Raw genomic sequence first — 144179 nt, 5'->3', positions numbered from 1 at the left:
ACTAATAATATTTCAGGAAATTTTAAAAATCTATATATAATAAAATGAAAGTAATTAATTTTCAGTGTTTTCATGTTGCAGTTGATCAACATGTTGGCCTTTTGCTTCCCGTAGATACTTTAAAATTTCTTCATAACACCTCGTTCGCACACATGGCCGTATATATTTAAATTCTTGAGCCACTAACAGTCCGAAATACTCATTTCTTTTATCCTCTTCTCCATAAATTAAGCATTTAGAACAGTTTGTTTCTTCTTTCAGTAAATTTTCTTTTACTTTATCCTCGTTTTTTTCTTTGTTGCGACGACGCTGGGTAAATCATCTGGACACTGGGTCTCACTATCGCCAAATATATTTGGAGATCGGCTTCGGCTACGGCTTGGCAGACATTTTTTTCTTTCTACAATTTTAAATTAAATTTATTAGAATAAATGCTTCGAACACACGCGATCTAAGTACCTTTTGTGTTTATTATACCTTACCTACCTAGGTATAAAAAGAGTACTTACGTAGATTTTCTTTTATTAACTGTTTTATACGAAGATCTTGATCTCTCAAATTAGCATCCATTTTACTTCCAGTGATTATCAACTAAATTAATAATCCACAAAGTATTAAATAACGTTTTTATGAAATATTTAGCACAAAAACAATACCCTTTAAATATCGATCGTCAGTAACTGTGGCTGACTTACCTATATTCTAGCAAGCAGGACTGCCAGATGTGAAGGGGAAATCCCCAATAAATTGTTGCATGTGACTGATGATGTGAGCATGTTCGTTTCATAATAAAAATGTTGCCAGGTAACCAAAAAGTCGTATGTTTTTGTGCGAATTACGATCATAATCTTTACGATCGTACATTAAAAAATAGACAAATAATAGTATGAGTACGATTTAAATCGTATATCTGTCAACCCTGCTAGCAAGACAGCGACAAAATCACGTTGCATAACAATGTAGCCCAAGCTTATATCTTATGAAATATACGGAAGAGATACGGACTTAGAAAAAACAGAAATGTTGTTCTTTGTGGAAGTCATTGATGAAATTCTATGTATTTTAGCCCGCAAACTTTCTTCAAACAAAAACAGCGCCATCTAGTATCGAGTTCTGTAATTATCTCTTTGTTTATGGATTTGAAGTAAGACCGCCACGCATGCAATACATTATGACTGGGGATTCCCCTATTCGTCGACGCTGAATATGAGGCGACGACAATCACTGTCAAACGTGTTCACTATTACTCTGACTCTGGTAACGTGACTTCCTGGTAACGTGTTAGGTAGGAAAAGCAGTAAAAAAGTGCATATTAAGGGAGCAGATTTGAAATAATATTTATACTTAACAAGAAATAATTAAAGGTAAGTGGATTTTTGAATGATACAATTATATCATGATCACTTAACAATTTTAACTTAAAATTAGATGTATTATTACAAGCTTTTATTTAGCTTGCGTTATGTAAATAAAAGTATGTAGGTATGTTCGTATGTTGATGCAATTATCCTCAATCCTCAACCGACTGGGATAAAATTTTCCATACACGTTTATTTTGGATGATAGTGCATAGTTAGCTGAGAGTCGTCATTGGATAATAATGGTGGATAGCCTAAGATGTGTACTAGATATTTATTTTTAACATAATATGCGTAAGTACCTAATCGAATTAAAGAAGTTGCTGAGAAAAATACAGAACAATACGATAATAAACTAGCGTCTGCGTTTAATCCTCCGAGGAGATGTAATTTTACAAAGGTTTTTTGTATTTATTTTATTATTTTTTTAATAAATTTATTGTAAATAACAAGAAATAATCATTGTAAAAAAATAGGCACTCTATTGTTGAATTTTCGTCAGACCAACTAATCATCGTTCATTTTTTTAGGTTCAATGGGGAGACCTAAAGATTTACGCATATGGGAGCACTACCGTACTTTACCAAACAAGTCTGTTTCTTGCAAGCTTTGTAATAAGGTCTACAAATTCAGTAATGCTGCCAAAATGCTTCAACATCTTATCACTTGTCCAAAATCTCCAGAAACATTAAAAGACTCTATGAAACTTATAAAAGATAGCTCGTCCAAAACCAAAATGTCTGGACTGTCAGAGATAGAGACAAATGATTCTTTTATAAGCCCCTCGTCGTCTGCTAACACTACAATAAATGCTGAGTTTCAAGACACCGATGATCATATAAAAACAGAATTAGCGAGAGCTATATTTGTAACAGGGACGCCATTATCGATGGTGCAACATCCTTTATGGATACAATTTTTCGAAAAATTGCAACCAAAATTTAAAATACCTTCACGTAAAGCTTTAGCGACAAAATACTTAGATAAAATATATAGAGAAATGCGTTTTGAGTTAAATGAGGAACTAAATGCTTGTAGTTACTTACACCTTCAGTGCGATGGCTGGTCTAATTTAAGAAATGAAGGAATAATAAACTTTCTTATATCAAAACCTCAACCTGCATACGTTAAAAGTTTGAATACAGAAAGTAATCCTCACACTAGTGAATACCTTAGCCAAGAAGTTGAAAAAGTAATGAAAGTGTATGGAGCAAATAAGTTTCTTGTACTTATTGGCGATAACGCTAGAAATATACAAAAGGCATTCGAATTAACAAAACTCAAATATCCACATGTTGTTCCTCTCGGTTGCTGTGCACATATCCTTAACTTGTTGTGCCAAGATATTGTAAAGATACAAGAAGTAACTGTGTTTATTATGCAAGCCATAAATATAATAAAAACTGTTAAAAGGAGTCAACGATTAAGTTCCTTGTTGATAAAATCAAGGCAGGGTGAAGATTCTACACAAACACTAAAATTGCCTTGTGCTACAAGATGGGGAAGTCATGTTACTTCGTTAAAAAGTTTGAAAGCAAATAAGATAGCTTTGCAAATATTAACAGTTAGAGAAGATGTGGTAATTTCAAGAGATATTAAAGATTTAATTCTAAGTGATGATTTCTGGACGAAGACAGGGGAATGTATAAGTATTTTGGAACCAGTCACTGAAAGCATATTTTACTTAGAGAGCGACCAGAATCGTTTGCATCGCACATACATTACATTTAGAGATGTACAAGCTAAGATACGTTTTGCATTAAATGAGATTTCGACATTGAGCGAAGAAAGCAAACAGCAGATTCTAACATCAGTATCTTCAAGATGCAATATGGCAATGAGGCCAATACATTTTGCAGCATATATTCTAGACCCCAGGACTCTAGGAGTCGAACTTACTCAAGAGGAAGAACTTAAGGGTATGGAGTTTATCTACAATTTAAGCCAACACTTAAGTTTGTCAAATGTAATGGCAGATTTGGCGTGTTATAAAGCTAAAGAAAACTTTTGGGCCAGAGGATTTGTATGGAGCTCATTAGATAGCATTGAGCCCCTAATATGGTGGAAAGGTATTTGTGGTTCCACTGAGTTAAGCAAAGTAGCGATTCGTATTCTATCAGCTCCCTGTACTTCGGCAGCCACTGAGCGTTCCTTTAGTATCCAAGGCTACATACATAATAACAAAAGAAATCGACTTACAACTGAAAGAACTGAAAAAATTTCATTCATTTGTTATAACTGGAATCTTAAACATAAAGCTGAATGCGAGGACATTCAGTTTAATGAAGAAAATACCTTAGAAGCTTTCATTGAGCAAGTAAATGAACATAACAGTTTAGACGAAATAGAGCCTATCGAACCTATACAATTCATCGCTTGTAATAACTCTGAATCTGACAGTGATTGACTGTAGTTTTACATTTTACTTTCATCTCTTTCTTAATAAACTCAAAATCAAATTAAAAGTTTTTTATTCTGTAGGCTGCATAATAATATTGTCTATGTCCAGTATAGTGGACGTCTTGCGGCTGAGATGACGATGATGAAGTACAAAATCATAAACACCCAAAAATTTGGGTGTTTATGGGGTTTAAACCCAATAAACCCAAAACACCCGGTTTTTACCCACCAGACTTTAAACCCACCCAGGTGGATTGCCCATCTCTAGTAACATCCGATTGGTTATAGAGACATCTGTGTAGATTAAAATATATATCGGTTAATAATATTAGTTGTTATTAAAATATTCGTTTTATTGTCGCCGATCCGATGCCGTCGCTTTCACGACCTAAAAGTCATCGTTAAACTGTTTTTATGTCGGATATTTTTCCTGATTTCTTTACTTACGGCCTTTTGTAATCCTTTTTAATAACGTCAAGAATTTATATTTGTACAAATTAAACAGATTATGATGTACCTACCTACCTTATATAAATGATAATTTAATATTTAGTTATTTTATTCGATGAATTCGGTCATAAATTTTAATTAAAGAGAAAAAAATGTCTCATATGGTGTAACATTTATTTCTAAAGCGCAGAATATCTAACAGAGTAATGTCTGCCTAGAATTATTTTATACAGAGAAAATAATTTCAATTAAAATGACAATTACCTACAATAAATATATTTAAAAGACAGTAGTATCTACTTTTTTAATCTTATAAAAGTAACGATTTTTGCAAACTTATACAAACATTTTTTTATTATTTAACCATAGACATAATATCTATATATACAAGTAAGGTTCTTAAGTGGCGACCCCGTATAGGCAAACGCAGTGTCGGACGACCCCCCATTAAATGGAGCGACGACCTCAAAAGCATTGCAGGGAGTCACTGGATGCACGTGGCTCAGAACCGTTCCTTATGGCAGTCTATGGGGGAGGCCTATGTCGAGCAGTGGAAGGATAATAGCTGAGATGATGATGATGATGATGATGATGATGATAACAATGATATACTCACACTTTATTTCAGATAGTTGATTTTACCCTACACGTAATACTTAATAGAAGCTTTTCTATAAACCAGGACTTCAAAAGAAACTTTCACAATAATCAGAAAATAATAATAGGTAGATAACAAAGAGAAACGTTTCGTATCTATTTATAAACAGGGCCAAACATGTCCTATTCTATTCTATGGACGGTTAATTGAGCTATATAATTTGACACCTCACGGCGTAGTGAATAGCCAATTATTAATATAGGCCCTTGATTAATTGTGATATCAGCATTTAATTTTCGTGTTAACACTCTCGCCTCGCACTGCGCCGCCATTGTGCGCCGCGCGCCTTTGTGTGCCGTGACGTTTCAATTTTGAATAAATTAAATTTCGAACGCTTCATTTTTTCCAAACCTTTTGGCTTTACAGAGAAAGGAATGAGCTTGCGGCCAGTGTGATAATTTATTGTCGTAATAACTAAGAATAGATTTAGCTTGTTTATATTATACACTGTGATAGAGAATAGATACGTCGCTATGAATAGAATACCAACATTGTTTATATTAATGTACCGGCATTCAATGCTCAAGTTAAACAATTGTTAATAATTAAGTCGGTATAAAGAAATCGCCGTTTAATCAATCATATCGTACAGTTTTATATTTATACGCCTACCAGGGTTAATGCCTACACTATCATTTCTAAGTAAGTATATAAGATTGAACTAGATCAATCTATCAATATCAATGTAGGTATATAGGTGATGGCACATTTTTAATAAGTATTGTTGATGCAATATTTTGTAAAGATGTAAAATATTCTAAAGTAAATCCGATGAGATTACTTTTGGTTATTATCCTGAATTTATAACTCTATAAGATCCTTCCTACTCCTAGGCTTATAAATTCATTAATTTCTTAATTCATTAGTTCTGGAAAATTAAATAATAAAATAAGAGACGTAGATAATAAAATAAGAAATTTTGTACTCTACTATAAGGAATATAAAACAATTGTTTACTAACATTACTTTTCAATTAGGTATATTATTTTGATGTTTAAGTAAAATTAATGAAAAATCTATTACGTTTCTATATTTACGTATACCTAATTAAAATAATCTCTATTGTCCTTAAATTATATGATAGAGTATCTGTAGATATGATTGTATTAAATATGTATATCTAAGTATGACAAAGATAGATTGTGTGAAAAAATAGTTCCAAAATCAAATTTAAAAAAAACTGACCCAATCTGAGAAAACTTCTATCCAGTTACTTGCAACACGAAAGAAAAGCGCGATTCGTTTTGATTTAAAAGAATTTAGTCAGCCAGACGTCAATCAGCTAACCAAAATTTCATACGTTTTTAATACTCGTTTTATACAACCTAAACTATTATCTATTAATTTTTAGTATTATTAAAACACATAATGTGTTACAAAGTTAATTTTAAGTTTTAAAAATAAATCTACTTATTTAATCACTAACTACTACAATATGATTACTAGGCGTGTAAAATAAACGGCGCTTATCCACTTACTACAGTTTAGCCAAACCAATTCCAAAATCAAATACGTTTACGGCAGCAATTTATAAAATCGCTACCGCGATCCATATTTAAAAATTCAAAACTCGCGTTCGAATCAATGACTTAATCCAAATTTTATTACGGCGCTGTTAAGTTATTAATTTATGTGGCCAATCGAGTTAACTAATTCACATTTTTTTTAATAATATACCTGTTACTTAACTAAATAACTTTATCATAATATTAAAGACTCTTATTTACGTTACAATGTACTTATTGTCTGTGTGATGTCCTTAGTAATCATAACTAAGTATATTGGTAATTATCTAAATAAGATCGTAGTCTAAATAGTAATAAAACCTCATAAAATAATATATTGTACATACTTCTACAATAAAGACCTCAAACCTTGGTCTTCATAGATTTTCTAACACCCCAAAAACATGGCAAAAAAAATTGTTTTTATACAACTTAGAACGGCAAAAAAGCTGACGGCCCTCCTGATGGAAAATGGTAACCGTCGCCTATAGACATGAGTAGTACCATGGACATAACAGAGTATACTATTTTACCCATGATACCCCCCATGTAAATTCACTGCCATATCCCATCCTTCAAACTGAAACACATTTGGGCAAACACAACTGCTTCACGGTTGAAACATGAATAGGGCAGAGGTACCGAAGCAAACGACTTTTGTACAAAGTCTCCCTCTGGTATATAAAATATTTTCATTTGCAGCGTAGGTTCACAAGACAGAATAAAACGCTAGGCATTGCTATCGCGTTCTATCTTAAATCAACATACAATAGCGAAAACGTATCAACTGGTTGATTTCTTAGTTATTTGCATCATTAATTATCATCATCATCATCTTCACATCAGCCGATAACTGTCCACTGCTCTAAGTATTATACATCCCTTCCTCTATATCTCTCCTATAAACTGCCATAAGAAAAGGTCCCGAGCTACCTGCATCCACGGACTCCCTGCAATACATTTAAAGTCGTCGCTGCATCTAGTGAGGACCATACTACACTGCGATAGCCTGTATGAAATTTAAAAAAGACAAGAAATTAATTTATATAGAATACACCAACAATATGTTTACAATAATTAAAGAGAATAGGTACAATGCTATAAGTAAGCTTAAGGCTAGATGAGCATATCAATTAAAGGCGTATACAGCTCTTACACATAAGTGTTAATTTATACTAAGCTAACAATCATACAATTATAAAAGATTTAATCAATACATATTATAAAATCGTAACTGGTCGCTGTCTGTACATGGAAGATATATAAGAAAAAATATTATAGGGGGGTTTTATGAACAAAATAGAACCCAAAACAATGTACGTTTGTGCACACTAATCTCAGAAACGGCTTAACCGATTTGAATGCAGTTTTCAATAATGTATTGCGGTAAGCTCGGCTTAACATTTAGTGTTTGTTTTATTTCAATCGGTTCATAAATAAAAAAATTATATTAATTTAAAGAATCACAAATAAAATGCTATAAAAATAACCGATCAATAAATTTGTTGAAACTTTATAAAGGTATTAGGTACGTAATTATCATTTAAGTATGAAATACAATATAAGACCGAATTTATGAAGAGTCCCAATGGGAATGATATACGGGAACTATATAATTAAAGCCAGGTAACGCCGCGGGAAACGGCTAGTTACGAGTATTAATATATACTATTAATAAGCTTAATAAATTGCATTAAGGAATTTCCAGATTTATTCCAAAGAGATAAGAAACAAACTCGCTTTCACAAACTCACTAGTAAGGTAAGGATTAATTCCATTAATATCAAAATATTGTACTATGAACCTTCATCATCACTAGACTAGACATCAAGAATGTCGCGTACACTAGTTAAATCCGCTTATCTAATGCATTTTTAATCACTTGACGCCCTGCGCCGGCGCACCTCACGCAGTCTAATTACACCACCGTTCGCCACCTGCCCGCCATGATTGAGTCATTCCCACCTCTACCCATCGTTCTAGTAACTAATGACTGTTTTTAATATAAAACTTCGCCATATGTGATAAAGGTTTCATTTTGATAAATTTATGTTTTGATATATTACTCAACGCCATCTAGTATCAAACTAAGCAGTGCTTGTATTACAGGTGCACGTTTTTTCTTTGTAAATACATTCATATTATAGAATAGAATAGAATAGAATAGAATAGAATAGAATAGAATAGAATAGAATAGAATAGAATAGAATAGAATAGAATAGAATAGAATAGAATAGAATAGAATAGAATAGAATAGAATAGAATAGAATAGAATAGAACAGAACAGAATAGAACAGAATAGAATAGAATAGAATAGAACAGAACAGAAGAATAGAATAGAACAACAAATAGAATAGAATAGAACAGAACAGAACAGAATAGAACAGAACAGAATAGAACAGAATAGAACAGAACAGAATAGAACAGAACAGAACAGAACAGAACAGAATAGAACAGAACAAAACATAAATAGAATAGAACAGAACAGAATAGAACAGAACAGAATAGAACAGAATAGAATAGAACAGAACAGAATAGAACAGAGAATAGAAGAGAACAGAACAGAACAGCATAGAATAGAATAGAACAGAACAGAATAGAACAGAACAGAACAGCATAGAATAGAATAGAACAGAACAGAATGGAACAGAACAGAACAGAACAGAATAGAACAGAATAGAATAAAATAGAACAGAATAGAATAGAATAGAACAGTACAGAATATAACAGAATAGAATAGAATAGAACAGAACAGAACAGAACAGAACAGAACAGAACAGAACAGAACAGAACAGAACAGAACAGAACAGAACATAACAGAACAGAACAGAACAGAACAGAACAGAACAGAACAGAACAGAACAGAACAGAACAGAACAGAACAGAACAGAACAGAACAGAACAGAACAGAACAGAACAGAACAGAACAGAACAGAACAGAACAGAACAGAACAGAACAGAAATAGAACAGAACAGAATAGAACCGAATAAAACAGAACAGAATAGAACAGAACAGAACAGAATAGAATAGAATAGAATAGAACAGAACAGAATAGAATAGAATAGAATAGAACAGAACAGAATAGAACAGAATAGAACAGAACAGAATAGAATAGAATAGAACAGAACAGAACAGAACAGAACAGAACAGAACAGAACAGAACAGAACAGAACAGAACAGAACAGAACAGAACAGAACAGAACAGAACAGAACAGAACAGAACAGAACAGAACAGAACAGAACAGAACAGAACAGAACAGAACAGAACAGAACAGAACAGAACAGAACAGAACAGAACAGAACAGAACAGAACAGAACAGAACAGAACAGAACAGAACAGAACAGAACAGAACAGAACAGAACAGAACAGAACAGAACAGAACAGAACAGAACAGAACAGAACAGAACAGAACAGAACAGAACAGAACAGAACAGAACAGAACAGAACAGAACAGAACAGAACAGAACAGAACAGAACAGAACAGAACAGAACAGAACAGAACAGAACAGAACAGAACAGAACAGAACAGAACAGAACAGAACAGAACAGAACAGAACAGAACAGAACAGAACAGAACAGAACAGAACAGAACAGAACAGAACAGAACAGAACAGAACAGAACAGAACAGAACAGAACAGAACAGAACAGAACAGAACAGAACAGAACAGAACAGAACAGAACAGAACAGAACAGAACAGAACAGAACAGAACAGAACAGAACAGAACAGAACAGAACAGAACAGAACAGAACAGAACAGAACAGAACAGAACAGAACAGAACAGAACAGAACAGAACAGAACAGAACAGAACAGAACAGAACAGAACAGAACAGAACAGAACAGAACAGAACAGAACAGAACAGAACAGAACAGAACAGAACAGAACAGAACAGAACAGAACAGAACAGAACAGAACAGAACAGAACAGAACAGAACAGAACAGAACAGAACAGAACAGAACAGAACAGAACAGAACAGAACAGAACAGAACAGAACAGAACAGAACAGAACAGAACAGAACAGAACAGAACAGAACAGAACAGAACAGAACAGAACAGAACAGAACAGAACAGAACAGAACAGAACAGAACAGAACAGAACAGAACAGAACAGAACAGAACAGAACAGAACAGAACAGAACAGAACAGAACAGAACAGAACAGAACAGAACAGAACAGAACAGAACAGAACAGAACAGAACAGAACAGAACAGAACAGAACAGAACAGAACAGAACAGAACAGAACAGAACAGAACAGAATAGAACAGAACAGAATAGAATAGAATAGAACAGAACAGAATAGAATAGAATAGAATAGAACAGAATAGAATAGAATAGAATAGAATAGAACAGAATAGAACAGAATAGAATAGAACAGAATAGAATAGAATAGAATAGAATAGAATAGAATAGAATAGAATAGAATAGAATAGAATAGAATAGAATAGAATAGAATAGAATAGAATAGAATAGAATAGAATAGAATAGAATAGAATAGAATAGAATAGAATAGAATAGAATAGAATAGAATAGAATAGAATAGAATAGAATAGAATAGAATAGAATAGAATAGAATAGAATAGAACAGAACAGAACAGAACAGAACAGAACAGAACAGAACAGAACAGAACAGAACAGAACAGAACAGAACAGAACAGAACAGAACAGAACAGAACAGAACAGAACAGAACAGAACAGAACAGAACAGAACAGAACAGAACAGAACAGAACAGAACAGAACAGAACAGAACAGAACAGAACAGAACAGAACAGAACAGAACAGAACAGAACAGAACAGAACAGAACAGAACAGAACAGAACAGAACAGAACAGAACAGAACAGAACAGAACAGAACAGAACAGAACAGAACAGAACAGAACAGAACAGAACAGAACAGAACAGAACAGAACAGAACAGAACAGAACAGAACAGAACAGAACAGAACAGAACAGAACAGAACAGAACAGAACAGAACAGAACAGAACAGAACAGAACAGAACAGAACAGAACAGAACAGAACAGAACAGAACAGAACAGAACAGAACAGAACAGAACAGAACAGAACAGAACAGAACAGAACAGAACAGAACAGAACAGAACAGAACAGAACAGAACAGAACAGAACAGAACAGAACAGAACAGAACAGAACAGAACAGAACAGAACAGAACAGAACAGAACAGAACAGAACAGAACAGAACAGAACAGAACAGAACAGAACAGAACAGAACAGAACAGAACAGAACAGAACAGAACAGAACAGAACAGAACAGAACAGAACAGAACAGAACAGAACAGAACAGAACAGAACAGAACAGAACAGAACAGAACAGAACAGAACAGAACAGAACAGAACAGAACAGAACAGAACAGAACAGAACAGAACAGAACAGAACAGAACAGAACAGAACAGAACAGAACAGAACAGAACAGAACAGAACAGAACAGAACAGAACAGAACAGAACAGAACAGAACAGAACAGAACAGAACAGAACAGAACAGAACAGAACAGAACAGAACAGAACAGAACAGAACAGAACAGAACATAACAGAACAGAACAGAACAGAACAGAACAGAACAGAACAGAACAGAACAGAACAGAACAGAACAGAACAGAACAGAACAGAACAGAACAGAACAGAACAGAACAGAACAGAACAGAACAGAATAGAATAGAATAGAATAGAATAGAATAGAATAGAATAGAATAGAATAGAATAGAATAGAATAGAATAGAATAGAATAGAATTTTATTGCTAACTGTGTACATACATATAGCAGTAACTATTGCTTTGAATTTGACATCAGTATCAACAGTTATACCCTATCGGGCATGCAACAATTTAAGAACAGGTAATTATATTAACATCGAAACATTCAATACTATTACCATTACTTGATTACAAATAAATATGAAATATTATACAATACAATTAACAAGACAAAGAATAATCATAACCGAATTAAAATAAAATAAACATAATTTCGCTTACATGTCAATTATTATTAATTATTAATTTAATTAGTTTTAAGATTGAAGTATTCATTTAAATTATAAAAAACATTATCAAAAAGCCAGGCTTTGAGTTTAATTTTAAACATATGCTTATCCTGACATTTAATGTTTAAGGGAAGATGATTCAATACTTTAATACCCATTACAATTGCACTCCTTTCATATGTATAACTGTTTATTGTTGGTAGACAAATATCATATTTGTATTTATTACGTAAATTATTTCGAATATCAGATTTATTAACAAAATATGTCATATTATTATTAACAAAAACACACAATTCCATAATATATATGTTAGTCAGGCTGAGATATTTTTCATTTTTAAATATATTTCTTAAAGTCTCATCTGAATACATATTATAAATAATACGTAGACATTTCTTTTGAAGTAGAAAAGTCGATGCAACATCTACAGAATTTCCCCAATATATAATTCCGTATGTTAGTAAAGGGTACACATTACCAAAATAAGCGGACCGAGCAACAGTAGGCGAAGAGTTTTCCACGAGTATAGAAAGAGCATAACAATAACTTGATATCTTTTTATTTACTTTATCTATATGCGATTTCCAGTTTAGATGACAATCTATGGTAACACCTAAAAAGTTATGTTAGTTAACTTCCTCGACTGTTGTATTTGAATGATGGATTTTCAATTTTAAAGAATTATTTTTATAGTTGCGAAATTGAATAAATTTTGTTTTCTTAAAATTTATTTTAAGGTTAATAGTTCTGAGCCACTTAACCATTGTTTGTAATGTTTCATTTATTTCATTTTCAAACACGTCATTATCACTGCTATTATCTGTAATAAAAATGGTCGCATCATCTGCAAACATCACACAGAGATGTTTTGTGATTTTAGGTAAGTCGTTTACACTTACCAGAAAAAGAAGTGGACCCAGAACACTACCTTGAGGGACTCCTACAATTGTTTCTGCTTTAGTAGATTTAATTTCCTCAACAGTATTATTGTTTTTATTATATTTATCAATAACTGTGTATTGTTTTCTATTCATTAAGTATGATTCAACAAGTTTTAATGCTATACTATGCTATACATACACAACACCTAAATAAATAAAAAAAATATCTATACTCTTAAGTTTCTTTTTTATGCAACTTAGAATGGCATGTTTGCCATTCAACTGACGGCCCACCTGATGGAAAATGGTAACCGTCGCCTATAGACATGAGTAGTACCATGGACATAACAGAGTATACTGCTTCGCCCATGAGACCCCCCATACGTTGCTATTCCTGAGGACTCAGGTGTTATTCCTCCGTACCCAGTAAATTCACGCCATATCCCACCGTTCAAACCGAAACACAGCCATGCAAACACAACTACTTTACGGTTGAAACACGAATGGGACAGAGGTACCCAAGCAATCGACTTTTGTACAAAGTCTCCCTCTGGTACAACTACTAAGTACAACTGTTTGCATTGTCTAGATATCGAACTCGCAACTGTTCGACGATAAGGCAAACCGCTTTATTTATACCATATCGTTAAACCACTAAAGTCAGTAAGGTTTTTAAATTTTTCAGGTAATTACTATTAATTCGAAAATTTTAAAATGGATCTAAGCTGCAAACTGTTTGTCATCATTTGCTTTAGTTATTAATAATTTATAGAAACTTAGAAATATACTTACTTTTACCAATAATCACATAAATAATATTAAAGAAATCTGTCATAGTTTATAAAGGTATAAGATTTTTTTTTAATACTAGACTATATAGTCTATGGTCATAGCACGATTAACGTAGTGCGTGTTAAAGATCACAAAAAAAAATTAAAAACATCAGCTATACGATACGCCAAATACCTAAAATAAAATGTCCATACCTATTCAAGTTATACGCAAATTACAAGATACACACCGACCGCTCTATCGACACGTCACTATTATCATTCTAACAATATAATCTTGTGCAAGTTAAGAAAGTCACAACACAACGCTGTCAAATCAATTTCATTCACGCGAACAGATCATTAGAGTTGAAATAAAGCTATTTGTAAGACGCTCTCCGTGAGAACGCCGCTCATTCGTTCATTCGAATCGCGGGTTTGTATACATTTGATTATTGGCAGGATAATAAAAAATAATAACACCTATTTTATATTTAAAAAAAAAATTACATATTTAAAGTTTAGTGCACATCACATTTAAAATTTATAAATAAACTAGATAGATAGATAATTTATTTGCATTACTTACAGCACACAAATTACAACATATATATATATTTTTTTTTTATGGGTGAAAATGGTATGGTAACCCCACCTGCGCTAACGGGATACGCTAGCGGAGCACCAGTGAAGGGTGATCGATGAGAACGAAAACAGGCCAGTTAGCCCATCATGATGAATTCATCAGGAATTAACCATGATAGTTTCCAGGGGGAACCGCGAAGAGGTCGACCTGATTGGGTATATTGCTAGCAATGAGATTCTCAGTCTCCAACAATCCCTTTCCCCCCTACAACATATATTGATATACATAAAAAGCGAGATAACCTTCCTGACGGCCATCAATAAATATGATCGGTACCGTGAACATCCTGGAACAAACTATGACGTACACGGTATCCTTCATATGCTGCCATGCCTCAGAACATAGATTTTACACTTCCATAGTCTCGTACCCGGTAATTTCACTGACACATATTTGCAAACCGAAACAAAGTCGCGCAAACGAATCTGCTTAATGGCAGAAACACAGTCGTCACAGAACACTCAAGAAGATATTTATACAAAGCTCTTCCAGATTCTGATAAAAAAAATATATTAAATCACTGTTGTGACACTTTGTACAAAAGTCGTCTATTTTATATAGGTAGGTACTTTTTTCCCCACTTGAATTTCTGCTAAAAAAATTGCTTACAGGGATGTTTCGGTTTGAAAAGTGAGATACGGTAGTAAAATCACAGGTTACGAAAACATAACACTATAGTCTTCAGGAAATGCATTGCATGATTCTGTTGCTGTTCGGTTCATGTCTATAGGCTACGGTTATTATTTTCCATTATATACCACTGGATTGTTTACCACTCTAAGTTGTATAAAAAAATAAAAATAAAATCCGAGATAATCAGAACGCATGGCACCCCCAAGCCTTATTCTTTCAAGTGTCAATCGACACTTGAATGAAACGTTCCCATATTAATTTAGAGTTCTGTCACACACTGACAGTCCGTAATGTGCAGCAATTTGTCGGCCGACTGTGCTCGATATAGCTGACTCGTCATTACATGACAATGACTGAAATTGAGACGTCTGCTCTATTGTGATTACGTTTTAATTTAGGTGACAAAATAGATTATTTTCTTTTTTTTTTCTCACCGATTTAGTGTAACCAGGCATTCATATTATAGATGCGCCTTTTGTAAAATATTACTGACAAATATAAATATGTATTTTAAAAAAAAATATGGCAACGTCTATATTTTCTGTTAATTGTCAAAGACAATTGAATAATAATAAACAAAGTCGATTGCTTGGGTACCTCTGTCCCATTCGTGTTTCTACCGTAAAGCAGTTGTGTTTGCATGGCTGTATTTCGGTTTGAAGGGTTAGATATTGCGTGAATTTACAGGGTACAGAGGAATAACACCTGAGTCCTCAGGAATGGCAAAGTATGGGGAGTATCATGGGCGAAACAGTATACTCTGTTATGTCCATGGTACTGCTCACGTCTATAGGCGACGGTTACCACTTTCCTTCAAAGCACTTTTTAAATGGTCAATCAAAGAACTGAAAATTGTTCAAATATTGTTTGTTGCTAAAATAAGCTTAGTTTTTTTTTTTTTAATTGATTTGTTAACTATTTTTAACGTGTAATATAATATATATTTATCTTCAATTATATACCTGTATGCACTACAAAATTTCTCAGTATATGTTAATAATTTAATATACTATCAAATAAAAAAGACAAAAGCATTCACTTGTAAGAAGTATGGGCTGCGAGGACCAGTCGTCCAGTAGCTACATTATAGACAATATAACCATAAACAAATCGAGCCATCCTTCAAGATCCATAGACAAGCGTTAACAACTCTATAGAGAAAACAATGGAGGCTTTGTGATCTCGCGCTCAAGAAGCCGAGACCCGTTTAGCTCTGTCCCCCTCCCACTTGTGACATGTTTATAACACCTCCTCTTTTATATTGACATGTTAATAGCTTTTTGCTGCGCCCCGCCCATTCTCTATATTATATCTATTGTGATTACAAAATTATAGTTTTATATTTACAGAAATAATGCTGAAGAGTCATGATTTGATAGCATTATCATTTCTCTTCCTTAACTTATTTTAATCGAAATAAAAAAAAAAGGAATAGCCTACTCTATAATCTAACTGTACTTTTTTGTATCAAAATTGATACAGGATTGCTAATAACAACTATTATTATATTCTGTGGTAATATACCCATTTTTACTTCCGTCCCCAGAATATCTTGTTTGACAAATTTAAGTAGATATAGCAAGTAAAAAATTTAATTATTACGTACTTATAAAATTATATTTGTATAACATTTTAGTGAAATTAAAGAATAGAGCGAAGGATGGGCAGTAACGTGCCTCTTAAAACATCTCTAAAAGCCTAACTGCGGTTGCCAACTCGCCTGCCAAGCGTGGCAATTACTGTCAGCTTGTTTGCCATTCTAAGTTGCATAAAAAATATCCTAAAATATAATAGGTAGGTATATAGGAAATTCTTTATTGTAATTGAAGCAGATAGAGCCACTGCTAGCTGGTGTCTAGAATTAAAAAATCCTAAACACAACACATATTTTTCTGAGCCTTAAAATAATGAACATGCTGACGGCCCATCTGATGGAAATTAGTTACCGTAGTTCAGCGTTGATAAACCTGAGGACTTAGGTTTAATGCCTCCTTCAAACGAAACACAGCCATACCTACAAGTAAAGCTACTTGACAATAAAAACACGAGTAAGTCAAGCTATGTAATACCTAATCCCTAATATCCCTATCCCTAATAACAATCCCTTTCCCCCCTGTGTTACAAACACAGGGGGGAAAGGGATTGTTATTAGGTTGTATTGTTAGTATTGGGGATATAATAGCCTCATTGCTAACAATATAGTATATCAGGTCAACCTCCACGCGGTTCCTCTTGGAAACCATCTTGATTAATTCATTATGAATTCAACGCTATGGGTCAACTAATCTGCTTTCATCCTCGTCTATTATCTCTCACTGGTACCCCATCAGTGTATGGTATACCGATACCGTAAGCGAGGTTACCATTACATTGCTATCCATTAAAAAAACATGTACCCAAGCAGACAACTTTTGCACTAACTTTCCCCCCAGATACAAACAGGTGAATAATTAAAAATAAAAACATAAATTGAAATAGAGCTTTGACTCATTAACACCTTTATTTTCTTTATTTTGTTAGTACCTATACACAACAACAAACTTAATAAAAAAGTTCTGGCAAACATAAGAACATAATTTGTTGCCATCAATCATATATTAGCCTATAAAAACGTGATATGTAATACCATATTCGTTATTAATGTACCTAATCATCTGGTATACATATATCTATTAATGTGATTCGAGGCCGCTCTAACTATGTTTTAATTACAGGCCATAGGCGAAAGAGCTGTATGTTAATAATAATTATAGGGATCATACTGGCGGTGCTTCGTTTAGACATTAGATTTTATTTAGTTAATTATTTAGTGTCTCTATCAACTTTTGCGCATACGTATTAAGTGCATAAAAATATACATGCGAATGAGGAAACTTTTACTTAAGGTTCTTAAAAATATATACGATAAATGAGTAAAATTATATGATTTAAGAATAAGGAAATAAACAGAAAAGTTGATCTCAGATTGTCCGGACTCTATTGCCTCTACCGGTAAAACAATTTATTGTTATTTTACTTGCGCTTTCGTGCAGGGTGTGATCACTAACTGAAGTAAATACTTATATCCTTTTCAATAACCTATAATACATGTATACCAAAATTTCATAATTATAAGTTAATCCGTTAATGTATTAAGAGACAATAAACAAATGCACTTTCACATAATAAAAATTGGCATAACGCTGCCTATTATATTATATAAATTGTAGTTTAACTAAAAATAAAAAAGCTACAGATATAATACCTATAATGTCTAATATTTTCAGACAATAAAGTGGTTCTGAGGCGCCATTTCTTTAAACCTACTGCTAAAATTTGAATTTGATATAGCTAAATGTTTACATGCCAAATACCAATATATACAAAATTTTTAAAAGATTTAAGTCAAAATTAATATAAATTTAATTTACGATGATCTATAAAATAGTAATTTTGTAAAACTATCAAACTAATATATTAGGTAAGAAATAGATTTAAATAAGTGGTGCCTCAGGACCGATCATAATTTATATATTTTATAGGTCGAAGTTTACACAATAGGTTAAATATAAGAAATAATATAAGAATTCTATCCTATATATTCCTCCTGAAATATAAGAATTATTATGAAAATTCTCTATTACAATTAAATATAACCTAAAACTACAAATAACTAATCACTTGCCTACACGAACGGAGAGTAGCTGGCTTGTTGTAAACGCAACACAACAGGGGCTGACTGACACCTCCGCTCCGACCGCTGATTCCTAGTTGTAGTCGTAATTAGACGAAATTAAACCCTCAAGATGTGTTCAGCGTTTTAATTACGTATTAAATACCCAAGAACATAACACGTACCGTGACACCTTGTATTAAGACACTCTTTTGATTTATGTATGAAAAATCTAACTTTCTAATACCCGAGGGAGACTCGGGACGAAATAGTTTGTATTGAAGCACAACATACAATATCGTTATATGGTTACCGGAACTTACCGTTACGTTTTGTAAATACTTCTATACAAATAGTAAAATTTACATTAGTAAAATGCGATTAGGTACCTAAAGGTAGGCACCAAGATCTTTTTGTGGCCTAAGATCCCGGCATAAAATGGGCCACCCCCGTAGAGGGACAATGACGAAGTTAAATTTGACATTCTAAGTTGCATATATATATGAGTTTACAAATAAATCTATATAAATATGTATATATGATGTATATGTATATGTCGAAATGAATATTATTATATGTATTTTCGTTTCGATGAAAATTAAAGTGGCATATGTTCTTAGTGTTCCTGTTATTTTTGCAATGGTTCTATCAACGCACAATACTGTTTTAGTGTCATGCAACTAATGCATAGATCCTGTCTATACCTACCTATCGATCACAGCAGATAGATCCCTGCAGTACCACCTAGCTGAGTTGATAATTCAGTATGAAATTCTTTTTTTATGAGTGAAAATGGTAAGTAATTTTTATAGGCTGGTGGAGCACTAATGAGAGATGATAAGTGAGGATGAAACCAGTTCAGTTGGCCCGTCAATGAATTTTAGGGAACCGCATATAATTTTGTTATATTAAAGTAAGGATGAAGTTAGGTCAATTGACCAGTCATAACAAATTTCTCTTCTTCCCTTCCTGCCCTTTAAATCTTTCGAGCGCCATAAATCTATAAATGAAAAGGCGAAACAAGTATCCTAACCGGTGACTTTTCACCGATATTTCTAAGCGTGGCATTTCCACCTTGACAAATACCTATGCATTATCAAATAACTCAAAACGCACAACAGCCTGCAATTTGACGGTCTCACGAGCGCGCGAAATGGAGATATTAGCGCAATTTATGACGACTAACAACGGCCGCATAGCTTCGCTAGTAAACTAATAACACCTACCCTATATCAATAAAAGCTATTAGCATCGATCAGCGTAAGTATCTGTCCGGGAGTATTACCTAAAATTAAGTTAAACGCCCCGCCTGGCGCGATTCGCCCGCGACAGTAATAACAGTACGCACAGCCGCGAGCGACTGCAATATGGCCGTCCGTAGTCCGTACACGCTACAGAAGTGATCGTCAGGATTCAGAGAAGGCAGGGTGCGAAATAAGCAGCCATAATGTTCCATCTTTCACTTACGTTTAAAAATTCAAATTGAGAATATTCTATATTTTTTTTTTATTATTTTAAACATAGAACGTTATGAAAACATAGGTAAATTGGCGAATGTATTTGTAGCCACGACCGGCCAAATAACACCCCGTAAGGTGGTCTCGCTCGCACTAATTGGTTGTTCGGGCCCGTGAATCCAATTAGTAGTGAGCGGGAGCGGGGTATCCTGAATTTATTACGTGGCTCTTGTTTAGTTTGCTGGTCTTTTTAATTGAAACGTAGTGCGTAACTCGCGGCCGCCCGGCTAATGAGCACAGTTGCTTTGGGATCGTTTCACTTTAGCCAGATAAAACTGAATCGTTCCTTTTATTCTATAGGTATACGAAATACCTTCTGGCATAATAATAAGTACCCCTATAGGTACCCTTGAACATAGAAGAGATTCCCCTTAGAAATCATCTTGATTATTTTTATGTGAATTTGTCACTATGTTTCATCCTCTCCTAACATCTCTCACTGGTGCCAGCGTATACCGATAGGTCAACTTTATCCATTTTACGTGAATAGGGTTACCATAATATATAGGTATTTATGACTAAGTATATGGTATAAATTGTGTTATAAGGTTAAATTGAAAAATGATAACGATATTTTTTTTTTTATTAATAATAAAAATGTAAAAGAACTAGATAAAGAGTCCATAATGATTCGTAATGATGCTTATATAAAATATATTTTTACATACAATATATTTTCGCTTTTAAACCTAATTGAAAATGGACGTCTTCTAATTAATACATGTATATTAATTTGTAAGTAATACCTACGTACATGTGTATATTTATATTATAGCAGAAAAATACTTCCCAGTTGTAATTTAAAAATTGACTAAAATAAAACTAAAATTATTAAAAACGTGATTGTAATCTGTAATATTAGGTACGATTAAAATTTAATATTGGAATGTATAATAAAAATGGATAATATAATATAATATATAGTAATATAGATAATTAGAAAAACAGCTAAAAATTAGTCCACCAGAGTAGAAGCTTGATAAGCAATATTATTTAATGCTTTAAATATAAGTACCGCCATCTAGTAAACAATTATTTTAACGAGCAGTGCTCTTCTTTTATTTGCTTTGCCATCTATTGGCCAGTAGTAAATAACTATACATATCTGCTCATAATGTTTGATATCTGCTATTATAATCTTTGTGCTCTAAAATCATTCACTCACTTGAATAATATAATTTCACGTAGCTGTCAAATTGACATTGACAATTAAGTCAACTGAACGAGCAAGCGATAATTTAGTGATGTAAGTGATTTTTTTCATTCGAGTCACTCGGTACTGATAACTTTCTCACACGAATGCCACTCGAGTGAAGATAACACTCTAGTGATTTTTAATTGATTCGAGTCACTCGAAATATAAAACTCGAGTGACTAAAATTTTAAAACAAATAAAACAATAATAATTTTACATAGAAAATGTGTATTCATTTTCTCAAAAAAAATCTAAACAAAATGTAAAAATATAGACCAAACGGTTTCTTCATTGAATACACATCAGCGCATGCACACATTTTGCATCAAAATGGTCCCATAAATCATTCATGTCCTTATTTTCTGGTTGCAGTTTGACGATGAAGACTCCGATTCTGTTCTGATATTATTTGAATTTGTGGATACAGAGGTAGATTCAATTTCACCAATAACGGATTGCATAGGCCTATCAGCATTAGATTCTACGCCAAAACAAAATTTTCTTAAATCTCGGATCCAAGTAGGTAAATTTAGCTGCAGTTTTGTTTGAGTCTAAAATACTTAACCGTTTATCAACAGCATCTAATAGACTTTTTAGTTCTTGAACATTTCTAATCAAAGGAATCACTGAAGACAATGTTGGACATTTCTCTCCGGATAAGGCTGTAGTAAGGTTTTTCAAGAGGTCTTAAAAAGTCTACGCATTCTTGGACCACTTCCCATTCAAAGTTTTGTAAATTATTTGATGAACCAGCCATATCGGACATAATTGCTGATAAAACAGTTTTAATTTTGAGCATTCTATCTAGCATTAAATATGTAGAATTCCAGCGTGTTGGGACATCTTGCTTTAATTTGATACATTTCCATTGTACGTTGCATTTCCATAAGTTTGTAAGACGCTTTGTTGCTTTGTTTGAAATATGTGACTATGGATTGGCATTATTTTATAATTTCCATAAATTAAGGGTTAGTTTTCTTACAGTCAATGATTGCCAAGTTCAAAGTGTGAGCTACACAGTAGCGGTTCCTCTTACTTAAATATTCAGAAATAACTTTCTTTATATTCGGAGCATTATCGAATACTATTGTCACAATTTTTTTCTGTAATTTGCCACTCATCAAATATCGACTTCAGCACTTGTTAAAATAATAGAAGAATGTTCCTCCGTAACCTCTCTAGTAGTAATAGTTTGCGAAAAAAGTTTTGAATTATAAATGAAATGTATTGTAATAGTTAGGTACGCTTTATTACTGTCAGAAGTCCATAAATCTGTTGTAGCAGCCGTATATTCAACTAAAAGAAGAATATCTACAATTACAGTGCGTGCGACATGATAAGCATCAGGAAGAATTTTCTCTCTTAAAAGTTTCCTGCTACAGCGAGTAAACTTGTCACAATTTTAATTTCTTACTCGGTTCGGTATAAACCCTTCGAGTGGTAAGAGTCAACTCGAGTCACTAGAAATTCGAATAGACTCGAGTCACTCGAAACTCGAGTCATCGAATATTTAACTCGAGTGCAAGTAATATAAATACTACCTGAGTCACTCGAGTGAAAAACAACTCGAATCCCATCACTACGATAATTGTTTGGTGTCTAATCAGACACTAGTAATCACTAGACATCAGCGAAATTTTTAAACTTTATTGTCTGTGTTAAAACTTTATTTTACACAAAAAAACAATTTTATCCTCATCGGATAAAGTTGACAAAATCAAACAAAAATGTAAGTGACCTTCTTTTGTAATATTTGCATAATTTGCACATGTATGTAATAAAATATTTTTTCCTTTTACAATTGAATACTTAACTATGTCAGCATTTCACAATTTCGTTTTAGGAGTTTCGTAGATCTTGCAACCTTAACTTTTCACCGACGAAATGAATTAGAAGCAAGGATCAATATCTTTGTAGAAAAAAGCGAACATGCAATTAGTGAAATAAAGAAATTGCAAGTGCAGGTAAGTTTTTTTTTTAATTATGAGAAGTACCCACCAAAACGGGCACCACCTTTTCATATCAGTTTTGTTTCTTTGTTAAATACTTAATTATCATTAATATTTGTATGTATAAATAACTAGTTTTTATCAGTTAATTTGACTAGTTTGTGACTAACATTTTCTTATTCTCTGGGACAAAAGTGCCCTAAATCCTTCTTCAGGGAGAAAGGGATTGTTAGTAATTGTTCATAATGTATCCTATTATATTAAACACCACATGGCATGCCTTAGAATCCACCATGTTTAATTCCTGTTGAAATTACCATGATGGGTCAAATTACCTGCCTGTGTTTACTATTTAGTTTACATTCATTAAAAAAATGTACTTCATCCCAAATACTATGTATATGTCAATTTGCTTACCATTTAAAGCATCCAAAAAGAACCATCTTTGTATAACAAAAGACATTAATGTTATACAAGTAAACTTAGTTATAACTTATTACTTACAAATAATGCAGTAAGCACTGCATTTTGTCATTTTTTATGAATCTACTTCTAATATCCTATAGTGTACAAGTTAAGCTGAGAAGTGTAGACAAGTTATTGTATAAAATCTGCTAATAACATAATCCCCTCAGACACAAGGCAGGGCTTACTTATTGTTAATAGCAATATTTTCAAGGCAATCTTTGAGCAAATTTGATTGTCTTACAAGTGGATATTTTTATTACATAAAAATAAAATGTACACCCATCTTTGCTAATGCTGTGTAAGAAGAATAAAATGAAAAAGTCAGGTTAATTGTCCCATTGTGGCTAAATCACCATGTCTTAATTACAACATATCCTTATTTTACTGTTTTAACAGTATTAATATGTCATTTATCTATATATTTTTACCTTCCATATCTATTAGTATGTCTTTCTCACATTTCTCATGTACTACAGTTGTACAGTACATCCTTTATTGCTGTATTTGGCTTTGTCAGAAAATATTTCCAAGATAAGGCCACCCATGGCTTAAAATATTTATAAACTCCCTCTGTAATTTATAATGCAATAATATATATCTTTTTAGGCTCAGGAGTTTGTACAAAAGTTAAATTGTGAACCAGCAGAGTTGAAGGAACGCTTCCTGTCATGCATGAAACAGCTTGATGAATATACATATCTCATAACAGACTTCAATTTGTGTGTTAAAAAGCTTGGTAAGTGGCTACTTCTATCATTCTCCCCATACAAACATGTTTTTTTATGCAACTTTAAATGGCAGACAAACTACCTGTCCACCTGATGGATAGTGATAACTGTAATCTGTTCAATTCAATTCAATCATTTATTGCTATTTCATGTTGTAACAATATAGGTCTTAAGTTATTAAAGGTAAAGAATCACCATGAGCCCTTGAAGAGCACAGCAATCACATTAATAAATATTTCATAAAGTATATAACTAAATTTTTATATTATATATATGTACATAAACAACAATATGGATATGATTGAATAAACTGGTGCACTTCAAGCATTGCTATTAGGGCTTGCATTTGAATATTTGATTATTATTTCCACTTAAATAGTAAAGATTATATTAAGTATTTGAATATATTCAAATTATTTTGTACCCATATTTTTTTTTATTAAATAAAAAATAAACTTAAAATTAATTTCAACCGAACATTGTTCTTTTTGTTACACTATGTCCTTGATTTTCAGTTTTTAGAAAAATAATAATTGTAAGTTCTTTCATTACCTTCTAGTTTACAATATTTTGACTTTTTTTTATGACATGAGCCATACCATGGACATAACAGAGTATACAGTTTCGCCCATGATATCCCCCATGCGCTGCCATTCCTGAGGACTCAGATGTTATTCCTCTGTACCCTGTAAATTCACGCCATATCCCACCCTTCAAACCTAAACATTTCATTAGTATTCTAATAGCCCTTTACACCATACAATCATTGAATTTCAATTAATATTAATATGTTTTCAACAGAAGAGAACAGCATTGTGGAGTACACACCAGTGCTAGATACGATGAGGAGCTCGCTACCGACTCCAACGCCCCAGGCTCTCAATCTGATGGACGTTCTCAGTGAGCCGATGCCTTCTACATCTACAGCTTGCCCAAACCTCTGCCCCTCAGAGAAACCGGCGCAAGAGAACCGACGTAAAGGGGAGCAACCCCTCATTGAGTTCTCTAGCACTTCATGCTCTTCTGAGAGTGTGCCCGTACACAAGAACGAGGACAAGGAAGTACAGTGCGAAGTGGCGACAGAGTTAAATAAATTATCTCTAAATGGTGAGTGTATGCTTCTCTATAATGTATTTCCAAAAAAGAACAAGAGAAAAAAAAATCTTCAACTAAAGAGTAATACTCCTTCTTAAAAGACTAGCAACACACTTGCAATTTCCATGATGTTATGTGTGCTTATGTACAGTACAGTAATAATTTACACAATTTATCCTAAAAAGAGAATTTTAGATTTTTACGAAAAGTACAATAATGTATCAAAAATTTGCCTATTAAAGATAATAAAAAATATAAGTTTATCTTTCCATCTACCTGTGTAAAGCCAGGACGAATCGCTAGTATGATATAAAAATTATTTTTGCGTGAATTTACTGGATACGTAGGAGTCCCGAGTCTTCAGGAATGGCAACGCATGGGGGGTATCACGGGCGAAACAGTATACTCTGTTATGTCCATGGTACTGCTCATGTCTATAGGCGACGGTTACCACTTTCCATCAGGTGGGCCGTCAGCTTGTTTGCCATTCTAAGTTGTATAAGTTTATAAAAAAAAAGCCTAAAAAATGCAGATTGCACTGTGAAAACATTTTATGACATTTAACATTGTCGTCTATTTTCCATTTATTCCAATTATATTTGTTGATAGAAAGAGATGCACATAATTATTATATTTTACCTTCTACCTTACTAATATCATAAAATTGTAATTAAACGTTCTTTGTACGTGGGAGATATTTATGAAAAATTAATGTGAGGTATTTTAATAAGAGCAATACATGGCAAAATATTTTTTTTTGTTTGTCTATCTGTCACGTTGTTCCTGTATTACGCAAAAACTACTGCACGAAATTGAAGTCGATTTTCACAGTTGTATACCTGAAGGTCCAACTTACAATTTTGTCTTGATAGCCTATCTAGAAATGATCTTTTTCATTGGATTTCGATCTTCTGAAATCTACGCGTACTTGTATTGTAAATATTTTCTCCCTTATTCACAAAAACTAAAGCCTACAATCCTATTTTAATTATTACACTGTTTTGTTACTTTCTTTCAAATTGGGAGTTTAGTATAAAAGAAGGAGACGAAACAGTTCTACAGTCTATAACTATAATAAATTTATGAGAGGTTTGACGTTATTATAAATAAGGGGTTTTATCTATAACTCTATAGTTCTCATCGGTCATTTATTGTTCACATAGCAACACCGTTCAGCGGCGAGCAGTACAACTTGCCGGCGCAGACGGTGCTGCAGTGTGATGTCTTGTACTCATCGTGCACCATCATATCGGTCGACGGCCTCGCGCTATGGATCATCACCGATGACATCGACGAAGTCTGCACGTAAGCAAATACATCATAAAAGTATATTTAAAACTAGCTGTTTCCCGTGTCTTGACTAGCGTGGATCACTATATAAAATATATGCTAAGTTACGATATAACCTATCCTCTGTCCCATTCGTGTTTCAACCGTGAAGCAGCTGTGTTTGCATGGCTGTGTTTCGGTTTGAAGGGTGGGATATGGCGTGAATTTACTGGGTACAGAGGAATAACACCTGAGTCCTCAGGAATGGCAACGCATGGGGGATATCATGGGCGAAACAGTATACTCTGTTATGTCCATGGTACTGCTCATATCTTTAGGCGACGGTTACCACTTTCCATCAGGTGGGCCGTTAGCTTGTTTGCCATTCTAAGATGTATAAAAAAAAGTCGTAATATTTTAATTTCGCTATAACTTCAAAACAAAACGCCAATTTTAATCATTCAAAGACTAAATATTATCTACATAAACTGTACTTAGTGATGAAATAATTTATTTTGATAAGGATTCATAGCATGAGTAAAATAAATACGTTTAAATATAGACCAAAAAAATTCAAGATATTAAAATAAAAAAATTGTTGTTGTGCCTCACTCGACATAGATAGGTATAGTGTGTCGCGGACTTTTTTGTAGATATTTATAAGATCTACAATTAATTAGAACATTTTATGGTTCTATCTTTTATAGTTTAGGCAGCGTACGCAAAATAAGTAACTTTCCTGGTTGGTTTTTTTACACCTTGTGTCCAAAAAACCCAAATATTTTACGGAACCCTATTTTTTTCCAAAATAAAATTTAGCCTATGTTCCTCGTGGATAATGTAGCTTTCGAATGGTGAAAGAATTTTTAAAAACGGTCCAGGAGTTTTTGAGCCTATTCATTACAACCAAACAAAGTTTTCCTCTTTATAATATTAGTGTAGATATATAATAACTATATAATAGTGCACAACTTACCCTTTTTTTTTCAATGTCCTGTACCCAAAGATTAATTAATTAAAATTTACTATATTTATATAAATGGTGCAATAAAGTGTAAATAAATAAATAATTAAAACCGCAGCCTAATGAATGAAATGACGGATTACTACAAGAAGCAACGCGTGGTGCTAACACCGGACCAGATACGCACACTGCACTACTGCGCGTTCTACGACGAGGAGAGCAACGGATACTATAGAGGGTTCTTCATTAAACTTACTGAGGTATGGATATCTAGATTTCTTTTTTTTTTAACTTAAGGCCTACGCTGATTTCAATTTGTCAATTTGTCAGCGGACAAATTCTCCACTCGGCCTTAAAAGTCATTGTATATCTATACTTATAATAAATCTGTAGAGAGGTCAATTCTGTACATGAAATGTATTTTCAAAATAACTATCAGGGGGTGATTAGTGATCGATACTGATGCTAAAAATGCAATCAGTAAAATTTTTGTCTGTCTGTATGTTCGTTGTAGAAACAAAAACTACTTGACCACCCTTCAAGGGTGGGATATGACGTGAATTTACTAAGTACAGAGCAATAACACCTGAGTCCTCAGGAATGGCAATGCATAGGGGGTATCATGGGCGAAACAGTATACTCTGTCCATGGTACTGCACATGTCTATAGGCGACGGTTACCACTTTCCATCAGGTGGGCCGTCAGCTTATTTGCCATTCTAAGTTGTATAATAAAGATTTATGTTAATGATCAATATAATTGTAACTTTCGCAGAATATGGTGGAGGTGTTTTTAGTGGATACGGGCGAGATGCGAACAGCCTCGATCGCTTGTATACAGCCGCTGATGGCGCAGTTTTGCGACAAGCCGCCGTACGCGCGCTGCTGCCATCTAGCGGGGGTTAGTTGCGACGTCATTATATCAGTCATTCCTTATTGTATTTAACTTGACCTCACTCATTATGATCAGTCTACGTAGCTTCATTTCTTAATAAATTCAATAATGAGTTTCACAAATCTATTATTTTTTTTATTATATTTATTTATTACTTAGTTTATATAGATTTTTGTCTCTCGTTTTTTATTAATGTTCTATATACTTACGCATACAATGTATCTTGAAGTATTTATATTTAATTATTTAATAATTAAAACTAAATTTTGCACGATTGCAATTAAAAAGGTGCATAATTTATAAGACAAAATAAATATAGAAGTTACAAAGGAATCACTCATAACTATTTATCATGCAATATATGATGAAAAAAATTGACCCGCTTTTCTCGAAGCATTTGTATGGAGACACTCTATCTATGTAATCTAAGATTTAATTTTTATTTTGTTGCTTGTTATTTGTGCATAATGTCATAGCTTCGTACCATATTTTTTCATCGAAATTAATATAATCAAATTATGATTGAATACAAAGAGTGAACGTTGATAACACAGATGAAGTTAATTCGCCAATAAAAAAAAAGTAAAGTGATCTCCAACAATTTTTAAGCCTCCCATAAATAACTTATCATTTTTCAACTTATATTTCTTTGGAAAAATGTTCAATTTAATTGAGTTGACTCGTTTAACATATAGTTGGACCTATTGGGCAACGAGGATGAGGAGCTGATGATTAAACAAGAGGAGTTTTTGAAGAAATACATCGGACAGCAGTGCCAAATTGAAGTGGACGACAAGTACGTACATATATTGTGCTTTTTTTATTTTATTTTACTTTGAAAGGGAAACATACAATATCTAAGACATATAAAGTAGTATACACAACCATAACATAAATCAGTAAAGTTTCTACAATAAACTAAACCAAATAATCGAGAGCAGATGATTATTGATATTATATATGATATTGATGAACATAAAAATATATATAATAGTATATACATGCACATACATATATATGAATGTGCGTATGCATACACACACACGCACACACACACACACACACACACACACACACACACACACACACACATACGCACGCACGCACGCACGCACGCACGCACGCACGCACGCACGCACGCACGCACGCACGCACGCACGCACGCACGCACGCACGCACACACACACACACACACACACACACACACACACACACATACATACATATACATACATACATATACATATACATATACTTGACAATAAAAAAAAAGTTTTACCATAATACTCTAAACGGCACTCCTTAATAATATTGTAAACTAGTCTGTGTGGTCCCCGGCATAGAATAAGCCACTCCTTCCTTTCCTGTGGGTGTCGTAAGAGGCGACTAAGGGTACTTAATGGTAAAGGGTAGGGCAGTAGCATCCCTCTTCAAATATCACCGAAGCCTATCTGCGGTTGCCAAGCGTGGCAACTACTGGCAAAACTCCCATTATAGGGAAGACTTATGTTCACCAGTGGACAGTTAACAGCTGAAATGTAATGTAAACTAGCATTAGCTCGCTACTTCACACTCATGGCTATGAGAAATAACATGCAGCAGATTTCAAAGAAGATAGCGCATGTTGTCATCTCATTCTATCTCATAGACTGGTTAGCGATAACAATTCTATCAATAGATTCGTTTCTACTTTGTCTTAGGAAGCTATAATATTAGAATTATAATCAAACTTAACTATTAACTATAATAACTTAAATTTGTCCAGCACTTCCGAGTCCCTGGGCGTGTACGTAATCCTCTCGTCTAACAAGACCATAAACGAGCTCATGGTGAAGCAGGGACTCGCCAGCATGAGTAAGTATATCAATATTAAAAAAAAAACTTTATAAACGTAATATTAAGCAGAGTTTTACATACCACGAAAATTGCCACTTTCGACCGTGACAAAATGTTTTTATTTATTTATTTAACTCTTTATTGCACCAGAAACATGAAAATAAACAATTTAAATGAAATACCAGAGGGAGACTTTGTACAAAAGTCGATTGCTTCGGTGCCTCTGTTCCATTCGTGTTTCTGCCGTGAAGCAGTTGTGTTTGCATGGCTGTGTTTCGGTTTGTAGGGTGGGATATGGCGTGAATTTACAGGGTACAGAGAAATAACATCTGAGTCCTCAGGAATGGCAACGCATGGGGGGTATCATGGGCGAAACAGTACACTCTGTTATGTCCATATTACTGCTCATGTCTATAGGCGACGGTTACCCCTTTCCATCAGGTGGACCGTCAGCTTGTTTGCCATTCTAAGTTGTATAAAAATAAAAAATAAAAAAATCACTAGGGGTACTAGAAATTCTGAAGTTCTTTTTTTTATACTACAAAGGTGGCAAACAAGCATACAGCCCGTCTGATGGTAAACGATCACTATAGACTATGGATGCCTGCAACACTAGGAGTATCACGTGTGCTTTGCCGACTCCAAAAAACCTTAATATGTGGTTTATGAAGAACATACTGTTTTATTAATATGTAATATTATATAAAAAAAAACGGCCAGTTCGAATAAACAATCACGAAAAAATATTTAGCATTCAATACTAAAAACATATGTTTGTAATTTTTGTAATATCCTGGTTGGGTCACTTTTCTATTTTTTTAGTTATACTAATTATAAACGACTAAACCGTCTTACAAAAAAAGCGTTCACGCTCACTTTTTATCTTTATCCGAGCAGTAGGTGCTTCATATTATTCTCAATTTCGTGTATAATATAGTATATATCATATATGTGTAAGTATATTTGTTATTCATATATATGTTTATTCGTTTATATATGTAATTTTAGTATGTATGTATATCAATAATTAGTAGTACCGCATTCGAGTATTCTGACACTTCTCTATAGTTGACTGGGAGAGAATGCTTTTAGCATTAAGTCCGCCATGTACACATATCTGTACTAATGAATAAATAAAAATATAATAAATAATTATAAATCCGATCACATGTTCGTCTTATTCAAGATTAATAAATTTATTTTATTTTATACAGTAGATAAACGTACCGTTTCCCAAGCGAACGATGGTGCCCCGCGATCGGTGGACAGTGAGCTCGACATCACCCAGTGCCCAGAGTACGAGGACGCTGTGGAAGCTGTTACGGTAATTAAATGATTTTTATGGCCACAAATATTAATTGGCCACATATAGGGAGAGACTTTACATGACGATAAAACAAAATCAGTTGATCCATCACGACGGATATTACAGCAATTAACTGTGTAAGTTTCAAGGTCCATATTGCTAGCAATAGGGTTTACAATTTTTTTTTTTTATGGATGATAATGTATACGCTGGTGGGGTGCTACCGTTTGAAGGATATTAGGTGAGGATATAAGGCAGGTCAGTTGTGCCATCGTGATGACACCTGGAATTCAGAACGATGGTTTCCAAATAGCACCTAACCTAACCTAATATAACAGGGTATTGCTAGCAATGGTCTTATTAACAATCCTGAGGGTTGCCAGTTTCCTAATATATTGTTCCCCTATATTTGGTCATATGATAATATTTGACAGATTAAAATACAAATCTGCATAGCCCTTAATTTTCAAAATTCTTAAATCAATCTTTATGACAAATCCCTTGACGGTTAGGTAAAGAATACCAAGTGACATATGCCTCTATCTCTGTATACATTTTAGGCTATCCACTGTCATAACTCCCCTCATGCATATATGGTACATCTATTTTATAGGGCTACCATAATCGCGACGAAGCGGACATCTGCAAACACTACAAAGGAGGGCCTGAAAAAACGTGCTTCAAAGGATCGCGCTGCAATAAGAGACACATAATGAAACATCCAGGCAAATATTGTTTAATATAACTAATTAACTTGCACGAAATACTGAAAATGCATGTATTTTTTTTATAATAATTTAATTATAATCCTAATAATGGTAACCCATTTATGAGAATGGCAACTCTTAAAAAGTACCATGAACATCACAATACTATGATGTTTAAGTTGCTATTCATATTTGTAAGCGACGATTGCCACTTTTCATCAGAGGGTTTACCATAAAATGTTTTCCGGAATTTCGGAGCCGAACGAAACAAAAATTTTAAGTCAATATTACATAATACGGACCATTTAAAAATGCCACAAATGTTAAAATATTGGACTTTTATAGGTAGGATTTTTGACAAACAAAATCTTGAGCTTAATATACTAGTTCGATTATGAACAAAAACACGAAATTGAATCCATAAATTTTGAATTTTATTTCATAATAGTCTGTTGACAAAAATACATATAAATCGCCATCTTGTGGCGGATACCATTTTGAAGATATTACAATATTGAGAATTGATTATTGTATTGTCACTAGAACTACTAACTTTATGTGTTCTACCGCTTGTATGACGGATTGTGTTTCGAGGAATTGTTCGAAATGATTCCCACATCAACCTTTTATCATTTCACCCCTCGCCATCGATAGAGAATTCATCCTCACACACTTGAACCTAAATGATCGCGTGCAGCAAGATTACAGAGGAGTTTTCTCCCGCGAACACTCAGACTGTGGATAGAACTATCTACCGAGGTTTTTCCTAAAGTCTACAGTATGGGATTCTTTAAAAAAGTTATATTAAGGTTTCTTCAGTGACACCACTAATGTTACAGACGTTCATAGGCTATAGTGACCGTTTACCATCAAACGAGTTGTATGCTTGTTTGTTCCTTTTTGTGTTTTAAAAAATAAACTAAAGATTAAGAAAATTTTTGCTCAATTGGATGCCAAAAAGTGATTCTTATTTAGCTTACAATATTTAACCTAAACAAACTAATATACACACCGCAACAACGTCTAGGGATATTTCATATAAAGTTCTTGAATTCTAAAAATATTGGCCGTTTTTTTTTTTTTTTTTAAGATATTGTATAGGTCCTTTTTAACGATTCTAAATTTGAATTTCAAAAAATAATTAATGACAATAGATACGCGCGGCATTACTAAGGTGAAATTCGAATGTTTCAATTTACCTATCATAGTTTTTTTTTTTTATTTAAGTTTGTTTTTAATTACAAAAGTTTTAATTAATAAGTTTACTTATTTATTTATACAACTAGAATAAGTATGTACAACTGGAATATCCTCTAACATCAGCTATATTCACAAAATATTGAAAATTAAAATATTAATCACCAATCCATATTACACATATCCACTCCCTATTACAGACGGGTGGACCCTGGACCGCGTGCAGGTGTTCACACACAAGCCATGCCCACTGCCGCCACCGGGCACCTGGCATAAGGTGCTGGTTACATATGTCTGCCATTTCAACCGCTTCTATGTACAGTTTATAAATGAGAAGAAAAAAGGTAATATATACAAACATTTGAAAGAAATGAGTTTTTTTTTTTTTATTTAACTTAGAATGGCAAACAAGCTGACGGCCCACCTGATGGAAAGTGATAACCGTCGCCTATAGACATGAGCAGTACCATGGACATAACAGAGTATACTCTTTCGCCCGTGATACTCCCCATGCGTTACCATTCCTGAGGACTCAGGTGTTATTCCTCTGTACCCTGTAAATTAGTCATTAACATAATCATTAATTAATCATTGTATATAAAATCTTTTAATGTGTCCAATCTAAATTATGTCAAATAAACATTTTACAATACAATACAATAATAACCTGACCATACACAATCTAAGGAAGGCCAATGGTATTTACAAATAAAAAATCGATTATTAAATTTTAAATTTTTTGAATTGGGATTCTACTATATTGTTATACTCCAATTTGAATATGATAATATGGTTGACACATCATAATAGACTATTTTTAAAACTTACAGACCCAGCAAAGGCTTCAGTCGTTACCGCCACCTGCCGGGTTCATTTTTTAACAATATACTCGTAAATTACGAAAATTAATTGAGCCGTTCCAGAGATTTTTTTTTTAATGGATGATAATGAAATGCTCTGTTAGCACATCATAATGAATAGACCTGGAATTCAGCACGATGGTTTCCATGGGGTATCACGTGGAGGTCGACCTAACAGAGTATATTGCTAACAATGGGACTGGTAGTTTGCATTACTAACAATCCCTTCTCCTCCAAGTTTTTGACAGCTGATTGTCAAATTACCTGACTCGTTTTTTTTTTTTTTATCAGCGTTCAATATACTTATGCACGCAATGCACCTTGACATACCTATATTTAATTATTTAATAAATAAAATAAGTTTATAAGCATTAAAAAGATGCAAAAATTATAAAACAAAATAAATATAGAAGTTATAAAGGAATCACTTATAACTTTTTATCGTGCAAAATTGTATGAAAAAGTTGTTCTCGAAGCATTTGTATGGAGACACTCTATCTATGTAGTCTAAGTATATATGTAACATTATTACTATTTGTCGGCCAGAGGAGCCGCTGCCCGAGTTCGGCATAGTGCTGCCGCCGACGTCGCTGGAGGCTCTCGTGCGCGACATGAACAGCCCCGCCACCAGGATGGCGTACAAACGTCCCAAGGTTAGTTCCATGTCAACGCTACACCAATAACATTATGGCCAGAGCTGGATTCAGTCGTATTGGTATTAGTAGGAAAATTGAATTTGCTATACCTTATAAATTACAGACAATACTTCTTTATTTATAATTGTTAGAGGTTTTTTTTATTGAATATCTGTATGTATGTGTGGAGCTATTTAATAACATTGTAAATATATTTGTTATTCATACCCATAATATTCGAGTCTATTATTTCAATTTGTGTACTCCTTATTGAGAGAAAGATAGAAATATATATATTTTTTTAATTTAAGTAAACTTAGATTTAAGCATTTTTAAGTAAATTTATCCCCATTACCGTCCATTCGGAATGCAATTTTAGCGTAGAAGAACGAACAAGAAATTCAGCTGTTGCTATTTCTATTTATAAATGTTTTTAGGACTTTATGTTAGGACTATCTTAGTACTTATTTAAATATTATAGCTATTTGTATTCTCGCTTGTAGTTTCTGTTAATTGTAACATTTTAGCCTAATAGCTTACTAACCAATGTATTGACAAAATAAAAAAAAAATATATGGTCTTTCAGACGACGCCGGCGCCTGGCGAACTAGTGGCAGCCCTATACCCACCCGACGATCAGTGGTACCGAGCACGTGTACGCTTCTCATCGCGAGCCGACCAGAATGTAGAGGTGATTGGCCGACGATTCCAATTTTAATTTTAAATTAAGTAATGACGATAAAGATTCCGACATAGACAATTTAGTTAGTATATCTATTGCCGAAATTCATGCTATATGACTACTGGCATATCATTTTTATTTATATATAAATTTTTGACTTGAATACAGCAAATTACAAATTATACGTAGCACAATAATAGAAGTGAGGTATTATAAACAGGTAACAGTCAAATATGTTCGCTGAGATGTATAACTTCCCAGTTTATATAGATAGTGAGCAATTTATAATTTCAAATTAATATACTTTTTTTAAAAACGTTGTTTCTTAATCTAGTGTAACCGAAAGCCGAGCTTCGTTTAGTGTTGCGGACTCTAATGTTTAGTTGAACGTTGTTTTTTTTTAAAAAAATTATTCATGTTCACCAGAGGGAGACTTTGTACAAAAGTCGATTGCTTGGGTACCTCTGTCCCATTCGTGTTTTAACCGTGAAGCAGTTGTGTTTGCATGGCTGTGTTTCGGTTTGAAGGGTGGGATATGGCGTCAATTTACTGGGTACAGAGGAATAACACCCGAGTCCTCAGGAATGGCAACGCATGGGGGGTATCATGCGCAAAACAGTATACTCTGTTATGTCCACGGTACTGCTCATGTCTATAGGCGACGGTTACCACTTTCCATCAGGTGGGCCGTCAGCTTGTTTGCCATTCTAAGTTGTATAAATAAAAATGTTATACTTTTGTAATGTAGGTGATGTACGTGGACTACGGTAACATGGTATGGGTGAAGGAGGACTGCGTGCGCATGCTGGACCCGCGGTTCGTGGCGCTGCCCGCGCAGGCGGCGCGCTGCTCGCTGGCGGGCGTGGTGGCGCGCGAGCAGACGTCGCGGCAGTGGGCCGCCACCAAGACCGCGCTCGCCAACCTCGTGCAGGACCGCACGTTCGACGCGCACGTCATGTGAGTAAGCCCGCGAGCAGACGTCGTACCATTGTCACGTGAGTAAGCCGTAAGCACACGCGTGCGTATGGCAACAGGAGCCTGACAACTTATAGAGGACAATCCTATAAACTCCTGTACGGCTACCTTTTTCTCAACGTCTTTTATAGGGTAGGCAGAGAAGCATATACTAAATTAGATAAATTTAAGACACCCATAATTTATTAAATATGAACCATCTCGGCACGACGATAAAAAGGAATCGTTATAAATTAAACTTCAAGTTTAAGTAAAACAATTACAGTTACGGTTTTTACTCTTGTACATTCTACAGTTTTCTTTCAGCTTCTCAAAGGTTGACTCTAAGAGATCCCTTTATGGGATAAATCCGCCATTGTATATTAAATCTTTTAATGTATTCAGTATGAATTATGTACAATAAAGATTTTTTTACAACACAATTATTTCCACCCTCAGCTCCCGGGACTACGACGAGATAACAGTAGAATTGTACGATGAGGACGACTACAGCGTCGCAGAGCACCTGGCTGCTCTCAATATGGTGACCTTAGAAGAGTACACGGTCTTCGACGACACAAATGTCACGCAAAAACTTGTCGTACCATAGACTCACAAACTCGTCGTATCATAGACTCACAAACGCCATACCACAGACTCGCAAACTTGTACCATAGACTTACTAACTAATACCATAGACGAACACGTTTAACACTATGATTACTTTGCGATTGGTAATCGAGAAGCTTAAACTAAATGGAAATTTCCTACTTAAATTGAAGTAAGTAGATGTAATGTCATATGTTCTGATTGAGTGGATTTTTTTTTTTTTGTATAATAGAATACTTAGTATAAACCTTTTGCGTTTCGTTCGTCTCGCTTACTCTCCAATTGTTAAGTAACTAGTCGAATAAGACTAAACAGAGATTAATTCGCTATCCCGCTTGCACTAACTAGCGTTATAGAGATAGATGAATATCAGTTCTGTTCACAGTTCACATAGATTACATAGTTACAAATGCGACGCGGATTTAAGATTCGATTCAGTTACATCTTGGATACAAATTTATATTCTTGTTCGTAAAATAATATCATTGTTATATATATATATATACACTATTATAAAATGAAATTAACTCAATTTGTGATTTTTTAAATGGCAACAAATTATTTACAAAATGTAACACGAATAATATCGTGTTTATTTCTGAATTCTGCGTACACTGGACGCTATACTTGCCATTTTCAATTGTTATTTTACGTTACGAATTATATTTTGTTACATTATTACTTTACAGTATACTAACTGTTTATAGTTTATTTTATACCGTCTGTATTGCCTGTCAAATTTCAAATATTTTTATTATTTCTCATCTTTTTTTTTTTGCACTAATTAAAATTTTTTATAATAAAAAGTAATATCGATGTAATTTCCTAGCAACTGTTAAATTAGGCAAATGTATGTCTACAAATTGATTTCATATTTTGTTATTAAAGTTTCTATTTTCTTTTTAATTTCTTTCCAAAATATCTATGATAGTTAATATGTAATTTTTTTTTTTTTTTTTTATAAATGTGTAATTCTTTTTTGTTTACATTTGAATTTTGATGGGTGATAATATAGTATGTTATGTTAATTAAGATTTACTTTTTATACAAAAGTCTAATGACTGCCACTAATGTAAATTAATATGAGCAGTTTTATTTTTTATTTTAAATGTTAAAAATCTCGAATTAGATAGATAGATAAACACTTTATTTGAGCCATTTATGACACACGTAAATTAATAAATAAATTTATACAATCTGATTATTTACATTTTTTCAAATATAAAACAAAAGATTAATATTGGAGATATGTTTTCACCAAGTGTGTCGCAGTGACCCAAAAAGTGAATTAGTATTAATAAGTTCCTATATGTTTGCTTATTTTATAGATCGCTACGAAGATTGTGAGAATGATTAACAAACGTACTTAGTATGCATGAAGGTTACCTTTAAGAAGTAATATATTATTATCTGTGTTGTATAGATATTGGATCACCTAAGTCCTCAGGAATGGCAACGCATGGGGAGTATCATGGGCAAAACAGTATACTCTGTTATGTCCACGGTACTGCTCATGTCTATAGGCGACGGTTACCATTTTCTATCAGATGATACGTCAGCTTGTTTGCCATTCTAAGTTGCATAAAAAAATAACCCCAAACTCAATTATACCATTAGGTGGTCACTGTGGTAGTTTTGCATTATAAGGCTCAATGGTTGTCGTATTAATCGATAATGATGGCCCAAAAAAATCGAACTATACCGATATATCTATTGATTACATTAATAGTATTGATGATAAGTGTTTACGCAATTCTATCGGTTGTAATCGATGTCAACGGTATCGATTATTCGATCGATATTAGAATTGATGTTTGATTAAATTGTACACGTTAATTGACGTTATCCGTCCCTTGAAAGTGCTGTTAGTATTCATTAGTGGAGCCGTGGAGCGATCGGCTTTAGGTTACCTGTCTACACTCACTGCGTCACCGATTTTTGAAATTACCAAATTTCGGTTATGGATAAATGGATTTATTATATACATAAATTTAAGGAAAACGACGCTGCAAATTCGAGTTATGCAACAGACGCTGTTGCATTAACGCGCAGTGCCACATTTTTGTTCGGTACAGTGTATAATGCATAAACGCTTGAGGAGTTAATAGGATTTAAAAAAATTTACTTTTTTTTTCTGAAACAAAAATTTTTATTACCAAAAAAATAAAATAGGGTCTCGAAAAAGAAAGCAATGTGTATTTTTATAATCGGCACTACATAATAATAGGTGTGTAATACCTTGTACAGTCTTTTGTACAGATTGCTACTAACACCAATTTAAGGAATGGTTTACGTTAATTAACATAGGTACTATTATTATTGTCGATAGTATATCGTTGCATTAACTATTATCGATTAATCAACAAAATCTTAAATATATTTGATAATATAATAATCCATTACACAATCAATTGTTGGATTATTCCCAAATTTTATATGAGTTTAAAGAATAACCTCCGAATCTACCGTAATATATAGAATAGTTGCATTTACGATTCCTTTCTGGATTTATGAATTACTATATATAAGTATTTATAACTGTACTGCAGTAGTCACTTGAGAAGTTGAGAAAAGTTTTGACGTTTCATCTCAGACGGAAGTTTGAATCCAAAAATCATTTCGATACAAACTTATGAATTCTTTAAACACATGTTTGATTAATTTATAATATAAATATCACTTGCTTCTCGCTTCAGAAGGCGCGTACAGATGTCCAGTAAGCTACGACAACTGGCTTTCTAAAATGGAAAAATATTAGAAACGCCAGAGGGCGCCACTCTCGTAATTGTACTAAAACTGACAATTCGATTTTGTGGCGCCATTTCTCGTAAATTAAATTCGATTCTGTGGCGCCATTTCTTTAATCTCTTAAATTAATATTTCAAATTGATATCACAATGAAATCTTTAGTGGAAATTTAATTTGTAATGGTCTATAAAACAATAATTTCGCGAAACTAACAAAAAAAAAATATATATAGGATAAGAGGTAAGTGTAGAGAAATAGTACCTCAGAACCGAGCCTAAATGTGTGCGTCTTAACAATATCAATTATATAGCTGATTCTGGTATTATTCTCCAACCTTCTAAATACTACAGAGAATATCATTTCACGTCACAAATATACACAAACGAATCCTTACGTGTAATTTAAAATTTATTCTTGTGTCGCATAGGAATAAACAATCATTAAACGTTTATTTCACTGCCATAGAATAATTCTACAAACAAATGTGATATAAATATTAGTTATATTCCAGCTGTTTTATATAAATAGTTGTAGATTTTAAACGAGCTTGAAAGTCAGTACCACTGCACAATTTTGTATCGTTTGAAACGTGTAATTCATAAGATTAAAAATAGAAAATATTAATAATTTTTACTAAGTTTAAAAAAATGCTTTAAATTCGTTTGTAAATTCTAAATTTTAATTTTGCATATAGGCTCTCTTTAAAGGAATTTTATTCCTGATTCGAAATTATACCCGCCATACTTTTACATATTTTTCTTTTTAATAACCTACTTACCTTACCTACCTATGAATTATAAAAAATCATTCCCGAAATGACGAAGATACTGGGATAGAAGATCATGTGTGTTTGAATTCAAAGATAGCCTTTTCAAATAAGATAAATTTCTCGAATATTTCGAATCAAAAGTTTATTTAAATATATCTTTTTTTTTTATATTGTAATTTCTTATTTTCTACACCACGACAAGACTGACACTAAATGCTCCATTTTGATGAAAAGTAGTTCTAATTACCTGATACCACTATTCCGGGAGCATGAAACTTCGAAATCAAGTATAAAATCTGGAATGCTTTTACTGAGACCTTGTATAATGTATTAAAATACTAATACTGAAATACATACATCAAAACATACATATTGCATTTTTTTCCTATTATATGTGCACTTCCGTACGCTTACAAATTTATAAAAAATAACATTGTTAACATGTAAGACATGTAAATGTAACAAAATTTGATAATTGACTGATTTAAAAATTAGCTGTCTATTTTGTATTAGGTAACAAATGAATAAACGATATTTGATTATGATTTTAGTTTCAATTTGGAACCTAAATAGATATCTGTGCCTTCGATCAACAATCGTCCTGTCAAAGCGTCAAAAAAAGCTGAGCGAATGTCACAGAGAGGGTTAGTTTATTTTAAATTGCTCCTTATTACTGTTACCTATAGACATGAAATTCTATGAATATAACAAAATAGGCGGTATTTTATGAGTACATAAAAAATATTTTTAAAAAATTCTTATAATTAAGTTTATTTGCTGTCTGGCTTAGGCATAGAATGGGCTTTCCCGGGGTTGTCGTAAAAGGTGACTAAGAAAGCTCAATGGTCGAAAAATGGACAGCAGCATCCCTCTTAAAACGTTACCAAAGCCTAAGCCATTGCGAACCGCATTTCACGAGAGCCAACTAGTAGCAAAAACCCACTTTTATGGGAGGGGCTTGTTCTACAGCGGACAGTTAACAGCTGATTGGAGGGAAAGGGATTATTAGTAATGGAGACTGAGAATCCCATTGCTAGCAATATACTTAACCAGGTCGATCTCCTCGCGGTTCTCCCTGGAAACTATCATGGTTATTACCTGATGAATTCATCATGATGGGCTAACTAGCCTGTTTTTATTCATATCTATTACCTTTCACTGGTGCTCCGCAAGCGTATACCGTTAGTGCAGACGGGGTTACCATACCATTTGCACCCATCAAAAAAAAAGTTAACAGCTGATATGATGATAGTAATACCACATCTTTCATCCGTAAATATTATGGGGAAAAGTGGTTTCATATTAGTGACAAAATGCCGCGAACGCGTATGTAATGTCTACCTAAATCTCGCGGTTTTAGCCGCGTGAATTAATCTAGACAGAAACATTCTACCTTTCATACCAAATTTCTTTCAAATTAGTTCAACTGTGTAAGAATCAAAACTTTTACTTTATAATATTAGTAGAATAGTGCATTTTCTTTTCTACCGTGAGGCAGTTGTGTTTGCATGGCTGTTTCGGTTTGAAGAGTGGGATATGGCAAACAATTTACAGGATAGAGAGGTGTAACACCTTAGTTCGGGGGGAAAGGGATTGTTAGTAATGGAGATTGAGAATCCCATTACTAGCAATATACCCAACCAGGTTGACCTCCTCGCGGTTCCCCCTGGAAACTATCATGATGAATTCCTAATGAATTCATCATGATGGAATAACTGGCCTGTTTTCATCCTCATCGATCACCCTTCACTGTTGCCCCGCCAGCGTATCCCGTTAACGTAGGCGGGTATTTCCATTTTCTACCAATAAAAAACACCTTTGTTCTCAGGAATAGCAACGCATGAAGGGTACCCTCAGGTGGGTCATCTTTTTATATGCCATTGTAAGTTACATAAAAACAATTGCTATAACTATTGTAATTTGGGATAATAGAAAAACTTTGTAGTATCAACTGTAATTCTGTATTGATATAAATAATCAGACTCCAATATATATTTAAATTGAAATACATTATAAATAACATTTACACTATAACGAAAACACTTTCAAATGGAACACTCCAGGTGAAACAAGGGTCTATATACACAAATTTGTTCATACACTTAATGAACAATCACCTTGTTCCACAATGCACTGGGTAAAATTGTTAGAGCATTTACATTAGATATCACACTATAATAGAAATAATTGTTACCATTTTCTTAAAAGGATCCATATAAATATATTAAAATTTTAATAATGTAAAATTTAATGAAAGTATCTATAAAACTTTAATTAAGGAACACCAAATGTATAAATTATTATTTATGAATCTGATGTTACTTATTATAGAATCTTTCACTATGAAAGATATAATGATAATTATATTTAGAAAATAGTTTTGACATATAAACACAGAAAATATAAAGGCTCTATTTTTGCTTTGGAACCCTAAAAAGTATATTAAGTTTTACATATGAAATATTTTTTTCAAATATGACTTCTTATTTGTAAAATCATATTGTAAGATATTTTGTGCCTTAGTTAAAAAAAAAAACTATCTTCTAATTATCCTTCCCATGTTTTCTATTGTAAATACTCTAAACTCTTTAAACCTATCATAATAATACATTATTAATTAATTACAATAATAATACCAATCATGGTGACTAGACAAAGTTATCACTAACTCCATACAGCAAAATAGCAGATCATTTGGCAAATTGTGACTCGCTATAAAACAAATATGAATACAAAGCTCTTATTGACATTACACATCAGAAACAAATAATTTTGGCAACTCAGATTCTAACCGAATAACTCTGACTATTGATGTTAAACGCCAGTTATCAACGGGATTTGTATTTTTTGGACTGTATGACTCTGGTGCAATGAAGGTACTGTAATATGAGATTAATTCATGCGACTTATCACCATCTAGATCTGCAATCATTAATGATTGCTCCTGATATGCCAAATCAGGCTGACATATTGGTAGTGGCACATCACTGTTGATGGGTCCACGCACACATATTTGGAGTATATCAGTTTGACTTACATTAACATTGTGGGTCTGCATGTTATCGAAAGATACCAACACAATCCTTTCGGATATATCATGTGCAGTGAAATTTGCATACTTAATAAATGAGGATATAGATGCAACATTTATAGTAGGCCGATAGTAAAATATATCATAATTCTTTGGGCTTTGATTTTGTACATTATATTTGACTTCGTCTATTTTAAGTGCACCCTTGGCCAGGTGTGCACTGTTCCACTGTCATAATTTCAAAACAAATCCACGTATGGAATTTGCAAATGCAAAGGTACTTGGTTTCATGGCGAACACATGGTTGGCTGAGTACTGCCAGCTGACATTGGTAGTTCCATTTCTATCAAGCAATAATTTTAAAGTAACCCTACATGAATATGGGCATTCACCTGAATTCTCCACAATTAGCCTGCCTGGACCATTAGTGTACATGTCTCTTGTATTACCAATATTTTTTTTTAAACTGAGATTAACTTTCTTTGTAATTGAAGCTGCTATTGTATGATTCACAGTTTGCTCCGATTTAAATGCCTTTCTGTTGATAGTACGGAGTGACAGCAATCTCACAGCTTCCGTTGTACTGTTCTTGCACAGATAAGGCAAGTTTATATGAAGAGTTTCCGATTCTGAAAGCAACTTTACTGACAAGCAATCATCCATAGTTACTGGTTCCCCAATTATATTCCCTGTTGCACCAGATATCATTAACAATGAGTTGTGATTTGTGTTAGGATAAACTGTTGCAACTGTTAAAAGATCATTTACTTTATCCCTATCCATATCCCTCACAAGAGTAGGGAAATCTATTGCAGCTATATTACTGAAAACTTTTCCATGCTTATGAATATACCAATAATAAGTGCCTGATAAAGGATTCAATGCAGCAAGCAAACCGTCGGACCCAGAAACCAAGCAATCCATCTGATTATCATGATTAACATCCAGGAGGTGACATTTTATTTCTGTGGGGATTCTACTCTCTCTAGTGTACCAACCAACTTTACCAGAGTTCCCAACTATAAGCAACACACCATTAACATTATCATTATTGCCACTGTTTTGCTTCATATGGTTGCCACGATATATAAATATCAAATTCTTTGTGTTTGGTATAGCACCTTCTACAACTTGAACGGCGCCGGATAACTCTATTTCATCATACGGCAATTCCCAACTGGTGGTTTTATCTTGCCACTCACTATTTGTGCAACTACCTACTTCAGAGCAAGGAATGCCCCACAGAAATATGACGACAGTAAAGATACAAACTAGTATCGAGGTGATGAAGGCACAACAACGTGGGAACGACATTTTATTGGATGCGTCCGATTGTAAGAAACTTACGTTATCCATTGTGCTTTCAACAGTGTTGACGTTTGTGTTAAACTCGTCCATATCACTCATGCTGTAGTTCTTTGAAGACTGTAAACCACTGTTAAAGTCTAGATTATTACAACTATCTGTTGTTCTAATGTGAACATTATTTTCCAACTTGTGATCGTCATCCGAATCAGAGTCCGATAAAACTTGCTTCAGCGGTGCATAATTACCGCCGTTACCATTAGCAGACATGGCGTTTGCAGTTTTAATTATATTTAACCATCACATTCTTTGGATTATAAATATACTTTAATTTTAAGTAACAAATATTTCTAACCAAATCAATAAATAAAAATGTTAACAATCCAATATATAAATTTTGACAGAACAGTGTTGTCAGCTTTGTTTCAAATTGTCGAACTAGATCAAATAAAATAAAAAAAAGACGATTCGTCCAAATATTTAAAAATTGTACAAAACACTAATTAATATATATTGGTGATTCTTTTCAATATTATTGGTTAATAACCTGTCATTTAATCTTCTTTTTAAACAAAAAACTGAATGTATGTGCAATATTATTTTGAAAAACTAATACAAAATTCATTATTCTAATACTACCCTTACAATTTTAATCCGACAACTGATACAGTAGTCAAAGACATTTGTAAACTGCTACCATATTCATTAATATAAAAGTATTTAGATAGAAGAAATTATTGATTTGGGCATTTTTGGTGGTTTTTTTTTTTTTTGGAAATAAAAACATCTTTTATATTCGTAACGCCTTGTATAATATATATGTATTCTATACCTCTGTCATAAAATATAAAATTTGAATGATTAAACAAATAGCCAAGAAAGTTACATCTATGAAGGCAACACTTATAAAAAAGGAAAAAAGCAAAAGTCCTCGCCTTCTGCAGACATAATTTTCAATAATTTTGACAAAAAGGAAAAGACGAAAAAGAGAGGTTATTACTTTATAGTTATTTGCAATGCAAGTAGGGACTGCTTTTTGAGTTAAATGATGTTTGTAAAAAAGGCCAAAAACAAGAACATTAAGTGAAAGAAAATTGGGACAGTGAATATCCTTAGAGGCGGTTATTGTCCTTGGAGCGTGGCTCTTATTATCTAGTTTATTCTGTTGCTGTTACCGATGTATGCATATTTAGAGAAAGTTTATTTCTTCCTGACACTAGACATTCAGATACTCGGACACCTAGACACTCAGACACTAAGACACTCATACACTAGACACTCAGACACTAGACAATCAGACACTAGACACTCAGACACTGGACACTCAGACACTGGACACTTAGAAACTGGACACTCAGATACTAGACACTCAGACACTAGATACTCAGATACTGGACACTCAGGCACTAGATACACAGACACTCAGACACTAGACAATCAGACACTAGACACTCAGACACTGGACACTCAGACACTGGACACTTAGACACTGACTAGACACTCAGACACTGGACACTAGACACTCAGACACTGGACACTCAGACACTGGACACTTAGACACTGGACACTCAGACACTAAGACACTAGACACTCAGACACTAGATACTCAGATACTTGACACTCAGGCACTAGATACACAGACACTGGACACTCACTGACACTCAGATAATCGAAAAGCTAAACACTCAAACATTAGACACAGAGACTAGACACGGACACTTACACGCAGACACTCAGACACTTTATACTCAGCAACTCAAATACTTGGATACTAGACACTCGGACACTAGTCACTTAGACACCCAGACACTTACATTCAGATAATCAGACACTAGACGCTCAGACACTGGACACTCAGACACTGAACACTCAGACACAAGACACTCAGATAATCGGACACCTAGACGCTCAGACATAGACACTCAGACACCGACACTAGAAACTCGGCAACCCATAAACTTACACGCAGTCACTCAGAAACTAGACACTCAGACACTTGACACTCAGCAACTCAGACACTAGACACTCAGACACAGACACTAGACACTCGACACTAGTCATTCAGACACCCAGACACTCAAACACTAGATAATTATATAGATTAGATATTTAGACACTTGACACTCAGACTATTGCTAGCAATGTCCTGTAAGGTCGACCTCCACGTGGTGTTCCCTGGAAACCATTGTGCTGAATACCAGGTGTATTTATCACGATGGGCTAACTGGCCTTTTCATTCTCACCTGTCATCCCCATTGGTGCCCCGCTAGCGTATATCGTTAACGTAGGTGGGATTGCTATTTCATTGTCATCCATTAAAAAAAAACCATTTAGGTACATATTTGACCATTCCATATGATTTAATAGTGCAATATATTGCCTCACCTTTCGATGCTTATGAAATCTCTCCCCTAGATATATTCTCTATACCCCGGACTATTCACTTTAGTAGGTACATAGAATTGCATTACATAAAACAGTATCACGAACTAACCCCTTAAAAACCCCGCCAGCGTAAACTGACAGCGCAGGCGGGGTTACTATTCCATTTCCACCAATAAAAAAACCCCTTAAAAAAGGTATATATTATCATATAAGTATTTTACTTATAGTTGAAAACTTCGCTCCTTATTCTCGCATATATTAATACAAACATTTTATATAAATGTCCGTTTGTATTCATCGGGATCTATTTACGTATTAGGTATTCACGAAAAAAGTACTAGTTTAATACTCATAGTACAAGCTTTATTTAAGTGTTGATGTTCAGTGGTACAAGTAAAAATTTCGGAATTCCTTGTTCTTAGGATACAAGCGAAGCTGCTAATATAATTTAGACAAGTAGATATTTATCAGAAAAAAAAAGACAGCAGAATAACTCATTTCATTGAAAAACAAAAACCAATGAACCGACTTTGACGAAATTTCTATGGGGTCAATCTAAAACTATCATTTCAGATAAAAAAATAATTTTTAAATCAATTTATAAACGAGCTCTGCGGTAACAAATAAAAAGGAAAAACAAATCAGAACCTTCGCCTTCTTTTGAACTCGGTTGAAAATTAAACAAAAACTTTTCAAGACAGATTGTATATTTTGTTTTTTTATAATAAATTATTTGCAGTTCTTTTTATACATTATTTTATAAACATTGAAACACGAGTTTCCTTCTATTATGTCACACTTATTTAGTTGGTGCTTTCCCTTACAAAATTGTATAAAAATAATCTTGTTTTAAATTAAATAACATTTTATATGTTCGGCGATATAAACGAGGACTATTACGATCCGACATTATCTCGTGATTACATAATGCAGGTTAAATAATAATTTATGGATGTAAATATTGACACCTATATGAAATTGGTGAAACTTAAATACATTCTAATTGAGATTATTAAGGTACAATTAAGTCTACATTAGTAAACATCACTAGCCAAACCTGCCTTCTACTCACCACGACATAGTATACCGAAAAACCATTATATGGTTACAATTTATGTGACAGCATTTCTTTACTTAACTAACTAAAGTAATGAAATAAATAGAAAACAAAAACAAAAGTTATTTACACGTTCAGCCTCAAAAATACTTCCACTGGGTGATTGTTGCGGCCAATTCACGTTTGTGTTTACTAAATGTTCGATGGCACTTCATTTTATAGCTAACAGATTGATACAATCGGTGCCCGGTATCGAATGTCAATGGATTTAAGACTTAACAGAAATATAGGAACAAAGATAAAAAATATCAGCTTTTACCTACAATTTAGGGAACAAGTAAATCTACGCTTAACCAAGAAATAAATTAATAGAAATATAATTATATAAAATAGTGTGATGATTTCTTAACACGATGGACAAGATTAGGCATTAGTGAACAATTTACTAAAATAACAATATCAGTAGTCAAGTGTGGGCTGCGATGTTTTACGGCTGCGCATACAGAGTGCGACACTTTTGTCGCACTTAGTACATAATAAGGAACGACACTCAACAGTTAAACAGTTTTACAAATAGACATTCATGATCAGTCTTGCGTTATTTGCACAAATCTCTATATACAGATACAGATTTGACTTATAAAGAAATAATAATTTGCGTAAAAATTCCACTAAATACCATAGTTGAGTCCCATATTGAATACTTATAAATAATACAATTCATTAATTATTATAAATTAATAGTCTGTTAGTTTGCTATTAAAAATAAAAGGTCCAGCCCTTTATTACTAGCATCCTGTACTAGATACAGTGTAAATATATTGCATTTGTACAAATTAAATACAATAGTATGATAACAGGCGTACGATACTCACAATATAGCTATTATTCACTTATACGCCTTTACTCACACATTTCTCAATTTCATATACTAGATACATCTATAAACATCGTTCAGATATTAGATGCTATTGACTAAATAATTACACAGATTCTAGTGTTAGATCGAGTATGGATATTTACCGAGATAGTCTATTAGAGTGGGGGGTAGAGGTAATAATCTATGTTTGGGGGCGCACCAAAGTTTTGGCTTCAAGGGATTTGAGTCTAAAGCTTTATGTATAGCGAGCCGGGCAGCTTCTTTTAACGTCGGCGGGTTTTTCCTGAAGGGGCTGGTGAGCAGGACGGGCGAATGTGGGCAGCCCTCCCTGTTGACCCATACGGTGCCAGCGGCGCCCCTCTCACCGACGAGGATGTAGTGTTGCACCATCTCGACTACGCATCTGAACCGCGGCATGTACTTTACTAATGATGTATCACAGTCTAACCTGTAATAAAAAATAATTGACATTAATTACAAAATCTTTAAGTAAAAGTTTTCGACTCCATTAGATTTCTTTTATTTGTTCATCTAAAAAAAAAATTGCTGTGTGGTTCCGATATAGAATAGGCCACCCCTTCTTTTCGGGTAAGTGTCGTAAGAGGCGATTAAGGGAGGGTGAAGGATGGGTACTGAGTAGCAACATCCCTCTTAAAATATCTCTAAAAGCCTAACTGCAGTTGCCAATCTGACTGCCAAACATGGCAACTACTGGCAAAACTTCCCATATGGGGAAGGCTTATGTGCAGCAGTAGACTGAAATGATGCTAATAGTACACCATTCCATTATCAGCCACTAATAAAATAAAACTATATTGTAGTAAATATGACAATGTAAGAGTATTTCTGTCCACAGCAAAGACGGGACATGAGGTGTTTTATACCATGGGTATTTTAGTGTATATTCCTCTCATAAAATTACTCACCTAAAGAATCCATCCTCGAAATGTATCCGAACCGATGTGGGCCCCCGATCCGTTTGTACTGAGAGGGAGAAAATAAAATTCTTATCGCCAGACCGCCGTATTAGGAATGCGCCTATGCTCGCATCTTTCAATAAATTCTGGGCACCCTGGAAGGAGACAACACTATTGTTAGATACGGATACTTTAATAAACTCCCTAGCATATGATAATTTAAATAATAAATGTCTAATTATATTAACATTAATTTTTACTCCCGACTTGACGGGGATAAAAAGTAGTCTATGTTCTTCTCCATTTTAAGTTTGGAAGATGAAGATAAGAAGACATGGCCATTAAGTAACAAACAAACAAATACTAAAGGGTCAGTGGGAAGTTTAAATTTATATGCAGAATGCTTAAAAAGGGGTAAACTATTAGAATGTATATATCATAATAGTCATAGAATACTGACAGATCTTTGTTTGTAATCTTTGTAAGATCTGTCAGTATTCTACGACTATGACAATATTATTAGTATTAGATATTCAATGTGACAGTCACAATGTATAGTTATATAATACAGAGACAAAATGATGTTTAATAAACATTAAATTCAATTATTATAACCAGGAAAACCAAACAAGTTACATAACACAGAAATAGATTTTAACTTGAATAAGAATATGGCATGAAGGTCACAAAGGAATAATTTCATTTTATCATGGTCAATCAATATAAAATCTAACATACAAAATCGTGGGTTAGAACTAATATTACATATTTAACCTATGACTCTATTGAATGAAAATTTTAACATATATTATTCCTACAATCACTGATGACTGACATATCACTGATTACCGATTTGGAATTTTTTTTTTATCAAAAAGGACAAAGACGTAAGAAAAAATAAAAAAGAAAGGAAGAAATAAATGTTTTTGTTCAAGTAAACTTAGATTTAAGCATTTTTGAATAGTCATTTTTCAGTACTTACTAATAACATAGTACAGTCTGTTTAATTATTGTGAACATATTGTTGGTGTATCTTTTATAAAAAAAAAAAAATTAAATCTATTATATAATGATTATAAAATTACTATCTACAATAAAAGAGTCTTGTTTACTTTGGAATAATGTAGAGCTTGTCTTTTATCATAACGTACAGTCTTGGCACAGAATTACAAGTTTCCTAGTATCATAAAGTAGGAAGAATTTGTTCCTAGAACTCGATTGGTTAATGTCTGAGGTCACATTATAGTTCAATGTTGGTGTTTTCGTATTATTTATTATGAATAACCAAGTTAATGATAGATAGTCATAAACAAGTCTTGGTATCTCATACATATTGGGCTTCTATGTGCTATTTTAGTAAATGCGTAATTCCTCTGTCTATAAATACTTAGACATAATTAAAGAGACAATAGTTGACTTTAAACATGTATTATATTTCAAATAATAAATTTTAGCAGTTCATGATAATAGGACTGACTGACTTGTTATAATAGCTTATTATAATGATAAAGAAGATTTTATCAATTTATGTATGATAAAAAAAAAATGTATCTTATAATTAAATCATGAGCAACAATTAAAACATTATACAAACATAATATTGTTGATTTTTGTTGAAATGTTTGGTAAATTAAATAAACATGAAGGATACATCTTGAATATATAAAGTTGCTAATATATATTACTTCATCCATGTGATTAGAACTTATTTATTAACTGAGATAAAAAGATGTAACTTTCCATACAAAAAGTAAATGTCAAATAAGACAATTGGTTGAGCCTAGTTATAATAAAAAAAAAAAGTAATAATTACAATGAACATACCTGTAAATCTAATCGCTCGTAGAACCATCCTGACAGGTTTAAAACTTCAAATGTATCATTTAGCCTTTTGATTTCATCTTTGAATTGTGGCAGGTAGAATGGTGAACATGTGGCGGCATAAAGTGGAGAGTGTGGTGAGTATGCTGGCCGGGTAGTGAACGGTGAGGTGGCAGGTGTGTGGGCGTGCACTGGCCACTTGCCAGTGATAGGGCCCAGGCTGAGCAGGAACTCGTTCCTGCAGGTTGGACAGCTGGCGGCAATGCCGACCCCTGGTACACCTACATTTAGACATGGATCTGCAACAAGGGAGAATTTAATTTTAGTATTTAGGAAACACACAACAGGAAAAGAACAAAAATATAATACTATTAACATTTATACCTCTGCAAAAAGACTATAAATAAATAACTTGTAATACAGCAATTTAACTAGGTACCTATCTAGGCACATAATATCTTTTTAAAGATAACTACTTAAAAAAAAAAATTAGGAAATGGTAAATAGAAGCTTGATATGACCTCACAATATAAAAAAAAAAAATATTTATACATTGTGATTCCCTAACATAAATTAGGATAAATGTATTTTTTTATGTTCAATTATGATGTGTGTGTCTGAAGTTTTAATCAACTTTTTCAGTGTTGATTACCAAAACTCTATAAAGAAAAACTTCCAAATTTCTTATATTAATAAGATTATAATGAAATACTAAAATATCTCTCAAAAGAGAAATAAAAATTACCTATTCTGAGCTACTTACTCTGAGCATGTGTATTTCTGTGTGATAATCTGTATTTTTAGAGTAACAAAAAGAATTAATTTTAATAAATTATCAACTTTTGTACTAAGATTATTATAACATTGTGTCTTAGATTAAAAGTAAAGAAAATGAATAGAAAAAATAAAAATAATAGGTCATCTATTATTATAATTATATATTACTGCTTTTGCTACTCAAAATATGTGTGACTGATGTGGTAATCTTGGAACAATGAATAAGGATTTATTGTGCCATGCACATCAAAAGAGCTGAAATAAAGGCACAGGCATTTTGTTATTTCTTTAACAATCAATTTAATATTTCTTTAATAACCAATAAAATCATTAGTCAATCAATTATTAAAATTGATAATAAAAGAATTTTTTTATCACCATCATAATTTCAGCCATTATATGTCCACTGCTGGACATAGGCCTCCCTCACAGATTGCCGTAAGGAACGGTCCTAAACTACCTGCATCCACTGACTCCTGTAATTTAGGTTATCACAATTTTTTTTTATTATTGTGATTAAATAACATTTTTTTATATTATTTAATAATATTGAATTATTTATTCCAGGCTGTATCAGGCAACTGATTGAACAGAAACTTATTTTAAGTTTACACTATACATACATATATATATATATATATATATATATATATATATTATAAACACAGTAAATACCTGTTTTTGATATGATATGCATGATATTAAATCAGTTTGTGTACCATAAATGAAATCTGAGGTTGGTTTATACCATTTAATACTTTTTATTATACAACAGGATTTAAAAAAAAGATCAATTTGGAATTGAAACTATCAAGGACCTTGACTACACAATTTTTTACATTTTTGAATATGATTTAAGAAATAAAATTAGTTTTTTTCCCCCTCAAAATGAAAAAAGTTTGGCACATCATAAAACATCCAATACACTATAAATTATTAAGTTATTTAAATGTTCAGCTACTTACCATGTTTGTATAAGATAAATTTTAAGTCACAATTAAATCGTACTTAATTTATCATGACTTCTAATATTTAAAGTAAATAATTTTAATTAGTGAATGAAGATAAGAATTATAACCTAACTTATTGTTTGAAGTTTACACGAGTCGATATAATAATGTTTAGTTTAATTTTACTATTTTAAATACTTTATAAACATAATTAATATAGTAGTTTAGTGCTTTGTGCCTATATAAAAAAATAACTTACTATGTGGAGACAACCTCGCAGCCAGAGTCATATTTAAAAGATTTTTTTTCGACGCTAATACTTGTATCACGCACATTTGGTTTTCACAGTGCTCACTTACAGGCCTATTCTGATGCACTGTTGAATCCACTAGTGTCTTTCCAGAGGCCACGATCCGTAATTTACACAAAACATAAATCACATCACAATATTGTTTTATTTTTTCTATACGAACACATTATTCTGCACGAAAGGTATATTGAATCCTTTGTATTAATAATATACTTGATTCAGATAATTTTTTTTTTTTCTATATACAAAACGAAAACTCGTTAATAAAAATTTCACTAGAAATAAAAATTTGATGTAATATATTTTTTTATGATAAAGACCACATTTATTTCACTTCACGTCAAGTCTATGACACTAAAAAATCATGAAATGTCATCTGTATGGAAACACAGAGTAGTACTAAACAATGTTTTTTAGTAGATTGATTTTAAATGACACATTTGTAAAATTATAAATTATTACACAAAAACGGAATGATGAACAGATTTCGACACAATCATAATAATATAAATTATTTGTATGCTAGTCACTATAATACACACGACTCGTAGCTAACTAATGCGACGAGCGTTTGAACTCGGCAACGCCACACGACACGCACGTTGGTTGCTTTGCGCTTGTTCACTCAAATGTAGCCGAAGAGGGGATTGAGCGAGGACGACTGAACGGCGAGGCTATACAAAATTGAACATTCACGAAGTTCTGAGAATTCATTCACAATTAATCAACCAGTTATTTATAAGAAATTTTGTTTTTCAGTGTATTTCGTACTTTGGTCATAATTCGTAGTCATTATTGAAATTAAATTTATCTTTGATAACTGGCTGGTAAACTGAAAACAAAAATAGTTGGATACCGTAATTTATTAAGTAAGGTACTCATTAATTGTTGCCAATAGATATGAACAGTATTGCGGGCATATACATTTCGTCCATGGTAGCCCTTACATTTCTGAGAATTACGGTGTTATGCCTTGACACCTACCATATAATTTACTTATAATTTACTACCGTATCCCAACTTTCAAACAGAAACAATTATTGTGGCATAAATATCTGCTTATATTTTTGGCACCCATTGAAATTTTCTATTTATTGTAATTTATAGACTGTAAATAAAAAAAAAAAAAAAAACAGAGATTAAAATAGTATGTTTATAAATTTATAAATGTAGATAGAGAGGTCGTAATGTATTTACGTAACTCGTTGGTATGTATTGTTTACTAAAGGACATTTATAACATGTAACGAGATGAGAAACACACAACTAATGTCAATACATTCTTACATTATACATTACAATAGATGCAATCATCTACATATATATATATGACAATAAAAGGGCAATTACCAGCTATACATAAGTAAACATGAATAATATGCCTTGTAACTATTAGAAAATAATATATTCCAATAAATAAACATTAAATGTACTGAACGTACGGCATAGAAATATTCCAACTTTCCAGCATAATATACGATGTATCAGATAACTTTATATTATGTAGCTAAAAATAGGTACGAGTATAAATTGTTACCACGAAAAGTAATAACGTGCTGCATTCACAAGAACTAAGTTATCGCTTGAACGATAAGATTCCCTATAATGGTATTATTCAGAAAATCACTATCTCTGAAAGTACCTACCTTTTGAATAACAAATCCTAGAAATATTTATTATAATTTTCCTATTTATCATAATCCTAGAATTATGTTCGCTTTTCTGTTGCAGTTATCAATCTTCAGTGTTATATTGTCAGATAGAATTTACAAGTTACAGAAGCATAACACTTTAGCCCTTAAGAATGGCAACGTATGAAGAGTATCATGGACGAAACAGTATACTCTGTTATGTTCATGGTACTGCTCATGTCTATAGGCGACGGTTACCACTTTCCATCAGGCAGACCGTCATTTTGTTTGTCATTCTAAGTTGTATAAAGAAAAAAAAACTTTATTGTTTCCTCCAAAAGATTACAATAGTTAACTTGTACTTAACAAACAATTACAAGAAAATCTTACACTGAGAAAACAATGAGCCATACTAAAAGCTAAAAGCGTACACTTCTTGGTAACCTTTGAATAGAAACATTATATTAATAAAGTAATTATAAACAGTTTGTCCGGAGGCACGAAAATCTGTTCTTTTTTTTATTACATAATTGTTCATTCATGCCAAACTCCAAAACTGCTCAATCTATTTTAATGAAATTTTGTGAATGTGTATTGTTTGCTTTAACATAGATTTATTTTTAGCTTTTATCTTGATGCCTAGTAAGCCTCGAGCAGACCTTGTAGTGGCGATAGGGTGTAAATAACGTTTGTCGGTAAAACTAATGAAGTATTAAATCAGTGATATTTTAATAAAAACTAAGAAATATTAGTAAAACAAATACATACTTATATAAGAATATTATAATTCTTTTTTAAAAATCTTGCATAATTACCTGAAAGCTTTTCACAATATACGAATAAACAGTGAAATACTTATAGATTATATCTTATACAAAAATAAAAATTACTTTTTATAACTATCTATATAATTAACTTGTTATTATCTTAAAGTTATTAAAATAGCAGTTAAACACATTGATGTTCATATGAAGAACTAAACTAGATAAGCATATTCCTGGTAACGCGTGACCCGGTTAGCCAAGTGACTTTCCATGACAACACTTATGCTTATGTAGTGTTCCCATCACTAGACAAACGGATGTAACTTTTAGTTTATATTGTCCAATAGCGTTACTTTTAATTTTCACATTATTAAAATCTATTCAGAATTGGCAAAGTTTATTCATATAACATATATATAAAAATACATATCTTCGTTGTTTTTTTTTTATATTTGTTTGTTGTTTATTTTTTAAAAACATACCCATATATTAAAATTTTAATACATTAGAATAATACTTAACTGACCCGCAGTTGGTATGTTGATTTAGTGGTTTACGCCTAATTTCCGAGCACTAGTTACTAAGTTGATAAGTCATTAAAATAAGGGGGAAAGGAATTTTTGATAATAAGGTCAACTTCATTGCTAGTAAATCCTATCAGGTTGACAAGGTTCCATTTGGAAATTAAACGTTAACTCCAGGTGAATTAATCACGATGGGCTGACTTGCCTTCATCTCCATGTGTCATCCCTCACTGGTGCCCCACCAGCGTACAAGTATAGTGATAGTACAAACATGGTTATCATTCCATTATCATAAAAAAAAAGTAAAATACTAGTAGGTAAGAGGTACCTATACTACTTTGTAAAAGTATTGATATGTTTATCGAAAATCATTCATATTTTTCTAGAAATATTAGAACTAGGTTACATTGATCAGTTTACATAGATTTTGCGAATAATGTTGTAGTCTGAACGACCTTATATAGTTCTAAAAGTCTAGTATATTTTATAATAATAATAAATTATAGTGTCTTCTCTTTTACCGGCAACTCGTTGACTCTACAATAATAATTATTAATGTAATGACTATTACAAAGGACACGCGTGAAAAGTGAATCACGTTTTTCTTAGAGCAACTTATTGCATACTTCAATTGATAACGTGGAAATCAATCAGTCATAATTTGGAGTTTGAACGTGATGTTTAAATTGATCGTAGTATAGCAACATGGCACTGTACCAGGCACGCAGGTGTGCGCATGCGATTCGAGAGCCACTTCCCCGTATTGCGATTATATTCGGCGTTCTTGGAATCCCTTACCTGCGCCCGCGCAGCTTTCACAACCATCTGCCGTCTGTCGTTCGTAGTGATGTGCCGAATGGACCATTATGTAGTATTCGATTATATTGGCACTCGTTAAAAAATCGAATCTTAATTCGAGTTTGAGAATTCGGACAAATACTCGAATTATTTATATAGCCGTCCGAGTTATTTATGAAGTTTAATTAATTCTTCAACTAAATCTTACTTGTTAAACTAATTACTATTTTTTATACCACAAAGGTAGCAAACAAGCATATTATAAAACTATACGAGACTAGTATTAATAAATTATAGTAAACTATCTTTTACCAGCATTTTTGTCCATGTGACTAAGATAATAATATATTATATTAACTGACCGGGATAAAAGTAACCTATGTACTTTTTTCTATTTCGTATAATAAGTACGTCAAATATATATCAAATTTTATAGTAATTGGTAAAACGCTGAGAAGTAACAAACTCACTTCTAAATTTATAATATTAGTAAGAATGTTGAATCATTTAATAATTTTACTCTAGTAATTAAAAAGAATGTAATGAATCAAAATATAAATAATTAACATGAAGAAATGATAAACACGCGACTAGTATACGAGTACTACAAGTAGGTGCTTATATGATACCTTCTAGATATTCGTGTCATTACTCGAGTCACAGATAATATAATACTATACTAGTACTCGAGTTAAATTTACTCAGCACAACACTAATCATTGGTACGTTCGCAATACGCACCAGACGCAGCTGTGTAGAATTCGTTTGAATAGCTCCCTATATCATTTATTTAGATTGCTGTAATATGAATGATTTACGTGGATTTGGTTAGGTACTTCATTCCCCATGACAAATTTACCATTATTATATATATTTTTTAATACTGTTATCAAGAATATTACATACACACGTATCTGTCACGCCTGTTTAAGAATGTCTTCCTTGTCATAAAATAATTTTATCGCAATTATATTTTCATATTATTTTTAAATGGAAAATAAAAAACGGGGATTCCGAAGAATGTTGTAATTAAAAGATTTTTAGGAATAGGTATTTAATTGAGTCGACCGATTATAGATATAAAAAGTAATTGTGTTGAAAAATAATATTTACGTATTTCTCGGTTTGCACAATGGCTGACTGGTAGAGAACACCACCCGGTGTTAAGTCCGCCAAATGTGTTTTTTAAATTTTACTGTGCATTAAAGTTTAAATAAATAAAATATAATAATATAAAGAAATAAAAATATCTGTTATACATTTTGCTAATTTTTTCTTTCTTTCTTTCAGCTTAGATTGACTGTAAGAGATCTTATGTATGAAAAATTCGGCTATTGTATGTTAAATAATTATCAAGTATCCAATCCTATTAGGTATGATAATAAGCAAAAGTTTGTAATGATAATTGAATGAATGTTTGTTACTCTTTTACGCAAAAACTGGGTTCTAACAAAATTTGGTACACGAATAGCTTATATCCTAATTTATCGCATAGGTAACTTAATATACTTACTAATTGCTGCAAGGCAGAGCTGCAAGATAGCGGCTGCTAATGTAAAATACGAGGTCTGTCCGGAAAGTTCGTATAAAAGTGTTCTGGAATGCGAGAAAGAGGAGTGGGGAGGCCAGGTAAGCGCAGGACCCCTTCCTTATGTCCCTAACAATGCTTCAGTTCTGGTCTGACCGCCGTGCGGTGCGAACTGGCTTGTCACGCCATCTGTGAAGTTACCTCTTAACGAAACCCCGTCGGCATGGAGCCCGCTTCCGTTGAAGAGCAGCGCGTCGTAATCAAGTTTCTCTCGAAACTCGGCAAGAATGGCCGTGAAATTTTTGCCGATCTCAGAACAGTTCATGGGGATGATGCTGTGAAGGAACCAACCGTCCACAAGTGGCTAAAAAGATTCAGAGAGGGCCGAGAAAGCGTTCAAGATGACCCACGTTCAGGACGTCCTTCCACTTCACATTCCGACGAAAACGTGGAAAGAATTCGAACTTGTGTTAATGGGGACCGTCGTTTAACGGTCAGACAGGTGGCTGAAGAGCTTAATTTGGGCAAAACCGTGGTCCACGAAATTCTAAGAAACGAACTTCAAATGAAAAAAATTTGCGCCAAGATCGTTCCGTGAGTTTTTGAGTAAAAATTCCATTACGGTGACCGAACACCCCCCTATTCGCCGGATTTGGCCCCGTGTGACTTCTTCTTGTTCCCAAAAACCAAATTGGTACTTCGGGGGCGGCATTTGGGGGACATAAATGAGATAAAAAAAGCTACGACGGGGCAGCTGAGAAACCTACAACCAGAGGACTTTCAAGGAGCCTTCTCACAGTGGAAACGGCGTTGGCACAAGTGCATTATGTCACAGGGGGAGTACTTTGAAGGGGATAAAATTGATTTACCTGAATAATTGTAAAATAAAATTTTTAAAAAACTTTTATACGTACTTTCCGGACAAACCTCGTATGTACGGTAAAGACTTACAAACGACAATCTATAACTCAATTAAGTAATAGTTAAATAATTATTTCTGAGCACCATTGAATGAATAAACGCTTCAGTTTAAATTAAATCGGCTCTTTTAAAAGCAGATCGCTCGTCGAGCTATAAATGTTAGAATACTATTCAGTCTACGTCATTGGACACTCGCAACATGTGATCATAAGCACGAGTATGATAGCATGTATCTACGACAGCGTTGTAAATGTAAACACATCACATTCACGACTTTATACAAACATAAATTTGATTGTGAACGTTGGAAGGTATTACGCGATACAGATTATGTAGCTAATCGTCTTTTAGCGACTTGAAAAATGAGAAATGTGCATGTTGTTACGCGTTATAATCTGTTTCAATAGAAATTAATAATAATATTAAAAAAAAAAAAAAAAACTAATGAGACCATAAGACAAGCTACTGATGTCCTAGTACAAATCAAAAGTGATGAATTAATTTCATGTAACATAACATGTGACATGAATGTGTCTTAATACGCCGTGTCGGTCCCGGCACAGAATTGGCCACCCCTTCTTTCCCATACATGCAAACACAGTGTAGAAGGACCCCCAATCTAGATTACGCATTAGGGCACTAGATTGAGGGACGACCTCAAATAAATTACAAGGAATATACATATAATAATTAGATAGTTTCGCGGAATTACTGCTTTAAACTAAATTTATAATAATTTTGACTTTATTAGAAATTATGTACATATTCGAACTTAGAATAAAGATGTCGCTGTGATATCAATTTAAAATTCGAATTTTAGAGATAAGTTTAGAGTAGAGAATGGATGACTCAGAATTGACCCCAATGTCTGTCCATTGTTGTTATTTTATCAGCCGTTAACTGTCCACTGCCGTACATAGCCTCCCCCATAAAGGGAAGTTTGCCAGTAGTTGCCACGCTTGGCAGGCGAGTAGGCAACTGCAGTTTGGCTATTGCTGACGTTTTTAGAGGGACGCTGCTGCCCTTCCCTCCACTATACACTCCCTTAGTTACCTCTTACGACAGCCATGGGAAAGGAATGGATGGCCTATTCTATGCCGGGACTCACACGGCCAATGTCTCTCCATGCAGACATTTAATATCCGTATTCTTTGAAATGTCTAATAAACATACCCATAAAAATACCATACATTACCAGAGGGAGACTTTGTACAAAAGTCGATTGCTTGGGTACCTCTGTCCCATTCGTGTTTCAACCGTGAAGCAATTGTGTTTGCATGACTGTGTTTCGGTGTGAAGGGTGGGATATGGCGTGAATTTACTGGGTACAGAGGAATAACATCTGAGTCCTCAGGAATAGCAACGCATGGGGGATCATGGGCGAAACAGTATACTCTGTTATGTCCAGGGTACTGCTCATGTCTATAGGCGACGGTTACCACTTTCCATCAGGTGGGCCGTCAGCTTGTTTGCCATTCTAAGTTGTATAAAAAAAACATAACTGTATAATCAATAGTCATAATTAGCGAACAGTATATTTTAACGGTATATGAGATTTCCGTGTCGGCACCACTTTTACTGTTGAATCAATACATGCGATTTTTAGGGAGGTCAAACCATTTCGAAGAAGTTGGCACACTCCTATTTCAGTTTAGCGTCGAATACCGTTGTTCTCGGTATCTCTTTTGAAGAGTTTGAATCTGAGTAAACATTTACAGAGAAACAGCGCCGATAATGTTATATGCGAACCGCCTATTGGCACGTTAAACATGTACCCAACACATACTTTCTATGTTAGTCAAATACTTATTGTACGTATGTAAATTGACAAATATAGAGATGACTTTACACTGTGCAAATGATATCCCGGGTTGTTTGTTCTAATTATAAATTTGGCGTGTAATTTTAGACAAAGAATTGTGTAAAATGTAATTAATACTTATTTATGTTCAGGCCTGGAGTTTGTGTTCTAGATTTATTCAAACTTGTGGTCGCCCCGTGGTCGAAATTAGACCACAACATATATTGTAATAAATAAATTTATTATGATTATGTTTGACATTCAGTAAGACTAATAATAATATAATAATAGTACGATAAATAATATTAAAGGCAAAGCAATATTAATCTTTTCTCAATTTGACTACAAACTTTAACAATAAACAAAAGAGTATATATGTATGTGTGTGTCAAATACATAGTAATGTGTGTCCAATATGTACTTGGTATTGTGTGTAAAGTTTTTTTTTATTGATGTAATGTATTTTTATGCATAATAAAAAATATTAGCATTTAAAAAGAGTCAAAATGCTAATATTATTTTTTATATATTTAAGTGTGCGAATTTTCATACTTCTCTGTCCGCGCAATTTTTTTAAAAAGAGGTAATAATTTTTACTTTACGTATTTATGTATATGTACACTACTTTTTAATCATAACATTTTTAAATTTATATATTAACCCCCTTATAAAAAAAAAAAAACTAAACCGTTCTACGAACCTAATTTAACTATTACACTGTTTTGTCATTTTTTTGAGAATTTTTTTAGAGAAAATTGAGAATTCAACGCAAAAGTAAAAAGACAAAATACATATTTCAATAACTAAAACAGGTTTATAAGACTTTTAGCATTTTTATGAATAAAGGAATAAATGTATTACTTAAAGAATTTCTTCTTAAAGACGTTCTTCACAGATATTATACATAATATAGGATTGCAGAGATACTATCAGAATCCAGTATTTTGTGGGATGATAAATAAAATATGCCTACATTCGAATAAAAAATTAGAAACCATGCAATAACAAATCAATATCGATAGAGAAAAAATGTATGACTGTATGTGGGATAATTAAATATCGTGCTTTACGCAATTTCAATAGTGCTGCGTCCTTGTTATGTACTTACACATTGTTAAACCCACACGCGGCCGCTACTTAAGAAATCGCTGGGTAAACAATTATCCGACATTTAATCTATTATCTGTAATAGATAAAGGCATTGTCCTAATTCAATAATTTCATAATAATAACATTTGCCGCCCTTTTTTGTGGTCGTATCTCTTTTTTTGATAACTTTCTCTCCTAGATGTGATATACCAATTAAAATAAACAGTTATTATATAAAACAAGTTTTAAAATATAAAAATATGTATTTAAAATTCTCAATCTACGGGAACAATTAATAATCGGATCTAATTTCAATTTTTCAATCCAATTTATTCATAACAATATTACATCGTGATGGATCTTTTTTTTTATGTTATCAGTTTTTGAAGTTATCAAAAACCGCCTAATCCTTAAACTAAGCGATTTAACTGAAAGATTGTTATAATGTTTTACATAATCGTAGTAAATGTTTTTACTATAATAACTATTTGAATTGAGCTATTACGTAAGTACTTGAACATTATAATTGCGTGCAGGTGCTAAGAACAATTAGATTCGTATCAAATTACGTTGCACATAAAATGAAGTAAATAAAGTACTTTATAAGATAATAAATAGCTTGTAAGAAACACAAGTAGATTCTATTTGTTATATAAAATAAAAATTATTATAATATATTATAATAAGAAACAAAGGTAGTTTTTAACCGCATATACTTACTTATAATTAATAAATAATTCCTTTGATTATATCATACATATGATCATAAAAACGTTTAACGTCTCATAAATTATATTTCAGCTATTATTTTGTCCTATTCTTTGACATTAAATTAGAAATTTACAATACAAAAACAGCGACAAAATACTTGAATAATTAAATATTTATAGGGGGTTGTAATTTTATGAATGAGAGAGTAAATATTTAAAAGAGACTATTATTTATTTATTTATTATATACGTATATAAAATTATAAGTGCATATACATAACTTCCTCTCTTGTTTTATCTATACTAAATATATTTATTTTAAGCTAAGTCTTGCGAGGTGGACAAAGAGAATCGAGTGCTAAATCTCTATCAGTACATATAGTATATCTTGCTTCATGCACTTTTATAATATAATTTTCGTTATATTCCTGAGACTTGACTCCCTCTGAGATATAACTATTTTGTTTTAATATTACAAAAGTTAATTTTATATATATATATATATATATATATATATATATATATATATATATATATATATATATATATATATATATATATATATATATATATATATATATATATATATATATATAAATCGTACGTATATTATCATATTAATAAGAAATATCATGTATCAATGTGTTGTATTATTTGCTCTGTATGAGTATGTATGTTAATGTATGTATATGAGTATGTGTGTTGAGTGTTCGTGGAATAACGCGTTTACTTGGAACCACTAACACATTATTTACACTTAAAATATTCTTGTAAAATTATGTAGGAACAATAATATTTGTTTAGTTGCATGTAAGTAGCGAATTGGACGAGCAGTTTTTTTAAAGTTACGACCTCTATATCTACCTAAAGACGTGGAACGGAATTTTGTTTTCCGTCTGTGTATCTGTCTCAAACGACTTTTTCAATATACTTTAAAAAGGAGAATGGATATGTGTATGTCTACCTATATTACACGATATGGGCAATCCTGATTCGATTTTAATTACACTTTTCTTCACTGAAAGAGTTCACTCACGTAAGAGGAACTACATAGTCTATGGATAGATCCTTAGATTCATAGTATCTGGATAGAGTGTACCTAAAAAGACTACTTTAAAAAACTTTACCACATAAACTGTCATTTTATTCTTTTATATTTATTATTATATATTCACTTTGAGACATTCGTATTATGTTAAAATAAACAATTATGCATAACGTAAAATTTATTATCAATATGGTATTGTTAAAACAATATGAGTATTATTCTATTGAAATAGGTACATCGTAAATCTTTGTTTCAAATGCACACAATAGAATTCGAGTATTTTATCATTTCCCAGTAGCACTTTTAATAATGAATTTATGAGTAGTTATCAGCAAACGTTTTATTTTCTGAATAGTTCATTCGAGTTCAAGACATATTCTAGGAATTTGGTATAATAAAGCGAGGGCGTGCCGCGGACGAATGCACTTAGCATACCCACAAACTGTTCACATAAAAAATAATGGTTGTTTTTCATTAAAAATCAATTAAATTCAATCATTTATATTATTTTTTTTTTTTTTTACTTAAATTGTTATTTTAAACACTAAAGTACTATCAATAAATACCAACTTAAAATATACAAAGCCTCTTTATATAGATACGTATCTGTGTAATTACTTACATATATTATCTCTAAATTATTATTTATTTAGTATTAATTAAACGCGAAATTCTCTGTACGGAATATAATGAGAATTACGCTAGATTGTATCGAAAAATACATATTAAACAATTGGTATATTCAATCTAGCAATTTAAGAACGAATTCTGATAAAATATTAGTTGTATCGTATTTCTCTAAATAATTCTATCTACTTACTGGGGAAAAATAATGTGTTAATTTATCATTTTTCATAAGACAAGCATCGTATTGTGACATCATGCATATTCGTATTCAGGACTTTTAGTACAGCATTGACGTAGAAGCGCAAGGTTATCGCATGTTTTTAATGGCTTAAAAATATTTTTACGTACTGTAACAATATCTAGTGACTCGACATTAATTAAATGTCCAATTTAATACAACGGCATACTGGCTGAAATTAATAATAGATAATAATAATATGCATTATTAAATATTATTATTAATTACTACCCTAATAATGAAGTACCGCGTTCGTGATTCATCGGCAGACAATGCTACTAGCATTAGGTCCACTTTTTTTTTATACAACTTAGAATAGAAAACAAGCTGACGGCCCATCTAATGGAAAGTGGTAACCGTCGCCTATAGACATGAGCAGTACCATGGACATAAAAGAGTATACTGTTTCGCCCATGATTTTTTTTTATTTTTTTTTTTATACTACTTAGAATGGCAAACAAGCTGACGGCCCACCTGATAGAAAGTGGTAACCGTCGCCTATAGACATGACCAGTACCATGGACATAACAGAGTATACTGTTTCGCCCATGATGCCCCCCATGCGTTGCCATTCCTGAAGACTCAGATGTTATTGCTCTGTACCCAGTAAATTCACACCATATCCCACCCTTCAAACCGAAACACAGCCATGCAAACACAACTGCTTCACGGTTGATACCCGAATGGGACAGAGGTACCCAAGCAATCGACTTTTGTACAAAGTCTCCCTCTGGTAAATAACTTCTTATACCATATTTTCTTTTAATAAATAGAATTATTAAAAAATAATAACTACAAACTTATTACTTCAATTTCATCTTTTAATTTCTGTGATCGAATGAAAAGTAGCAAATTTAAAATTAGGTAAAATAAGTGCATCAAATTATATATGTTAATGGCTAGGTAGGTAATTATTAAACATTCTTGCTAGAATAATCCAAAGTGACATGGTTGTTCCATGTTCCTGTACGTTTTCAAGTGACTTCAAAACAAAGGAGGATATCAATTCGGTTGTATTTTGTTTATGTTTGGTACCACATAGCTGCGTCATTTCTAAACTGACTTGGAAAACATTTAGTCACATTTGTTCCTATGGAAATTTTAACAAAATCGGTTTACTTTTTAAATCAAAATATCTAATTACGTCACAATTGAAACTGATTATTGTTTGAGGAACACAATTTTATAAATAATTTATATTGATAGAGTCTGTTTATCCTGACTATCAATATTGGAACATATTATAGATTTATTTTGTAATGTGTGCTTTCGCAAAGAAAGCTTTTTTGAATTTTTTCAACATAAAAAAGAAATACGACACCACGTGTGCAAAGCTACGGTCATCAGCTAGAATATATAATCGTTTTTCCCCGTTTTTCAGAACATTATTAGGCAATTATTACTGCTTTAGCTGTTACTGCTTTCAAATTTGTTGACACTAAACTTAACCGACTTTAAAAACGAGGTTAAGTATGTACTATCAATTCGATTGTGTTAGGAGTATGTTTCGTAATGTTTCTATCAACATAAACCTATTTTTATTACTGTTTTTAGTTGAAAAGGTTTATTTCGTTGGTTGGAAAGTGAAATCTATTTTTTGTAAAAGAAAATCTTTAAATTATTATTAAATAGTAAATCAACATAGTTTTGAATCTGTCCGTCAAGATACAACCAATTACATACAACGGCAATGTTTTAGTACGCTGTTGGTAGTATTTATTACTATTATACTGTGTGCTTTTGTACAATGATAAATTTACATGTCTTATCTTATCTAAATAAATAATATAAAAATAATAAATGCAATGTAATCTGTAAATATAATAATAAAAATAAAAATTTGTCGAAATACATGGGAACTGGAAAATTCTACATTTATTTTTAGAATATAATAATATAAAAATAGGTAGCTTGTTATTCAAATTTTAAATTTTACCATAGGGAGACTTTGTACTACCAGAGGGAGACTTTGTACAAAAGTCGATTGCTTGGGTACCTCTGTCCCATTCGTGTTTCTACCCTGAAGCAGTTGTGTTTGCATGGCTGTGTTCCGGTTTGAAGGGTGAGATATGGCGTGAATTTACAGGGTACAGAGGAATAACACCTGAGTCCTCAGGAATGGCAACGCATGGGTGGTATCATGGGCGAAATAGTATACTCTGTTATGTCCATGGTATTGCTCATGTCTATAGGCGACGATTATCACTTTCCATCAGGTGGGCCGTCAGCTTGTTTGCCAATCTAAGTTGTATAAAAAATATCTAAAGGTACAATAAATTTATTTAGTTAGTCACTTCAAACAAAACAGATTTGTAAAAAATTTATGTAACTATGAATTAGAAAATTTTACACTATAAAATAGCTTGATCTTTTATGGTATCTATCGATATTGATATTTTGGATAGAGGTATATTATATTATATATACTTTGTTGCATAATGATATGAATAATTATTTATTTTAATGTGTTCATATTTCTAGATGGTTGCATAGATTCATTGTTGAGTTTTCTCAACACGAGGACAGTGCAGTCTCTTAAATAACGTAGAGATAAAAAAAAGTTGCTCTGTGGTAGGTATTAATATTTGATTAAATAGAACATATTTCTTATTGTCTATGTTTTTATCAAATAGTAATTATAAATTTATAATTGTGTATTCATTTGCCAACTGAACAAGATAAATCTCTAATTATTATTGTAATTAAACGTTATCTATAAATAACATTTAAAAAACATCGATATTTTTTATTAATTTAATCCTTCAGATTTATAAGTCATACTTGATGCAATTCACAATGACGATATCTTTCCAAGAATAACTGGCAATCTTGATCTGTTCTGTTTAGATTATATTGAATAGGTATATGTTGTAATTATGTTAGTTTAATACTTTACAAGGAAACTGAACAATACCTCCTTATAGGATTTGTATTGTGAGTAATATAAATTTAAGTCTCCGAAATGATTAGAAATTCAGCTCACACGATTGTTTAGCGGCCATTCTGTAATCGTTGTGATAATGCATAGCTACTGTCTAACCGCAAAAGTGCGGTTGTATAATATTATCAAATTCGATATCTTGGACGATGATTGTTCAGTCGGATAACGTTTACCTGCGGACTAGGGATCCCAAAATTGAATCCCAGTCTAAACCCCGGAATTTTTGTAAGTTATAATTGGATAAAAGATTAAAAAATTATTGTCACTTGCTTCTTGCTTTATAAACGTAAAATCATCAGGACGTTGAATAGTGGGCCCCAATGTTAGCAATATAGGGTATATCAGATCGACCACCACGCGGTTCCTTTGGAAATTATTGTGAATAATTCTTCTTTAATTCTTCATAATGGACAAACTGACCTGCTTTCATTTTCACCTGTCATCTCTCACATATAGGTGCCCCCTAACATATATTGATAACGAGGGCGGGGTTACTATTGCATTATCATTAATAAAGTCATCGTCATTAGTAAGATACGTCAGAAGTTTTCATATACAACTAAGTCGGTCTAGAAACTCTTGCCACTAGAGGGCGTCATCCTCGCACGAATAAGTACATAGTATTGTAGTAATACATAGCTACCGTCTGACCGCAAAGGTGCGGTTTCGCGTCGGGCGTGGATTATTTTATTGAATGCGACATTTTTGTTTACGTTATTCCAGGAGCATTGTCATGCAATCCGCGACTGTAGTGGCGAAAGTAGCCAAGTGGAACGAACTATAAAGCCAGTTCGTAGTAAATGTTGCAACTCGTAACTCACATCACGCATTCACGTGTCCGTGTATAGGGTTGTCACGCATTTATTTTTCTTTTTTTGCAAATGTAAAAAGTTTGTCTATTTTTTTTTTGTCTGATTTGATAATTCATACTAAAGTCGCTGTCTCTTGTTGTGAAGCAGAATTTTTTATTATTTATGTTTGCAAACATAAAACGTGGCCAATAAAGAATATAATATAATAACATCTACATAGTATGAGTATTCCGTAAATCAATAACCGAGTAACTACATTAAACGGATTACTCTGTGATCGATTCAAGGCTAGTGACGGCCCTACGTATTACACGTACAATGCCGTCACAAGCTGCCTCTGTTTGCTTTGTGTATTGTGTTCAAAGAGACTGGTAGTGTATGCGTTACGAAAAAGCCTTCTCTGTAGTAGAGCTATGACAACATTGCCAAACACAAGTATAGGTATATTTTGCTCCAAAAAAAAGATAATTCAATCGTGAATAACACACATACACACGCACTCGCACATACACATATACGAATACATATTTCATAGACATATTACATTTAATTTGAATATAGAACGCGGAATCGTGTATTTAAATTTTGTAAGTATTTATATATATTTTGGTTTTTTACTCCGCAAAGAAAATGACAACTTGAAACCAACACGGTAGTGAAACATATCGGTTGCAAAGACTCGTGCAAAGTAAAATGATTTAGAATTGTCAGAGTCATATGGTTTAGCCAAAAAATTCAACTCTTTCCTTTGGTATTTACTTAAAAAACAATAACGGTTACAAGCTAAGTATTTTAACAGATAAATATGGAATGATAACTGGCGGAGCATTAGTGAGTAATGATATGTGAGGATAAAAACAAGTCAGTTGGCTCATCGTAATGAATTTAACAAGAATCAACGACGATGGTTTCTAGTAAGAACTGTGTGGAGGTCGACCTGTAAGGGTATATTGCTAATAATTAATAATAATAATAATAAATAAAGATTTATTCCACATAAAAATATACAGTCATGGGCTTACAGAAATTTCAAAGTGAATTATATGTGTATAAAATGTAGCATTATGCCCAGTACATTAGTGTCTAAACTAGGCCTAGCCTGTATCTTAGACACCAATGCCTTCAATTAGATACATATTTTCGTGCAGTTTCGCTATATTATAATAGTACAAGAATCAGTAAACAACATGTATAAAATAGGGTATCTGTAAAATAAATTACAATGTATCAAGAAATGTGCCTATAAGTACCCATTATTAACAATCCCTTATCCACCCACTAGTTAGCTATTATATTATCCTCTTGTCAGTGACCATTGACTTAGATATTGATTTTCCTTAGAAAACGGTTTAGTGAGATACGAATAGGTATGCGTAGGTTTAAGTTCGGAGCTGAGCGCTGAGCATTTCTATTTAGCTTTTAAGGATGGTTTAAATTAGATACTTTCGGTATTTATATAAAAGTAATTACTGTTCATTTTATTTATAAAGACTAGACTTTTAATAAAGCATTTTGATATAAAATAGCACTTTTATGTTAAAAAAATTGAGTATTTTTAATGTTACTAAATCGTTTTAATCTAGTGAAAGTTGTCTCAAAATAGACAAAGATATTGCGTTCTATACCTACTTTGATATATACTTATTAATATTATAAATGTAAAAGTAAAATTTAGTACGTATCGCTATTAAGGACGCCAAAGAACATAAGATATTTTTCAATCGACTTCAAATAGAAGGAGATTCTCAATATGTTTTTTTTATTATTTTTGTTACCTCATAACGCCGTCAGCTGTAAACTTATTTGGATAATTCTCTATCTGAAAGAATATACCTGCAGATTGAATTTATAGAAATATTATTAAAATCGGTTCAAGAGTTTAGTTTTAAATAAAAATAACTGGTTTTGCCAAAAGGCGGTTTTTTAATTATAAAATAAATTAATCCTAAATCTATATCTCGGTCAGACGATCTCTTCGATTGGGTAGAAAACGGAACCCTATAAAAAATCGCCAAGTCTCGAAGTTGTTCTTGCACTATAAAAAGTTGTAAGATCTCATGATCTAAGTCGGTTGTTTTAGAAGCAACAAACAGAGAGACTGACTTTCGCATTTTTAACATTAGTAAGGTTTATTTGGAAACCGTCGTGGTAAATTTGACTTCATTTTCACTTAATGGTAAGTACCCTGCCAGCGTATACTGATAGCGCAGACGGGAATACCAGTCTGTTTTCTTTCAATAAAATCGACACACTGCCTTTCAAATTTATATCACTTTTCCAGAAAGTTCAATAAAGTTAACAAAATCAAATGCATTATATTATTTTTATACGCTAAAAGCAATAGTTCAATATCAGATGAAATCAAGCTGTAGCATCCGTATAGGTATTAAATCCTTTGATTGAATTGGTTTCAACACAAAGCTTTCGATCTCATATATGTTTATTAAACACGGCAATTGATACTATACGGGTATACTACTAAAACCTATTATTCAATGTCCCTTAACCCGTGCATTTAATTTTGCTCTGATCCGAGAGATAATTTATTTATTATATTATAAATTATTTGGTTATTCTTTGTTCCGTTCTAGAAGGCAAACATCTTTTCTCGAGTCAGCTACCTCTGCTAATGACGTTTATAAAGACAATTCGAAGTTTGTTCAATCATGGCTGAATACACTTGAATTAAATTTGGTACATGGGTAGACTATATTTTATTACATAAGATACTTTATATACTGTTCACGCGGGCGAAGAAAACGCTTAAAAAGAAAACATATTTAATTTATATCTCGTCCAAAAAATATAATGTAAAAAAAATGACAAGTCCCGCAACCCAATTCTGCCACTAGAAAAAGTTGTGGAAATTTATGTAAAACTAACCAAGTCAGTTATTTTAGTTAGTTTTTATAAAAGTTCTTATTCAACAACTTTGTTATAAATTTATTACTTATCTAGTTAACTACCTATCAATATTTATAATAATCGTATCAATATTAGATATCTTAATATTATTATATGTATCACATCTCCCATATTTAGAACTAACAAAATTTTTCATCGTGCCTCCCACCAAATTGTTTATAATTACTCCTCTCCATCCAAAGGTTGCCTGGAAGAGATCGCTCTTAGCGATAAGGTCGCCCATTGTTTTCTCATTGTGATTATTTCCTATAATTTATATTTATAATAAGTTTACTATTGTAATCTTTTGGAGGAAACAATAAAGAGTATCTATCTCTTATCTATCTTAAATTACACATTAAATGACTTAATATACAATGGCTTTATAATGACTTGGTAATGCTAACTGACTATGGTCCCTTGCAACTATTTGATATTTGTAGAATGTGGTCAAATATAGCCACTATTATATACATAAACTTCATATAAATAGTAAAACGTTGAGCTATAAAAAGTGCTTTAGATGTGAAACCTAAAAATATGTCCGTTCTCAGAATTATATCTTTATTCGCGTATCGATGTCCGGTCGGCGACTGGTGACGTATTAACACAATTATGAAGGCATCACTTCACCCACTCGGAGAATCCGTGACTGGCGATTTCATTATCATTGATCATCAAAATCGTCATTAAATTAATATTTGATCATTTAAAATACCTACGCTTACGTAATGTAATAATTTTACGGTGAAAACAGAGAAGATTGAAACTGCATTAAAAATCGTCATACGTACACGGTGTTGTATGGTAAATTTTGTTAAAAATTTGTAAAATACTTAGACGAAATCAACACGTGTTACTGTTTGTTTACATTAAAATTATTATCTATATTTATTTGTAAACAAGCTAACAAAATAATGGTCCGTGTGGTCCCGGCATATATAATAGGCCACCCCTTTCTATTCTGTGGGTGTCGTATGAGGTGACTAAACGAACCTATTGGTCATGAGATAGACAGCAGCGTCTCTCTTAGAACATCTCTAAAAGCCTAACTGTGATTGCCAACCCGCCTGTCAAACGCGGCAACTAACAAACTTCCCTTATGAGGATGGCTTATGTTCAGCAGCGGACAGTTAACGGCTGGAATGATATCAAAATAACGTTGAAGTTAATTAAATAAGTTTAGTCTCTATAATTTGATGGAGAGATTAAGAGATGTATAAAGGACATGCCTATAGATAGAGAGAATGTTACATAAGTCTTACTACAGGGCTGTAGCTAGACCCAAGTTTAAGGTAGGACAAAAACCTTTTTGGTAGGGCAGAAGCCATAATTAAGTGACTTTAAAAAAGAGAATCTGTCTAATTTTCTTAGGGCCTTTAATGCCTTTTCAAGGTAGGGCAATAAAAATGAGTTTGTTTATTACCCTTTAGCTCTTAACAACTCAATTAATCGTCATGAAATTTCGTATATTTTTATGCAACTTAGTATGGCAAACAAGCTGACGGCCTGCCATATGGAAGATAGTAACTGATGCCTAGACATGTTTCCAATTTAAATAAAAATATAAAATATAGATACTAAGACTTAATTTGGTTAATTTGGGGTTGAAAGGGATTGGAAAAGGGATGGGATTTAATAGCCTTATTGCTAGCAATACACCTGGTCGAACTCCTCGCAGTTCTCAGTAGAAACCATCGTAATGGATTTATTACTGAATTCGTCACGATGGGCCAACTAACCTGCTTCATCATCTTCTATCATCGCCCCATCATTTCTTATAAATAACAAGTAACCGAACATAATTAAGAAATGCAAAGTGAAATGTGACCAACATCTATTTTATCAGTTTTTTTTTAATAATATTCTGGCCAATGACATAAACAGTAGATGTACGCGAATTAGGCATACACAAAAAAGTTGCAATTTGATAATTCTGTAAATTATACGTATATAAATAAGGCTGTAGAGTAAAAGTAGTTATAAGTAAAATTATTTGTAAATCGCTATTGAATATTATTTTAATGATTCGATACCTACATAGCATAGCAATTACCACGTTGTAGCGCTCGCCAAGCGCAATCTGGGTACCTATGTTGAAATGTGACACGAAATTTCGTAGAAAGCGCTGGCCTGCCTATATACAGAACAATACTAGGAAAGGTGCGTCACAGTATTAAAATATTGTTAGATTTCTAGAAATAACCAACCGTATACCTTTACACTTAAACTATTTGAGTCATGGTGCGAAGGGCAACGATCCTACGTATTCAAGGCCCTATAAAACATAATGAACTATTTATAATTATTATAATTGGGAATTTTTGTATAGAAATTTGAATTTTCGTTACTCAATCACTTTTAAACAGTTAAATGGATTCGAATTAAAGTTTGTACACATAAATGAACTTGTTCTGACAATATGATACTTATATCTTATTTCATTTTATTACAAAAAAACTGTTACTTAATTATTCATTTTTTCATAGCTCTATTTAGAATAACTACGCCTTAGTCCTTGCTAGTAGATCGCAAGTTAATTAATGTAAAAAAAAAACTTTAAATTACACACAAACATTCTAATTGTTTTCCCGTATGGTCCCGGCGTAGAATAGACCCCTTCCTTTCCCGTGAATAAGAAGCGATTATGGGAGGGCGAAGGATGGATAACAGCGTTCCCTCTTAAAACATCTCCAAGCCTAACTACGGTTGCCAATTGGCTTGCCAAACGTGGCAACTACTGGCATCACCCCTCGATAAGGGGAGGCTTAAGTTCAGCAGCGGACAGTTAAGGCTGATATCCTGTGTTATGAGAAACTAGGTAACTAACATCTGGGGACATGGCCAAGAATATCCAAATAAGAGCCAATTTAGATAAATTCCTTTTCCTAAATTAACTCAGCTGAGAATCAAAACAAATAAACAAATAATCGCTAACTCAATATATATGTAGTTTTTATATTATTTAAAATACGACGTTGCATATAATTATTTACAATTCTAGAGCAATCCACTGCTCACTATTGGTTGTACTTGACTATGCCGCTATTGTCGGTAATTATTTATTATTACAGATATGTAATCCATGACTTATGAAATTTATTGATGCAAATTTAATTGTCTAATGGATGTCTAATTACAGGTAACTAATACATGGTGGCGGTAAGAAAAGCGTCACAACTACTAGGTAGTCGTGTAAGGGTGGCGCCCTCTGGAGTGTCCCCAGTTTATAGATTCGAAGTATTTTTAATTCTTATAATAGTAACCTAATAATTTATAATAAATATACAAATTACAATTGCATAAAACAATAAATACGGTTATTAATTTTACAAATATTAGATTCATCATATCCGCCATAAACTGTCCATTGTTGAACAATGGCCTGCCACTTGGGGGTTATTGCCAATAGTTGTTCACCAGAGGGAGACTTTGTACAAAAGTCGTTTGCTTAGGTATCTCTGCCCCATTCGTGTTTCAACCATGAAGCAGTTGTGTTTGCATGGCTGTGTTTCGGTTTGAAGGGTGGGATATGGCGTGAATTTACTGGGTACAGAGGAATAACACCTGAGTCCTCAGGAATGACAGCGCATGGCGGGGGGGGGGGGGTGTCATGGGCGAGACAGTGTACTCTGTTATGTCCATGATACTGCTCATGTCTATAGGCGACGGTTACCACTTTCCATCAGGTGGGCCGTCAGCTTGTTTGTCATTCTAAGTATTATAAAAAAAAACGCTTGGCAGGCGGGTTGGCAACCGTAGTTAAGGTTTGGTGATGTTAAAGAAGAACGCTGCTGCCCTTTGCTCAATCATTAACTTCCCTTAGTCGCTTCTAACGAGATCTAGGAATAGGAAGTGGTGGCTCATTATATGCCGGGGCTCGGCATTTATTATATTATTTATTAGAGTATTATATAATTATAAATAGAGGGCAAAAGAGGAAGGGAAAGACCGAAGAGTAACTACATGGGACAGATAAAGGAAACACTAGGTATATAGGTCATTTCATATAGGGAGGTCAAAGGTATGACATGAGATAGAGCTGGCTGGAAGAAATCGTATAAATTAGTTGCACCGACATACTATATATATATATATATATATATATATATATATATATATATATATATATATATATATATGTGTGTGTGTGTGTGTGTGTGTGTGTGTGTGTGTGTGTGTGTGTGTGTCATATCTTGTTTTTTTTTATATTACTGATCTTCAATAACATTATATATATATATATATATATATATATATATATATATATATATATATATATATATATATATATATATATATATATATATATATATATATGTGTGTGTGTGTGTGTGTGTGTGTGTGTCAGTTTATAGACATATTATAGTTTTACATTCTCGCTATTTTGTAAGACACGATCATTTAGGTAAACTATAATAATTTACTATATATTATATGTCAAATCGTGCCACAGAGCCGGTGTAACGGTTGAAACGTCGAGATAATTCAGGTTAATGGTCATAGTTTACTTAAATGATCGTGTTAATTCCCGCCTCTTGTAAAACATAATATCAAAGTATCTATAATAGACAATCACTCTGCATTTTTTTTTAATTGCATATTACGTAACATAAATATATTTACAATTACAATTTAATAAAAAAAATTATAGATATGTATAGGTTAAAACGATTTGAAATGTTAAATAACTTACGCTGTAGAATCCTAATGAGCAATTCTAACGGAATTAAAAAAAATTACTCGTGAACGAAGTCATAAACAATAGTTCACGAATTAAATACAAACTCTCGAACACTTTTATAAATAAATTATAAGCTTTGAAATTTAAGGAGCTTTAATTACATTATAACAGAAACTCGAAAATAATTACATTTAAATGGAATAATAATAAATCCTAGTGGAGGAAAATATAAGCCTGATAGCATAAGGAGAAACAGTTTAATATCTTTTGATTTTGAAAGGGAGAAAAGGAAGACGTAAAATGTACCATAATTCTAATTTTAAAATTATAATATTAAATAAATATCTCTATGTTAAAACTATCCAATTTTGAAATCTTATTACACTGGAAAATTGTCATTTCAACTCTTTTAAATGAATTCACTTAAGACATGTACATGAATAATTAATAAGGTAATATGTTAGTTCTATTTATGCGAAACTATCATGATTATTGACTGTGAATTTCGACTAATATTGTTCCATAGATCTTCCAGCTCGAACGGAAAGGATCTTCGAATAAAATTTTTAATCAAATTATACCTTAAATTTATCTCGACCTTCATATAAATTTTTCCATTAAATTATTTCTCAAATATTTACCAAGCCCCATTCCATAGATGCTCCACCTACGCAGCTGCTGTTTGTCAATAAGTATTTTTAGTATCTAAATATGGCGCTTCTCCCTTCATTTACTTTGAATTTGTATTGCTTTGTCAATTACCAATCAGAGGCTCAAACTATATTTAAAAATTTGAAACACACATTATAGTTGTCTACATAGATTAACTGATTTTCATATAAATTTATGCTTTTCCCATCTATCTACTACCGTATCGTATATGGGAGTCGACACCCTGAGATCGATTTCAGGTGCAAAATTTTTCTAAGCCGTATTCGATCACAAAGACCTTGTTATATAAAAGGAAATACTTTCTAAAATATTTAAGCCGAAAAAAATAGACGACGTCAAGTTTGAACAAAAGGCCGATGAAATGAATGGAGCCGATGTTGAATTAAAAAAGGCAACTCTGAGGCTTCAGCTTACACCTTCATCGAAAGATGAAGAAGTCCCGGACATCAAAGGCCTTTGAATTTAATTCATTAATTGAATAAGTTAAGACAATAATGTAGAGGACGAAATATGGATTGGACATTGCGTCTCTTAAAACTAAGGACAACCTCTATTTGAAAGCTCCAAAGCGATTGAGCAATCACCAGATTACAGTTCTTTATCTATCCTTGTTAAAAGTGTAATTAGGAATTTCAACGAACGACATAGTATTTCTATTGCGACGGCCATTAAATTCAATGTCGTTTGTGACCCCATAAATTCTCTAGGAAACATATTAACATAGTAACATTTAATAGTATATTTAGTTGAAAATGTAAATTATATGTTATGAACTACTTCGAACCTGTCAAGTGTCTTTATTTACTGCTAATTGACTTTGCGAAATAGACATTAGATCCCGTTTTTAATTTGAATACGGGTAGTTTTAACGGTAAATAGATATTTGTACCTATTTGAATACATAAATAAAGCCATAGTTGATATAAAAAAATTTTTTTTCCTTTAATTGTGTTTATAAATAAAAGCTTATACAAGTAATCAAATAAACAATTTTAGTTTATTGTTTAAGATTTCTTTTTTTTTTTTGTTATAACTAAAGATTTTCATTCACAAAAACAATTGATTTCGAGAGTAATAAAATTAACGTTACATTGACGCGAGATATTATAAAATCATTATATAATATATAAATCGCTAAAAAAAAAGTCAACGTTAATAGTGTAGTTTATCTATGTTCAAAATACAAGAAAAATGTTGATTTTGTAAAAGTTATTGATTATAAACATGTAAAGATGCAATTACACATAATGATAAAATGCGTAGAACAAGTAATAGGAGCAGAAGAAAAGAAAATTTGAAAGACATTGTGAAATTTGATAATAACGACTAAGAATACCAATATAAAGCTATTCATTGGCTTAATCACAAATAAATTCAGTCATAGTAATGACTGAGTATGTGGAAAAATTATTAATTAACAGGAATTTTATCTGATAACAACCGAAAAAAAAAACTACATATTAATAGGCTATAAACAATGAATTACGAGTCATATATTACTTTTTTACTCTGCAAACTAATGATTATGAAACGGCAAACAAACTGACAGCCAACCTGATGAAAAATGATAATCATCGCTTACAGATAAGGATTATTCTATCACAAACGTAGGATTATATCTATATTAATGTATGAAGTCATTTAATCACTTTCATTATCAACAGTAAAAATTTAAAGAAAGAAAGAATGAAATATATTCAAGTAAAATAAAAAAAAAATCTTACTTTTACTATAAATAAGGGCTAGAAAGTAACTAGTTTTTATCTATAGCCAATTTAACTTAAGATCTTATATTCATATATACATATTAGATATGTGTGTGTGTGTGTGTATACAATAGACGTCATATATAATGTAATAATGTATCAGAGACAACATTATAGATGTTACAGACAATAATGTAAGTAGAAACTGCACAAGTCGTGTACTTCCTTTCTTTTAAAATTCTTTTAAAAACTAAAATATTAATCCTTTGGCAGAAAGAACATAAAGTCTTACAAATTCGAAATCATACATAATATTAGCGCTCAACAATGTCGTGAGAATGTACTTTTTACAAGAGACAGACGGCGGAGATAAAACATTTTTATAACTCCATCAACCACACAAAAGCAGCTGTTTATTATCATTTCTAATAGCTATGCGTTGTTCCATTAAAAGATGTTTTTTGCGGAGTACAATATTAAAATTAAACTTGTTTCATTTCAAATACACTGTCACTGGTATTTAATTTATTATAGCTCTTTTGTTCACATATTGTGTATTTTCTTTTATTTGTGATACGTTAATCTTATTTTTATCGAGATAGACTCTTATGTACTGGAGATGTACTGATATCTACAAATCGATTAAATTAATTAATTCAATAACTCCAAGCTTAATTTTTATCTTGAGGCTTGTTCTCTCATTTCTCTCATTTTGTCATAACTCAGCTAGAGTATAAGCAAAAAAGGAATGTTGCGTTGGTTTGGTCATTTGGAGAGGATGGATGAAGGAAGAATTACGAAAGAGATTTATCGAGCATGAATGTATGGAGATGTTGGTAGGGGCCGCCTTAGACGGACGTATGTCGACCAAATAGGCGACGTGCTGAAGAAGGGCCAAATTAAAAGTACCCGTAACCGGCGAGCGTGTATGAAAAGATTGATGAATGTGGAAGAAGCGAAAGAGGTTTGTTTGAATCGAAGCATTTGGCGTTCCATTGTTTCTGCCTACCCTAATGGGAGACAGGCGAGACAGATATGTATGTGTGTAGTATAAGCATTAACGCACTGTAATATATACGAATGAAATAACATACTTGTATATTTATCAGTAAACTCATGTAGATTAAGTGAAACGGTATCCCCAAAACATTTTCCCCGAGCTTATTACCTATATTTACCAATCACTTTCATATCACAAATTTAACCATATTCAATTCGAATACAAGTAGCTTTAATAATGAAATGGATTTAGTTACTTTCATATTACTACAGTTGGTTCTATATTATTCATTTTTCAAGTCATCGCTTTTAATTTTCTAATACATATTTATATATGTATTACTGATTAGAGAAAGTACAGGCTGGTTGAATTCAATTTTTCAAAATTTAAGAATCTTTCGACAACATTTCCAAGATAGACAACCCTAAACCCAATATTAATAGAGCGCAAGCTCAGATTAATTATTAATCGATCAATAATAATACGCCCAAGGTTTATATTACTCAATAAATTATTTAATCACTGTCTGACAAAAAATATTCATCTGTTCGTGTTCATCTCGTTAGAACAAGAAACAATCAATGTCCTGCTTTAGATAACGTTCCTAGAAATATTCAAAGCATGAAAGAAGGCTATAAAACCACATCGCGTAACTTAGTTGTAAACTCGAGATTACTTCGAACCTAGAGTATATATTTGCAACATTGCAGTTGCTATCTCCTGGGATATAAATTACCTACGTGTACTACGTAGACATTATACGAGATAATACAAAGCGGAACAATCATTTATGTAATTGAAAACGACATTGAGAGATCCTTACACAATATTGGACCTTTATATACTTATCTAATAAATAAATCAATAATACAATGGACGTTGAAGCTCAACGTTCATTGGTGAATACAAATTTTAAATGTAGAACCAGTTTATGTAAAATGGGGCACTTAGCCCCTATTGAACAGTACCATTTCGGCTTCATATATAGTTGGTAAAATTCTTTACAATAAAATCTTTAATACTGTTAACTTCGTATCTACCAAATTGAAAAGATATATTAACAAACTAATAGAAATGTTTTACCTATTTATATTCTTAACTATACCCGCGACTTTTAAGAAACAGTACAAAATCTTTATGGCATTTCTGTCTAGATAGGTATGACACAAAAACGCACGACGTGCGCGTCTTACTTTGAATTTATCTTAGGTTTCTTAATCTTACAAAATATTTCCTCCGAATCTTCTTCTCTTTAAATAATTATAAGACAAATATCTAACGTTTTTAAATATAGACAAATATTCGAGTTTCAAAATAACAAAAATATTAACATATTTTTAGCAAGTTACAATGGACGATAGGATCATAATAATCTCTCAATAAATTCATAACGTCATGGAGGAATGCATATCTATATATCTTCTCTATGGTAAAGTTCCGTGGTCAAATAACTCTTGAATATAAGTACTATTATGTTATAAATAATACCGTTGCATATCGTCATTAAAAATTGCCCACGGTTGAAAAATTTTAGTAGTTTTAACATTAGATCGTGAATATATTCAAAAGCTACGATGTAGGTAGGTACAACGCGGCGGATTCTCGGAACTGTAATTCTGACAGCTATAAATAAAATACACTCTAGATATTTGGCGGTAGTCGGTGTTAAAATGCGTGGTGTGTATGCTTAAATTTTATCGCGATTATACAATACAAACCTTTACCATTACATCCTCTTTATTATCAGTCAGACGAGAGAAAGGCTGAATGAATGTGGTCATGAATCATGATAATGAATGTCTCTCGCAGTGTTCGCGACCTCTGACACTCGGAGACAGAGGCACGCTCTCGCCCGACCAACACTGATTTCCATCACGACCACAACCGACAATCCACGACTGCATTTCGTCCGTGGAATTTCTTAATGATCCTACGTAGAAAGCTCAAAGATTATAGATATCGCCTTACACGACATAAACGTTACATTACGCTAAGTATTTTGTAGATGAAGCCGGAACGATTGCGGGCTTTCGCATGATTAAATTGGCCCCATTCTCTTTATATTGATAGCAAGTAATAAATGTTCAATTGCAGGCTCTCATACAAAGTCTTCGACAATAATCGTTTCGATTCAATGTAAAGAGTTTAGCTGGGCAACCTTCGCGTGTTCCAAGAAGCTCGTCGACCGGTTGGTTTGTCCGTTGCCGCTGCTCGCGGCCATGGTTCCCGGAACGTCGACCCGTGGTGTTTCGATTTTTAAAATAGATGCGTTCCGTTATACGTGAGCCGATATAGAAGCACCGATTTATGGGCAGTCAATTAGCCGTTGTGTAATCTGTAAATGAGCGTAACTATTTTTATACACAGCGAGACACGTTTCCGAGTGAAAGGGGTTTCCTACTGCGAACTTGTAACTGTTGAACAGGTTATGGCGTTACGAACTTTCCTCCTCTCTCTTCGACAATCACAATATTTTGTATTTTAAATTTATCAATTTTATGAATAAAGAATCAAATAGTCCGCATCCGAAACGAAGATTGTTCAATAGCCATATTCAGAATTGACGTTCTCTTGTCTCATGGTGTATTTATAATACAGGGTGACGTCAACTGTAGGTACACGCCCACCGACCGTTTGAGTAGGTCTGGGTGACCTAATAGTTTGCCTTCACCTTATTTACGTATTTATTATGGAGTTCACTAGTATATATATATTATTTCATAGTTCGTGTTTTGATAGGTAAGTAACCGTCTGATGACATCTGGCATTTTGATAGTGATATAATCATTATACTTATTATATTGCAGAGTATGAAAACATGTTGATTATTGTAGAAACTTAGGAGGAACCTATTCGTTGCAAATCATACCTAAGTATAATGGCGTATGTGCCATAACATTTTAAAGTCAAATATAAACTTGGAATAAGAAGTTGTATGATGTTGCACGCATATGATTAGAGCCAATTAAGTATCACTTCTGTTTCTTTGTACTGATTTTGAGTCTTGACTTATGATGAACGCTCCAAACAAGAGATAATCACAATTTTAACTTTCATGAAGTAGGCATTCAAACAGTATCTTTTTGTACGTACTGAGATCGTAAAGTAAACCAAATACCCATTTCAAAAAACCAACATACGAACGCCCGAACCCAAAGGGAACGAATTAAAGAGCAGCAACGAAGAATCCACTGTGGACCTTCAGAACAGGAGAATAACGGTGGAATTCTAATGGCAATGATACAGATCAAACGCAGTATTTCAATCAGTTCGTTAGACAGTTCGGTCGAGGCAGTTCGCAGTAGTCCGCCATTGAAATTTAAACAACCTAGCCGCTTTTCTGAGAAAGCCATACCAGCGGTGGTCTTTTTACTTCGTTTTCCTTTAGCCCTAGCCTAGCCCAACAAGGCAAGATTTGCCCACTGCGCGTACTAAATCGGGAATTTTGTTGGCGAAACCTTTTTCTTTGTGATCCTTGATTTATGTCCACTTTGAAATCTTAAACGAAGACGCGTTAATAGAATGTAATGGATATCTTCTTGTCACTTGCAAAAATATTCAACACAATGCAATATTGTAACGAATAAAATAAATTGAAAATAAATTGAATTGAATATGTATGTTAAAAGTTGGATTTTAAATACAGTTGTTTGACTAGGGAATATAATTATAATAATCTTTAAATATGTTGGCAATTATAATACATACTATATCATAGTATTGTTATCAATGTAACGTATTAAGTAGATAATATCAAGTAGGTGCTTTTTTACGTTTTATATAATGATATATCGTCATAATACGTACTTGAAATTACACGAAATAAATACCTAAGTCTTAAATAAAGGTAAACTGCTCATACCAACGATCTCTACATACACGTATTTATCTGTAAAATAATAAATGATAAATACAAAAAATCTTTCTTCTAAAAAAGTAATAAACTTCAGTTATTACATTGGAGCATAAAATGTGATGGATTCTTGGACGCGCATTTATATTTAACAGTTTCCTAACAAAGGTCAGAGGCCAACTCTACATAAAATTTAATCACCGCACATCATCATTATGCACGGCATTGTCCGCCCTTCTGCGAACAATACGTATCCATATGCAATTTTCAAAATGAGACAATGCAGAAAAAAGGATATAAATAAAAAATAAAGTTATAATGTTGGCGATTTCTCATAACTACCCTCGGGTCGGAGGCTTCCAAGGATTAATTACGAGTTCCGAGTAGGGCCACCACCGGGCCATTCGATTCTCGGTAAACTCGAATCGAAAAAGGAGCAAAAACGGACGCGCGCGTTCTCAGAACACGCATACCTGCGCCGGCGCAACCATCCTACCTTGTTCCGACATATGAATGTTTTGAAGATCGCATTTTCCTAGTAGTTACGCTCTCATGCAAACTATGTTCTTCTTTTAAAAACAGTCTCGATGTTATCAACTATTTATAAAGTATAATTTCCACAGATAACCTACTTCGACAGAGGTCTTTATACCCAAATAGGTACACTTTATGATCATATAGCAGTCATACAAAACCATTTTACTCGATAATTTAGGGTCACACACATGATCACACGATTCTGAGCAAGTACAGGAACGTGGTCGATGAATTTGGTCAACCGAAAAGAGGAAGTCCTTTCCTCAACGGTTGACCGCACTATGCCGAATCATTTTTTTTTTTTTTTTTTTGTTAATTACCTATTAGTAATGTTTCAGTGTTTTTGATAAATTTTGTATACCGTAATCACATATTCACATTGAAGTAGAATATTTATTGACTGAAAATTCAAACTAGAGACAGAAACAATATACAAGATAAATTATATACATATTACAAAAGGTACCTACATATATATATTATGTAGATTGCAAATTAATAATACTAGACATTAGACTTACGTTATAACATTAAATTCTAATATACTTGAAAGTTATAATACAAGGTCTTGATATCGATGACTAGATTCTAGGAAACTTCATATTCCACATGCCACATCGCTAAAGTTAATTAGCTACGTACCAATGTATGGAAATTTAACAGGCTTTTAACAGGAATAATTTTATCGTATGAAAATTGTTTATATGTAATATAAGAAATATTCAAAATTAATGGACCTTTTCTGCTTTCAAATCAATCAATACATGTAATAAAATCGTAACTGGTCGCTGTATATATATGTAAGATATCTAACATGCATGTATCGTGCGAAACCGGGTCGGATCACTAGTACAAAATAAATTTAAAATAACGAGGTTACTTAATTTTTTATGACATTCTTAATTCAAATTACGAATTATATTAAAAAAAAAATATGAACTTTGTCGGTATCTAATTAGTGATAAAAGGTTGAATAAATTCATGTCACTCCAAAAATGTCAAACAAAATGGGTTAATGTAAACAACAAGTAGACAGCCAGGTCAAACTATCACGTAGGTAGATAACCAAATAAATTCTATTTTTCCAAGTCAACTTTTACGAGCCATCAAAATGATTCGAAGTGTTTCTAAGAATCGTATCAACGTCATAGAACATTAACTACTAACAATGGAGCGGCTCCTTTCAGGCTTAAAATAACGGCAAAAAATGTCAATTGTCTCCCTTATTGTATAAACAAAGGAAGGTCCTCGTGCACTATTTACTCGTTTGTTCATTCCTGGTAACCACTGAACAATGTATGATTGTAATTCGAAGAATATCATAGATATATAGATAGGTGTAGTTTATGTACTTTGTCTTCAATTTTACACACTAAATATAACTTGTGGGTGGCGAGATGATGTAAATATTGAAGATGTAATGTAAAGTTCAGCCTACTCTCAGATCCGAGGAAACTCTATTGTTCACACTTGCAATAAATGCAAAGTTTAGTGTAAAGACTTGCTGCATTATTTACTTATTTTTCAGAGTATTTTTTTTTTGATGGTTGAAAATGGTATGGTAACCCCGCCTGTGCTAACGGGATACGCTGGCGGAGCACCAGTGAAAGGTAATAGATGAGAATGAAAACGGGCCAGTTAGCCCATCATGATGAATTCATCAGGAATTAACCATGATAGTTTCCAGGGGGAACCGAGAGGAGGTCGACGTGGTTGGGTATATTGCTAGCAATGGCATTCTCAGATTCCATTACTAACAATCCCTTTCCCCCCTTTTCAGAGTATTGTATCCCAAGCGATGTAATTTTTCTAACATTATCCCATTGATCGTCCGTCTATCTATAGGTTAAGTTCTTTTTTCTCCAGATCAGCTAAAAGTATTAAGTACTCCTGTAATAAATTCAAGTTTTTTTTATGTTTAAGAAAAAATATTACTTGTTTACACTTATTTCTATATTAAATGCCCGTGATCAGAAACTTAAATATTTAGGTCGTTCTAGAATCTAGAATATTTGACACGAGGAAAAATTAAAGAACTTAAAATCGTATATATATATTTTTTGTTTAATTTGTAACACTCCAATGGTTTCTCTTAAAACGACAATTGTGCTCCCACTTATCTTTTTTTTTTTTAATATTCTTTTTTTTGAGAAGTGAGTCTTATTGGAGCGATGAGGGTTGACATTGGCATTTCGTACAAAACAATCTTATCCCGTTTGTTGGTTATTGGAAGTTTCTTTTTTCAAAATCATTTATCTATTAGTACTGTTTAACATCTATCAATAGACGCAAAATATCTGTTCCTTTTTAACGTCTTTATGTTAATTACCTCATATCGAAGCTCTAGGTTGTATTATTTGAAACAGTAGACTACATTACATATAGACTCCATTTTTGAAAATACTCTATTAATTTTATTATCCACTATCTAAAGTATACAAATTATTATTGATTTTTGTTGAAAATTATATTAACTTGTTCTGTTTTGCGTTTTATATTGTCTATTTTTTTATTATCTAGTTGTAACGGCACTTCGTCAGCAAGCTTTTTATCTTAATCTTTCTTTCCTCTTCTATATTATTCCAAATAATGTATACAGAAAGAACAGATTTATGGTTAAATCTATCTAATAACATCTACTGCTTCACATATTACTGTCATCATTTACGCTGTATACAATTTGTTAAATTTGACTAAGTATGTAGTTGTTGTTGACAAACTAGATATTCAACTATAAATGGTAATTTAATTAGAATTAAATTAATGATTATGTTTATAATGTGCAAAAATAACAACTACATTAATACTGGTGTTATTAATTAATAATTCTAACCGTTCAGTGTTTTCAGGAAATGATTGTATTATCGCGTGATAAAGTCGCTAATTGTTTTCAAAGGAAGTGAATTGCAATGTAGTGCAGTCTACTATGTTGACACCAGTTACCAGTATAGTAACACGGTCGCCAAGGGAGAAAAGGATTGTTAGCAATGGAGTTTGACAGCCCCATTGCTAGCAATATACCCTATTAGGTCGGCCTCCACGTGGTTCCCTCTGGAAACCATCGTGAATAATTCTTGTTGAATTCGTCACGATGGGCCAACTGACCTGCTTCATCCTCACCTATCATTCTGCACTGGTGCCCCGCCGGTGTATACCGATAGCGCGGGTGGGGTTACAATTCCATTATCATCCATTAAAAAAAAAAATGAAAAAAAACACGACCGCCACAAAATTCATCAGCAGATGAATACTATGCACCAACCAATATAAATATATGCAGTCTTATCATTCTTATATAAAAACTATAATGTAAAGAAAATTACTGAAACAATAGTTACATAAAATGAGCTCAATAATTCATAATTTTATGGTAACTTTAAAGTGTTTCGTGGAATATAAATGGCTGCCTATTATCTACATAAAATAATAAAATATTTTACGGTAAAACTACTTATTTGTTGTTCTTGATATATTTCGTGCTTAAATTAATTTTGTTTCAAATATGTATAATTTCATTTCAATATGGATAATTTTATTTAATTTCAAATTAAATAAATTACAAGTTAAATTATTTTCTAATAGTAAAAGATTATCATTTGTAATATCATAATATGCAGTATGAAATTGAAATAATTTGCATCCTTTTAAAGTATTATTTTATTTGTAAGACTGAATCTGTATTTTTGATAAAAAAAAATATTAATCCACAAAAATGTACCTAATCAAATCTTTGTTTTTAACTTTTATTGTGGTAAATTGTTTAGTCTTCTAACATTAGATTAGAAAATTCTTTATAATTTTTTCAATTTCCAAATTGTCCTTAAAAATATTTAATGATTTCATATTCATCCTGTATAATGTTTTCTTGATTATCAATGACTAACAAAACTACACTTGTTCACATAACAAGACAATCAGTGTTTTATTATCATATGCAAGTGAGGACGTAGGTAGTTCACTTGAACCCAAGTGACCTAACGCCGGCGCCACTTGTTGGTCATCATCATTATTATTATTAATATTCAGTCTTCACTCGTCCGTAAACAATATCGTTAGTCTTATTGGGCTTTCGTTTGTAATAGACTTTTGTAAATATAAATAAGTTTTATGTTCATTTTTTAATTTACTAATACGGTTCGTGTTGTAAGTGTTTGTGTCTAGTCTATGTCACCAGTTAATAAGTGTCTATTTACTTTATCTATTATTCTAAATTATTAGTAATTTGTAAAGTCAGTGGTAGGACAAAATCAAAATTGTCCACATTCTAAGTAATATTTATAAAATATTTTCTTACCTGGTAGTTTAACCACCATTGGAGGCCTAAGTGGGTGATTGGGATCCAACGTAAACGCCTTATTTAACAACAGAACACGGAAACACTAAGGATCACTTATAATTACTTATATTTCCTCAAATCCACTTTACGGCCGTTTCGCTTCTCGGTAAACTCTTTATAAACAGTTTCGTAGAAACCGAGTGCACTGGAGAAATTAATTTGCAGAAATCGACGACGCCGGCGGGCGTCCGTCCGCGTGCCGTAACAGAAACGCTTTCTAAGAACGCGCACATTCAATTTCACTCAATGTTGGTGTATTTATCACAGATAACCATATCGCAACTGGAGGTGAAAGTTCGGCGAGCAACCGCCGCAGCGTTAACACTCCTCTCTCGTATACAGAAGTCGACTGAGTTCAGTTCGGTTGGGCAACAGCGCAGCGCGAGGCCAAACCAACTAACTCGGCGTAAACACGCCGGCGCGCCGCGACGTGACGGCTACGAAGCGGGGGACGAAATCAAGAATTGTGTGCGATGCCGCGATGTGTGCGATCAGTACAAGTACAGCTGAGAGCGCACACCGCTCGTGTACGACCCGCTCGTCGACTTCACTCTGTTTCTGCCTCGCCGCCAATAACGACGCGGCGCTATCGCTTCCAAGAACCGCCAACCTTGGCACTTCCACGAAACTCGAAGCATTGTCACTAATTTATAAAACTTATGTTCTTCCGTCCAAGGCTAGCACGTTTGCCACCACGCCATGGTCGCACCTCATGACACCATCCACTTTAAACGAATGAACACGTTCCACGGGGTGACGACCTCTGTGACCGACAACTATGTTAAATTCGGTAACTTGTAGTGTCTATCCATCAATCATTGCTAGAGCCCGCCCCACAGTCTGATATGGAGGTAATAAATGATGGAGAGTTCATTCACTTCTTAATCTATTTTGTACGATGGGAGCGGGGCTACACCAAGCGAGCCATAGGCGGCTAGGTAACATAATATTCACATTATCAAAAAGGGAACCAGAAACATTAATGAGGGTGTTACGGTTAACATTATGTAGAACAATGTTACCTACAGACATTTCAAGCTTAACTTAACGTGCTATCTAGGATTTAGAACAATCCAACCTACAGTAAATATTTTATGCTTAATTACACCTTGCTCATACAGTATAGATTTTTGATTTGATCCTCAATCAGGTCCATGTAACATACGTCCATGTAGTCCAAAAATATGTATTATGAATGTAAAATTTTCATGATTATTTCAATTTAATATTTGAAACCTATTTACAACACACGCATGTAACTAACTTTGTACATAAACAAAGTACTTACAACGTTACAATAAACAATTAAAAATAAATTTAAGGTATTTAAAACAACTAAATGATAGAAAATGAAAAGGAATGATGATGTACTGTAATCTATTCCCATGTACTTACTGGGAATATAAGAATAAGTACGAAGCAACTAAAGGAACAAAGGACAATAGAAGGCCAGTAATAAAAGGTGAAAGAGTTTTTTATAGATAGTTATATAATTTATTTGCATTACTTACAGCACATAAATAACAACAGACATGCACAGTTGAAAGAGATAAAAGAGTTCATATAGAAAAATTGCAAAATATATAAAACAAGTATCAATTTTCTTCTTTCATGCGTGTGCTTCGTTCAAAATGATTAAAACTCAATTTAATAGTTTGCCCCCAAAAGAGCAAAACACTGATATTCTGTTGCGGCTAAGAGCCAGTTAGCCAGCTAGTTTTTACGGCAAACAAACGATTGTTTGTATATAAAAGTGGAAAGAAAGAAGAAAGTTTTTATCAGGACCAAAATAGAAAAGTCTGAAAAATGATGATATACAAACACTTTTGGGTCTATTTTAATGTAACTTTATTGTCAAAAGTTTTTTAAGTATATATTATACTTATTTCAAGAATAATAGAATTGATTTACGTGTTTAGTAGAAAGATTACTGATAATTTATAAATGCATAGTCAGATTTTTTTCTACATTTTATATTGCACAATATAAACTAACAATTGCAATAAATTTGATACAATGTAAGTAGAATATACATAAGGTCGACCAAAATTTTTCGTTGTCAACTAAGTACCACTCTGACTGAAAGCCTTTCTAAGAATCCGAGAATCAATACACGTAAATATTCTCCATTAACGCAAGCATTATCTTATCTTTATTTATTTATTACATACTGCAATCTGCTTGTATTGCTATGGGTAAGTATAAAAGTAAATAGATAAATATTTAGTAAGTAGTAACTTCACCATAAGTTTCTGGAAAGCTTGAAGCGGAAACCCATCCAAAAAAAGAAATAGATTGCTTAGATCGAATAACCTAAATTCAAATTTTAATTGTACTATCTACCGATAATAAACTTCTTATCGACAAAAAGATAAGATATTTCATGTAAATTTAAACCAGTAATCATTGTACAAGTAACTAGATTAATCAAACGATTGCCCTGTGAATATTTTTTTCACACTAGCAACCGTGTTCCTTCCCATATGTCCAAAATTGCTTTATGTACTTGTCAAACATTCCGATATGCCTTGATACAATCTTTAATAAAGATTACACTTATTTGGCCGTGTAGGTTTCGGCATAGAATATGCCACCTTACCTTTCCTGTGGGTGTCGTAAGAAGAGACTAAGGGAGCTTATGGTAGAGGGATGGGCAGCAGCGCCCTCTTAAAACATTATCAAAAGTTAAACTGCGGTTGCCAAACCGCCTGTGGATGTCTACTGCCTGCCAAGCTACTACTAGCAAAACCCCTCTTATAGGGGAGGTTATGTTGCATATTTAGACTGGAGTTTACGTGAATACAAAAACGGTATGCTGTATTCGGCGTGCAGTGGAAAAAGACTTTTAAACAAAATAATCGTGATTCATCCAGTAACATCTTAATGCACTGATGTGTATCCTACCTGTGATGACATATGTGGATACTAATGATAAGACTAGTTCACCTATGTTTGGAGTTTTTCCAAGGGATCGAATCTGATACAAAGTAATTCACCAGAGGACCAAAATTACCGAAATAGCTTTATGAATTTGCAAGCTGAAGTGGCGGTAGACTGATAGAACCCATAACCGTCGGAATAGACGTGTTCAAGAGTGGAGACCGCGACTCGGCAATCGTAGTGTTGGACGACTTGCAGCTGGGTGGAGTGATGATATACGTAGGGTTGCTGGTAATAACTGACAGTGAAGAGCGTGGAGTGGATGATATCTGTGGATGATACTGGAGTGGATGGTGTCTGTACATAAGAGACATTTACGAAAATTTTATGCAAGGGGTTTTAATAAAAGCAATAGAGAGGCCAAACCAATATTTTTAGAATTTCTGACTATCTGTATATTTATTCTGAAGTCAGTCAAAAACTACTGCAACAAATTGAATGCGGTTTTCAGAGATGTGTTTCTGAAGATCTAACTCAGAAACTGGTGTATGATTTATCTTTATACGCTACAGATTTTATCTATTTCCTTGATTTTCCTACTTTTAAAATCTACATATACGAAGTTTTGGATTAGGTAGAATGATAACTCCACTTAAACAATCTGTTAATGCTTACGAAATACCGGTAAGGATAAAACTAAGTCGGTTTGGCCCATTACCATGAATTTACCAAAAATCAATCACGTTGTATTCCAGAGGGAACCGCATGTAAGTCAACAAAGTTTTGCCAGCAATAAATCTAAAAGATGCTATTACTAACAATCCACTTACCCCACTTACCTCAAGTTTGACATACCTACATCAACATTGTTCTTTAATTTACATATTCGTAGTTTTATCCAGCATTTTTTTATCAAACGAAATAGATAATCTTTACTGTTTCCTCCAAAAGATTAACCTCCAAGGGTCACGACCCCCCGATCGAGAAACGATGGTATAGTGTATCGTTAGCAACGGATCGAATGCAATTGTACATTCTATCAACTAAGATAGTATAGACGGTTGGTAACCATAAAACGTTTAGGTCTTAGTTGCTTCATTAACATTCAGGAATGCTTCGCCAGCCCATTTCGGATGCCATAGGCAAATAGTAGGCACCCAGTACATACAATGTGTGTGCAACAGGTGTTACCAGTTGTAATAAGTAAAATTTCATGCGAAAATGAACGTTGTTTTGTTATGTTTTCTTTATAAATATTCATTGAATATTGTAGTGCGAAAGTGAAAATGGTGTATTTATTATGATTATAAATATTACGTTATTATTTTTTGTTTCTTTAATCTGTGTTACTATTTATTTATAAGCATATTAGATTCTCTGATAAATATCAGTTATTGTTAGTTTTTATACGAGTGCATTAGATGGAATTCATTACAAAACAGAATGTTTTATAGCTTCTGCATTTAATTACACCGGCTTCATTATATTGTGGTCCGAATACCGGAAATCATTGTCAATTTCATCATCATGTCATTTAGTAATCTAATGTTTAAAAAAATTTAAACTGGACGATATCTGTACATAGGAGATATTAAAAAAAAAACGATAGATAGATATAAGGAGTCTTAATAAGAACAACAAAAAACAAAATAATATTAGATTTTTGTCGGATCGTCTGCCTGTTTGTATATTTATTTAGGCATCACGCAGAAACTACATCAAATCGAATGTGCTTTTTATAATTGTGTTCCTAAAGATTTAACTTAAAATGTGGTATATGCCTTATCTTGATACGCAATATGTGAAAATGTGTAAAAGTGATTATGTAAGTACTTCAGTACCTAATCCATACGTACGAAGTTGCAAGCAAAATCAAATAAAGAATATATGTATAAATATATTCTTTATTTGATTCTGTGTATTTGAATATGTGTATATTGTACATGCGTACGTAACAAAATTACTTCAATGATATAAATAGATTACTTACGCTCTAGCAATCTACCTATTTATATTCTCGTGCCCTTTCTGAGCGTCGTATGAATGAATACCTAATTACATTTTTATGGGCGCGAAAAAATGTAACGTTATTTGACTTCGCAAGCATTCTTGTTTTGGTACGAGATAAAAATAAATTGGAAGTGTCTTTTTCTTTAGCAATTCGAAAAGGTCAGCGGTTATTTACCTACGTACTGTCTCGATTCTCATCACATCATACTTCGATATAGATACAAGTAATTATTCTCCGCAAAAAAATGGTTTTAGTCGTGAACATATACCTTGATAAACTATGAGATGTGTCATAGATATCTTACATTGAAAATATTTAAATTTAGAACGTGGCATCCTGTTTATTCACTTATGTAATATAGAAACCATTCGGAACGAAGCCACAATTTTAATGGTATATTTATATTATTAACATTTTAATTTGCTATCAAAGGACTTTTTAAATAATGAAAAATACTAAAAACTTCGTATGCTTGGATTAAAGAAGTAGTAAACCATTTCTAGGTGGCGTATTAAGATATTTTTTTTTATACAACTTAGAATGGCAAACAAGCTGGCGGCCCACCTGATGGAAAGTGGTAACCGTCGTAATTATACACCAAATTTTAAATTATACCTACAGAAAGGCAACTTTGCATCCAATTTGTGCAGTAGTTTACATGTGATACTGGAACAAATATGCAGATAATATACTGTATTGGATTCTATTACTCTTACGAAGACCCCTCATAGCAATTTTCCTTTATTATATTATTATTATACATATTAGCACAGATACTAGTATTTTTTTTAAAATTAACTGATAATTCCAATGTTGTCACGATTCGGCAAACATTACTATCAATGCTCAAAAAATTACTTGAAAAAGATAGATATACCGAGTCGAAACTAAATCAATAAACGTAATTTAAACGAACGCATATCCACAAAAGATATTACCCAGTAAAATTCGTTCACTCATGCCTTTCCGTCGAACAAATAACAATGGACTATTTCTCACCCGCATAGGAACGAATCGATATGAATCGAGATAATCGAGTGTTCCCCGAAGCGGCGACGCGTGTGACATGCGCCATACCACGCTTCCCCGAAACATTTCTTCATTACGGGTACTGTTGACGCCATATTTTCATGTTTTATTTTTTAAATCAAATTTATTTATTACTAGCGACCTGATAGAAAAATATGTAAGATAAAATACAGCCCATGTTATTAATTGATGATGTAGCTGTCTATAGGTAAAAGAATTTTTAAAATCGGTTGAGAACTTTTTGACTTAATGCTCTACAAACAAAATACAATCTTTCCTCTTTATAATATTAGTTTACTACTATTAACCTGCGACTTTGTTCAAATAAATGGGAACAAAAAGTACCTAAATTCTTAAAATAAAACCACCCCTTTACGAAATTTCATTTGTACCTATTAGTCAGCTATTAATATATGATGAAGTACCAAACAATCGATCATGACATGAGAACTATGACGTTATGCCTTTGTACTCTATAATTTCAAAGGTACCTTGATCCAACTCGTGTTTCTGACGTGACGTGAAGCGTGCTTGCATGCCTGTATGTTCGATTTGAAGGGCAGTATATGACAGAGAATTTACGTTAGTTAAGAGTATGAAAGCAAGCAAGTACTTAGCAGACGACTTTTATATGAAGACTCCCTTTCAAAGCATTATTTTCTACTAATTATACTCTCAGATTATTTTATTTCTTAGTAATAAAAAAAAAATTATTGTCCGATCGCATTTGGAATTCACCTATCCATACATACATTCAGCTATATGTCCATATTTTGTAAAACTAACCTATTTTTGTTCTTTTCATACAAACGTACCTAATACTTCTAAAATCTTTTGTTCTGTAATCTAAGTAAAATATAATACATGTATTAGTAGGGACTTGAGATATTGGTTTTCTGTGAACACATAAGCTTTCTGTATTTAATTGTTTAGCTGGGTATAAAAAACAAAAAAAGATATATTTTCAAGAAATTGAGGTAGCCTTAATTTCTTGAAAATATATCAGTTTTAAAATATGATATGACATACGAACAAGTAATTATTATAACATAAATAGTTATTATACTCAGTAGCTATGAAACAAAAACTTTATTAATGGGATATTAGCATTTAGCAGAAAGGATTCAACCCACAAAATTGTCAGAAATAAGATAATGGTACCAAAATTGTATAAGATTATCAACTTCCTGTGGTCTGTTTATAGAGAACTTAAATTTTATCTAAGGAATAACTGACGATCTATCTGTTATTGATCAAGTAGTACTTAGTACAAATAAAAAATATTTCGGTTTGTTATAAATTTATTTTAAAGAGTATTTCTGTAAAAATTACAGCAAAACAGTAATTTTTTATTATGTCCTGTATGTTCTATTAACACAGACATATACCATTTATCACCATTTAGTACAATTATCTTATTTTTGATAATTTTATGTGTTTAGTCCTTTTTTGCTAAGCTCATGTAAATAATAATGGCTAAACTACGCCCAGAGTTTCTTATATTGTTATATTTTCGTCGACAACTGTACGCGACAGATGGCGTACACGTGTACCAGCTGGCACCTATGCCACAGTACATTGCCTACATAATAATCCAATAAAATTGAGAGCTCTGTTGCCCAATTCTCGTTAGATTTGAAGATTTACTCGTGTGTTGTAAAAATATATATGTATATGTAGAGTTAAAGAATATTAAGTATTTTTCATGGAAAAACATCCTTATTCTTTTATATTTTATAAATGTGAAAATAAGTTTGTTTACCTGTTTTTATATGTATCATGTGTTAGTATCATCTTGACGTTTCAACTGCTCAATAAGGGGAAAGGAAATAACAACCCTATTACGGGTAATATACCACGTGGAGGGGGGGGGGGGGCATGTTAATAATGGAGACTAAAGACCTTATTACTAGCAATATACCCAAACAGGTCGATCTCCACATGGTCCCCCCTGGAAACCATCGTGCTGAATTCCAAGTGTATTCAACACGATAGGATCATTTTCATCTATCATCCCTCACTGGTGCCCCGCCAGCGTAAACCGATAGCGCAGGCGGGGTTACTATTCCATCATCACCCATTAAAAAATATATACCACGTGGTCCTACACGGAAACCATCGTTATTTTATAATGTATTTATCTTGATAAGCCAACTATGGTAACCTAACTTCATGTTCATGTTAATAATATTAGTAGGATGAGAAAATCTGTAACAAATTTGATAATCCATCATACTTAAACGGCTGGATAGATTTGAATGAAATTTGTTACACGGATAGGTTACATCCTAATTTAACACACTGGATACGTATTAACCCACGTATTAGTAGAAAGAAGATTTTGTCAAGATTTTGATTAAAATAAATAGAATAAAAACAATAATCTTTATTAATATACAGTGTGGTCCCGGCTACCCCTTCCTTTACCGAGGGTGTCGTAGGAGACGATTAAGAGAGGGCGAGGGATGGGCTGCAGCATCCCTCTTAAAACATCTCTAAAAGCCTATCTGTGGTTGCCAACCCGCCTACCAAGCGTGGCAAGTACTGGCAAAACTCCTTTTACAAGGATGGTTTATGTCCAGCGGTAGCCAGTTAACGGCTGAAATAATAATTAATATTTTTATAATTTTAATTTAATATATTATATATTAGAAGTATTATAAATTGGAAAATAAATTTGTTTGTTTGTTACCTCTTTTGCGCCTAAACGGAATAACCAAATATTATTAAATTTGGTACACAAATACTATATTGGATAGGAAAGGACATAAACGTTTATTTCCGATCAGTGAATCCCGGTCAAGGGGGCAGTTTTTTAAATCGTCACAAATTTATGATTCGGATTATTCAGAATTTATTTTGTAGAACAATTCTTATTTTAAATAAAATTTGATTGTCGCGTGTTAATTTCCAAATATATAACTTATGTTACACGTTGGTAATGTGATTTATTATAGTTGAAAGAATTTTTAAAATCGGTTTTTGAGTTAAAATAGTTTTTGAGTCTATCTATTATTATTGACAAACAAATTTTTTCTCTTTAGTATAGATTAAAGGTTTTCTCATTTTTAACAGAGATCTTAAAAATAACAGTTAACTGGAATGCCTACATCATATGATAATATACATATATAATATAATCTCTCAAACCTTACAGAGTGTAATGCAAATAAGAATGATATTTTTATTTTATTTTTCATATACTCTTTTTTATTTTTAATTTATACCAAGTTTTAATAGTACTTCCTTTTAAGAATTTTTATATCATAATAATAATATGCGTTAAAATTATATTGTTCACTTTTCTCGGAAACGTATTAATTTGAATGTTTATTATTTCTTGGAAATAATTGGATCCAATTCAAGCGGCCTCGACACTGGTGGCTACGAGTATATACATTTTTTATTTAATGGTTAAAATTTAACAAACAACTATTTACAAAATCCTATACCAGATCACCTGGTCAGTATAACAACAGTAAACTAATATCGTACATTTAGGACTTGCGCCCAGCAACGGGACGTTAATGGGTTGTTAATTTTTGGTTAAACGTTAATTATTAGAATAATATCTGGGTCAACAGATTTAATTTAATGATTCTTTTATGACTATATTATTAAATATTAATTATTATTAAAATTTGTAAATAAAACTTAAGGATGTGTGTTGAAAACTATTTTCTGTATTAAAATTATAACAGAGGGAGTCGCTCTCAGCTTGTCCAGGCGACTTTTTTAATTGTTTTCAAAAAAGGAAGAGGTTCTACGTTCCACTGTATATTTTTTATATTATTCTTTGACATCCTTTTTAGTTATTTTACACAAAGCTAGTAGTCACTACGTTATAAGAGTTGGTAGCGACCTTTATATTCACGAAACCTAGCAAATGAAATGCATGTTACCTTTTCGTAGAAACAATACAATGAAATAAATGAATATTCATAGTGTTGTACCACTATCTATATAAGCCTCCATCCAATATCCGATTCCGATATGGAATGAAGTCGTAAAATACCTAGCTATTTCATAATGTAAAATTTTAAAATTTTATGCAAATTGTCCACTATAAAACAAGTACTTACTAATTTTATTTTGTTCTACTTCAATTTTAATATATTTTATATATATATATATATATATATATATATATATATATATATATATATATATATATATATAGGCTGAGCCTAAGGCGACAGTTTTAAAGGGTGGCAAATTTAGAGTAATTTTTTTTATAACAATACAATATAAAATTACAATTTCATTCATTAAAACAATAATTAATATGACTAGGGTATCGAATTATAGAGGTCGGTAGGAGCGACAAAATTTAAATAGTATATATATATATATATATTATATATTATAAAATATATATATATATATGAAAATCCATATATGTCATGTTTTGCGGTCAGATAAATTACTATGTAAACTCATATCTGTTCTATAATTTAAAAATGGAATGACCTTTTACTTCGAAACATATATATATATATATAAATAAAGCTGTTTATAGAAAAAAAAATATATATAAAGGAACATTACGGTGCGTGAAAAATTATTATTGTTCGTTATTCGTCACTTGACCTAAAAAGTAAAATTGTGTTTTTGATTTCCACGCATTGTTTGAGAAAAGTACTATACAAGCCTTGGCCACAACTAGGCAATAATGGACTCACGTATGTGTGCCTCGGCTACGCCTCGGCCCACATTTGAACGTTCGTCCATCAATGCCTCAGTTGCTAGCCGCTGCAGTAATGTACTATATTCTTATACATATTTTTTTCTTATATGTATGTATAAGTTTATAATTATGTCTATGCACAGGTGTATGTACAATTAAATATAATCATCATCATCATCATCCATTATCTGTCCACTGCTGAACATAAATCTCCCCCATAGACTGCCGTAAGGAACGGTCCTGAGCCACCTGCATCCACTGACTTCCTGCAATGCATTAAATGTAATATAATGGGTACAAACTTAAGTTTGTCTAGTTGTTTTTGTTTGTAAATTGCCACAGTATTGTACATTGATGTGCCTTTCCACTTTGTGTTTGCTGTAAGAGAATTCTTGTAGAGTTAAACTCGCCTTTGTACATTTGCTTTCGACCGTTATATTTCTTTATATATATATATATATATATATATATATATATATATATATATATATATATATATATATATATATATATATATATATATATATATATATATATATATTTATTTATTCCTCTGTACCCTGTAAATTCACGCCATGTCCCACCCTTCAAACCGAAACACAGCCATGCAAACACAACTGCTTCACGGTAGAAACACGAATGGGACAGAGGTACCCAAGCAATCGACTTTTGTACAAAGTCTCCCCCTGGTAAAATGAATTTATTCAATTCAGATTTCAGGTTACACGAGAACGATACTGATCTTATTGATATTCAACAGGATATGTTACAGATGCTGTACCTAGCTGTACTATTGTTTGTTAATCTTTGATACAAGTTTACAAATCACCAGTCATTGAGCCATTGTCGTTCAATTCACTAAAAGTAATCACTTCTTGTTTTGTTGTCTACATATAATTGTATAATCATAAAGCCCAGTGTACACTACATTGACATCATCATTATACGGGGTAACCGTAATACTTATCTGTAAATAAACTATTGTTATATATTCATAACATCTGCATGTTTTTGTTAGTAATGCAAACTACCAATCTCATTGCTAGCAATCTTCCCTGTTAAGTCGACCTCCCTCCCTGGAAACTATTGTGATGAATTCCAGGTATATTAATCACGATAGGTTAACTGACCTGCCTTTTCATTCTCACCTATCATTCCTCACTGGTGCCTCATCAGCGTATACCGTTAGCGTGAGCGGGGCTACTACTACCATAAACAACCTTAAAAAAAACATCTTCATGTTTTAAGAGGGACGCTACTGCCCAGCCCTCGCCCTCAGGAGGAAAGGGATTGTTAGTGATGGAGACTGAGAATCCCATTACTAGCAATATACCCAACCAGGTCGACCTCCTCGCGGTTCCCCCTGGAAACTATCATGGTTAATTCCTGATGAATTCATCATGATGGGCTAACTGGTCTGTTTTCATTCTCATCTATCACCCTTCACTGGTGCTCCGCCAGCGTATCCCATTAGTGCAGGCTACCATTCCATTTTCACCCATAAAAAAAATCTCTCGCCCTCCCTTAGTCGTCTCTTACGACACCCACAGGAAAGCAGGAGATGACCTATTCTATGCCGGGACCACAAGTGATAATATACGCCATCCCTTTCTATTTAAGTATTAAAGATACTTATATCTTAATACATTATTAACTTTACAGTTTTTAAAAATATGACAATTATTCCTACCTTATACACGTTTGTATATGTCTACATTTGTATAATATTTCTTATTTATTTTTGAAAACTATCTACGTGTTTTCCTAAAAATTAGAATAATAAATGCTACGTAAACATTTGCAAGCGTTACAGAGAAATTCTAAAATTATGCTGAAGAATACTTGCTCCAAATACTTAGATACATCTTACAGTTTTAGCCGGAATAGTGTATGTATACATGTTGTTTAGACTCGTTCGACTTTAGTTTTGTTTACAGTTAGCTATACTGTTTATAAGTGGGCTTTGGAATTTTGTTCTCCCTACCTTCCCCGTCAGCGATCTAGCGTGAACTTCATATAGTGATATTTAAATTAGCATGTTTAATTAATTAATTTGGAAAAAAATTAAACTCTCATAGTAACAAAGCTTGTCCAACAGTCAAGTTAATGTGGCGGGACACAACATTTTTGTTCCACCAAATTAACTTGACCAATGCGAGGAAATACATCCATGTTGAGGAAAATACATCGTTGCCAAATTGCACTAGATTATCATCATCATCATCATTACATCAGCCATTAACTGTCCAATGCCAGGGGGGAAAGGGATTGTTAGCAATGGAGTTTGACAGCCCCATTGCTACCAATATACCCTATCAAGTCGACTTCCACGTGGTTCCCCACGGAAACCATCGTGAACAATTCTTGTTGAATTCGTCACGATGGGCTAACTGACCTGCTTGATCTTCACCTATCATTCTTCACTGGTGCCCCGCCGGTGTATACTGACAGCGCGGGTGTGGTTACCATTACATTATCACCCACTAAAAAAAACAAACCAATGCTGTACATAAATATGCCTCTTCCATAAGGTGCGTTTTGTTTGTGTTTGTGCTGCCATACTGCGGCTGGGCAACTGCAGTTAGGTTTCGGTGATTGATGTTGCTAGAGGGACGCAACTGCCCATTAAGATCCATTAATTCGCCTTATGACATCCACAGGAAAGGAAAGGAGAGTTCTTCATTTCGATATTATATATTAGATAACCGATAGTTTATATATCTATCATCAGGTGAATATATGTATAGATATTGTAACTACAATATATAGATATTACTATACATATATTATTCACGCTTATTAGAAAGAAACTAAGAATTAATATTTAATAAGGATAGACACCTACGGGAAAGGAAGGGGTGACCTATTCTATGCCGGGACCACACGGCAAATAAGAGTCGACTAAGGAAGGGCGAGGGATGTACAGCAACGTTCCTCTTAAAACATCTCTAAAAGCCTAACTATGGTCGCCAACCCGCCTGCCAAGCGTGGTAACTACTGGCAAAACTCCCCTTACGTGGAAGGCTTATGTTCAGCAGTGGACAGTTAACGACTGGAATAATAATAATAATAATAACAGAGAAAAAGAGAAAATATCTCGACCTGGCTCACGAGGTGACCGAAATGTGGGGGTGACATTCACCGAAATCATTCCAATGGTTATGTCGATGAACGGTCTTATCCCAACCAGTCTGGAACAACATCTCAGACGGTTGGGATTCCGAGGCGGCTCAGTTCCGGGAAAGATGCAGAAAGCGGTGTTCTTAGATTCTGCCCGCATTGTACGCCGGTTTCTCTCCCCGGGGCCCTGAACCCCGGCCGACTGTGCTTTTGCCGGGGGTTAGTTTACCATCTCCTCTCCTTAAGAGGGGAGATGTGAATTTTCTAAAAATTTAAAAAATAATAATAAGGTTAGACAATTTGATTGGGAACCCTGATACCCTATCGCAATTGTTAAGGTCGATTGCACGCCAAGTAATTTCGTTAATGCAGTTTTAATCGGCATGTAATTAGTGCTCATTGGGGACACGGAATGGACATACACACACACAAATTACAGATCATTTTTTCCCAGAATCTGGTAATGACACTACAATAAACAGACGCTTAATGCATACATGATAAAATGTTAAGCGGAAAAAATGTGTCGGAACACCATCGTCATTCATCCAAACGTCGTTCTCAGAATATTTATTGTGTCCATTCATTTTAAACGACACTATAATCTCTTTCTCGGTAGATAACAAGCTTCCAAAAATCCAGCAAATCCATGAAAATACGACCATAAGTAAGGTTATTTAAAAATCCTTTACTACTTTAATCTTGACAAAAGTATGAAACTAACAAAAGAGTTAATCTGTTAAAATAATCATTTAAACGCATTCAAAAATAATGCAAAACATGTAAAATAATTTTTTTTTTTATGCAACTTAGAATGGCAAACAAACTGACGGCCCACCTGATGGAAAGTGGTAACCGTCACCTATAGACATGAGCAATACCATGGACATAACAGAGTATACTGTTTTGCCAATAAAACCCCTCATACCTTGCCATTCTTGAGAACTCAGGTGTTATTCCTCTGTATCCTGTAAATTCACTACTATATCCCATCCTTAAAATCGAAACACAGCCATGCAAACATAACTGCTTCACGGTAGAAACACGAATGGGACAGAGGTGCCCAAGCAAACAACTTTTGTACAAAGTCTCCCTCTAGTAGTAACACATAAATAATAACGGTGAACTATAAGAGTTATAAAACCTGAAAATACTTGTATTTTAAAAACACGTTCTCTTTTTTTAAGTGAATAGGTTGTAATATGTTGTAGTAATTATATATATAATTACGGATATAATCAAATATTTTAATAATAATCCAAAACCAATGTGGAAGTTTATGAAAAAAAAAGTTGAGAATAATATTTATTTCTGGTGACATTTTTTCACAGATGATTGTTTTATGGATTCACATGCCTACTAAGGATGCAGTTAAGCATATAAAATTTTTTAAATATTATTACAATTAATATTATAAATACAAAAGTTTTAAAATATATTTAAATGTTTGTTAAATGTAATTTAAATAACATTTGGTAACATAGATAGACGATTCTTCTATCCACACTTTTTTTCCACAAATTTATCCTAACCACAGATAATATAATACTATACTAGTGTTCTAACTCAAGCAGACAGGGAGGAAAGGGATTGTTATTAATGGGGTTTTATAGCCCCTTGGCTAGTAATATACCTTATCAGGACGACCTCCAAGCGGTTTCCCCTGGAAATTGCCGTGACTAATTTATAATTGACTTCGTCACGATGGGCTAATTGACCTGCCTTTTCATCCTCACCTATCACACCTCTCACTGGTGCCCCGCCAGTGTATACCGATAGCGCAGGCGGGATTGCCATGCCATTTTCACTCATTAAAAAAAAACTCAAGCAAACAAGGCCGGGACTTGCTGTTAGTAATAGATAAAACTGTAACAAGGTCGTACTGTACGTTGTTGCAGTTCTATTCTGCGAATAGATTAAAATATAGGAAGTAGTCAGTCACGCCGTTAAATTGCTGGAGTCAATAAAATACTGGCTCCAATAAAAAATATGACAATATTACCAATTTGGTGTATGTCAGGGCCGTAAAAACGGAACCGGGTGGTACTTAACCATTCTAGAACATTAACATACTCGTATGCATCTGTCCTTTTTATTTTAACCGACATCAAAAAGAAGGAGATTCTCAATTCGGTTGTATTTTTTTTATGTTTATCTCATTACTCATTACTTTTGTACCTTTATGTGTATATTTTAATCTGTATTTATGTTACTGTATTTCACTTGAATTATTCACTTGTCATTGTATATTTTTATTTATGGTGCAATAAAGAGTTAAATAAATAAATACTCCGCTAGTTATTCTCGTAAAAAATTAGGATTTTTTTTATTTGAAAGTATATACTTACAGATTGGTCCCATGTAAGTGTTATCAAAATCGGTTCAATAGTTTTAGTTTTTAAATCAAAACAACTGGTTTTGCCATAATTGAAGTCGGTTTTTTTTTTATAAAACAATCTTAATATTTTTTTTACTTTTTAACGATCCCGTGTGCCTTTGATCACAATGTCACCTGGCAGATAATAAAGTCGAAGATGGAACTGCGCGGACCTAAAATCAGCCTATTCACTTTTGCTTTGAAGAGATATTTTTTGAAACATAATAGAAAATTTTCATGTATTTTTTAATACCTTTTTTAGGTAGTATTATGTATCTAAACAAAATGCTATCAAAAAAAAATATATAAATACACAAAGTTGTAAAAAAAAGCATATTGGATATTCTACAACATTATAGAGAACAAAAAGTTAGCTCGTATCCACTTATGGTAACTGTAGGGATTAAATAAATTTATGTAAATAAGGATAGAAAGAATCCTTAGAAATTCGATTCTCTAGACCAGCGTTTTTCAAAGTGTAAGTCGCAATCGCTTGGGGGTCCCAAAGTCTTTATAAGGAAGCCGAGGCAGGTCCCGAAACTAACAGCAACAGTTTCGCAGTATAATCGATGTCTGTTTTAGGTACTTAAGTATGTATTATTTATTTATTTATTCAAATAAAGAAAATAAATAAAAATATATGGATTTGATATCAATACATATAATAAAATTGTAACAGGTCACTGTCTGAACATTGAAGATATAAGATATAAGAAAAACAATTATAAGGGCTTTATGAACGCAATAGAACCTAAATCAATGCTTTTTTATAAATTTTGCCTATTTGTCTGTAAATTGTGCACGGTAATTTCAGAAACGGCTTAAACGATTTGAATGCGGTTTTCACTAATGCGTTGTGGTTTGCTTCACTTGACATTTAGTGTTTTGTTTAATTTCAATCGGTTTATAATTAAAAAAAGAATATCAATCGAAAGAATTAAGCTATAAAATGATGGATGAATAGATATTTATTATTCTTTCACTGTCAAAAACTACTTAGAAAAGATTTGGCAAACGGATTGATTATATCCTAACTTAGGATACTTTATATACTTACGCGAGTAAAATCGCGGGATACAGCTAGTTTGTAATATATTGCAATATATACAAGTTAGGAATTGCAGAGGATAAAGTGTCGCAAATTATTTTTACATACTAAGGGGGTCGCACTGTGTTAAAGTTTGATAAACACTGCTCTAGACCATCTCATTACCGCGGTACGTCTCGATGGACCCTTTGAAACTCGGCTCTGCTGTATTCCACCCGGTTACCCCAACGCCTCCCGATTTAATTAGATTTGTTGACAGAGTTGAAACTCACTGGAAAATAGACAACTAAGTTATCTACAATACTTAGATTATATAGATAAAATGTCTCCATACAAATGCTTCGAGACAAGCGGGTCAACTTTTTCATACAATTTGCGTAATAAATAATTATGTTTCCTTTATAACTTCAGTTCTTTATGGCAGTGAAATTACAGGGTACGGAGGCATAACATTATCATCATCAGATCAGCTGTTAATTGTCCGCTACTAAATATAGGCCTTACCCATAAGGGGGGGTTTTTGAGTAATTGTCACTCTGCAGGCACAGTTGAGCACCACAGGCAGGCGGGTTGACATCTGCTGTTAAGCTTTAGGTAATATTTTAAAAGAGATGCTGTTGCCCAATCATCAATCAATCAATTGCCTAATGATCGACATTAATTTCCTTTAGTCAATTTTTACAACACCCACGAAAAGAAGAGCTAGTCTATTTTACACCGGGACTACACGGCAAATACATAACACCGTTGTTATCAGAAATAACAACGCATGAGAGGTAGACATGAGTAATATCAGTATCGATCTATATATTGGGTTCCTCTGGACACAGATAGAGGAAAAAAGGTCATCGCCCATTTCGATATCGCCTACATCAGTCGGATATTTGCATTCGTTTCGATTGGGTACTTCATTTTAATATTACGTACGTATATACTGAACAACCGATATTTAACATATCTTTATTGGGCCAATATATAGATATTGCAACTACAATATATAGTTATTCATATATATTAATGAGTGGTATTAATGGTCTTTGGTATTAGTGTCACAATGTATTCTGTGATCTCTGTAGTGTTGTTCATGTTTATAGGTTATACCAATTTTGTTCAAATGCAGTGTCAGTTGGTTTGTCATTCAAGGTATCATAAAAATAACAAAAAGACGACACATATTGCAATGAGTCGCGTAGTCTAATGAATCATTAAATTAAACAAGGCTCTCGTATATCTTTCATTCACGTATTATTATTTTAAATTCTCTGGTTGCACACCTAAATATAAAACAATGACTCAATCTTACCTCCTTATTCATAAAAACTAAAATCTTCTACAAATTTACTTTATCTATTACACTGCTTTATCACTTTTTTCAAATTTGGAATTTAATGTAAAAGAAAGAGATAAACAGTGCAATAGTTAAGATAGGTTCATGACAGGTTTGACATTTTTATGAATTATGACGTTAGTTAAAGACGCAATTTATGTCATTATGCTCTTTGTCGTTACATAGAGTGATGACCTTAAATGTGTTGCAGGCAGTTAATGAATGAAAATATTTTGACACTGACAGTTTTTTAAGCAACTTTGAAAAGGTGCAGTTTCAAAACTCACCTGTATTTTATATTTAGATCTTTTTTTATTCCACTGAGGTGGCAAACAAGCATACGGCCCACCTGATGGTAAGCGGTTACCGTAGCCTATGAACACCTGCAATATCAGAGGTATTACGCGCGCGTTGCCGACCCTGAAAAAATTTCTTTACCTCCCTTTTGAATTATTAAGTATTACCATATATGAACAAAAATACTCAAGTCGAAGCTTATACATATTAAGGAAAATTGTCTCGAACTTTCACTTCTGGCGACAAGGAATACTTGGTGATTGTTTTAATAGATGATTATGGAATGTTAACCCCGCTTGCACTATCCATATAAACTGACGGGGCACCAGTAAGAGATGATAGATGAGGAAAAAAGCAGTTCCGTTAGCCAATCTCGTGAATTTTACATAAGTTAACCATCACAGAGGTTTCCAGAAAGATCGACGTGGAATTCGACCTAATAAAGTATATTACTAGAATACATAATGGTTATACATTTCGACGCAAAAGAAGCAGACAAGATATTACGATTTCTTGAGATATCATATCTTTCATCCATGTTTTTTGAAGGGTGAAATGAATTCGTATAATATAAAGGTTGCTAGGAAACTATTAAATCCAGATATAGTTTGGTTTGAGCACAACCAATAAACGGCATAAATTCGTACCGAGAATAAATGAAAACCCCTTTTCTTCGAAATGAATTGAATACGTTTTTACCTTCCACTTTCCTTTTATGATAAAATTTCTCAGAATATTTCCCTTAATTTTCCATCGAATTTATTTTATACTAGTGGCCCGTACCGGCGTCGCACGGGTGGATATTTTTACATTTTAAAAAGTGGTCATTAAGGCTGCACACGCGACGGAAGCTTAAAAATGGAGTAATTTCTCCCGTTTTCCCAACATTTTCCTTCACTGCTTTGCTCCTGATCGTAGCGAGATGAAAGTATACTATAACCTGCCCAGGAGTATGAAGAATAATTGTACTAATTTTCTTTAAAATCCATCGAGTAGTTTTTGTTTCTATAACGAACATACAAACAGACAGAAAAAAATTTTACTGATTGCATTTTTGGCATCAGTATCGATCACTAATCACCCCCTGATAGTTATTTTGTAAATATATTTCATGTACAGAATTGACCTCTCTACAGATTTATTATACCATAAGTATAGATATCAAGTAAAATATGAATAATTTAGCTGAGGGTTATCTTATTAAGTTTCCGGGTTACAGCAGCTCAAAATATCTTTCCAATTGAAAATATCTTTATTCTTTATCCATGTAGGTCTATTACAGACTCTTATGACCTGCCCTTTTCTATCTGTTCTCCCTTAACTAAAGGTTGTCTGTAAGAGATTGCCCTAGCGATAAGACCGCCTTTTGTACCTTTATGGGTATATTTCAATCTGTATTTATGTTACTGTATTTCATTTGAATTATTCACTTGTCATTGTATATTTTTATTTATGGTGCAATAAAGATAAATATGATATGTTAAATCTGCCGTCAGCTTTATAAATTTACCGCGGACAGTGTAACATGATCGAAATGTCAATAAAATATCACTATTATTATCATCATCATCATATTAGCCACCCTCTGACCGCGTATTTTTTTCATCGCTTCATTTTCGTACATCGCTTTGACAACAAATAGCAGTACGAGTACTTAGCCATTTAGCGAGATTCTAAGAAACAATATCAATCTACCAAAACAAAAATCGCTGGATAACAACGTCAATAAACATAAAAATGCGAGCACGTCGAAATCGCGGGATACGTAAAATTACTAGCAGATAAAAACAAATTAAAAACTAGCAGACACTGCTTAACTGCTGGAGGGTTAACAGTCAACTGTTGAATATATTTCTCTCCCATAAAGTGTCATAAGAAATGGTCCTGAATCACCTGGCCAGCCAGCCAATCGTGGCTGGCTAGTTATAAAATATTATATTATATTTTATCTAAATGATTATATTATTTCCAGTTTCTTATAAATCTTACATTGTGAATATTATATACTTTCTTTACTCTTGTATTGAAAAATTTTATTAAAAAAACATTTATTCTCATAAGAAAATTGTACAATACAAAAATCGTTGTTGTGACCTTCTAGTAAGTAATACCACCTGAATGCCTGCATGAATATGCGTGAGTGCGTGTGTGCGCGGGCGTGACTCTTTATTAATAAGTTAAATATCTTTATTTTATGTATTTGAAAAGTTATTTTGTTTCATCGTAAATTGTCTTTAACCATTTAGTGATTACTCTTTTACAAAGTTGCTAAAGTAATTTATACGAGTATAAATGCGTGGAAATAGTTACTATATTAGTATATTTCCTAATATTACTTTCCATCACAATTATGTTTTATTCACGTTTCTGTAAATAGAAAAGGTCTTATACTTTTATGGACTTTTTGTGCTATAATGTCCATGTAATCCTATCCCACTGGGGGAAAAGGGATTGTTATTGATGTAATATGGCGTGAATTTACAGGGTACAGAGTAATAACACCTGCGTCCTCAGGAATGGCAACGCATGGGGGGTATCATGGGCGAAACAGTATACTCTGTTATGTCCATGGTACTGCTCATGTCTATAGGCGACGGTTACCACTTTCCATCAGATGGGCCGTCAGCTTGTTTGCCATTCTAAGTTGTATAAAAAAATAAATTTAATTCATTATAATGAATAATCCTATTAGTAAATGCCCACTAGCAAATGCCCGCGACATTGTCCGCGTGGTATTTGTTATTACTGTTTAGTAAGTATCAATATTAGTAAGTACCTATCTATTTATTATGCCTGGGAATACTGGACCAAAATTAACAAATGGCGTGTCGTTCTTACACTTTGCCTTAGGTCAAAATGACTTTACTTAAGTAGGCTGTGTATTAAGCTGTATAAGTTACCTACTATAATTTTTTAACTAGTTCACAGGAACTATTTAGATTTTCGCGATTAAAAGTATCTGAAATGTAGACCGGGTATGTAAGGTACCAAATGCAAAATTTCATTTTAATCGGTCCAACAGTTTTAGAGATTAGACCGTATAAACACACAAATAGACAGAAAAACAAAAAATTTCAAAATAATCTGGATATGTTCTATTTTACTTCTAACTTCTCCTAACTTGGTTATTAGCGTTTTTTTTTTTCTATGTACTGCCGACCTCTACAGTTTTATTATATGTATAAATTATGTAATCATTACAATTGCCCAAGCGATGGTAACCAATTATGTAAATATCGAGTGGTAGACTAATCCAATGCTATGTAATCCCTAAATTTAATGAATATGTCGACTCGACACCGGTCATATGGTAGATGAATGGCGACATCCGCTCCCCATACAAAAAGCTCAACATTATCCATCTTTATTTATTTATTTATTTATACTTTATTGTACAGATTAATTATACATAAAAATTATGACAGAGATAAACAAATGTATAAAGGCGAGCTTAACTCTACAAGAGTTCTCTCCTAGTGAACTCAAAGTGGAAAGGATCAATGTCAGCAAGTCGAGTGGATTCTTAAGATACCACCAGAGGGAGACTTTGTACAAAAGTCATTTGCTTGAGCTCCTCATTCCCATTTGTATTTCAACCGTGAAGCAGTTGTGTTTGCATGATTGTGTTTCGATTTGAAGGGTGGGGTATTTGACAGTGAATTTACAAGGTACAAAGGAATAACACCTGAGTCCTCAGGAATGGCAAAGCATGGGGGTTATCATGATCGAAACAGTATACTCGAAACAGTAAACTCTGTTATGTGCATGGTACTGCTCATGTCTATAGGCGACGGTTACCACATTCCATCAGGTGAGGCGTCAGCTTGTTTGCCATTCTAAGATGAAATCCTACATGTTTAGCAAATTTAATAGCAATATTTAAGCCAAGAACAAACAAACAAACTCACTTTCGCATCTATATTATTAGTAAAGGTTAGAGGCAGAAGAAGAAAGTAACTTCTGATAATATTAGGTAAAGGGGGGAAAGGGATTGTTTACTAATAATGGGATTCTCAGTCTCCATTACTATGGAGACTGAGAATCCCATTGCTAGCAATATACCCAACCAGGTCGACCTCCTCGCGGTTCCCCCTGGAAACTATCATGGTTATCATGGTAAAAAATTGTGATTGTATAACTTTTGCAAATCCAAGAATATTATTGATATTTTTATATTTATTTTTAATGTTGTATAAGAAACTTAATAATTGTGTTTCGTCGAATTAATATACGACTGTAATAAAGCGTTGTGCACATGTACTTATAGCGTAAGGAACAATCAGTAGTCCAACGCCTTAAGTATGTCCTAACTACTAGTATAGTATCATAATATTGATTATGATTATAGCCTGAGCTATTGCAAGTGTTACATGGCACCTTCGGGATGCATTGCTAAATAATACCTAACTGTGCCCGTTGGACCACTGGAAGGAATATTTTAAACTGTGCAAATACTTATTATGAACCTCTTAGTATATTATTATTATTAATAAGTGAATCAGTAATCATTGACATACCTATAATGTAACTGTAGTTAGCCCATCGTGATGAATACACCTAGAATTCAGAATGATGATTTTCAGGAGGGATACCGTGGAGGTTAACCTAATGATCATGGATGGAGAAGGGTTTGTTAGTAATGGATATTAATCATCAGGATTCATGAGAATTAGGAGAAGGAGGATCAGAAGAAGAAGGATCAGAAGATTAATCAGAATATTTCGATTAAGCAGGGTATTTCAATTAGGGTATCAGCAATGAGATTTCTAGCAAAATACCCTATCAGATCCGCGTGGTTCCCCATAAAAACCATCGTTAAAACCATCATAGATTTGTTGAATTCGTCATGATGGACTAACTGACCTGCTTACCATTATTTATCATCCCTCACTGATACCCCGACAGTGTAAACCAAAAGCACAGGCGGGCTAACAATTCCATTATCATCCGTTAAAAAAAACTGTCCCATAGCTGAGCATAGAACTTTCCTTGAAGAGGACATTAAGCTACAAATAGCTACAAATTGGGCCAGTGACGCGGTATTTATTCATTTCTAGTTTACAGACGACGGTTACCACTTTCCATTAAGTAGACCACTAGCTTGATCACCATTTCATACATACATACATACATATCTGTCACGCCTGTCTCCCATTAGGGTTGGCAGAAACAATTGATCGCCAAATGCTTCGATTCAAATAAACCTCTTTCGCTTCTTCCACATTCATCAATATTTTCATACACGCTCGCCGGTTACGGGTACATTTAATTTGGCCCTTCTCTACCTTCACCATTTCGATTTCTATAAAAAAGTACCGTGTGCACGCAGCCTAATACATAGCATCATCCGTTCTGAGTAACATCGTAATCAGGGTGTAATTACATGTTCGCGGTACGGGAGTTGTCCGCCAATTACTAGCGTTTCGAATGTGCTTCGCCGAATTCGCTATTACATAAGCCGACATTAAGATTACTCGGTACCGTCAGTGTTGTTTGTATATGTAATTAATGCAATCGCTTATATACAATACTAGCTGCCCGCCCCGGCTTCGCACGGGTATACTAATGAAGAGTTGTTAGAACAAATCTTCTCTGTCACTCAATTTTATAGAGCTTTGGTAATTTTTTTTTTTTTTTGCTTTTTTCCACGCCTTTTCAAACATTTTCTCTTATACAAACCTTATCTAATAAAACAAAAATGTATTTGTCAAATATGTGCAGCCGTTCTGAAATTATGCACTTACATACATCCGGCAATTGATTTTTATTTATTGGAGAGGAAAGGATTACTAGCAATGCAGGCTGCCAGTCCCATTGCTAGCAATACAGCCTATCAGATCGACCTCCCTCTGAAAAACTATCGTGTTGAATTCCAGGTGTCTTCATCACGATAGGCTAACTGACCTGCCTTTTCATTGTCACCTCTCATCCCTCCCTGGTGTCCTGCCAGCATATACTGTCAGCGCAGGCGGAGCTACCATTAAATAAAACTTTTATACATATATCTATAAAAAAATTAAAACGTAATCATATAAAAGGTGTAATTTCGTCTGTCCGTCTATTTCTCACGAAGCTATATTTTAGCAACTACTACGTATATATACTGTTTTATAAATCGATGGCTCAATATTATTGCAAAAATATTGTTTTTGAAAAGTCCAAACGGGTGCTTATAATTTCAATATTAAGTTAGCAAGTTTAAATGAGAAATGTATGGACTTCATTTGCGCAATTCAAATACGATTATTTTTATGCCATATAGTTTTTTATTCGATGGAGATCTTTTTGGTGGGTGAAAATGGAATGGTAACCCCGCCTGCGCTAACGGGATACGCTGGCGGGGCACCAGTGAGGGTTGATCGATGAGAATGAAAACAGGCCAGTTAGCCTATCATGATGAATTCATACGGAATTGACCATGATAGTTTCCAGGGGGAACCACGAGGAGGTCGACCTGGTTGGGTATATTGCTAGCAATGGGATTTTTAGTTTCCGTTACTAACAATCCCTTTCCCCCTCGATGGAGATCTATGAAAAGGTAGATCTCTCTATCTATCGCTATCTAACTGTAGAGATCGTAAAATAAAAATAATTTTAAAATTGACCCTGCCCATTTTCATTTAAAGCGAAGACAGTTCATGAAACAGAAAATTATGATTTTAGTATAAAATGTATAATATATATATATATATATATAAATATATATATATATATATATATGTATATATCTTATACATAAAGTCCACGCTTTTGTATTGTAATGTGAATGTAATATAGAATACCTATAACAGATAATACAGATGAAAAATCTCCGATTTCAAATCGGAATACAAAATGAAAGGCACCGGCGAGATTCGAACTCACGATCTCCTGTTTACTAGACAGGCGCTTTAACCAACTAAGCCACGGCGCCGAGGCGTTGAAGAATACAAAAATAATATAGGTAACATAAATATACAAACGTGTATTTCATTGTTTAAAGTTTTCCATTGAATATTTTTTGTAATATTATTATCTTTAGTGTACTAACATATTTTTTTTAATTATTACACAAGTAATGCATTTTTTATAATGACCTTGATAGCGCATAGTGTAGTAACATACTATATCACCTTCCAATAGTCACGGATTCAATATAAGTACAATACAAATATATGTATTAATGAATTTCTGTTTATTTTTTTAGTCTGAGTATTTATAATATGTATGGACTTTATTCTGTTCAAATATCATAAAAGATATAAAGAAAATTTAAGGTAAATAAAAAGGTTTTTTATTAATTTTCCAACGTACTTAAAAACATATATAATATGTTTGTGTATTCATCATCATCATCATATCAGCCATTATCTATCGCCGAACATGGGCCTCAAAGGAAGGAGCTTTGCCAGTATTTGCCACGCTTGACAGGCGGCTTGGCAACCGCAGTTAGCCTTCAGTGATATTTTAAGAGAGACGCTACTACCTATCCCTTGACCTTAAGTTCCTTTAGTCACCTCTTACGACACTCACGGGAAAGGAAGGGGTAGCTCATTCGATGCAGGGACCACACGACAATGTATGTGTATTTGTATATGTATATATTATAATACTGAAAGTACTTACTCTCTTATTGATATTACACTAAGGTAGTTGCGTTAAAATTTTAATGGAATGTTTGAATTAAAAGTTAGGAACAGCCTGTATAGAAATAAAAAAATATTTTCATAAGAACTTCTTCGGACCTATGTAAATGTATATTTAAAAAAAAATGCCGTATTGGTCAGACCGTTCTCAAGTTTTGCGCTTAACGACACCTTTAATCGATTTACTTTTATTTACACACAATAGATATAACATAAGTATCTACTTACATATGTTTTTTCAATAGCTACGTAACGATAATTTTTTCTCAGAATCTCAGACTCTATTAGAAGCAACCCAATCGGATCTATCTAACAATATGGTAAGATTGTATCGCGCTATAAAACGAAAAGGCACCTTTCCGAAAAAAGTATTATATATTGATTTATTACAGATATTAATCATTACATTTGATTTATTTATTTTGCGCTCTTATCAATATCTTGAGAGTATAATAACACTTTTTTTTTATAAATATTTTATTGCTTGGTTGTAGGAGCTTCAAGCCAAATGATATTTTCACATTACACACAAGTTTGAAGGGCACTAATAATTATTTATATTTACACAAACAGGTACCAGTTAAAACTTTTATTCGAGAATCTTTAATTTTAATGAATTTAAGGAATTTGTATAATATAAGATCAAGATAGAGTAAGATGGAGTATCTCCCTAAAAAAACGTTTCAAAAAAAAACAAACTAATTTTAAAGAAGTGGTGCGCTTGTTAAATTTTATTAATATTTTAATTGATGATCATCATTCAATCAAGCACATTGTCATCTTATTTCTATACTAGTGTTTACCTGCGATTCCGCCTGCATAACCAGGACTGAAAGCCTATATCCATACAATTGATTGATCTGATTGTACATAGAGTACTTACACGAATTGTCGTATGTCAAATTTCATGAAGATTGTTTGAGTGGTTACCCTAACCACTCAAAAAATCAACCTACTAGGAAGTAACAAACAAACACACTTTCACATTTTTATTAGAAATGAAATTGTAACTAGACGATGTCATATAAGTAAAATCGCTACGAGGGGATGAATAAGAGAAAGTTTGGTTTTGGTGATGTTTTAAAAAGAATGCTACTGTCCATCCCCCGTCCTAATAGTTACTTTAATCGACTCTTACAGCAGCCACGAAAAAGGAAAGGATAGCCCATTCTATACCGTGAGCACACGACCAGTATACTATAATTTAATATAACAGTCGTGATTTAACAACAGATATATTTGTATGAATAAATTTACGTATGATAAATTTAATATAAGGTCATACAGATAACTCCAATACATAAAGTTATCGTTCCGAGAAACGCCATCAAGAACTAAACAATATACCTCACATGTTATCGTTGCCACAAATGTATTTAGATAGGTCATAGATCATACATCTAGATGGAACGGCAAGTGAGAGAAAACGCTCAAAAATCGAACGGCCAGCGCGCGTTTTTATAATTTACAGGAAAGTAATTATACTGTAACTGAATGATTGAATAGTGAATGAAAAAAAAAACGAAGAATGGAAAGCAGAATGTAATTAAATGAAGAGGTTTATGATATCATATCATATTACGATAATGTTATCCGCCACAAAATCATAGTATGATAATGTCGTCGCGCCACAAAATCAGTATGCTACAGTACCTAAACTATGAAACGACAGTTAACCGCCAATATATTCAATCGAATACAGAGAAAATTTTACGTGAGACAGAAACCATCCTAATTCTGAATTTATTTTAAATATGATAAAAACAAAAAATTAAATAGAATAGTTGATTTTAAGATAAATTTTCAATATATTGAAGGTATTTCGCTCTATAACATAGAAAGAAAAAAAAAATGTCCCTGTTTACAAATATCTGAAAATAATATAACATTGACGACTAAAACGACGTTTGATATAATAAAAGGATATATCCATTATACTATTTAATATACATTATATATTTAATATATTTTTCGAAAAGTTCGCCATAAATAAGGGTGTCGAAGGGCTTATAATAAGACAGTCTATCTAGATGCTTTTAATCAATGACATAAAAATTCATTGCCCCGCTTTAATATTTGACGCTTCGTAATTTAAATCGCTTCTACTGTATTTATGTATTTAATTTAGTACTCTATCTAGAGGGGCCAGCTAGGCAAATACCAATGCGACAAAATGCTGGAAGCTAATTAAAAATGATTGCACAATTTGGTTGTATGTACTCTATTTTCAATTGCTTTTTCATTTTTTGTATATGATATTCTAAAATTGTCCCGATTTTTTTATTACACCTATATATATATATATATATATATATATATATATATATATATATATATATATATATATATATATATATATATATATCACGTAATATAACTGGTAAATATTTCTTGCTAAAATATCAATCAGTAGTTATTAGTATACATACGAGTATACAATCACGTGTATAAATACTAGTATGTACTTACTTTTATCACAGTGACGTCACGACCGTGACAAGTCATTAAGCGGGCATATTTACAATACCTCCAAATGAGGGGGAAAGGGATTGTTAGTAATGGGGTCAAAATAGCACTATTACTAGCAATATCTCATCTATCGACCTCCACGTGGTTCCCCAGGAAACCATCGTGACTAATACCATTTTAATTCGTCAAAAAAAAACTGACCTACCTTCATCTTCATCTGTCATCCCTCACTGGTGCCCCGCCAGTGTATATCAATAGCGCAGACGGGGTTACCATACCATTATCACCCATTAAAAAAATACCTCCAAATGATCGTATCTCAAAAAACCGTTAATCCAATCAATACAATTCGTTACTGTGTAAAGCAGTTTTTAACCTTTCTCTAACGTAAAACAATTGATTATATTTAAACACTGGATTTACTAATTGCAAATTGATATAAAAATATAATTTTATAAAAATAAGTTAAAAACTAGACGATGCTGTACATTTTCTGTGATTTTTGGAAATTAATATAAAAAATCGAGGAGAATTAATACAAGGGTTCTTAATGGTGGGAATTTACAGGGTACAGAGGAATAACACCTGAGTCCTCAGGAATGGCAACGCATGGGGGGTATCATGGGCGAAATAGTATACTCTGTTATGTCCATGGTACTGCTCACGTCTATAGGCGACGGTTACCACTTTCCATCAGGTGGGCCGTCAGCTTGTTTGCCATTCTAAGTTGTATAAAAAAAAAAGACATAGCTTTCCTTCTCACTCTTCTTCTTGAATATAATCCAGGGTTTTTTTTATGGATGATAATGGAATGGTAGCCCCGCCTACGCTATCGGTATGCACTGGAGGTCACCAGTGATAGATGATAAGTAAAGATGAAAACAGGTCAGTTAGCCCATAACGAATTCCACAAGAGCTAACCACGACGGTTCCCAGAAGGTAGCATGTGGAGATCGACCTGATAGGGTGTATTGATAGCAATAAGCCTGTTAGACGCCATTACTAACAATCTCTTTCCTGGTATAATCCTGGATTATGTCCTTGCACATTGCATGTGTGTACAAAGTACCTACAAACAGAAATTGAAATCTACTTCCTTGTTTAAATCCATCTTATCTCCCTATCAGCAATGCCATTACATTGGAAATCTTTTGGTTCGCATTATAGATATAGATAATTGTTATCGGTTACGTACAAATACAAGCACCTTTGAGTTGCTATGCGCAGAACAATCCTTTTTATCAGCAGTGGATTTACCAACAGGCTGCGTGTGTTGGAGCCTTAGATTATATAGAGTGTCTCCATACAAATGCTTCGAGAAAAACGGGTCAACCTTTTCATACAATTGTGCGTGATAGTTATGAATGATTCCTTTATAACTTCTATATTTATTTTGTCTTATAATTTCTGCATCATTTTAATACGTAATAACTCATTTTTAATCATATCACCACCATAAGTTCCCTTAGTCGCCTCTTACGACGTCCACGGCAAAGGAAGGGGTGGCCTATTTAATGCCGGGACCAACACGGCTATAACATAAGTTTTTATTATTTTTTTTTTTATTAGCTTATTTGGTTATAGTGGATAGTACAAATAAAAATATTGACTTGCTATTTTTTTAATGGGTGAAAATGGAATGGTAACCCCGCCTGCGCTAACGGTATACACTGGCGGGGCACCAGTGAAGGATGACAGGTGAGAATGATAATGCAGGTCAGTTAGAACATCGTGATAAATACATCTGGGATTCAGCACGATGGTTTCCAGGGGGGACCACGTGGAGGTCAATCCGACAGGGTATATTGCTAGCAATGGGATTTTTATTCCATATTACTAACAATCCCTTCCTCCCCCCTACCCTATTGACTTGCATTCGACATAAATAGAAATTTCGAGAATATGTTAATCACCTATTTACCTTCCCAGAATGTACAATAAAAAAACACATTATTCGCTGAACTTTATAAATTTCCGATTACTTTTATCAATACCCGTACTTACACGTTCCATGGAATTTATATTATCTTAATTTTATCAGTTATTAACTATGATTAGGTACAAGACTGCTAAAGATGGCGCTAGCAACTGCAAAATAGATAAAACAAAATAAGAACATTACAGTGTGAGTTACTGAAAGTTTCTTCATATGATAACTAAGAAGGATATAAGATCTGGTGATGAAAAGAAGCGGTAATATTATTACGAGAACTTTACGTACCCAAGACGTCGTTTGAAATAAAAAGGGAAATAATTACATTGTATTTCACAAAAAAACAAAACCGACTTCATTTGTGGCAAAACCAAATTAAACCAAATAGTCGATTTTGAGAAAATTTCTTCTAAAAAAGAGTCCAATCTTTTCAATAAAAAAAATATCCAAATCTGTTTACAACTAACAGAGTTATGGGGTAACAAAAAAATACAATCAAACTGAAATATCTACCTTGTTTTTGAAGTCGATTGAAAAAAAAAAAAAATTGTTTTATCTATCTTTTAGCCTCTGGCTTATTCGACCGCCTTTATTCGAAACGTACAGGAAATAAGAGTATTTTCTCAGTACATTTATTTCTCTTATCATAACGATTATCATTTTCCTTATTTGTGTACGTTTGTAGTTTCTATTATATGTTAAGCAGTATTTACTACTTACTAATTCCGTATCCCTTATCGTTACTATCACATCAACTACTGTGATAAGTTAGTTGTTTGTTTAAACATTATATATATATTTATGTAGACAAATGGAAGAATTAGAAAATTGTCGAAATTCTTGGGAACAAAACCATGTTTTTGCGTTTACAGCTACTAATATTTTATATTTTCTTTAATAATTCAACAAATTCAAAGCAGACAACGGTTCTTGGAAAAGCTTTTATAAAATAAATCATAACATGAAAAAGACTTGCGAACAAGTAAATATTTTTTTTTTCCGAAGAACCATTTTCTCTTTGGTATTTTTTAAATATATTCTGATTGATATTTTTGTTATGAAAAGTATTCACGTTTAGAGAACAAGTGGAATTGTATGTGAGCGTAATTGTATTTTTAATCACAGCGTGGTCCCATCTCTTTCTTACCCGTGGACCTCGTAAGAGGCAACTAAGGGAACTTGATAGTTGAAGGATGACAAAAGCCTAACTGCCTGCCAACTAAGCGTGTCAACTACTGACAAAATTCTCCTTGTGGGGGAGACCTGTCTTCAGCAGTGGACAGTGAACGGCTGATCTGATAATAATGATGACAATAATTGTATTTGCTATTTTTAAATAGCAGAAATTTGTAATAAATATTACTATCTATCTATCGTATTTAAGAGCTGCGCTCTTGTCGGTGGAGCTCTTGCCACTCACTACGATTTTCAGCGAGTCTCTTCACCTCTTGATACGACACGACACCAACTCCTTCCTTGATCTGTCTGATGTAAATATTACATACTATTAATATTGTAAACTAGGATAACTGTATAAAAGAAATTATAAAAAAAATACTGACGATTTTTTTCTAAAACAACTTTGTAAGTTTTCCTACAATTATTAGAAAATCATTCAAATTGAATAAAATTTAAACATGCTTTTTTAAGTGACAATATTTTAAAGATGTACATACATGAAACATTTAGGAGTTTAGTAACTTTATTAATAAGTACCCATTATTTTATTTTTTATATTTCATAGTTCGTGTTTGTACTCGCATTGTTATTAATATTATAAGTATAAAAGTGAGTTCGTTCATTTGTTTGTTACCTCTTAGCGCTATAAATAAATATTCTTTACAATCCAAAAGTTCGAAACACTGAGAAAACAATGGGCGATAAGGCCGCCTATTGTTTTCTCAGTGTAATAATTTCTTGTAATTATTTGTATAGTAATGTAATCTTTTGGAGGAAACAATAAAGAGTATCTATCTATCTACCATTACCACGTGTGTATATGTACCAGTTTACACGTGTGTGTGTATATATATATATATATATATATATATATATATATATATATATATATATATATATATATATATATATATATATATATATATATATATATATAATATAATTATAATATAATTAAAAAGATATTGCCAAGTTCATTACTTGGCAATATTTTTTATAAACAAAATATTTCAATTACATTCTATGTCGCCCATTATAAGTACGTGGGAACTCACAGGTGATAATCAAAACAATTTTGTGTTTACACAAAAATATTGTATTTAAGTTGTTTTCTGCGTCCCCTGACAAGCTCGTAAAAGAAAATCCAATTATTTCATACCTACCCGAACCTCAAGTTAGCAGAAATTGTATTAGTAAAGTCCTTTCATCCACCTACGTACATTTCTACATAAATAACCTTTTACGGTTTAATAAATACGTACCTATTCGTTATACAGTTTCTTTGTGGGTGTAAGCATAGGAATAAGGACCTTAGAATTATTTATTACATTATTATTATCATTCGTTCTTATGTATATAGGTATAGAGTAAGTATTCTTACTAATAAAAGTGAAAGTGAATTTATTTGTTAACTCCTGAGGTGATAAGGGGATCAGAGGGAGACTTTGTACAAAAGTCGATTGCTCTGTCCATCACCTCTACCCCATTCGTGTTTCTACCGTGAAGCAGTTGTTTGCATGGCTGTGTTTCGGTTTGAAGGGTGGGATATAGCATGAATTTACAGGGTACAGAGGAATAACATCTAAGTCCTCAGGAATGGCAACGCATGGGGAGTATCATAGGCGAAACAGTATACTCTATTATGTCCATGGTACTGCTCATGTCTATAGGCGACGGTTACCACTTTCCATCAGGTGGGCCGTCAGCTTGTTTGCCATTGTAAGTTGTATAAAAAAAACCAGTCATGATAAAACTTGATATGTGCTCGTTTTTAATATGTTGGATAAAGAAGGACATAATACTTTTTTTCACAACAATTAATCTACCCTATTTGCTTTTAACAATAAGAGCGCCTTATTAATGTAACTTTATAGGTACATTTATTAATTGTTTTGCTTACTCCCTATATTATATAATGAATATAGATAGATAGATAGATAGATAATTTATTTACATTACTTACAGCACACAAATTACAATAAAAAAACATACACATAATACACAGTAAAAGAGATAAAAAAAATGAAAATAAAAAAGCAACAAAACAAAACAAAAAAACAAAATATATAAACTAACAATTTCCTTTCTTTTCTTTCTACATATATTTTTTTTAATTATAAAGAATTTTATATAAAGACTACTCATTTATTCATTAAATCAAAAGTTTTTTTTATATAATGAATTGAGGTGAGATTATTAATAAACAGCGATTTCAATTATGAAAAAAAAAATTAAGGGAGTGTGGTATGCCTATCCTGGAATTGTCTGATGCCCACCCCAGGATTTGCGCAATGACATGTCTCGTAAGCATGAGTAAAATCGGTACAGATCCTAAATCTATATATAAGGTTTCTCTGGACATTAATGGTGAAAAAAATAACATTACCTATTTCAAATCGCGCGTACAGTCGAATTTATATTTACTTCAATCGAGTTTTTCATTACGATATATATATATATATATATATATATATATATATATATATATATATATATATATATATATATATATATATATATATATTGGATTTCGACATAATCGATATTTATCTGTTATTGGGCCAATATACAGATATTGTAGCTACAATATACAGATACAGTAACTACAATATATGTTTATTAACTGTAACTAGTAACTGTTATTTACATGATTGTTATTATGATTGACTTTACCGTTTTATTATAAATTTTTTTATATTTCCATTTTTATATATCCATTTTAAACAAACAATCAAATCTTTTCTCTTTATAAAGTTATTATAGGTAAATTTATTCGTTCTTTTGAAAAATCTTAAATAGCTATATATCTAAGCAATAACTTGACGAGTACTGAACGGTTTCTGATGATTGTTTTTTTTTTTTTACTAAAAAAGATTTTTTTTTTATGTTTGTCCAATAATGTTAAATTACTACATCATAGTAATAGTACGTAACTTTAAGAAATCAATAATACAGTCTAGGAGTAATTGCAAAATTGTTTCAATAATATAGGACTTTCTAAACAAACTCAGCCAAGTTGACACAGACTGTGGATATTGGCCGTTTGGAAATTGTTAATATCGGAATAAGAATAATAAAGTAAATAAAGTTAAAGAACAAAAGATTCGAATAAATTGCGCCTTAAAAATAAAAACCTACTTTTTTTAGGTCAGTCAATAAAATATGAAAAATCACATTCATCCCTTCACCCATTTAAGGGAATCTGCAGGCTGACTTTATAAATTTCAAAATAAGAATTAACTCGAATTCACATTGAAAAAACGTCATATGGACAGTACTGTTATACCAGCTGACGTCTATTCGACGTGATTTCAATTTAATCCCAATTCGATTACTCAACGTCAGCCCGCATAGCTGTATCGTCGGTTGCTCTTGCGCCATTTAGAAAAAAAAAAAGTAGTTGACAATTTCAAAACCAGTTCTGAGGCATTCCATAAAACAGGCACGCAATATAACGTGTGAGCGAACATAATTTGTGAATGGGCCAAATCCGTGGGATTACCGACATTGGTGTAGATGTTGTAGGTAGGTAGGTACATAATGGACTGACGCCACTGGGAAACGTCTAGGTATTTCATTCATGCATTTAGAATTTCCTGTTAGTTACGTTAAATAATTGTTTTATAATACAGTCCTATTGTTGTTTATTAGAAGTGATCAATCTGACACTTGTTTATTATTACATACATAATGTATTTTGAAAAGCTTTTCCGTTTACTCAGCTGACAAACGGTAAACAACGCAAACGTAACAAAGCTGATGATTATGATCCTTATCATGTAAAAATTTATAAATTTACAACCATTTTTGTCTTCATTATTTTAACAAAATTTTCTGATATTTTTTTTTTATACAACTTTGATTGGCAAACAAGCTGACGGCCCACCTGATGGAAAGTGGTAACCGTCGCCTATAGACATGAGCAGCACCATGGACATAACAGAATATACTGTTTCGTCCATGATACCTCCCATGCGTTACCATTCCTGAGAACTCAGATGTTATTCCTCTGTACCCAGTAAATTCACGCCATATCCCACCCTTCAAACCGATATTTAACCGATTAGATTGATATTACAACAAACATCAATTTAACAAACAAATTGTCAAAGTTTAACTTAAATCTTTATTAAAACAAGAGGAAACTATTACATATATATAACATTACCTGAAATGACTATACACTTGAGTTTTATTACGTAAATAGGTGTTTATTAACTTGCATAATTTATAAATGTGTAAGCACGTATCTACATTTAACGGGAAGGAAGGAAGTGTCTTTGTAGTAATTTTGTATGAATGAAATTATAAATCAATTAAATATTACTCACAAGTTAATTTACACAAACGTCACTGATTTTTCAAATGAAACTGCACTATAATAATATTAACCAATAAGATAATGGAATTAGGGATGCGTAATATATAGCAATATCTATATATTTAGATACAATATCTATATACTGGTTCAATAACGAATATATTAAAAGTTTGTTATCCAAAAAATTATAATGGATAACACTTTTTCTCATTCATGCTTAGAAATGTGAGCATTATTTTGACAATCTTCTTCGAGATAAATCAAAATTGCCGTACTGACCAGATACATGTGGGCAGCGGCCGGCAAAAGTTGTATGAAAATGCATATCTGTCGCGTTTTGCGGCCAGATAAATTACTATGTAAACTCATATCTGTCCTGTAATTTAAAAATGGAAAGACCTTTAACTTGAAACATGGCTACCAATGAGGCAACTAATAAAAGGTTTTATTTAAATTTCGAATTGGCTTGCAAATAGAAAGCTGTTTATTGAAAAAAAAAAACAAAGAAACATTATGGCGCGTGAAAAAATATTATTGTTCGTTATTCGTTATTGAACTTAAAAAGTAAAATTGTGTTTTTGATTTCCGCGCATTGTTTGAGAAAAGTACTATACAAGCCTTGGCCACAACTAGGCATTGATGGACTCACGTATGTGTGCCTCGGCTGCGTCTCGGCCCACATTTGCACGTTCGTCCATCAATGCCACAGTTGCTGGCCGCTGCAGTAATCTACTATTAACATATTCAAAAATAGATATTCGACCGAAATGGGCGATATTGAAATAGGTAATTACCTTTATTCTGCATTAACGTCCAGAGGAATCCAATATATAGATATCGCATCGGTATCCATATTACCCATGCCTAAATGAAAAACGACGGTTACTGCTTTCCGTCAAGTGGATCTACAACTTGTTTACTATTTTAAGTATCCTAAAAATAACTAAAAAAAAAATATTTAATAATAATAATAAAAAAAAATAATTAAGCAAATTACACTTCAAGGTTATCCTATGAATTGTCAACTGAATAATGTTCTCAATTTTTGCCAAATAATCTTTTTAAACGGTGTTTATTGGACAGTAAATAACTAATAATAATTTTTATATCACAAAAGTAACAAACAAACTTAAAGTCCCATCTAATTGTGTACGGTAATCGTTGCCTATGGGCGTGTAATGTGCGTATTTCTGACCCTGAAAAATTTTCAATACCTACTTTTTTGAAAAACCACATACTGTTTAACTTGCCTCACATATTACATATTTTTATATTATATTGCATATTTTTGCAATTGCCTTGCACGACATAAGTCATTCTTTAACAGTTAATATTGTTATAACAAAAATTGTATGGACAAGTACATTAAAATAAAAAACAAGAGATCTAACCACACAAAGCTAACAAATAAATAAACACTATTAGCGCCATCTAGTTCTAAACTAAGCAGATCTTGTTCTATGGATACTAGGAAAATATTGGACATATTAATTTTTATTTAAACACATACATGTTATTATATTTAATGCTCAAGGGATGGACCGCAGCGTCCCTCTTAAAATATCACCAAATGCTAACTGTGGTTGCCAAACCACCTGCCAAGCATGGCACTTACTAGAAAAACTCCCCTTATGGGGAATTGTATTATATGGGGACCGAACCCGTGGCCATCGATGAAGCAGAATGTCAGACTGCTAAACCTCCAATATTTTCCTTTTTGAATAAGGAATTATAAACGATGATATCTTATGAATGAGGACAGATAAAAAAATCCTCATCAAGAAGCAATCCGAATTGACGTCACTCTCTCAGTATAAAGAGAGATTTACCCATCGGCCTATTAATTTCCTGTGTGATCATAGATGAAGGATATAGGATGCGTCAGTGACCGTCCAATTACGACATGGGTAAATACTAACGGCGACATATTCAAGACAGTTTTTCCTCACCTGTTGCGTCTAATTCTTTCCAACATGTAAAAATTATGTTGCGCGCAGAACCTGTAATTTCCTGTAATTTGCCCGCTCATTGTACTACTGTGTAATTTGTGGTTCCGTTAGTACATAGAAATGGAAAACGTTACGGGTTGCGGTTAGTAATAACTGGATACGCAGGTATACAGTTGCAACAGGGAATTATTTTAAAACGCAATATGCAATAGAACACTCTTCTTTATTTAAAAAAAGAAATAGCTTCGTTTTTTGCTCGTTCTTTTTTTTTTTTTTTTTTACAACACAGGGGGCAAACGAGCATGCGGCTCACCTGATGGTAAGTGACTACCGCCGCCCATGATCACCCACAACACCAGCGGCATTGCAGGTGTGCTGCCGGCCTTTTAAAAAGGAATATACTCTTTTCTTGAAGGTTATGTTGTCGTATCGGTTCGGAAATACTGCTGCTGGAAGTTGATTCCAAAGAATGGTTGTGCGTGGAAGAAAGTGCCTTGAAAAACGCACGGTGGAAGACCGCCACTCGTCCAGATGATTGGGATGAAACTTTAGTTTGTGGCGGGTTGTACGGTGGTGAAAATTAGCAGCAGGTATCAATCCGAACAATTCCTCAGAACACTCCCCATGATAAATTCGGTAGAAGATGCACAGAGATGCAACATCTCTGCGCAGTTTCAATGGGTCAAGTCGGACAGTAAGGCGTTGACTATCGATAATTCGAGCCGCCCGACTTTGAATGCGGTCTAACGGAAGGAGTTGGTACTGTGGCGCTCCTGCCCACAGGTGAGAACAGTATTCCATATGCGGCCTGACTTGGGCTTTATATAATTTCAGGCGGTGTTCTGGCATGAAATATCGTCTCACCCTATTGAGCACTCCTAACTTTTTGGAAGCTATCTTAGCCTTCTCCTCCAGATGACCGCAAAACTGGACGTCGCAAGATATATCAACGCCCAGAATTCCTAGACTTGACTTTTTATCGAGGGAAGTGCCCTGAAAGTGAGGAGATACGACAAACGGCGTCTTTTTGCGGTAAACGCGCAGACTTGTGTCTTTTTGGGGTTAAATTGGACAAGATTTTGTTCACCCCAGATCGAAACTTGATGGAGTGAAGTTTCGATTTCAGACACAAGTCTATTCCGGCACTCATCGGTATGTGCCCGCGAGATCTTTGCATGACCGGTATATAATGTATCTCCTGTACTGTCGTCCGCATAGCAATGAATATTACTTATCTGTAACATATCATTGATATGCAGAAGAAACAGAGTCGGAGATAGTACACAGCCTTGCGGGACACCAGCATTCAAAGGTTTTAAATCAGAGCATGCACCGTCGACTACGACCTTAATGCTACGTTCCTTGAGAAAACTGGCGACCCAAATGCACAGTCTCGCAGGCAACCCAAATGAAGGTAGCTTTGAAAGCAGCGCTCTATGCCACACCCGATCAAAGGCCTTCGCAATATCCAGACTAACTGCTAAGGCCTCTCCCTTACTCTCAATTGCCACTGCCCATCGGTGTGTTAAGTAAGCTAAAAGATCACCGGCCGAACGTCCCTGTCGAAAGCCGTACTGGCGATCACAGATCAGCCGGTGCTCTTCTAGGTACCGGAGCAGTTGACGGTTAATGATGGATTCCATAACCTTCGAGAATAAGGAAGTGATAGCTATGGGCCTATAGTTAGCTGGATCTGAGCGATCTCCCTTTTTAGGGATCGGATGCACCAGAGCAGTCTTCCAAAACTTTGGGACTATGCCCGATGAGTAGCTAAGCCGAAAAAGACGCGTAAGAACCGGAGCCAACTCTGGTGCGCACGTCCTAAGCACAATTGGAGGAATACCATCAGGCCCACTCGACTTATGGATTTCGAGGGAGAAAAGTGCTCTACGCACTGAGCTATGCGTGAATTTAATGTCAGGCATAGAGCTCCTACAACACGTGATGGTCGGTGGTGGTTTCTCCCCGTCATCCAATGTCGAGTTTGACGCAAAGATGGATCCAAGAAGATCGGCCTTTTCTTTAGCGTTCTGGGCCAACGAGTCATCCTCCCTGCGCAAAGGTGGAAAAGATGACTTACAGAAATTCCCTTGTGCAGCTTTGGCAAGAGACCAGAAAGCTCGAGTCCCAGAGGGCAAACTAGCCAATCTCTTGCCATCTCTACTAATATGCTCTGACTTCGCTGTGGCTATAACTCTTTTGAAGGACCTAGAGGCAGAGTTATACTTCTTTTTAAGAGCACTGGTGTTAGGATCTCGCGACGCCACACCTTTAGCCCAGGTTAGGAAGCACTCCTGTTTCAGACGAGATGCTGTTCTACAGGAGGCTCCATACCAGGGCTGGGATTTCCCGCCGACGGGCACCACAGAGTTAGGAATAAATAATTCCATTCCCTGAAGCACCACATCAGCAATGGAATCGGCAATGGCGTCGGGATCATCCAGTGTGAAGCAAACCTGCCTCCATGGGTAAGATGCGAAAAAAATCCGCATCTCATCCCAATCTGCCGACCTGTAGTGCCAAATGCGACGTCTACCCGTAGAACGAGGTGGAGTCGGACTCGTAAGAGGCACTTCGCTCCGCACCAAACAGTGATCCGACGATCCAAGCGGGGCTTCGACGGAGCTGAAATCAAATTTCGAACTAGCCGGTAGATTTATAAGAAAATTACTGTTCAAAAATGCTTACATGAATAAAAATAATTTTCATTTCACATTATTATTAACAGTTTTTAATTTTATTAAAATGTGTAAACTTTAAATAAAATTGGAAAATAATATTTATGTAAAATAATACTTAAAAGTTTTTATTTATTAATTTAATTTTTAATTTTATCGGGTGGCATCTCTCAACATATTTTTTTTATTGACTATTGCCGTTTTACTGAAATATTTTAAGATGAATATAAAAAAATCAAAACAAAATATGAATATTATTTGGTTTAAATGTTTTATAGCCAATATTTAATTTTATGTTAAATAGATCCAGAAAGAAACTAATGGATTACGTGGAAGATGACATGGCCAGAAGGAATGTCAGTATTGAGACTAGTGCAAATGGAAAAAAAAAAACATATTACTATCCCAAATTGGTATTGGAAAAGGGCAAGACAATGGTGTGTATATATTAATCATTGAAAAAATCGTGCCATCTAAAAAACAGAACAGATTTCCCATAAAATCGATGAAAAAGATTATGTCAATAGATGAAATAATGTGAACTGTTTTCTAGAAAGAAAGAAAGAAAGAAAAAAACATTAATTGCCAACAACAACAACAACGAACACTCAGGTTATGGAATGAGCTCCCTGCCTAGATTTTCCCAAGAGACTACAGCATGGGGTTCTTCAAAAGGGGGATAAAGAGGTTTCTTCAGGGTCGGCAACGCGCGCGTAATACCTCTGGTATTGCAGGCGTTCATAGGTAACCGCTTACCATTAGGTGGGCCGTATGCTTGTTTGCCATCTCAGTGGTATAAAAAAAAACTTATTATATTTTTTAATGAGTGATAATGGAATAGAATATAATTTTCTCTTATCGTTTTTTAATGATTAATAATGGAATGGTATTTGCTGTCTACGATATCAATGTACACTGGTGGTGTATAATATAGGTGAGAGTAATAATTCCACAAGGATTAACCAAATTGGTTTCCAAATTGGACCTGACAGGTATATATTGCTAGCAAATGTGGCTGTTAAAACATCATTATTAACGATCCCTTTTTTAATGGCTGATAATGGAATAGTAATCCCTCCTGCACAATTGAAGTCACTGAAAGCGGTTTATTTAATCTCTTACCGCCTCGTCTGCTTTGTAAGACAATAAGCAATTTTAAGCTATACACAACAATTTTTTTTTAATGGATGATAATGGAATGTTAACTCCTCCTGCACTATCGGTTCACACTGGCGGGGCATTAGTGAGTGGTGATAGGTGAGAATGAAAAGACAGGTCAGTTAACCCATCGTGATGAATACACATGGAATTCAGCACTATAGATTCTAGAGGGAACCGCGTGGAGATCGATCTAATAAGGTGTATTGCTAGCAATGGGATTGGTAATCCGCATTAATTACTTAATTCCCTTCCCTCCCGCGATTATTATGTTATAAAAACAAAAACCAAGTGTAATTTAAATAAAAACAAATTCAAAATTAAATCATCTTTATTCAAAGAGACTTGTTTACAAGCACTTTTAAATAGTTTTTTTTTTTTAATCTACTGCAGGGGTTGGAAAATTGTTATCTGTTGAGAAGAGTCCGCAAGAAACTCAACAGTCATATTACGCCGACCCAAATAATTGGGACAAGGGCAGAAAAATGATGACGAATGATGTCACAATTTACAAGACGGTACAATTATAATGTAGGTAATATCATAGATAGAAGTATATTATACTTTTTCTATGATAGAAGTTATTAATCCGCGGGACTTACTTCATTTATGTCTTTTGTACGCTACTGAATATGCCCTTAATACTTTATTTGCTTACTACTTTCTTCATGTCACAAATATTTGTCCTATTTCACCTAAAAGGGAATATTTATATTAGAACTAACACAGAAAATAGAATAAGTATTTATTTGTCAAGTAATATTATTTTTACTTTCCATTTCTCTTAATTTAATTCCACTGAGGCAAAGGACAAAAACAACGTAACATTTTTTTTACGTACAAATAGGCTTCTTATTTTTTTTTTCTATTCTTAATTTGATTTTCAACTTTAGAAACTTACAACATTTACAACCTTTAAATACTGAAATACTGAATTATTATGTCTATCGCCTAATACTTTTTAATGGATTTAATAGAATAATAATACTCTATGCTAATACTCATAGTGGGCATTTGGGCAATGGCGGGACATTAGTGATGGAAAAAGGATGACGATGAAAGTATGTCTACAGATATCATCACATATCGTACATACTTTAAACTATCTATTTCCATTATCCATTTTTATCCAAATAAATAGGTACAAATTTCGCTGAAAATTTTTTGATAAACAAGTGGGTGTTAACAGTGTTAAAATAACAGGAAATAAGGATAATGATTTGAGAACAAAAAACAATAGAAATGAGTAATTTATTTCATCACATTATAATAATGCGTCACAGAGATATTCTGTTGTTGGATTCTATCTAATCTGTAAATGAATTATTAGATACGATATATTATTTTAAATGTAATGTAATGTCAAAAACTGAAGACCAAAGAAAAGTACTAGTGGTAATATCCCCAAATGAGTCATCAAAGCAAAACATGTTTTATAACAATGTAAGATTTTGCTCCACAAGAAACCTATTTTAAAAGTGACAAAATGAATATGGGATCAACCCGTACTAACGTTTACTCCCGTGACAAAATGTTAATTACTTGTTCTTGATATTTATTACTGTAGGTAATTAGGAGTTTTTTTTTTTTATTTTAAAATACACATCTTAGATTATATACTCATAGATAGAATGTCACCATACAAATGCTTTGAGAAAAGCGGGTCAACTTTTTCATACAAATTTGCGTGCTTAAATAGTTATGAGTGATTCCTTTATAAATTCTGTATTTATTTTGTCTTACAATTTCTCTATCATTTTAATGCATAGACTTTATGCAATAAAAAGATGGAGAAGTATATAGAACACTAATAAAAAACGAGACAACTAGTTTAACAATTAGCTGACAAAAAGTTGACGCGTTTTTTGAGGCTCGAGACTCTATCTATATAATCTAAGATGTTAGTTTATATGTACACTAATTTAGCCAAGATTGCTGTCAAATTATTTTCATAGAATAATATCTTAAACTACGTTTGTTTACTACTTCGTAAGCGTAGATCAGATCAGAAGTAGAAAAACCAATGCAAGAGACCACTTCTAGATGGCGTATCAAGATAAAACATGCACTAGCTTTTAAACATTCTGGTGCAATAGTTTTTATGTGAATCCGAAACAAACAAACAGACAAACAAAATTTATAATATTATTATATTATCATCTATTGCTCTTATAATTTTTTTCTTAAATATCTCCTGTTTTTATCTATTACGTAGTCTAGTTACAATTTTATTGTATTAGTAAGATTATTGTTTATTCACAAAATTCAAATATTATTCTGAAACATTCTCGAAGTAAAAAGAAAAAATTCAAAATTGAAGTCACTGAAAGCGGTTTATTCTCTTACCGCCTCGTCTGCTTTGCAAGACAATTTTAAGCAATTTTAAACTATACACAACAATTTTTTTTTTAATGGATGATAATGGAATGGTAACCCTGCCTGCACTATCGGTATACACCGACGGAGCACCAGTGAGGGATGTTAGGTGACAATGAAAGTAGGTTAGTTAGCCCATCGAGACGAATTCCACTAGAATTAAAAACGATGGTTTCCAGGGGGAACCGCGTAGAGGTCGACCTGGTGGAGTATATTGCTAGCAATGGGTCAGTTAGACCCCATTACTAACAATCCCTTTCCCCCCAATATACACAACAATTACCACAGGTTATTTACTTTAAATTTCAACTTATTTATTTATACTTTTGCACACATTGAAATATGTTTACAGGGCGGACTTAATCAGTCAGTATGTTATTATATATAAAAAAAACAGTGTATAAACTAAGAATGTTTTCTGTAGTATATAAGTACCTTATTTACTTACCTATTTGTAATAAATTTCCTGCTAAACTCAAAGACTCCTTTCAGAGAAGTACGAGCATCTACTCATCGACAACATAATCCGTGTCATCAAATTATTTGTAATCTTGTCACATCAACAATGTGACCCTGGCACGTACACACGCCATAATTATGGGGCTATTTCTTCTCATGGGTACCATATAATGGCGTAATGTCCTTAACCCTTGTATACATTGTCTAGTTTTCTATAAAACAAAAGATTGTAATGTGTGACACATTGTGTCATTTGAGATAACTTGGGATTACTACATTATTATGATATACCTACATAGATAAACTAGTGTGTTCCAGGTTTAATAAAAGCTAATCCATCCCGTTCACTGTATTGGAATTTCGGAGAAGTCCTGCTTAGTAATTACTTACATTATACTATTCAGCATTTTTTTTAATTGATGGTTTCGGGGCATCAGTGAGGGGTGATACGTGAGAATAAAAAAGCAGACTAGTTAACCCATCGTGATGAATACACTTGGAATTCAGCACGATGGTTTCCAGGAGGGACCAGGGGGAGGTCGACCTGTTAGAGTATATTGTTAGCAATGAGAGTGGTAATCCGCATCACTAACAATCCTTTCCCTCCATTACCAGTATATATACCCATGACTCTATCTGTGTGACCGGAATATATATCCAGGTCGCACACACACACACATACATATTAATACATATACATTGTCCGGGATAAAATGTAGGCTATGTCCTACTCCCTTACAAATAACACATGTTTACGCAGATGGATACCGGTGAATGACAGTAGGTGAGGATGGGGGGAAAGAGATTGTTAGTAATGGGTAATAACAGCCCTATTCCTAGCAATATACCCTATCAGATCAACCTCCACGCGGTTCCCCCTGGAAACCATCCTGATTAATTCTTGTCAAATTCTTCACGAGGGGCCAACTGCCTTTGTCTTCACCTATCATGCCTCATGGCTGGTACCCCGCCAGTGTATACCGATAGCGCAGATGGGGTTGCCGTTCCATTTTAACCCATTAAAAAATAAGTGAGGATAAACTTAAATTAAGCTGATCATGACGAATTCATGAGGAATTAACCGCGAGGATTTCCAGGGGAAACCACATGGTACCCAACAAAAGCAAATTGCTAGCAATGTGGCCACTATACTGTATTATTTAATATCATCATCATTATCTGACCACTGCTGAACATAGGCCTCCTCCATAGACTGCCTTAAAGAATGGGGTCGTTCCTTATGGCAATTTACTATTAGTACGGAATTTGCCCGTATTTTGCCACGCTTAGAAGAGAGGTTGGCAACCGCAATTTGGCTTTGGTGATATTTAAGATAGACGTTGCTGCCCATTCCTTGACCATTAAGTTCTCTTAGTCTCCTCTTACGACACCCACGAGAAAGCAAGGAGTGGCTTATTCTATGCCGGGATCACACGGCAAATTACTTTATATAATCTGTGCTGTTATTTTTAGCCAAACATCTTTTGCTTCATAGTTGACTAGTAGAGAACGCCTTTAAGTCTTACGTTCGACATGTGTAGGTACGTTTATTATGTAAATGAAAGATAAATAAATAACAATCTCCTTCTCCTGCACAGACGAGGTTACCATTCCATTTTCATCCATACAAAAAAAAAAACATTTATTCGTGGAACACGAAGCGGTACCGACAACAATACTAGAAGGGCAATCGCTAGCGAGAACCGTGCTGTTCTCGGTACTAGATGAGTTTGTTTTTGTTGAGTACGATGAAGACGTTCACTTTGCAGATCCCCGAACAACAGAAACGGGCTTGCGTTCCACGAGAATTTCATGATTAACCGTAATTTGCTGGATTCTTGGAAGATATTCTATATCTTTGTAATTTTTTATACAGCTATAGTTAAACGCATTAAATATTGACTAGTTTCATAGTGATTTAGTCGATTTTTAAAAACGAGGCGTTCATTTGAATATTTTTCTGATTATGTTGCAGATTTACCCCGACAATTCTGAGTAGTTTTTATAATTATTTCTACAATTAATGAAGTTTATCTCCGTGTTGGTCCTTTATTAATTTTGTACCAGTTGCTGCTACTGTTTATTTTGCAGAACAAAAGACTTCAAAATTTATTTGTAGATCCACAATCCATAGAATTTATGTTCTAATTTTAAAAAATCTATCTAATCTGCCTGTATTTATAATTATTATTCATCTATATCTATTTGTTGATAATTCAACAGAAACTGATGCGTTTTTGTGTAATGGCAAACGAATTCTCCAGCTTCGTGTCACTTCGATAATTTTTTTTATGAAATGTATACAAGCGGTTGATTGATTTTGAAATTTTTACACTGAATTAGGTCTTTTGTGATACCTATTGATATCAATACTTTATATTGAGATATATTGTATATATTTGTATGACACTACATACCAATATACTTTATACTAACAATATATATTCTAAATTTCTAAGTAATCATTAAAATCGGACATATAAAAATACACAAAATTTCTAAACCTTCTCCTTCTTAATATTTGTTAAAAATATTTATCTGTTTATGGGAATTATATTCTGCGTATAAAACATATACGCAGAATTGATATTTTTAGCCACAACGTACCTATTAAAGCAATAATAACAATAAAACCCTTTGTTATATAACTTGTGCACTTTGTCAATAGCTGACTGATTTCTAAGAATATATCTACAACGGTTTAGGGTCATAATATGTTTACGTCTATATAACATGAGTCATATTAAACAACATTGATTACATTTTAATTTCAGCATATATAATGTTTTACAAAAGAGGAAGAGGAAGACCGAGGAATAACTACATGGGACAGATAGAGGAAACACTAGGTGTCATGTCATGATAGAGCTGGCTGGAAGAAGATGCATGAATTAGTTGCACCGACAAGAGGAAACTCTTAAATGAAAAGAAGAGAATGTTTTACAACAATTAATTTAAGCTACCTAATCAACAAACCTACAAGAAATAATATAATACTGTGATAATACAAGAAAATATTATGTTTTTTACATTGAATGGCAAACCATCATAATATATTTGTTCTTAATTTTTTTTAAGCACACTTACAAAAGAAGGAAATTCTAAACTTGTTTTTTTTGCAACTATATTAAGCGATAATGTTGCCATTTTTGAGCCAATATATATACAATTTTCTTTACAATCAATAGGGTTTATTCTTGTATTTTTTTTTTATTATAGCACGATATGTGAGCACATCTTGAATGAACACAGAGACGACATGGTACACAAATACGATCAACCGAAAAGAGAATAGTCTACTCTCAACGGTTTTTTTTTTTTGATGGGTGAAAATGGTATGATAACCCCGCCTGCGCTAACGGGATACGCTGGCGAAGCACCAGTAAAGGGTGATCGATGAAAATGAAAATAGGCCAGTTAGCCCATCATGATGAATTCATTAGGAATTAACCATGATAGTTTCCAGGGGGAACCGCGAGGAGGTCGACCTGGTTGGGTATATTGCTAGCAATGGGATTCTCAGTCTCCATTACTAACAATCGCTTTTCCCCCCTACTCTCAACGGTTGGCTCACTAAATGCTATTTCACGCTGTCTCTGTAGGATTAGAAGTTAAAAGATAATCTTTTGAAGGGTAGCAATAAATCAGAATAATTATCTATTTGTTTATCTATTAAATATTCCATATATCAGCTGTTATGTTTTAAATAAGTAACATAAGTTGCGCAGTAACAAAAAAAGCTGCGCAGTAATACGTAGGTAAGTACGTACTTGTAATCTGAAGATTAACGGATTTCCTTTTAAGAAATCGAATGGAACTTTTAGTAGGTGATCTATTGTTCCAATGGCATTGACTATTTGTACGTTGTCATTGGAAACCTTTAAAGGTGGAATTAAACTCAGCTGATAAATACTCGTTTTTTTGGCCTTATTCGTCTAGATTTTAACCAGTTTAAAAAAAAGAAGGACGTTCTCAATTCGGTATTTTTTATTAAATTTATTATCTCACAACCTTAGCTTATAACTCTATCAATTATATACCAATTTAAAAATTTTAAAACAGCTACATAATAAGTTATTTGAATATATTTTTGTATATTACAAAATATAACACTAAACTAATCCGATGAATTTTTTTTTATACTACTTAGAATGGCAAACAAGCTGACGGCCCACCTGATGGAAAGTGGTAACCGTCGCCTATAGACATGAGCAGTACCACAGACATAACAATGTTTTACGATTAATACTGTTTACTCTTATGTCGTTCTCATAATAATTTAATCACAATTTTTTACTTAACGAAATCTTAAATTACCTTTTTCTTACATTGATGTTCTCAATGACCTAAACCTGCCATAACATAGCTCTATGTTGTTTGTTGTACGTGTATCTGATTCCATCCTAGTTCGATCGATCAAAACTGTTCCAAGGTCGCGTTCAGTTGCAGAATTATTTATGATCACAAATCCACAACATGTAGATATAAATGGCGATTCTTGGAAATGTAATGAGATGTTTATTTTGATCCCGAGCAATTCTTGGCGCCGGCGACACGGCGCAATCCTAATGAACAGAATAATGACGCGCGCCTCTAAATCTGGTTATTTGTTATGAATATTCTCATTGTTTCCATACGTTGTAACGTTGGTCGTTTAAATAGAAAGTCTCTGAAAGTTACTCACAATTTTCTTTCGCGTGTAATGTCTAGTGACGTCACAATTCACGTAGGAGCTCTCGTTACGCGACCAACCAAACAAGGAGTGTAATGTTTTCTAATTTCATGTATGCGAGTTTCTTTATTCCAAGATACAAATGCCTGAACAGATTTGGATATATGGTATAACGTTAGAATCCTTACCGAATGACGCTGCCTAAAAATTTTTCGAGGATAGTCCGTTTTTGGCTGAGCAAACGAGTTTGTAATCGACTTCTTTAGTGCCATTGTGATTTATATTGCATTGCAATAAAATCCATAAAAAAAAATGTTTTTTTATTCAACTTAGAACGGAAAACAAGCTGACGGCCCACCTAATAAAAAGTGGTACCTATAGACGTGAAGAGTACCATAGACTTTACAGAGCCCATGATACTCCTTATGCATTGCCATTCCTGTCGACCAAGGTGTAATGCCTCTGCACCCTTAATACCTACAAAACATTTGGTATACGATTTCGACTCGCACTTGCCGGTTGTTTATTTAATATGACCGGTCAGAAGTTAATAAATGGAGTCACTGTATAAATTAATGTACTTTGAAATTTTATTGATTGGTTATTTATATGTATTTTCGACTTTAAATAGTTTTTACTAAAGACTTTAGACTTTAAATAGATTGTTTCTAAAGAAAAAAAACTACTTCAATTGTGATAAAACCAGTTATTTTGATCTTTAAACTACTAAATTGATTATAATAAAAATTTAATATAAGTATATCCTTTCAGATAAAAAAAGAATTTTCCAAATCGGTTTATAACTGACGGAGATATGAGGTAACAAACATAAAAAAATACAACCGAATTGTAAACCTCCTTTTTGAAGCCGGTTGAAAAGGAGTTTTTTTTTCTTTATACAACTTAGAATGGCAAACAAGCTGACGGCCCACCTGATGGAAAATGGTAACCGTAGCCTATAGACATGAGCAGTACCATGGACATAACAGAGTATACTGTTTCGCCCATGATACCCCCCATGCGTCGCCATTCCTGAGGACTCAGGTGTTATTCCTATGTACCCTGTAAATTCACGCCATATCCCACCCTTCAAATCGAAACACAGCCATGCAAACACAACTGCTTCACGGTAGAAACACAAATGGGACAGAGGTACCCAAGCAATCGACTTTTGTACAGTCTCCCTCTGGTAAGTCTGGAGGTGTTCTCAATTCAGTTATTTTTTTCTGTCTTTGTTGCCTTATAACTCCGTCAGATATAGATGTATTTTGGAAATTCGTTTATAATTTTTTTATAACCAAAGATACACATTCACATTATTGTCATAGAAATTTAAAAATCGGTTGAGTAGTTTAGTTTTTAAATCAAAATAAATGGTTATGCCATGACTGAATTTGTTTTTTTTTTTAAAGAACGCAATTTTAAATTATTTTTAAACAGTCAGCATTTATGTGGCGCGGTGCAGCGACGTGACAATGACGAGGGAGCGTGTCACATCATACAAAAATAACTTAGTATGTCGTCGCACGTCACGTCACGACACTTGTTTACGGCCGTGACTCAGTGTTTACATGAAATAAAACTATTTTGTTTTGTACATCTTGTTACGCACTTACATATAATAATCTATAATGTGATAATAGTTATAAATCTAACTGACAACAACAACAATATTTTGGCTGTTTTTTTTTTACTACAATCATAGATAAATAATGTAGTTAATAATGTAGTTTCTTAGTAATAATTCTCTATGGTACAATAATAATATAGTAGTGGTCGCCCCGTGGTCGAAATTCTACCATAACATATATTGTAATAAATGAATTTCATTCATAAAGACTCATTTCATTCATTCATTTTCATTCACAAATAATATTAAATACAAACAATATTAATCTATTCTCAATTTGACCACAGACTTTAACAATAAACAAAAGAGTATATGTGCGTGTATGTGTCATATACATGGTAGTACGTGTAATGTTTTTTTTTATTGATTTAATGTATTTTTATGGATAATAAAAAAATATATTAGCATTTTGCACTCCTTCTCTATATAAACTATAAGTGTGCTATATTACATAATCCATTCACTACAGTTTTTGTAAAAAAAGGTACAAAGATTTTGCTTCACGTATTATATAGATTAAATAGGTACTTTTTTTGTAATGGATAATAAAGGGCAAACTATACGAACACACACCATATCTTCTCATCAAAAATACCTCAAAGTAAAAAAACTAAAGTCTTTAGTAAAAAGACGAAGAGGGACCACGTGAAGGTCGACCTGACAGAGTATATTGCTAGCAATAGAAGTGGTTATTCGCATTACTAACAATCATTGCCCCCCCCCCCCAGAATTATAGTGTTATACCTCCGTACCTGTAATTTCACTGCCTTATCCCACCCTACAAACAGAAACACAGCCATGGAAGCATAACTGCTTCACGGCAGAAACACGAGTAGAGCGCTTTCAAAATTTCTAAACAATAGACAGCACTGTCACGCCCGTTCGTCACAGCTCGTTGACCTTTACGCATTTCTTTCCAGAAACACGGCCAGGAAGTTATTATTAGTGCTTTCTAGCGGCCTGTCAAATAGCTAGCTTGGTTGGTTGGGTGCACACGACGAGTTACAGATATGAATGGAACTGTTACTCCTTATTATATTCTTTATCAAAACTATTACCAGATGCTTAAGTTCAGCGGTTTCTATATTTAAATATTCCTATATTTTTTTACAGAACAAATAAAAATGTTTTGTTCGTAAATTAATTTGATAACAGTCATTGCTGAGTTTCTTTTAAGTTATTCTCAGCAAATGACAGCATTCAAAATGTGACGATTTTGAGCTTGTCACTAACTCTTCACTGGCACACACTTTATTACTATTCACTGGCAACATTTTAGAATAAATTCGTTTAAATCAATAAAGCCTTGGAGCTCGTTTAAATCAATAATCTACTTGTATATTTATTTTTCATGCATAAGTATGCATAGTATTTGTTGCGAAAACTTTCTTTTTAAACCACTTTAAAAATGTTCTCTGTTTCGCAAAACTATCTAAACCTTTCGCTACTTGTTGATATGTTACTTTAGGAATCACAAATCTTATTGTTAATTCTTATTGAATTCGTCACAATGGGCCCACTAACCTAACTTTACCCTCCCATATTGCAGGCTTTACGATCCCATGGTGCAGACGGGGTTACTATTTCAAATTGATCCATGCATTCATCTTATATGTACACAACTGTACCTAAATGTAGGTATATTTAATACCAACGACTGTACCTTTGTGCATTGGTTGAAACATCAGCTGTACCGTAGCAACAGTTGTTTTGGTCATTGGGGACGCACTTCCTACAATTTGTCGTGGGAAGGGAACAACGGATGTGCCTTGAGTGCCGCAGAGAACACCAACCTTGGGCTGTGTTTACTTCAATTATTGATTATTCGACCAAATCAAAATGATCCAACTATGCGTAAGACCAAATCCCTCCGATGATTCTCCGTAACAGCAAACAGTTTGCGTTAGCCGACAATTGCATGATTTTTGACATGTTTTGTATTTTTTAAGCATGATTAGCAACCAAACATCACAGTGTTCTTATTTTTTGATGGGTAAAAATGGTATGGTAACCCCGTCTGCGCTAACGGGTTACGCTGGTGGAGCACCAGTGAAGGGTGATAGATGAGAATGAAAACAGGCCAATTAGCTCATCATGATGAATTCATCAGGAGTTAACCATGATAGTTTCCAGGGGGAACCGCGAGGAGGTCTGTTTGGGTGTATTGCTAGCAATGAACATCGCAGTGTTAGAGTGGTCTCTGCAGAACTATTTAGGAATTGACATTATTGAATTAATTCTGTATTTTACCACTCGATTATAGATAGCGTTGTTTGTCGAAGAATGGTGGAACTTACCCGTCTAACTAACCTCGCGCAATGCAATTTGTATTCATTTGTTTGAAATTAAATGAAATGAAATGAATTTGTTCTGCTAGAATGTAGGTAGTTTTCGATGAAAGAGGTTTACATTTCCCATATACATTCTGCCTCTATGTCGGCGTGCAAATTATTAACAATATGAAAAAATTACAGAATTCTACATTATATTTCCCCTTATTAGTCATACTACTTAACACACACATAATTTATTACAGTAAATAGAAAAGAAAACAAGAACCAAAGCGTCAATCACATCTCCAGTATAGACTGTCAAGTACATTTGTTTTTTTTATTTAAATATTCATTGATGGTATAAAAATTATTACATAAAAGCCAATTCCTAAGTTTATGTTTGAACACTGTATGGGCTGTTATTTCTCTAATGTAATTTGGTAGATGATTGTAAACTTTAATAGCCATACAATATGCATTCCTTTTATGTAAATCTAATCTACACTTTGGTACACATAATTTGTCATTTGGTCGAGTTACACGTATTTTTGAGTCCGATACTCTTTTGAAATAGCCAGCATGTTCCCTTACAAATATACAAAGGTCGCTAATGTACATACATGGCAGTGGAAGAATATTTAATTTCTTAAAAAGAGGGCGACAACTTTCACTAGTTTTTGCACCACATATAGCTTTAACACACTTCTTTTGTACAACAAATGCTCTGGAAATTTCTGTAGAGTTTCCCCATATTAATAATCCATATGAAAGTATGGAGGAG

At 33.1% G+C, this 144179-nt stretch overlaps 4 protein-coding genes, 2 long non-coding RNA genes and 1 other non-coding gene across 10 annotated transcripts; 3 read left to right on the top strand and 4 right to left on the bottom strand.

Annotated features, from left to right (window-relative positions):
* The first annotated feature begins 312 nt into the window (after window positions 1–312).
* Window positions 313–4023, top strand: LOC128202612 (uncharacterized). Its single transcript, XM_052903531.1, has 2 exons — window positions 313–1364; window positions 1889–4023. The coding sequence occupies exon 2, from the start codon at window positions 1894–1896 to the stop codon at window positions 3763–3765; it is 1872 nt and encodes a 623-aa protein (XP_052759491.1). The 5' UTR covers window positions 313–1364; window positions 1889–1893; the 3' UTR covers window positions 3766–4023.
* A 19227-nt stretch (window positions 4024–23250) lies between these two features.
* Window positions 23251–40800, top strand: LOC128202577 (tudor domain-containing 6-like). The gene is made up of 16 exons (XM_052903375.1): window positions 23251–23403; window positions 23518–23638; window positions 24698–24827; window positions 25621–25926; window positions 27078–27219; window positions 28266–28407; window positions 28922–29047; window positions 29737–29837; window positions 30807–30895; window positions 32092–32201; window positions 32797–32908; window positions 34288–34431; window positions 35494–35600; window positions 36169–36273; window positions 37013–37221; window positions 37678–40800. Coding segments are annotated over exons 1-16 (2097 nt in total). The 5' UTR covers window positions 23251–23401; the 3' UTR covers window positions 37829–40800.
* A 2491-nt stretch (window positions 40801–43291) lies between these two features.
* On the bottom strand, window positions 43292–46113 carry LOC113511488 (uncharacterized). Its single transcript, XM_026895116.3, is given in 1 exon segment — window positions 43292–46113. A coding segment is annotated over 1 exon segment (1857 nt). The 5' UTR covers window positions 45951–46113; the 3' UTR covers window positions 43292–44093.
* Window positions 46114–48754: 2641 nt separating this feature from the next.
* On the bottom strand, window positions 48755–90261 carry LOC113513801 (suppressor of cytokine signaling 2-like). Of its 2 annotated transcripts, none has more exons than XM_026897792.3 (4): window positions 89859–90261; window positions 52744–53039; window positions 50929–51074; window positions 48755–50450 (listed from the first exon to the last, which is right to left on the bottom strand). In XM_026897792.3, the coding sequence occupies exons 1-4, from the start codon at window positions 89875–89877 to the stop codon at window positions 50123–50125; spliced, it is 789 nt and encodes a 262-aa protein (XP_026753593.1). In that variant the 5' UTR covers window positions 89878–90261; the 3' UTR covers window positions 48755–50122. The 2 variants fall into 2 exon arrangements, with proteins under 2 accessions (XP_026753593.1, XP_026753586.1); XM_026897785.3 differs by lacking the exon at window positions 89859–90261 and adding an exon at window positions 54727–55387.
* Window positions 89606–138008, top strand: LOC128202562 (uncharacterized). Of its 2 annotated transcripts, XR_008253852.1 has the most exons (6): window positions 89606–89707; window positions 90168–90690; window positions 91223–95899; window positions 131135–131267; window positions 132382–132519; window positions 137598–138008. It is a non-coding gene; the product is annotated as an uncharacterized LOC128202562 (long non-coding RNA). The 2 variants fall into 2 exon arrangements; XR_008253851.1 differs by lacking the exons at window positions 89606–89707; window positions 90168–90690; window positions 91223–95899 and adding an exon at window positions 121542–121685.
* On the bottom strand, window positions 115516–115589 carry Trnat-agu (transfer RNA threonine (anticodon AGU)). The gene has a single exon. It is a non-coding gene; the product is annotated as a tRNA-Thr (tRNA).
* Window positions 132302–140085, bottom strand: LOC128202563 (uncharacterized). 2 transcript variants are annotated; one of them, XR_008253854.1, is made up of 4 exons: window positions 139508–140085; window positions 139141–139388; window positions 134813–135035; window positions 132302–132683 (listed from the first exon to the last, which is right to left on the bottom strand). It is a non-coding gene; the product is annotated as an uncharacterized LOC128202563 (long non-coding RNA). The 2 variants fall into 2 exon arrangements; XR_008253853.1 differs by having other exon boundaries at window positions 139141–140085.
* Window positions 140086–144179: the final 4094 nt, after the last annotated feature.

The sequence above is a fragment of the Galleria mellonella genome, unplaced genomic scaffold (assembly GCF_026898425.1).
Source record: "Galleria mellonella isolate WM207_F2 unplaced genomic scaffold, CSIRO_AGI_GalMel_v1 utg139, whole genome shotgun sequence".
Taxonomy (NCBI): domain Eukaryota; kingdom Metazoa; phylum Arthropoda; class Insecta; order Lepidoptera; family Pyralidae; genus Galleria; species Galleria mellonella.
Note: the sequence above shows the minus strand (reverse complement) of the source record. Positions and strands in the feature narration are given on the sequence as shown.

What these genes read in the sequence shown, in the direction of transcription:
- LOC128202612 (XM_052903531.1), top strand. Translation starts at nt 1,894, where the DNA reads ATGGGGAGACCTAAAGATTTACGCATATGGGAGCACTACCGTACTTTA.
- LOC128202577 (XM_052903375.1), top strand. An exon ending in TCTTCATTAAACTTACTGAG is followed by an intron (nt 28,408 to 28,921) that starts GTATGGATATCT and finishes TAACTTTCGCAG; the next exon opens with AATATGGTGGAGGTGTTTTT. An exon ending in GCAGGGACTCGCCAGCATGA is followed by an intron (nt 30,896 to 32,091) that starts GTAAGTATATCA and finishes TATTTTATACAG; the next exon opens with TAGATAAACGTACCGTTTCC.
- LOC113513801 (XM_026897785.3), bottom strand. Translation starts at nt 54,802, where the DNA reads ATGTGCGTGATACAAGTATTAGCGTCGAAAAAAAATCTTTTAAATATG. An exon ending in TGCGAGGTTGTCTCCACATA is followed by an intron (nt 53,040 to 54,726) that starts GTAAGTTATTTT and finishes CCCTTGTTGCAG; the next exon opens with ATCCATGTCTAAATGTAGGT. An exon ending in ACGAGCGATTAGATTTACAG is followed by an intron (nt 51,075 to 52,743) that starts GTATGTTCATTG and finishes GTCTCCTTCCAG; the next exon opens with GGTGCCCAGAATTTATTGAA.